Raw genomic sequence first — 109,130 nt, 5'->3', positions numbered from 1 at the left:
TTTTGAGACAGAGTCTCACTCTGTCGCCCAGGCTGGAGTGCAGTGGCCGCATCTCAGCTCACTGCAAGCTCCGCCTCCCGGGTCTACGCCATTGCCATTCTCCTGCCTCAGCCTCCCGAGTAGCTGGGACTACAGGCGCCCGCCACCTCACCCGGCTAGTTTTTTGTATTTTTAGTAGAGACGGGGTTTCACCGTATTAGCCAGGCTGGTCTCGATCTCCTGACCTTGTGATCCGCCCGTCTCGGCCTCCCAAAGTGCTGGGATTAGAGGCTTGAGCCACCGGGTTCCTTCCTTTCTAGGAAAGGCCAGGCTGGAGGAAAATGATCAGTGGAGGGGATGGGGACTCAGGCTTCCATCACGTCATCTGGCTCAGGATTTGGGGACTGCATCCTCATGCTGAAGACCCTGCCACAGAGGGGGCCCCTGTGGGCATGGCAGGGAGGGTGGCAGCCATCTTCGGGATGGCTCACAAAGGGGACAGAGGAAACAACAAAGACACAGCACATGGCTCCTGTAAGTCATTTTACTTTGAATATATAGGAAACGAAATCCACAAACAGGAAGCTATGTTCTATGGTTACGTCTTTTAAACAATGTTCTGTATTTACAAATTGTCTTTTTTTCCCTAAGTAAAAGCACCAGCTGAAAAGTTATAGGCTGCTAAAACCATTACGATATTACAAACCCATTAAAATACATTATGCCAAACGTACTTATTAAAAACCTTAACAGAATAGACAACTGACAACGCAACCAACAAATTGAGCCACCATGCCGGTTGGGTGGCAGTTCCAATTCCCCTGCCTGCTTCTGATAAACGGGGCTGGGAGTGCTTCTCCCGGGGAGAGGACCCTCGCCCACCGGCAGGCAACTATAGGGACAGAGCTGGGGAAAGACAGCTGTCTGAAGGACACACGGCAGCCTCGCTTCCTGCTGTAGGTGGCTTCCTCGTCAGACCTCACAACCCACAGGCCACAGGACAAGGGCAGAGGCATACAGGAGGGTCTGGCCAGCTTTCAGCTGTTCATCTGTCAACAGAATGCCTTTCGGCGACCTCCTTGTCCTCATCCACTGAAGGGTCTGGAGTTTTTATTTCTTCCTAGACACTTAGCTATAGCAGACTGTGTGATGTGTCCTCAGGGACTCGTTTTATTTATTTATTTATTTTGACACAAAGTCTCACCATCACCCAGGCGGGAGTGCAGTGGCGTGAACATGCTCACTGCAGCCTCAATCTCCTGGGCTCAAGTGATCCTCCTGCCTCAGCCTCCCAGTTAGCTGGGACTGCAGGCATGCGCCCCCGTGTCTGGCCTCTATTCTTGCAATTGAATGAGACACTATGAGGCGCTGAGTGACTCACAAGAAGGTCCTTGTCAAAAGCTTTGTGTCATCAGAAGATGCGGCCGTGGAAGGAGGTTCAAAGCTTGCACACACGCACGCACACACACACACACGCACATGATTTGGCTTCCATAAAGCTCGAGTAGAATATTAAATATCGAGTACTGAGTTTTTAATTGTAAACTTAAGATCTCATCCTTAACTTTACATATACATAGATAACGGGGTGGTCATGAAAAGCACTTTAACATCAGGACAGATGTTAAGTTCTGAGGTTCTGTTTTCAACTGCTCTACATACAAAATGCCCTACAAGCAAAGAAAGGCTTAAATAAATAGATGGGGATGAACATGATGCACGCCGTGGTGACATGAGTGTGGTGTGCAGGGGTCAGACAGTGCGGGACCCAGGTGGGCAGGAGCACATTGTGGAGACACAAGTGGTGGCATCTCAGTGATGTAGGGGAGGATCTGAGGGGCTCCTTCAAGGTGGAGCTAGCAGAGGCCATGGCTCAGGAGGAAGACGGGACAGGGACAGCTTGTGGGTCAGTGCCACACGCTCTCCTATTGGCCTCACGGGTCTGGGGGCAGCCCCGGGTAGCACAGGACAGGGCCAGGCTCTCCCCCTGGAGACCCAGAGATGGTGGTGGTCCTCTTAGGACAAACCCTCACCAGCCCTGCCCTCTGACCAGCCTGTCACTGGTGCTGATGTCAGGTACTGGCCAGTGAGGAAGGGGGTTATTGACAGCCCTGCCTGTGGCTAAGGCACACCTAGCCTGGGAGCCCTGAGCAGCTGACCTGAGCAATCCAGCATCCCTTCAGTCACAGACGCCGAAGCTCCCAGAGGCAGCTCCACCAAGCAAGGGTGACAAGACCTGAAACCACCACCTACCCTGCCGAGCAGGACCCCCACCCCCTGCAGCAGGGAGAGGCTCCTGGGCCCCAGAAGCTGGAGGGGATGGTGTCCTGAGTCCTGACACCTGCTGCTGATATCTTGACCCCTGACCCCCCAACTCACAATGCCACACTGTGACCACTGGGGCACCTCCTGATTATCAAGAAAAGTGGATACAACCAAATGCTGCTGTCTGGGCCCAGCAGAGACTCCCTGGGGCCTCGCTAGGGTGGGGGTTTCACACTATGCCCCAGAGACCCAGCAGGGAAAGCAAGGCGGCAGGGTGGGGGACCAAGAGGCTGAGCCTACAGACGTCCTTTGCAGGGAAGGCCACAGATCTGCCAGGAAGAAGGTCCCTGGGCTCCAGATCTGGGGGGTGGGGGGCCCATGCCATGCACTCTAAGCTAGCTGAGGAGGTGATCTTAAATTTGGGAGAGAAACCCACTCCCCCACTTCCTGCCCCTCAGTAGCCACAAGATGGGGGAAGGTGGCTGGTGCAACAGGAGCCTCAGCTCCCAGCTCCAGCTCCACAGATCTTCACCGCACACCCGTGTGCACGCACATGCACACCCGTGTTTACAATCACCTGCACCCCTACAGCGGGATGGCGAGTCCGGTCAAGGTGCAGACGTTTGGAAGCTGAGTTCCTGGGTCCCTGAGGGTTCCTGACCAGAGGCCCCGGCTGCTGCAGGGACCAACGCTGGAGAGAAAGCTGGGAAAAGTGCTGGGATCTGTGCTTCGTCCCACACGTGGGCCATTACTTCTTTCCTCCAAATTCAGGCCAGAAACGGGTGTCTGGGCTCTGGAAATTGCCTTGAGCAGAGGAAACACTCTACTCCTGCTCGGCATCAAGGCCTGGGCGATGGAGAGTCAGGCATGGTGCCCCTGGGGCACCGCCTGCCCTGGCACACAGGATTAGGACCTGCTGGAGGCCTGTACCCTACTCTGGGTCGACGTGACCCAGTTGCAGAGGCACGACTGGCACTGAGGTCCACTCTGAAGGATGGCTCTGGAGAGACAGCGCCTGTGTGCCACCTGTGAGCCTCTGCAGTGGGGGTCCTGGTGCGAGATGGGAACGGCTGCCACCCCTCCTGGGAGGGCAGGGACTGGCCGCGCACATTCCCAGAACTTGGAAGCTCTAGAGACAGTCAGGAAGGAAGCACGCCTCAGGGGCAGGCTTGAGTGCCGTCTGGGTGGAAGCCGGAGACGCGCAGGCCCTGTGGAGCTGGATGGCCCCATCAAGGCCTCACAGGAGGCTGGCCAGGCTGGTGTTGGGTCCATTCTGAGCTTGGAACTGCACAGGGGGTGGACCGTCTGTCCACTGTGAGAAAGAGAGGACATGAGAGTCAGGCACCGTGGGCTGTTCCCAGGGAAGAGGAGGTGGGAATGTTGCCCTCCTTGGGCTGCTCACCCAACCAGGACTCTGTTCTCCACACCCCAGTCCAATGGGCCCCGAGGAGGCACCTGTGTCCCTTGCTAGGGTGGGGGTGCCCGTGGCCATCTCCCCCATCAGAGGGCACTTCCGAGGCTGAGTTAGGGTTTGTTGGACAAAGAGAAATACAGCCAAGGTGCCCCCTTCCTCTTACAGGTGGGGAGCCCGCTGGTCCCCGATCCCATCCTCTCACACCCACACCCGTACCGTGATGAGGTTGTGTTCGGGGAGGCTGCAGGCCTCAATGTGGTCCTGGAGCAGCTGCTGCGAGAAGTTCTGGTGCATCTGGGCAGCTTCATGGGCGTCCATGGCGTTCCCACAGGCTTTATTCAGGTCTGAGAGTGGGACATGAACATGGGGACCCACCTTGCCCTGTCGCTGCCCAGGCCCTCCCACTTGGTGCAGATGGAGCCCCAAGGTCAAGTCCCAGCTGAACCGGTGGATCTCTGGGAGCCTGGCACGTCACTGGCCCTGAGCCCTGTCTTGGGATCACAAAGCCCATGTGCCAGCTGCTCTCACAGGGCAGAATAGGGCTGGTTGGGCAGTGAAAGCCCAATGCCAGGCTTCTCGCCAGCACTCCAGGGAGCCTATGGCTAGCCCTCAGGCAAACAGACGTCTGACGCCCATCCTGAGGCAGCAGCCCCAGGCAGCCCACTGCACACGGAGCACCCCGTCTCCTGTCACCTCCCCAGGGCCCTGGGGGAGTCTCTGGACCTCAGTTTCGTAATCTGGAAATGGGGGAGCTGCAGTAACAGCACTGATACTCGCTGAGTGCCCGCACTGCTCCCAGAGCAAGCTGGCCAGCCCTGCCCAATAGGCATGGCTGCTGTCTGCCTTTCTGGGAAGAAGCGAGGCTCACAGCCCAAGTCTACCAGATACCAAGTCTCACCCTCTGGGTCCTGTAGAGACTGAACCAGACCCCGAGTCAAGTGGATGCCACAAATGCACCCACTGCCCTCAACCAGGGTCTCCTGAGGAGCACCCCCTACCCATGCTAGAACTGGGGCTGTGGCCCACGGAGGCCTAGTCCGAGCTAAGGCTGAGCAGGACGTGCCCAGCAGCCTTAGATCTCTCGGGAGGGCCAGGCTGGGGCTGGGGAAGAGGGGTGGCCATTGCACTCACCTCGCAGCAGTGCTGACGACCACAGCTGTACCGACATGTCCGGGATCTTGCTGGCGAGCTGCATGGCAGGTACCACCATGTTGTTACTCTCCTGTCAACCAAGAGCAGCAAGAGGGAGTGAGGAGCCTGGACCCCACTTGCCAAACCCAGCCCAGGCTGGGGTGGGGATAACCTACTGAACCCAGCCCAGGCTGTGACCTCCTTCTGCATCTGGTGAACTTCTATGCTTACCTCAGAGCCCATCTCAAATGGCCCTCTCTGAAGTATCACTGAAAAACAAACTGCCCTCACTTCTGGCTCTGCAGGTACCTACTCACAGGGGCATGGCCAATGGACAACTCTGGGGGCTTCTACCTTTTCAAGCGGAGAAAAAGCACTGATGGCAGTTAGCCCTGGACCCACAATGGGGGCTGATCAGAAATGAAGATTTGTTTAGGGTTCCGGGTTCCAGGTTCTGAGAGGGGCAGCAGCCCCTCCGGTTTGTCTTCCACAACTGAGTTGCCTCTCGTGGGAGGCCCCGGCAGACACGTAGGGGCTTTGGGGGCACCAGCATGCAGGAATCCTCCAATCCTGAATCCCCGCTTGGTTGACTGCACAGGGCCACCCCAGTTGCAGCCGTAGCGTCCTCAGGATGTGGCAGGAAGAGCTCAGTAAGAGCCATCAGGGCCCATAAATGCCCATCCCTGTCACTATGGCAAGGGCCTGGAGCCACTGGACAGGAGCCTGTGCTACACAGGCTACATGGCGACCAGCAGTGCTGGGCTGACCCTGTCTGGGCCGAGGACTCAAAGCCCTGTCAGCCTGGATGTGGGGTTCAGGTAAGGCCTGGAGAATTCCCTAGATGATAGCTCCTGGCAGCCCAGGGAGCCCTTGGGAAGTCAAGATGGACACATCCCCAAAACCGACTCCTGAGAACTGGCTTTGATGCCACCAAATACTTCTCCAGAGTGCAGAGATGCTCCTCCTGAGACACAAAGCCCAACAACTCTATGCTGCCCGGTAGCCGCACCTTGAAAGTGGGCTCCAGGTGGGTCTTGGAGCTTTTTAAAATTCACCAAGCCGGCCGGGCGCGGTGGCTCAAGCCTGTAATCCCAGCACTTTGGGAGGCCGAGACGGGCGGATCACGAGGTCAGGAGATCGAGACCATCCTGGCTGACACGGTGAAACCCCATCTCTACTAAAAAAATACAAAAAACTAGCCGGGCGAGGTGGCGGGCGCCTGTAGTCCCAGCTACTCGGGAGGCTGAGGCAGGAGAATGGCGTGAACCCGGGAGGCGGAGCTTGCAGTGAGCCGAGATCTGGCCACTGCACTCCAGCCTGGGCGGCAGAGCGAGACTCCGTCTCAAAAAAAAAAAAAAAAATAAATAAATAATAAAAAAAATAAAATAAAATAAAATTCACCAAGCCCTTCTGACACCTCACAGCAAGAAAAACTGCTCTCTTCCGCTAGGCCTGGCTTATTGTGAGCCGGGCTGGCCTCTGTGCAGAAAGCCAAGGGCCTCTGTCTGAAAGCAGCCTGGGGAAGGAGACTCCTTCAGCGCTCCTGGGTAGGTTCTCCCAATGCCAGCTTAGGGTACCCCACAGAATCTGGTTTTGAAGACTTGAGTGATCCTGGGGGGTGTCCCACTCGTGTGGACACTCTAGCCTCATCCTAAGCTCTTCTGGGCCCCTGGGCCCTCACCTGAGCCCATCTGACATACCCCAAGGCCACCTGCACTGTCCAATGGGGACATACAGCCCTTACTGTGCTCAGAGGCTGAGGGCAGGGTGGCAGCACATTCTAGAAGGAGCCAGCTACAGGTTTTGACGGGGTGGTGGCATCCCCAGTACTGAGGCCAAGGCCCACCAGGGCCTGAGCTGTAGGGCCCATTTGTTGGCCTCTGCAAAGGCTTACCACACAGTTGTGTGTGTGTGTTGCGGTGGGCAGGGGCAGGCACCAGGTTTGTTAACAGCATCCACGCTGAGGGAGCCCTCAGACCCCGTGAAACTTTACAAGCCAAGACACACATCCTGCATTATCTATCCTGTGGAAATGGCTACAGTGAGAATGGTTAAACTACAGAGTAGATGGTGCTTCAAAACACTCACTGCCATTAAGGGAAAAAAAAAAAAAAAAAAAGCTTCCAATACAGTGGTGTGGAGAAAGGCAAATATAAAATTACCTAGTGGCTCACGTCTGTAATCCCAGCACTTTGGAAGGCCGAGGTGGGCAGATCACCTGAGGTCAGGAGTTTGAGACAAGCCTGGCCAACGTGGTGAAACCCCATCTCTACTAAAAATACAAAAATTAGCCAGGTGTGATGGCGTGTGACTATAATCCCAGCTACTTGGGAGGCTGAGGCAGGAGAATCCATGGAACCTGGGAGGTAGAGGTTGCAGTGAGCCAAGATTATACCACTACACTCTAGCCTGGGCAACACAGCAAGACTCCATCTCAAAAAAAAAAAAAAAAAATTACCAAACAGGCTGACAAGCAAAACCTCCAGGTGGGAGGGGTGGGCAGCGGGAAGGGATGGATGACAGAGACATGCTATTTTTTTGTTTTACTTCTCAACCTTTTAATTATGAACATGTCATATTTTATAATCTAGAAAAATAACTTTTTTTTTTTTGAGACAGGATCCCACTGTGTTGTCCAGGCTGGAGTACAGTAACATGATCACAGCTCACTGCAGCCTCAACCTCCTGGACTCAAGTGATCCTCCCACCTCAGCCTCCCAATTAGCTGGGACCACAGGCATGAGTTCCCACACTGGCTAATTTTTTTGTATGGTTTTTGTAGAGATGGGATCTCACTATGTTGGTCAGGCTGATATTGAATTCCTGAGTTCAAATGATCCTTCCACCTCTGCCTCCCAAAGTGTTGGGATTACAGGCCGCTCAAGTCACTGTGCCTGGCTGGAAAATATCTTATTATTATTTTTTTAAGAGATACCATCTCTAGGGCCAGGCACAGTGGGTCATGCTGTAATCTGGCATTTTGGGAGGCTTAAGTGGGTGGATCACTTGAGCTCAGGAGTTCAAGACCAGTCTGGGTAACATGGAGACCTGGTCTCTACCAAAATGGCTGAGTGTGGTGGCACACACCTGTGGCCCCAGCTACTTGGGAGGCTGAGGTGGGAGGATCATTTGACCCTGCAAGGGGCGAAGGTTGCCATAAGCTGAGCTGAGACCGTGCCACTGCACTCCAACTTGGGTGACAGAGTGAGACTTGGCCTCAAAAAAAAGAGGGTCTAGCTAGGTTACCCAGGCTGGTGGTCTTGAACTCCTGGGATCAAGGGATTCTCCCCCATCCGCCTCCCAAAGTGATCCAAGCAATGAGCCACTGTGCCTGGCCAAAATTTTTTTTTTTTGAGATGGAGTCTTGCTCTCATCTAGGCTGGATGGAGTACAATGACACGACCTCAGCTCATTGCAACCTCTCCACCTCCTGAGTTCAAGCAATTCTCCTGTCTCAGCCTCTGGAATAGCTGAGAGTACAGATGTGCACCACCGGGCTTGGCTAATTTTTGTATTTTTAGTAGAAATGGGGTTTCACCATGTTGGCCAAGCTGGTATTGAATTCTTGACCTCAGGTGATCTACCTGTCCCGGTCTCCCAAAGTGCTGGGATTACAGGCATGAGCCACCATGCCTGGCACAAAAATACCTTTTTTTTTTTTTCTGAGACAGAGTCTCACTCTGCTGCCCAGGCTGGAGTGCAGTGGCATGATCTTGGTTCAATGCAACCTCTCTCTCCTGGGTTCAAGTGATTCTCATGCCTCAGCCTCCCGAGTAGCTTGGATTACAGGCTCCTACCACCATGCCCCACTAATTTTTGTATTTTTAGTAAGAGACGGGGTTTCACTACGTTGGCTAGGCTGGTCTTGAAACTCCTGACCTCAGGTGATCTGCCCGCCTTGGCCTCCCAAAATGCTGGAATTACAGGTGTGAGCCACTGTGCCTGCCCAAAATATCTTCTTAAAACAAACAAACAAACAAACAAACAAACAGGCTGGGCGTGGTGGCTAACGCCTGTAATCCCAGCACTTTGGGAGGCCAAGGCAGGTGGATCACAAGGTCAGGAGTTCGAGACCATCCTGGCTAACACAGTGAAATCCCGTCTCTCTACTAAAAATATAAAAACATTAGCCGGGCGTGGTGGCAGGTGCCTGTAGTCCCAGCTACTCGGGAGGCTGAGGCAGGAGAATGGCGTGAACCCGGGAGGTGGGGCTTGCCGTTAGCCAGGATTGCACCACTGCACTCCAGCCTGGGCAACAGAGAGAGACTCCGTCTGAGAAAAAAAAAACTTCAAGACCTCGTGAGATCAGGAAGGTGAGAGCAGGCAAGGAATTGACAAGAAGGACTGAGGTGGCCAGTCCCACCAGAGACCAACTGACCTTGGGTGGGGACCAACTCCAAGGGCCACTTGTACCCTGAGAGGACACTATGCATGCTGGGCAAGAATGAAATGTTTGGGAGTCTGACTGAGAGGAGGCACCTCTCTGCCCCTTGGGTGTCAACACATAGGATGGGGTGCCTGCGTCATCCCCACTAGCTCAGGGCAGCTCCTTTGGTTCTGGCTTCAGCTCCCCGAGCCCAGGGGCTCTGCCTGCCTGATGTCTGAGGCCACACCCATCAGGCCTCCTGCCTGCCCCCACACCCTCTGTGGGTGCCCAGCTCCCCTGGCCCTGCCTGCCCAGGCTGTGGGAGTCAGGGTGTCCACCTAGAAGTGCTCTTCGAGGGGCATAGGATGAACAGTGCCATGCCACCCCTAGGCTGCTGGCCAGCTCCTGTCCCTCAGCCAAGCCCCACAGGCACCCAAGCGAGCGGCCCAGGCCAGGGCACTCACCCTGTGGTTTCCCAGCACATAGAAGATGTGGCCCAGGAGCACAAGGGAGCAGGCTGTGAGCCGGTTCAGGTCCTCGGCATTGGACATCTTCAGAGTTTCCCGCAGAAATCGCCTGACAAGGAGAATGAGGACGCTGACGCCTGCAGGACTGGGCCTGGGCTAACCTGAGCACGGCCCACATGCTGCCCCCTGCCCCACACTCACTTGGCCTCGTTGTAGCGTCCCTGGAAGAAGGAGAAGAGCCCACGCACGTAGAAGGCAGCCGCTCGGAGGCAGTGTGAGCTGGAGGGAGAGTGCAGGGTCATGTGGGGTGGGGATTTTGAGAAAGGTGGTTTACAAAACACCGGTGGGCAGCTGGAGGGGATTTCTGAGAGACCCCTGCTGCAGACTATCTGCGAGGAGGGGTGTGGGGTGTCAGGGTGCAAGGGGCAGTTGGGGGCCCCATCCCAAGAGCATGGGGAGCCTAGGCCATGCGTGGAGTGGTGCCCGGAGTGGCTCACCTGACAGGGAAGCTGTGGTCTGGGTTGATCCTCTCCAGTAGACTGTAGAGCTGAGGAGGGGAGGAGGCGGAGAAGAGCCAGTCAGCATCATTCTGCATCTTCACAGGAGAAAGGTCCCCAAGACACACTGCAGTGCATGGGGATTTCTCTACACCCCCATAGGGACTATGGCCCCCAGGTCGAGCCTGGTGACTGACCAGCAAGAGCGGCCTCTGGTGAGGAGGGCCAGGGGCAAGACTCTCATGCCCTCAGCCAGCCCTGCCTGTGCCACCCTGTCCTGTGGTAGATGACAGGGGCCTGGGCGTCCAGAAAGCCTTTGTATGGTCAGAGTGGCGCTGAAGGGCTGGCCTGGCAGTGCGTAGATTGGCAGGCTGGGGCCCGTGAGCCCTGTGGGCTGCTGGGGGTGAGTGGGTGGGATTTCTCTGGAGGTGCAGGGACCCCAGGAGGCTTGGATGGGGGCGTGACCTGATAATTTAGATGCCCTCTGGCTGCAGAGGCACAGGGGAGCCAAACTCCTCCTCAACAATGCGAGCCCACATCTGGCATCAGACGACCCAGCCAGGGCTGGGCTTTTTCTTTTGAGACAGGTTCTTGCTCTGTCGCCCAGGCTGGAGTGCAGTGGCCCGATCATAGCTCACTGCAGCCTCAATCTCCCTAGCTCAAGCAATCCTCCTGCCTCAGCCTCCCGAGTAGTTGGGACCACAGGCCGGCAACCCCACACCAGGTTTTTAAAAAACTTTTTGTAGAAATAGGGGTCTCCCTATGTTGCCCAAGATGGTCTTGAACTCCTGACCTCAAGTGATCCTCCTGCCTTGGCTTCCCAAAGTGTTGGGATTACAGGCGTGAGCCACAGCACCTGGCCTGAGACACTTTGGAGCTAGACCCCCAGCGGTGAAAGAGACACTAGAACTGAGGGATATCCTAGGGCTGAGGGGGATCCCAGGGCTGAGTGGGATCCTGGGGCTGAGTGGGAATCCCAGGGCTGAGGAGGGAATCCCGGGGCTGACAGAGGATCCCAGGGCTGAAGAGGGAATCCCGGGGCTGGTAGAGGATCCCAGGGCTGAGGAGGGAATCCTGGGGCTGATAGAGGATCCCAGGACTGATGGAAGATCTTAGGGCTGAGGAGGGGATCCCGGGACTGAGGAGGGGATCCCAGGGCTGAGGAGGGAATCCTGGGGCTGACAGAGGATCCCAGGGCTGAGGAGGGAATCCTGGGGCTGACAGAGGATCCCAGGACTGATGGAAGATCTTAGGGCTGAGGAGGGGATCCCGGGACTGAGGAGGGGATCCCAGGGCTGAGGAGGGAATCCCGGGGCTGACAGAGGATCCCAGGGCTGAGGAGGGAATCCTGGGGCTGATAGAGGATCCCAGGACTGATGGAAGATCTTAGGGCTGAGGAGGGGATCCCGGGGCTGAGGAGGGGATCCTGGGGCTGAGGAGGGGATCCTGGGGCTGAGGAGGGGATCCCGGGGCTGAGGAGGGGATCCTGGGGCTGAGGGGATCCTGGGGTTGAGGAGGGGATCCCGGGGTTGAGGAGGGGATCCCAGGGCTGAGTGGGGATCCCGGGGTTACAGGTGCCCGCCACCATGCCCGGCTAATTTTTTTGTATTTTTAGTAGAGACGGGTTTCACCGTGTTAGCCAGGATGGTCTCGATCTCCTGACCTTGTGATCCGCCCGCCTCAGCCTCCCAAAGTGCTGGGATTACAGGCGTGAGCCACTGCGCCTGGCCTAGCTATGGGAATGTTTTTGTCTCAGACCTGGCCTCTCCCGGCCATAGCCCGATTCACCTCTGGGATGCCCTGTGTGCCTCTGTGTCGGGTGCTGCCCATCCCTCAAAAGGTGAACACCCTGGGGTCTGCTGAGATGTGCTGGTGCCCAGGACAACCCCCTGGTTCCCCAAAAAGAAGAGAACAGAGAGAAAGGATACCGAACATGAAGCATGTCACCTACTACCTCTTGGTGTCTATTTCCTTCCCGTATATACACACTCGCCAGGTTGGTGACAATGAAGGCCCACAGCTCCTGGTGGTTGGTGAGCTGGAATGGGAAGTGGGGACATTAGGGAGCTGGGTCGGGCGCTGTGATCCATGTGGCAGTGTGAGAGCTACCCACAATCTCCACGGAGACTACTTTGGAAAAGACTTGTTTTTTTCATTTCAAACACACTTCCCTTGCCTCCTAAACTCAAGGGTAACACAGCTATTAATTCTTCTCATTATAAAATCATCGTCTGTGTCACGGGGCAGTTAGAGAACACAGAAGAGGAAAACCAGCCACCCTGATCCCACCCTCAGAACATGTTGGGTTTTGGCCCATTTTCTGCTGTCTGTCAGGACTAAGACCTGGTGGACCCTTCCTCCAGGCCACAGCCAGCAACTTGGGGGACCCAGGTGTCCACTGCTATCAAGGCACATGCTGGTCCTGGGCAGGGGTCACTCTTCATGGGGGGAAGTGGGGAGGAGGGGAGCTGTTGTCCCAGAGGGGGCCAGCACAGGCCCCGCTCCAGAGGTAGGTGACGCTGTCAGAGGCCAGAAATGCTGCTGATGACAGGTGGTAGATGGGTCACGGTCCCTGGCTCTTCTTGGGAAAGGAGATCGTCAAGAGAGGGACCAATCTATGTGGCTCAAGCCCTGCCTAGACCCTGGTTCCTAGTGGGGCTGGGCAAGAGGTGGAGTGAGCCAGGGAAGCACAGACCCCACCTGCACAGATGCCCTCCTGGCACACACCCAGGAGGCCCAGAGGATCTTCTGAATCAAGCACAGATGCTCTGAGACTCAGCAAGGTGGGGGATGTTTGTTGAGGGCCCACAGGAGGCATGTGTGTTTGGGGTTAGTGGGGCTGGGGTTGCATCCTGGCTCCATCACTCCTGGGTGGGCCATGAAAAAGAGGCTCTCTTTTGGCCCCGGGGTGAGGACTCCTTAGGGTATGTGGCCTTGGGAACTCTGACGTGGAACCAAACCAGCAACAGCAACCGCTTGTGGGGAGTGAGACGGAGACGGAGATGGCAGGATGGCAGGGCCACAAGGAGGGTCCTGGCCCTGCTGTAGTCAGAGTGAGCCAGAGTCCGGAGAGTGAGGCAAAGAGGTGGAGGAGTGGGTGCCAAGTCGGCCCTTCCCTCCCAAGCATGCTGTCTGCACGTCGGGGCTCCTGTGTACCTCTGAGGCCAGTGGCGGGGGTGGCAGCACCCACAGGCCTGTGGGGTGCCAAGGAGGGGAACTCTGTCCAACAGTCAGGGTGCACGCAGGACTCCCCGGTGACCTTGCCCGAGTGGCAGACAGAGCAGCCCCTGCTCCCTGACACCTCTCCTCAGGGCCCTTCCTAGAACCATCGGGAAAAAAGCGTCCACAGCCTCCATTTCCTGTGAGGAGATTGAGGCTGAGGTGGGGACATGATGGTCCAGTACTGGGCTGGGGCGCTCCGTGAGGATGTGGCACTAGCCTTCTTCCCCATCTGTGGCCAGAAGCCTGGGGAGCTGCTTCATCCTCCCCAGCCCAGCAGGACCAGGAGTCCTCCTCTGCCCAAAAAGCACCTGTGAGATGGCCCAGCTCCACCACTCCCCATGGGAGCCCTGAACCCAGGGTGGCTCTAAGTCGTCAGCTGACACTTGAGCCAATCCAGCCTTAGGGGTGGCTGCCACAAAAGCTCCCACTCAGGCCTGGAAGTGGTGTCCACGGACACGTCGCACCTCTTGCTCACGTCTGCCCTGGGGTCAGCTCAGGAAGACCCTGGCCCCATAGTTGTCCCTTATCCAGATAAACAGTGCGTCACTGCCAAGGCTGGCATGGGCTGACTACTGTGCATCGCCTCTGGGGCTGCGACTTTGCATAGCTGACCTAGTGCGACTGCTGTCCTCATCACAGACCACACCCGACTCCTTACTCAGAAGTGTGGCCCGCCCCGAGCAGCAAGGAGGGCCGGCACCTTACCCGCAGGGCTGTGGTGAACTGTGCTTCCGCGTTGTCCATGCAGTTGACGGAGACACAATACAGGCCCTGGAAGAAGACGTGTTGTCATCAGGGCCGGCCCCTGGGGAGGGGGCTCAGATCAGAGACACATGCAGTGCAAACGGGGCCTACACGGCTGCCCTGGAGGAGTATGATAATGGCTCACTGCCGAGCCAGCTGCGATGCAGGTAATATGCTCACTGTCCCCACCTTTCAGACCCAAGCCAGTGTGGGGTGGGACAAGATGCTCACTGGAAACATTCTGGATCCTGCCTGAGGAGGTTATATGATTACCTATGGCAACATTCTGGATTCTGATTAGGGTGCTGTCAGGGGGTTCTTCACTGGGAATGTTCTGGATCTGGTTAGGTACTTACTTACTGGGAACATTCTGGATTCTCCTAGGGTGCTGTCAAGGAGTTACTCACCAGCAGTGTGTGCAGCTGTGCTGCGTGGTTGGAGAAGAGCCGGGGGGACTGCTGGCACAGCTGGCAGACCTGGGAGATCTGCCGGGAGAGAGTGTACCGCCATCACAGGACTGCAACCTGGGACCTGGCGTCTGAGCAGCAATGGAGAGACCCCATAGCTGGTGGGTGAGCCCATGTCCCCTCTGCCCAAACTGGGGTACAAAGCCCCAGCAGACATGTCCACCATGGGGGTAAAGGGCAGCCCGGATCCCATTGTGGACAGGGACCCTTGTCTGTTACTCGCCTCTTCCACCCTGTCCAACAGGTGTCTGGGCCGTAAAGGACCTCCAGCCTACTGAAGGCCCCCATGCCCTCTCAGGAGGGTGGGCACTGGGGGTAGAGAGTGTTCCTAACGGCAGGGTGGGGTATAAGAATCACTGTCAAGGGACCCCCAAATCCCCAGAGACCATGTGTGCGATCCCCTCAGTGTGCAAGCTTTTGGGCCATGGTCTGTTGTTTTTTTGTTTTTGTTTTTGTTTTGAGATGGAGTCTCACTCTGTTGCCCAGGTTGGAGTGCAGTGGTGCGATCTCGGCTCACTGCAAACTCCGCCTGCCAGGTTCAAGCGATTTTCCTGCCTCAGCCTCTCAAGTAACTGGGATTACAGGTGCTTGCCACCACAACTGGCTAAGTTTTGTATTTTCAGTAGAGACGGGGTTTTGCCATGTTGGCCAGGCTGGACTCAAACTCCTGGCCTCAAGTGATCCACCCGCCTCAGCCTCCCAAAGCGCTGGGATGACAGGCGTGAGCCACTGTGCCCAGCCTCCACTGGTTTTTGTATGAGATTCTCTTATCAGTGGTGCCCACGTGGGGCTGTAAAACGCTGACTGACAGCAAGACAGCAGGATGGGCTGGCCTGCCAGTACCGCACTTGGCGAATTCAGTCTCTTGTCTGACACTGCTGAGACCCAACAAACTCCTGGGCCTTCCCACCCCTCCTGCGTCCAGCCTTACCTCCTGCAGCGCCGTGGCCTTGTGACCCGTGACGAGGCGGCACATGATGATGTGCTCCAGCAGGATCACTTGGAAGGATGACAGGATGGGGCTGCAGTCCAGCACTATGGGCGAGAGTCAGGGGTGAGCATGCAGGGGAGGCCAGAGGAGGCGCCTCCCCTACCTCATTCCTGTCTCCAGTCACACTGGCCAGGCACCCACCCCGTCATCTCCCCTAGTCCCCACTGCGCCCTCCGAGTGAGGGAGTGTGTCTTGCTGTCCAGGTGAAGAGACGGAGCTGGAGCCAGAGGTTGGTTCCCACAGGGCTCCAAGAGGGGTCGGCTCTGACCCTCACCCTCACCCTACGTGCTCAAGAGCTTGTGGACATGGCAGGTTCTAGAAATGTGGAAATGTGGAAACCACCCTGGATCATGAGACCATGCAGCGGAGCCTCAGGCAGTGGGGTAGGGGGACCTGGGCCAGGCCCCACCTCCTGACAGCCCCAAGCAGCCATCCTCACATGGGAAAAAGAGAAGCACAGGCCTCTCAGGCTTTGAGCTGCCTTGGCTCTGATGCCTTCGCCCCCAGCAGCACTCACGAGGGAGCAAACAGACAGACTAATGGGCACACTGCACCAGCCAGGGACATCTGCTCTGGGTTTGTGCTAGTCAAAGGTCCCTAGATAGATTAGACAGTTGAACATCTGGAAAGAACTCATGACCTCCAAAGGACATGCTGGTGGTCAGTGAGGGCTGAGTTCTGATCCTGGCGTCATCCTGAGTGTCCCCATCAAAACACTGATAATAATTGGGAAAGGCAGCCACCACCTGTTTCAACTGAGCACCATTGGGCACAACGGCCCTGACCAGTCAGGGAGGTACCCCTGACCCCAGTCCTGTCTGCTCTGCTCCGACGTGGGTCACCAGCATTTACCAACTAGGGGTGACGAGACCCCCTAGGTAGGGCGGCTGGGTGCTGCGGTCACCCGGTCACTGTGCCCCAGAACAGCCAGTGACTGGCCAGGCTGTCCGCCAGGGGGCGCTGTGGCCACGTGGCCAGTCGAGCGCCTGACTTACTCTTGAGCTTCTCCAGCTGCATGAGGGCCTTGTCCGTGTACTTCTGCGCCTTCTCCAGGTAGCCGGCCTGCATGGAGTGCATCACAGTCACCTGTCAACAAGACCAGACAGCAGGGGTTACCAGGGCCCTCTCCCTCTCCCCGCCCCCGCCCCCAGCCCTGGCTCGGGCCCTGGTGGGGACGCACCAGGTAGACAAGCACACACATGTGCTCCTTGGGCAGCCAGTGGAAGAGGTCAGCGGGGTTGCTGGGCAGGATCTCATCATCGTGCAGCGTGGAGATGGTCTGGATGCACTGCTGCAGCTGCTTCAGACACGGCTTCACGCTCTTCACCTGTGCAGCACCCACACCCGAGCACCCACCTGAGCCTGGCCTCTCAGGAAGCCGGGCCCAGCCCAGCCACCCCTGCCCCTTCCTTCAGGGAGCACCTGCCTTCCCCTTCTGCCAGGGCCACCTCCTGCAAGATGGACCCGCCCCTGCCGCACTCCCATGAATCAGCCAGGCTTTCAGGGCACGGGGCACGGCCAGGCGGGCAGCTGTGGGACTGAGGCTTGTCCACTGCCCAGTGTTGGGTCCAACACCAAGGCCCAGGAGAGGCCTGTCCAGACCCTGCTGGAGCTGCACTTGGTCTTCCTGCAGCCAGACCTGAGACAGCAAGGGGAGGCTGTGCTCCGCGGGGGTGGGAGGTGGCTTCCTGGCCCAGGAGTCGGGCAAGCGCTGTGGTCCATCTCGCCCTGAGGCCCCGAGGGATGTCTCTGCGGCCCTAGCACCCCGAGGGAAGCGCGGCTGCAGTCTGCTCTGTGTCCCTATGCGCCGAGTGCAGTGCTTCACCCAATGGGCAACGATGGGTATGGACGGAGGAACTGGACAACCCCCTTACCAAGCCCTGTGGAGAGACTCGCCTGTGGCCCACCATGATAGGTGGGTCTGAGGGGCACAGGGCAGCCCCCAGCCCCTGAAGGGCCGAGACGGTCACACAAGCACAGACAAGGAGCTCAAACACAGCCGTTTCCCACCCACGGCGGGGTCATGGAGTCCAGTCTCGGACACAGCTGGGCACATCAGTCCCTACTCAATCCCACAGCAGAGGGGCCAGACACCAGTTGGGCATCTGCTGTGTGCAGGCACCGCCCCAGCACCTCTGTGGTTTATTCTCATGATTCCCTGAACCGTCATTGCAATCTCTGAGCATCCACACACTGAGCGAGTGTATACAATGTCACACATAGTACTCCCAAAGGGAGGCAGGGTGGCCAGGACAGACCCTGCTCCCAGGCACCAGCACACCAGGCAGGCACGATGGTGCCAGCACTCGCAGCAGAGCAGGACAGAAGTGTGTGTGTCTGGGGCTGGAAAGACAGCCCTGCTGTGTGGCAAGGTAAGGCAATGACACAGGTGACCTCACAGCCCAAGACCCATTGGCCTGGGTGCCACCCACACCCACTGGTCACAACCAGCAGCCCGCCCAAGAGGCGCCACACACCTGCCCGGCATCCAAATAGTGAGTGACCTGGAGCACCAGGAAGAAGACACGCAGCGACTCCTTCTGGATGGGGTTCCCCTGCCAGTTCTCCACGATCTGCCCACAGAGGGTCAGCAGCGGGTGCACCTCCTGCAGCTTGCGCTCCATCAGCAGCAGCTGGGGAGGGAGAGGCACAGGTGTAGGGTACAGGGCTTGCAGGGGCCCTCCTGGGACTGGGAGCACAGGCTCACCTGCCCACCTGCCTTGGGACTACTGCCTCCAACCCAGAGGGCAAGGCCAGCCTGAAACCCCGGCCCAGGCAGCTCCTAACCAGGCTCCTGCCTCAGCATGAATCCCATAGGCAGGAGCCTGAGTTTCCCTCCTGAACCCAGCAGGGCCTGGGCCTCACACTCCAGGCTGCTCACTATGCCTAAGGGTCTGGGCGTGTGAGGGGCCATGCCATGGAGAGCGGACGGGGTCTGAGCAGGGAGTCCTGCCTCACCTCCACGACACCGGCTGCATCCAGCCATGCCCAGCCTCAACTTACCATCCCCTTGCTGAGGAGGAACAGCGCCCTGCAAAACAAGAGGCAGGGGTCAGGTCCCAGAAGGCCCAGGAGCCTCCTGAGATGACTGTGACTACCCCAAGGCTCACAGGACCTAATATGCCACCTCGGGGGACAGTTCAGTGGACAACAGTAAATAGTCCCCGTACAAGACTGCTCTGTTTTATCCTATTGTGCCTGTGTTTATTTTTATTTATTTTTATTTTTTTCTTAGAGTCTCGTTCTGTTGCCCAGGCTGGAGTGCAGTGGTGCGATCTCAATTCACTGCAACCTCTGCTTTCCGGGTTCAAGCGATTCTCCTGCCTCAGCCTCCTGAGCAGCTGGGACCACAGGAGCCTGGCACCATGCCTGGTTAATTTTTGTGTTTTTAGTAAAGATGGGGTTTCACCACGTTGGCCAGGCTGGTCTCGAACTCCTGACCTCAAGTGATCCCCCTGCCTCGGCCTCCCAAAGTGCTGGGATTACAGGTGTGAGCCACCGCGCCCAGCCTGTATTTATTTTTCTTTTTTTTTGAGACGGAGTCTCGCTCTGTCACCCAGGCTGGAGTGCAGTGGCCAGATCTCAGCTCACTGCAAGCTCCGCCTCCCGGGTTCCCGCCATTCTCCTGCCTCAGCCTCCCGAGTAGCTGGGACTACAGGCGCCCGCCACCTTGCCCGGCTAGTTTTTTGTATTTTTTAGTAGAGACGGGGTTTCACCGTGTTAGCCAGGATGGTCTCGATCTCCTGACCTCGTGATCTGCCCGTCTCGGCCTCCCAAAGTGCTGGGATTACAGGCGTGAGCCACCACGCCCGGCCTTATTTTTCTTACATGGCTTAGACACACTCATGTGAAAAGCCCAGAAGGGGGCTGGGTGCAATGGCTCACGCCTGTAATCCCAACACTTTGGGAGGCCAAGGTGGGCGGATCACTTGAGGTCAGCAATTCGAGATCAGCCTAGGCAACATGGTGAGACCCTATCTCTACAAAAAATATGCGGCGGTGGACACACAGTGTGAGGGCCAGCGGGCAAGTTTGGGTGCCTGAACTTCAGGCTCAAACCTGCGCCTCATGGTGACCAATTTTTTTTTTTTTTTTTGAGACGGAGTCTCGCTCTGTCACCAGGCTGGAGTACGGTGGCACGATCTTGGCTCACTGCAACCTCTGCCTCCCAGGTTCAAGCGATTCTCCTGCCTCAGCCTCCTGAGTACCTGGGATTACAGGCACTCGCCACCACGCCCAGCTAATTTTTGTATTTTTAGTAGAAATGGGGTTTCACCATGTTGACCAGGATGGTCTCAATCTCTTGACCTCATGATCCTCCCACCTCAGCCTCTCAAAGTGCTGGGATTACAGGCGTGAGCCACCAAGCCTGGCCCCAACTTTTGTATTTTTTGTGGAGATGGAGTTTCATTGTGTTCCTCAGGTTGGTCTTGAACTCCCGGGATCAAGTGATCCTCCCACCTTGGCCTCCCAAAGTGCTGGGAATATACTGTGAGCCACTGTGCTTGGCCTGAAATGCCATTTCTGTTCTTTGTCCTGGACCAAGGTGGCCAAGCCCCTTCTGTGTTAAGAGAGCGGGAGGGAAGGAGGGGAGTGGGTGCCTACCGTGTGTACTCAGATCCCACTACCCGGGCGTACTCGGCCCCCACACCCAGGAGGTCACAGGCCGACACCAGGTCCTTCTCAAGCGTGTGCAGTTGCTAAAACGGAGAGAGAGAGCAGTGACCTTTGCTGCCAAACCCATCAGTTTTACGGTACCTGGCCTTTGTGCTTTGTTAACCAACAACCAAACCTCCCCATGTCAATGAAACTGCCTGTGTCAGTTGTGAGCTAAATTAACCAAATTATCTCATCAACGCTAATTGCTTTGGGTACAGAGCTCCAGTTGGCCTGTGGTATATATGTCATCTAACTGAATGGTGCCTGCAGTAGACACCGTCTAAACTTAATGGAGCATAGAACCAGCAGTCAAGGCTCATGGCGCAGCCCCCAAGGCTGTGAGAGCACCTAGGGCTGTTCTGAGTGCTTCGTGGGTGCCTGTGGGGTCTGTCTTTAGTGGGGTGTCCCCAGTGTGTTTCAGGAACAACAAGGAGGGACTCCCTCAGAGGCAAGTGTCAAAGCCTGAACAGGCTGAAAGGGAGGCACATGCCTGGCTTGACCCTACAAGGCGACACCTGCGGGGCCATGGTGGAGAGCTCGGCCCTTGGGTGTGCGTGCACATAGCGCCTGTCAACTCTGTGGCCTGGGGGTGGTGACTCACAGCTTGGCCTGCTCCTTTGTCTGCTAATGTGCACAAGTGTGCGTGGGGAGATGGAAGGAGACTGTGTGTGCATTCAGCTTCTCATCAGGCCTGGGGGAGGAGGGCCTTGGGAACTCCTGGCTGCTGGGTGAGCTCTTCCCTGTGGGTACTTTTCTCAGCCAGACCCTCCTGGAGTGAGGGACTCAGCTGGAGGAACTCCCAACCCAGGGTCAACACACTGCGTGCCTAGGTGGGTGTCATGGGAGGTGGCTAAGTGGTGGCCCAGAGGGCAGGCTAGGTCATGGAAGAGAGAGGCTGGGGGCCAGGCACCCGCCTGAGGGTCCCCAGTGCAGAAGTGTAGGTGGAGCCCAGGACAGGAGTGGTGCCCCACACGGTGGAGCCTGCTGGTCTCTCCACTGTAGCTGGGAAGGCCGAATTCAGAGTCCCCCAACAACCGAGCACTGTGGAGCTCAGAGACCAGGGCACCACCTGTATCTGGGGTGCCGAAGGGAGCATGAGGAGGAATTGTGTGGATCCCAGGATGAGGGTGTACCCCAGCAGCCCCCAAAAGTGAGGGGTCCATGTGGGAAACAATGCTTGACGTGGACATTTGTGGCCTGATAGGCAGCTCCCTGGAGTCTCAGCCTAGCTCCTAAAAAAACCCCACAGTGGGTCTCTGGCAGGAAACGTTCCTGGGATTTCAATGAGCGCAGGCCAAAGATGAGATGAGAATGGCTGGGAGGGAGAGAAACCCAAAGACACCCAACAAGCAGCAGGCCCCGTCAGTGTCAGCTCCGGGGAAGCCCCGCACTCCCACCACTCACCCCCGGGCGTTGTTGAGAGCCAGGCTCAAGCCGGGGATGCTGTCAAGGATGGAGGCTGGAGGGGGCTTGTGAGCAGGTTAAGTAAATGTTCCTATGTCCCCACCCACTCCGTGTGCCAGCCCGAGGGGGTCTGCGCATCGTGGACCCTGCTGTTCTTTGCACATGGGGCAGGTGTGCCCCAGGGTCATGGTCCCTCCCAGGCACCCTTGTGCCTGGGCCACAGTACTCACAGCGAGCTGGAAGAGCAGGCGGCAGTGCCAATACGGGGTCTGCTGTGAGATCTGTATCGCCTTCCGCAGCAGCGGCTTTGCTGCATCGACGGAATTCTGAAAGGAAATAGTTACGTTTGGGAACGTAAGAAGGCGGCAATCAAGCTGGATTCCTTAGCAGCAGCTGTGGTGCCAGAAGGCAGTTCCTGTTCATGCTTACCAAAGGATTTTTTTGGGTTGCCAATTTACTTTATTAAAAGCAAAAAAAGATATTTTATTGGACTCACTGGCTGGGAAGTTTCTGCATCACTCTTAAAATAACTTCTCATTCAACTGGACTGAAAGTACTTTCAGTTCAAAATTCTAAACTGTCAAATCAGATGCCAGTTCCCATCTTTTATGTTCTCAGACCAGAGAGAGGCATCGGGGTGTGAAGTACACACATTCCCTGCCGCCAAAGCCACCTTACTCGTCAACCTTCTGAGGTGGGAGGAAGGGAAATTTCAGCTATAATTGAAATTAGGAACCAGATGAAGAAGGGAAACTGTACAGACTTGTCAGGTGAGGAATAGGCTGATCTCTCCAACAGTAGTATATAGAAAAGGAAGCTGCCGGCACTCCTTAGCAGGTGGCTACCCACCAAAGCCCTGGGGCTTGGGCATAAGAGGTAGGAAAGTAATCTGATTGTTAAAAGCCACCGGGCTGGGCACGGTGGTTCCTGTGTATAATTTTGGCACTTTGGGAAGTCGAGGCAGGATTGCTTGAGGCCAGGAGCTTGAGCCCAGCCTGGGCAAGACCATCTCTACAACAAATAAAAAAATTAGCCAGGCATGGGTGGTGCACGCCTATAGTCCCAGCTACTTGGGAGGCTGAGGTGGGAGGATCACTTGAGCTCAGGAGTTCAAGGCTGCAATGAGCTGTGATTGTGTCATGCACTCCAGCCTCAAAATAAAAAAGCTGGAGGGATTCCAACTCCCGGAGCCCCAATTTACCAATGTGCTGTCATGTCTTAGCAACAGGGAGAGACACTTTGCTTTCAGAAACCTTAATATGTTCTTACCTCTTGACAGTACAATTCAGACAACAGACTTGCTGCTTCAAATTTAACATCTTCGAACTGTGGGATCTAGTGACGTCCAGTTAAGGAAGTAGGACACTGCAAAAAAGGTCAGTTTGAAAGGGCCACAGCTTGGGGCTCCTACCTTGCCGAGGTCTGCCGGGCGCGCACATCCCTGCCTGCCCTGAAATTCCAAGTTTTCCTGTTCCCCCAGTGAACCTTGAGCTTGCTGTAGGGCAGGGCTTGGAGCTGGATGCGAGGTATGAAGAGAAGCACAAAGAGGAGCACAGCGCCCAGGGGCAGCAAAGGGCCAGATGGGGGATGTTCCAGGTGCTCTGTGGGCAGAGCCTCAACTCGCAGGGCATGTTGGGAGGTGGGATTCAAGCTTTGATACATTCTTTTTATTTAAGTGGAGAATTCCTTAAAAGGAACCATACCAACACGGAAAGGATACTTGCTGTGATATCAACCACTGAAAGAGAAAGAAAAGAAAGATTAATTCTCAGGCAAACACCTGGCACCTGGTTACTGGCTTTGGGGTTTCCACAGGTTGTCCTGAGAACAGAGGCTGCCAGGTATCCAGGTAACAAGAAGGTGGCCTGCTTGGCCTGAGAGGGTGGGCTTACTCCCCTCCAATCCAGCCAGGGGAATGGAAGCTATAGAGCCCCAGAGGGTGCCTGGGGAGGAGGGGACATGCCCTTCTGACATCAGAGGAGGGGCTGGCACTTGGAGTCAGACCCCACAGGCCCTTGGGTGGGAGCTGCTTCAGAAAGGAACAGAGCTCAGAGGTGACCTGGCCCCATCAAGGACCCCTCATGTCACACGGAAGTAGGGCTGGCAGTCAGAGGTCAGGCAGAGAGGAAGGATATTCAGCAAAGCATAACATGAGAAGTCAGTTTCAACTGGAGAATGGGTCTTGGGGGGCAAGGTCAGTCCTTCTGAGCAAGAGGCATTTGAAAGATGCTTGGCTGTGAGCAAAGTCAGCCTCTCAGAGGGGAGGGAGGGGGGCTCCAGGAAGGACCGACACAGGCACAACTATGGGATAGCACTGAAGACACACACCAGGAATGCAGTTCAGACAACAGGCTCCAACTCAGGGACCGCTGTGCCCTAAACTTCCATGTTCCAACAGGTTCCCGGGCTAGTCCAGGCCACTGACCACAGCCCATCAGATCACCCAGGCTCCCAAGCACAAGAGCCTAACGCTGTGCCCAGTGACCCACATGTGCCACACACATTCAGAGCAACCTGCGCCTGACAAGAGCCTTGGTGGTTGCTGGAAGGTGGATCTGGAGCAGAGCAGAAGACCCTAACTCATCACGCTCTGTGGGAGGACCACACGGGGCAGGGCAGCATGTGTGGCAAAGTATGGGAAGTGAGGGGCCAGTTCTCTAGGCAAAGGGGGAGCAGGAGGTGCTCCAGGCACTGAAGAGCACATGAAAAAGGCACAGAGGGCCAGGAAGGTCAGGCTGAAGCCCGAAGGTCTCTGCCACTCATGTGGCAACAGCGGCCACTCCTGGCTGAGGGTCAGAATGCCCTGGTGTCACCCCTGGAGGCTGACTCAGTCAGGGCTGGGAAATGAAAGCACCTGACCAGATGGGCATTTCAGACCATCCTGTATGCAGCAGAAAATTCACGAAGGGAGTGTGGAGGAGCCAGTGAGGCCCGGAGATCCACGGCTGGGGGCAGCCTTGGGGCTGGAGATCTCTAGGGCAAGGATGAATAGCAGCTGGGAATGTCACAGGTGCTGGGAAAGCACAGAGCTGCATCGAGAGCAGCTACTGCCAAGACACAGGGGGGCCAGGAGGACAGCTGTGGGAGAGAGCCCAAGCCCCGGGCTCCTGACACACACGCACCCACACGCAGGAGCTCAGATTACAGGCCCTCTGCCAGCCCAAGCGTCTGCTTCCTGTGGTCCCCTCTTGTGGCAGGGATAGGAGGGGCTCAGGGTCCTCAGAGTGGTGGGGCCAGCACCTGCCATCAAAAGTGCGGCCCCAGAGGCGAGGCGCCTCAGCCAGAGGCTGTGTGGGGGGACAGTGGGAATGTGTGTGATGTGAGAGAGGAGCAGAAGTTGGGGGCTTTTTTTCCACAGAAGCTGCTGAGAAGCCGGGTCCAACACGAGAAGCTCTGGAAGGCCACCAACTGGAAGGGATGGCCAATCACATATGAGAGAGGGGGCCGTGACAAAGGAGCTGTACTAGAGCCGGGCTGAGGTCTCCCCGAACCCTGAGATTTGGTGGTTCTGTGGTTCGGGCACCATGGGGCTAGCAAAGGGAAGCTCTTCAGACACAGTCCAGGGAGGACAGAGAGCACTGCCACGCATAAACAGCAGCCCCAGCCTGGCTGAGTAAGGTGCAAACCTGGCATCTGCAGCTGAGCCTGGCACCTGTGACAAAGCTGGCCTCATTTCTGTGTGTCACTGCATCCCAGCAGAGGTAAGCAAGATGACCAGTCAACAGGTGAATTCCCTCACCTCCCTTCGGGCGGAGAAGCTTTCCTTTCCAGTCTGTGGCCATGGGATGCTCTCCCCAGAGCTGACGACAGCCCACACAGGCACGTCCGTGGCGGGTAGACTTCAAGAGGATATGTCCAGTCACTTCATGCCTCAGAACACTGCACCCTCTTCTACAAAACTTTGGCCTATGTCACCGAGCTCAGGCCTGTGTGGGTCCAACAATGTCTCCTTATAGCAACAGCTTTTCTTTTTTTTTTTTTTGACATAGTCTCACTGTGTTGTCCAGGTTGGAGTGCAGCAGCATGATCATAGTTCACTGCAGCCTTGACCTCCTGGGCTCAAGTGATCCTCCCACCTCAGCCTCCTGAGTAGCTGGGACTACTGGTGCACACCACCATATCTGGCTAATATTTTAAATTTTTTGTAGAGATGGGGTCTGGCTATGCTGCCCAGGCTGGCCTCGATTTCCTAGGCTTGAGTGATTCTCCTATCTTGGCCTTGAAAGGTGCTGGGATTACAGGCGTTGGACACCACGCTTGGCCAGCAACAGCTTTGTGTCCCTTCCCCGTTTGGGGCCATTATATGGCTAACCTCAATCTATTCAGCACACAGTTGGACTGGACCTCATTTCTCCTGACCCCATGGACATCTCTTCTTCTTTTTTTTTTTTTTTGAGATGGAGTTTTGCTCTTGTTGCCCATGCTGGAGTGCAATGGGATGCTCGGCTCACCGCAACCTCTGCTTCCCAGGTTCAAGTGATTCTCCTGCCTCAGCCTCCCGAGTAGCTGGGATTACAGGCATGTGCCACCATGCCCGGCTAATTTTTGTATTTTCAGTAGAGACGGGGTTTCTCTATGTTGGTCAGGCTGGTCTCAAACTCCCGACCTCAGGTGATCCACTTGCCTTGGCCTCCCAAAGTGCTGGGATTACAGGCGTGAGCCACCGTGGCTGGCCGAGACATCTCTTCTTTGCAAGCCAGATATGCCTGCTGCTAACGGGCTCGCCTCTCTGCCAGCTCCGTCCGTCCATGCGAGGGCTAGACAGAGAGGATCCCATTTCCCCGGAGGAAGGTGAGGCTCTCAGTGAACCCTGGTGAACTGGGAAGTAACATGCCCAAAGGCTCCAAACACAAGCCTTCTCTTGTGGAAGGCCTTGTCCACTAGCGTCAGTGGGTGTCAGGAGCGCTGACTGGGAGCCAGAGGACTGGGTTCAAGGTGTGGGTCCACTGTGAGTTAGCAATGCTCTAAGGCACTTGGGAAATTACATCCCAGGGTTTTTAACATCCGTTTCCCAGGTATCTTTATTGCCCACTTTAAATACATACAGAGGACATTAGATAAAGCCCCTCTTTTTGTGACCAGCCTGGGCAACATAGCAAGATCCTGCCTCTTTAAAAAAAAAAAAAAGGCCGGGCGCGGTGGCTCAAGCCTGTAATCCCAGCACTTTGGGAGGCCGAGGCGGGCGGATCACGAGGTCAGGAGATCGAGACCATCCTGGTTGAGACGGTGAAACCCCGTCTCTACTAAAAAATACAAAAAAAACTAGCCGGGCGAGGTGGCGGGCGCCTGTAGTCCCAGCTACTGGGGAGGCTGAGGCAGGAGAATTGCGTGAACCCGGGAGGCGGAGCCTGCAGTGAGCTGAGATCCGGCCACTGCACTCCAGCCTGGGCGGCAGAGCGAGACTCTGTCTCAAAAAAAAAAAAAAAAAAAAAAAAAAAAATCAGCCAGGCTTGGTGATGCATGCTGTAGTGCCAGTTACTTGGGAGGCTGAGGTGGGAGGATCACTTGAGCCCAGGAGTTTGGGGCTACAGTGAGCTATGATCGCACTGCTACACTCCAGCCTGGGCAACAAGGAAAGAACCTGACTCTTAGGAAAAAAAGTCCCATGATGATTGACCTTAAAGTTGTGGCTGCAATGCCTGCAGCAGGCTGACATCCAGTAGGTGCTCGGGAAACATGCTGAACGAACAATGGCTTTATCCACTTGGATAATGACTAGAGTTCATTAGAGGAAAGTGAGGGCTTCTGTATAAGTGCAAATGGCCATAGAACGGTATGCCTTTCAGACACAAAGCCCTAAATGGCATGGGATTTCTCCCTGTCTTTAAATGCCACTACTTCTTCATTGCGACATTGGTGACACCTGGATCTCTCTGCATGAGGATACACATTCCTGAGGGGCAGGACGGGCCTGGTGTCAGGGTGAACCAGTCACTTCCCCAGGGCCATTAATCTGACACCTACTAAATGACTTCACTTTTGTATCTTTGTTAGACTTTTTTTTTTTTTTGCAGAGACAGGGAAGGTCTTGCTATGATGCACAGGCTGGTCTTGAACTTCCGGGTTCAAGTGATCCTCCCATCTCCCATCTCAGCTTTCCAAAGCACTGGGATTACAGTTGTGAGCCACCTCAACCAGCCCTCTGTATGACTTTTAGCATATATTTGGAAATCGGAAAAATATATCCAACTCACAAATTAAGGATGTAGAATGCCTTACCCAAGTTTGCTACCTCATCTACGTGATTTTTTTTCTTTTTTTGAGACAGAGCCTTGCTCTGTTGCCCACGCTGGAGTGCAGCGAGACAATTTCGGCTCACTGCAAGCTTCATCTCCCAGGTTCACGCCATTCTCCTGCCTCAGCCTCCCGAGTAGCTGGGACTACAGGCGCCCGCCACCTCGCCCGGCTAATGTTTTGTATTTTTTAGTAGAAATGGGGTTTCACCGTGTTAGCCAGGATGGTCTCGATCTCCTGACCTCGTGATCCACTGGCCTTGGCCTTGGCCTTCCAAAGTGCTGGAATTACAGGCGTGAGCCACCGCGACTGGCCTCTAATTTTTTTTTTTTTTTTTTTTTGAGACAGACTTTCGCTCTTATTGCCCAGGCTGAAGTGCAATGGCGCAATCTTGGCTCACGGCAACCTCCGGCTCCCGGTTTCAGCGATTCTCCTGCCTCAGCCTCCCGAGTAGCTGAGATTACAGGGCACGCGCCACCATGCCCGGCTAATTTTGTATTTTTGGTAGAGACGGGGTTTCTCTATGTTGGTCAGGCTGGTCTCGAACTCCTGACCTCTGGTGATGCACCCGCCTTGGTTTCCCAAAGTGCTGGGATCACAGGCATGAGCCACGGCGCCTGGCAGGCCCAACTAATTTTTTAACTTTTTTGTAGAGATGGGGGTCTTGCTATCTCTACAAAATCTAAATGAGATTTAGAAATCTAAATGAGTTTGAGACCAGCATGGTCTCAGGAGATACTACCGCCTCAGCCTCCCAAAGTGCTGGGATTACAGGCATGAGCTACTACGCCTGGCCTGTTGTTTTGTTTTTATAAGAGACAGGGCTGGCTGGGAGCAGTGGCTCACGCCTTAATCCCAGCACTTCGGGAGGCCAAGACAGGTGGACTGCTTGAGCTCAGGAGTTTGAGACCAACCTAGGCAACATGGCAAAACCCCATATCTACAAAATATGCAAAAATTAGCTGGGCATGGTGGTGTGTGCCTGTCACATCAGCTACTCCGGAGGCTGAGGCAAAAGAACCACATAAGCCCAGGAAGCAGAGGTTGCAGGGAGCTGACATCATGCCACTGCACTCCAGCCTGGGTGACAGAGTGAGACTTTATCTCAAAAAATAAAAAAAAATAAAAATTAAAAAATTAAAAAGACAGGGTTTTTGTCACCCAGGCTGGAATGCAGTGGTGCAATCATGGGTCACTGTAACCTTGAACTCCTAGGCTCAAGCGCTCCTCCTGCTTCAGCCTCCCAAGTAGCTGGGACTATAGGCATGTGTGGCTAATTTTTTTTTTTTTTTTTGGTAGAGACAGGGTCTTGCTATGCTGCCCAGGCTGGTCTCAAACTCCTGGGATCAAGTGATCCTCCCGCCTTCGCCTCCCGAAGTGCTGGGATAAGAGGCATGAGCCACCACGCCTGGCCCAAATTCAGTTGTTTTTTTTTTTAACTACCCTGTTGCTTGCAACTCCTCTGGGATGGAAGCACAGCATTTAGCAGCTTCCCTGGCCTCTTGCTGCTGTGTGACTGTGCCTAAGCACATTTTCCTGCAGTGGCTGGGTGTCACCACAGGTGAGTCTGAGGTGGGCCTTACCCTGTTAATTTGTTGAGGATCCAGGGAGACCTTGCTCTGTGAAGCACCAATGCAGGGCCTGGCATGTAGAAGGTGCCAATGATACTACAGTATCTGGCAATCACTAAGTAGAAGAACTGGGGTGGGAGAGGAAGGGACCAGCTGGTAGAGCCATGAGGTGACGGTTCCTAAACAGATTTCACATCCTGAAGTCAGAGGTGACTCAGAATGAGAGGGAAGGAAATAGAAACAAAAACAGGAGGAAACACAGATCACTTCATGAAACTGCTTAACGGCCAGCTCTGTACAAGTCTCTGCTCCCTGCAGATGGGATATGGAATTTAGCAGGACATAGTTGTGATCCTGAAGAATGAAAGAACTGCTCACGCTGGGCCTGATGAGGACAGGCTCAGACTGAGCCCTACTGGGTCTTAAAACAAAAGGAAGCATTTAATCACTTGCTGAGAAGGTGAACCATAGATGCTCAGGCTAAACCTGGATGCAGAATTAAGTATCTGACCAGCACAGTCTGGAGCTGCTTTCTAAGTCAGATGAGCAAAATCACCATTAAAAAGCAGCCCTGGTCCAACCACAGATAAAGCATGCATGGCATTGACACAGAGAAAGCATGCATGGCACACGCAGTCCGAAAACACCACTGTTCAAAGAATGACTGCCTGGATTACAGAAAATAGTAAGTTCTTCCAGAGAGGCGGCATTTAGTCCTGGGTGGCTTTCAAATCAGGAAAACCTAAGAATGATGATGCACTTCCCAGGCCAACGGATAAAGGGGACTGAGATCAAAAGTAAGAAAGTTAAGGGGGAAATGGATATGCAGGTACATTCTCTTGATTCAACAGCAGAAGTCCAAATGATCAAGAGGGATCTGTCTGCTTAAAAGACAGGCAGGAAAATAAGACAAAAGCCGTAGGACCTGGAAGAGAGGAGAAGACTGAAAACTCACAGGGATGGGTGTACAGTAAGAGAGAGATTAAGAGGAAAGCAAAATACAGAAGAACACAACCCGGCAGAATCTATGCAAATGGCATTGCAAAAATCTTTTTTTTTTTTTTTGAGACAGGGTCTCTGTCTGTCACCCAGACTGGATTGCAGTGGCAGGAACACGGCTCACTGATGCCTCAACCTTCTGGGCTCAAGTCATCCTCACGCCTCAGCTTCCCAAGTAGCTAGGACTACAGGTGTGAGCCACCACGGGCCCACTAATTTTCAAATTTTTTGTAGAGGCAGGGTAGTGCCCAGGATGGTCACTGTGAATTCTCTAGCCAAGAAATTTCTAAATAAAGGGACAACGCTTAGAGTCATCAACCATTTACTTAGGGGAGTCCCAGAGTAGCCAAAACACACCACATCTCTGCCAAAACCATACTCAGAGAAGGAAGGCTTTCAGGCAAAGTGTCCTGCCATGCACTGTAACAGCTCCAGGATGTGCTGAGCAGACCCAGGGAACAAGGTGGCCGGCAGGTGTTCTGAGGCCCCACAGAGGCAAGAGTCACTGAGACACCAACTACTGTGACCCCCAAAACGCTGCTGAGGAGTTCCAGACTAGCGTGGCCAACATAGTGAAAACCCATCTCTAATAAAAGCAGAAAAAATTAGCCTGGCATGGTGGTGGGCACCTGTAATCCCAGTTGTTTTGGAGGCTGAGGCAGGAGAATAGCCTGAACCTGAGAGGCAGAGGTTTTAATGAGCTGAGACTGCACCACTGCACTCCAGCCTGGGCAACAGAGTGAGAGTCCACCTGGAAAAAAAAAAAAAAAAATGGCTGGGCACAGTGGCTCACGCCTGTAATTCCAACACTTTGGGAGGCTGAGGCGGGCAGATCACGAGGTCAGGAGATGGAGACCATCCTGACTAACACGGTGAAACCCCATCTCTACTAAAAACACAAAAAATTAGCTGGGCGCGGTAGCGGGTGCCTGTAGTCCCAGTTACTAGAGAGGCTGAGGCAGAACGGTGTGAACCCGGGAGGCGGAGCTTGCAATGAGCTGAGATAGCACCACTGCAGTACAGCCTGGGCCAAAGAGCAAGACTCCGTCTCAAAAAAAAAAGTTGCTGGGGAGGCTGTGTGTGGTGGCTCACACCTGTAATTCCAGCACTTCAGGAGGCCGAGGCAGGTGATTGCTTGAGGCCCAGAGTTTAAGACTAGCCTGGGCAACATATTGAGACCCTAGCTCTATAGAAAATATAAAAATAAATACAATTAAATTTTTAAAAAGCTGCTGAGGAAAGGAAGACACACCCTCTTTGACTCTGATGGGGATTTTTTCTTAAAGTTTTGAGACAGGGTCTCGGTCTGCTGTCCAGGGTGGAATGCAGTGGCACGATCACAGCTCACTGTAGCCTCAACTTCCTGGGATCAAGTAATCGTCTTGCCTTAGCGTCCTCAGTAGCTGGGACCACAGTCATGTGCCACCAGGCCTGGATAATTTGTGCGCGTGTGTGTGTGTATGTGTATATATATGTGTATATATATATATATATTTGGTAGAGATAGGGTTTTGCTATGTTGCCCAGGCTGATCTTGAACTCCTGGGCTTAAGCAATCTGCCCACTTTGGCCTCACAAAGTCCTGGGATTGCAGGTGTGAGCCACCACACTCGGCCTGATGGGGACAATTAATGGATGATTCTTTCAAAGTTAGTTGACTTGATGAAACAGACGAGTAAGTATATTATATATCTTTCTAGATGACTTAAAATGCAGTTGAGGGCCAGGCGTGGTGACACACACCTATAGTCCCAGCTACTCAGGAGGCTGAGGTGGGAGGATCATTTGAACTCACAGGGCGGAGGTTACAAAGATTTGAGATCGTGCCATTGCACTCCAGCCTGGGCAACAGAGTGAGACTCTGTCTCAAAAAAAAAAAAAAAAAAAAAAAAAAAAAATGCAGTTGAGGAGACCATTAGAAATTGACAGAAGCAGATACAAGAAAAATAACCTTAAATAAAAATGCGATGACCAAGGAGGCTGGGGTCTCTGAGAGAAAGCAAAAGACGGTGAAAACAATAGGAAAGCTGGATGTAGCACTGAGTTCGGTGGCCAATGATAGGTTTTTTTTTTTTTTTGGGGGGGACAGAGTCTTGCTCTGTTGCCAGGCTGGAGTGCAGTGGCGCGATCTCAGCTCACTGCAACCCCCACCTCCCGGGTTCAAGGAATTCCCCTGCCTCAGCCTCCCAAGTGGCTGGGATTACAGGCGTGCACCATCACACCTGGCTAATTTTTTGTATTTTAGTAGAGACGGGGTTTCTCCATGTTGGCCAGGATGGTTTTGATCTCCTGACCTTGTGATCTGCCCGCCTCAGCCTCCCAAAGTGCTGGGATTACAGGTGTGAGCCACCGCACCCGACCCAGTAATAGGTTTTACCTAAGCACTTATGTTAGAGAAAATTACTTCAGTAAAGAAGAGCAGAGAGACGCCGGGTGTGGTGGCACGCCTGTAATCCCAGCACTTTGGGAGGCCAAGGCGGGTGGATCCCTTCAGGTCACTTTGAGACCAGCCTGGCCAACGTGGTGAAACCCTGTCTCTACCAAAAATACAAAAATTAGCTGGGCATGGTGGCACATGCCTGTAATCCCAGCTACTCAGGAGGCTGAGGCACAAGAATCACCTGAACCTGGGAGGTGGAGGTTACAGTGAGCTGAGGCTGCACCAACTGCACTCTAGCCTGGGTGACAGAGCGAGAGTCTGTCTCAAAAAAATAAAAATAAGGCTGGGCGCAGTGGCTCAAGCCTGTAATCCCAGCACTTTGGGAGGCTGAGGCGGGCAGATCACCTGAGGTCAGGATTTCGAGACCAGCCTGAGCAACATGATGAAACCTCATCTCTACTAAAAATACAAAATTAGCCGGGCGTGGTGGCACATGCCTGTAATCCTAGCTACTCAGGAGGCTGTGGTAGGAGAATCGTTTGAACCCAGGAGGTAGAGTTTGCAGTGAGCTGAAATCACGCCACTGTACTCCAGCCTGGGTAATAGGAGCGAAACACATTCTCAAAAAAATAAAAAATAAAACAGGCTGGGCGTGGTGGCTCACGCCTGTAATCCCAGCACTTTGGGAGGCCAAGGCAGGTGGATCACCTGACATTAGGAGTTCGAGGCCAGCCTGACCAACATGGTGAAACCCCATCTTCACTAAAAGTACAAAAATTAGCTGGGCGTGGTGGTGGGCGCCTGTAATCCCCGTTGCTCGGAAGGCTGAGGCAGGAGACTCGTTTGAACCCAGGAGGCGGAGGTTGCAGTGAGCCAAGACTGCGCCATTGCACTCCAGATCCTGGGTGACAGAGCAAGACTCCATCTCAAAAAATAAATAAATAAAATAAAATAAAAGTAACAATAAAAATAAAAAGAACAGCAGAAAGAATGAGCAAGGAGAAAAGTCACAAAATACTGCAAAATACTGTTACACTGGGTTGTCTCTCAGAGAAGATACTGGAATCTCTTCAGCCATTTGCTTTTCAGAACTAGAAACCAGCAAACCACTTCTTTTTTTTTTGATGTGGAGTCTCGCTCTGTTGCCCAGGCTGGAGTGCAGTGGCACAATCTCGGCTCACTGCAAGCTCTGCCTCCCGGGTTCACGCCATTCTCCTGCCTCAGCCTCCCTAGCAGCTGGGACTACAGGTGCCCACCACCACACCCGGCTAATTTTTTGCATTTTTAGTAGAGATGGGGTTTCACCATGTTAGCCAGGATGGTCTCGATCTCCTGACCTCATGATATGCCTGCCTCAGCCTCCCAAAGTGCTGGGATTACAGGCGTGAGCCACCGCGCCCGGCCCAGCAAACCACTTCGAAGCAGATAACATATCATGATTCTTTATTAAGTAGCTCAGGGGAAGGAAAGAATAAAAGTTGATAGCTCCCTGATTGGGAAAAAATGAGCAATTAATAAAGAATGAAGATGAAAGAAAGCACAATTAAGTTGTAACACAAAAAGAATTCGCAAATGTTGGTGGAAGGAAAACCGTATAGAAAACATCACTTTAACTAAAAGCTGGAAAAATTCTCAGTTTGGATGCAACTGACAAAAAGAACGGGATTCCCAGGCATAAAGTTGGTGTGAGCTACAGAGGGCACCATGTGGCTCAGCGGAAGACCCTTCAAGATTCAAAGTTCCATTAAACAGAGCAAAGGCACTTCACAAGAAGGGTTTAAATTATGGGTCCAAAACCCAAGTGGTAAAGCGAGCAATTTGCAGCATGACTGCTTCTCCTAGACAGGGCTGAGTGGGCGAAATACAACGGTACACACAGTGACTATTAGCCACTGCCAGAAACAGGCTGAACAGCCCTGGGAGACAAGGTAAGGCAGGCGGTGGGAGTTGTTCATGGAGAGAAAGGAGAGTTTCGGAACCAAACATCCACTGGAGATGCTGGGCCACCAGACCCCTCCCAGTCAATAAAGCCTGGTGTCTCATTTGATCTCAGCCTCATCATGACCCTGGAGAGACCCTGATACCATCTGCCAGTCCCTGACAGCTTGGGCACTCCTTGAAATCAACCTGATCCCCTGAGTGGTTCTCCAGGCTCCCTGCCCCACCCATTCAGGCCTCTGCTCAAATGTCACTCCCACAAATAGAGACTCTCTCACCACCTCTGCCAAAAATAGCTCCACGTCAACTCCATCCCTTCTCCCTGGTCCACTTCTCATGGTTCTTCCATCACTGCCTAACCTCTTACCATATGCTTATCATTTGTCTTCCTCACGAAAACCCAGGCTTACATGGGCAGAAACTATTACAGCCATTGCTGATCCCCCAGCACCAAAAATAGGGCTTGGCAGCCTGCATGAGCTGAACAAAATCTGTTGAATGAATCAAAGAAAAAAAAACTTCACCAAAACAATAATGATCTTGGCATGTAACCTGGTTATCACTGAGCTGGAGTTTGGGCTCAGTTTTATCAATAACTTGTTGTGCAGCCTTGGGCAAATCACTTTATCTCTCTGGGCGTATAATGCCTCCTTTCTGAAACAAGGCAGTTGATCAAGTGAGGACTAAAGTCACCTTCCAGGCTGGGCACAATGGCTCAAGCCTGCGGTTCCAGCACTTTGGGAGGCTGAAGCAGGTGGATGGCTTGAGCTCAGGAGTTCAAGACCTTGTCTTTACAAAAAACACAAAAATTAGCTGGCTGTGGTGGTGGGTACCTGTGGTCCCAGCTACTCAGGAGGCTGAGATGGGAGGACTGCTTGAGCCCAGGAGGTCAAGGCTGCAGTGAGCCGAGATCATGCCAGTGCACCCCAGCCTGGGTGATGGAGCGAGACCCTGTCTCAAAATAAACAAACAAACAAACCTGGCCAGATGTGGCGGCTTACACCTATAATCCTAGCACTTTGGGAGGACAAGATGGGCGGATCACTTGAGGTCAGGAGTTCGAAACCAGCCTGACTAAATGGTGAAACCCCATCTCTACTAAAAATACAAAAATTAGTGAGATGAGGTGGCATATGCCTGTAATCCCAGCTACTTGGGAGGCTGAGGCAGCAGAATCGCTTGAACCCATGAGACAGAAGTTGTAGTGAGCCAAGACTGCGCCACTACACTCCAGCCTGGTGACAGAGCGGGACACCGTCTCAAAAAAAAAAAAAAAAAAAAGAAAAAAATCATCTAGGGCTGGGCGCGATCGCTCATGTCTGCAATCTTAGCACTTTGGGAGGCCAAGGCAAGTGGATCACAAGGTCAGGAGTTCAAGACCAGCCTGGCCAATATTGTGAAACCCTATCTCTACCAAAAATACAAAAATTAGCCAGGCGTGGTGGCGCACACCTGTAGTCCCAGCTACTTGGGAGGCTGAGGCAGAAGAGTCACTCGAACCCAGGAGGCAGAGGTTGCAGTGGGCCGAGGTCGCGCCACTGCACTTCAGCCTGGGTGACAGAGCAAGACTCCGTCTCAAAAAAAAAAAAAAAAAAAAAAAAAAAAATTAGTTGGGTGTGGTGGCAGGAGCCTGTAATCTCAGCTACTCTGGAACCTGAAGCAGGAGAATCACCTGAACCCGGGAGACGGAGGTTGCAGTGAGCTGAGATCCTGCCATTGAGCTACAGCCTGGGCAACAAGAGCGAAATTCCCTCTCAAAATAAACAAATAAATAAAATAAAGTCTCCTTCCAACTTTTCAGTCTGCGAAACAAAGATTTGATCTGTTCCTCAAGGCAACTTGTTACTAGCTGAGGGTGAGTCCCAGTTACTCTGGAGGCTGAGGCGGGAGAATGGCGTGACTTCGGGAGGCGGAGGTTGCAGTGAGCCGAGATCGTGCCACTGCACTCCAGCCTGAGCGACAGAGCGAGACTCCGTCTCAAAAAAAAAAAAAAAAAAAAAAAAGGGCCACTCTCCCGCATTCTTTGAGGCACCAAGATGACACAAGTCAGGTTGGGTCAGGGGAGGGACTCACTCGGAAGAGGATGGACTAGTAGATGGTAGACCCAGTGGATACAGAAAAAGTAGGAGCTGCGAAATCCCCTAATACTGAAACTGAAAAGCGGGTCCTGGAATCCAGAACCCCTGTTTCTCCTCCTCATAGACCTCAAATGACCAACTCCAGACTCTGGGTCTCAGCTTCCCTCGTATGACACCAGGCATTATTGATGGGTGCACGAGACCCTCCAGAAACCACGAGTCCCAAACTTCCACGTCCAAGGAGGAGGATGCCCTTCCAGGTTCCTGAGAGACCAGACTTCCGATTCCCGGGGGAATGCCAGGGGTCTCGCCTCCGCCAACCCCTACCCCAAGTCACTTTAGGTGGAAGCGTTTGGGGCTTGATGCTCCCGAAGCTGAACCAGGAGGAGCTAGTAGCTTCAGGACCCTGTGATGTCCCCATCGCCACCAACAGGTAGGATCCTCCTGAAAACCAGACGATTTGCGGATCCTGTTGCTCCCAAGAACAAGCAACTTTTAGACTAAAGTGACGGGGCTCCTGGAGCCCTGTCATCAGAGACGGGAAGTAAGGCGTGGGGGGCGAGGCCTTCGTGTCCCCTGAGAGGCTGGTGGCTTTAGGGTCCGGCAGAGGCGGGCGGGGGTCCTGTGGCTTTGACGGAGGTCGCGCCCCCAGGTCGCCGAGGAGCGGCCCCCGCCCGTCGCGGTCGCGACCCGTCAGCCCAGGTCTTGCAAGGAGCCCGCGACTCCTCCCTCGCGGCCCGGCCCGCGCTCACCGCCTTCTCCAGGTGGCTGCGCGCCTGCTCGCTGTTCTTGGTGTGGTGATAGAGAACGGAGCCCAGTTGCAGGTGTGTACGGGCCTCGATGCGCTGGGGCGGCTTGAAGGGGAACACGGCCTGCAAGCAGTGCACGCACAGGCGGATTTTGGGCGGACTGGAAGTGCGGAAGTGCTCAGCGAAGCCCAGAAGCGCCAGGTACCAAGAGTCGGCCGCCTCGGCCTGCGCAGCCTGCGCCGCCGCCGCCTGCGCCGCCGCCGCCGCCTGAGCCGCCATTTTGGCCTCCACAACAACAAGCCGCCGCCACAGGGAGGCGGAAGCAGGCGCGCGAGGCGGGGTCGGGCTCTCTCGCGGCTTCCGCGAGATCTGCCGCCCAAAGCATCCTGGAACATGTAGTTTGTATTTGGGATGACCGCCGCTCCGGGAAGGTGTAAAAAGGGCGACGCCGTCTGGTTATCATGACTGGGACTTAGGCATCGCCGATAGGATGAGGCTTTCGTTTCTGGAGGTAAAAAACCCAGTCGTCCACGCAGGAATAGGGAGAGTCTGACCGAGGCGGACTACATCTCCCATCAGGCGATGCACACTATAACAAGGCCCCTTAAGTGGTGCCGGAGCATTGTGGGATTGGATGAGTCTCAAGATGGACAACCGGGATGTTGCAGGTAACAGCCCCCGCCTCCCCTCAGGCGCCTGCCTGGGTCCCTGGGGCTAGGTGTCTCCCCTTACTCCTCGGGTCCGTCTTATTGCGACCCGTGGATCCCTCGCTTCAGCCCGGGGCAGCCCAAAGCTTCGGCTTCTGCACCTCTTGGTTTCTCGAGACCCCAGACCCAGGTTGCTGGCCGCCCCCGCCTGGTTTGCTGAGGACGCACGGATCTCCGTAGAGGCCGCCACCCGGCTCAGCCCTGCCTCCCGTTTCCAAAACAACCGCCTTCAGGGCTGCTCCAACCTCCGTTCCCCAATACAGCGCAACCTTGGGCTGTCCCTGCACCCCACTTCTCGTGGCAGCTGCCCTCTGGTTTGTGTCCCGCTTTCTGAAAAAGCTGCTTTTCCGAAGTGCTTTGAGGCTCCCTTGACACACTTTCCCGCGTCTTTTGACCCTCACTTTGCTGCAAACCTTGGCTTTTCTACTTTCCCAGAATAGAATGCATTTATCCATCAGCAAATACTTAGGGCGTGCTCACTGTGTGCCAGGCACTGTGCTAGGCGCTACGCCTGCAGCGGTGACCGAAGCAGGGCCCTACTTTTCTGGAGGTTGCTTTCTACTGGGGAGTCAGTGCATTAATAAGAAAATATTTACAAAGACTTACGTATGATGTGAGGTGGAGAGTGGAGGCTCCTGATACAGGGTAGTCAGGAAAGACCTTTTGTTTCTTTCTTTTTTTTTTTTTTGAGACAGGGTCTCACTTTGTTGCCCAGGCTGTAGCGCAGTAGCACAATCACGGCTCACTGTGGCTCCCTGGGTTCAGGTGATCCTCCCACCTCAGCCTCCCAAGTAGCTGGGACCACAGGTGCGTGCCACCACACACAGCGAATTTGTGTATTTTTTTTGTGTTGCCACGTTTCCCATGCAGGTCTGGAACTCCTAGGCTCAAGCGATCCTCCCACCTCAGCCTCTTAAAGTGCTGGGATTACGTCAAGGTGTGAGCCACCACACCTGGCCCAAGGAAGGGCGCTTTTAAGTAGAAGACATTTCAGTTGAGACAGTGAATGCCAGCTCTGGGAATCCCTGGAGGGTGGAGCTTTCCACACAGAGGGGGGCCAGTAAATGCAGAGGCCCTGGTAGGATGGGCTTGTCCTTTTGAAGAATGTCAAGGATGAAGCAGAAGGGAGGGGAACCATCTGGCAGGGCCTTGAAAATGGCCTTTTAGAATTCTTTTTTTCTGAAGCGGAGTTTCGCTCTGTCTCGCAGGCTGAAGTGCAGTGGCACGATGTCGGCTCTCTGCAACTTCTACCTGCCGGGTACAAGCCATTCTCCTGCCTCAGCCTCCTGAGTAGCTGGGATTACAGGTGCCCGCCACCGCACCTGGCCAATTTTTTTTTCTTTTTTTTTGTATTTTTAGTAGAGACGGGGTTTCACCCTGTTGGCTAGGCTGGTCTCGAACTCCTGACTTCAAGTGATTTGCCTGCTTCAGCCTCCCAAAGTGCTGGAATTACAGATGTGAATCACCATGCCCAGCTCAGACTTCTAAAATTTGGATTTTATTCTGAGTCCCATGGGGAACCTCTGAGGTGTCTTCCCTGTCTCAATGCTATCACCCTCGTCTGAAGACGTCATTGTCTGTTGCTTGGAGCCAGTGAGCCTCCCTGGTCTTGTTGCCTATGGATTCTCTGGCCGAAATGATTACCTAGTAGCCAGGATGAAAATAAAAAGACCCTGTGGATATTGGCTAGGTGTGGTGATCCACACCTAAAATCTCAGCGCTTTGGGAGGCTTAAATGGGAGGCTCCCTTGAGGACAGGAGTTCAAGACTAGCCTGGGCAACATAGCAAAAACCTGTCTCTACAAAAACTAAAATAAATAGCTAGGCCTGGTGGAGTGTGCCTGTAGTCCTAGGTACTCAGGTGCTGAGGTGGGAGAATCTCTAGAGCCCAGGAGTTTGAGGATACAGTGAGCTGTGATCATGCAACTGCCCTCTGGCCTGGGCAACTCAGTGAGACCCCGTCTCAAAAAACAAACAAACAAAAAAGGCGGCCGGGTGCTGTGGCTCATGCCTGTAATCCCAGCACTTTGGGAGGCCGAGGTGGGTGGATCACTTGAGGTCAGAAGTTTGAGACCAGCCTGGCCAACACGGTGAAATCCCATCTTTACTAAAAATACAAAAAAATTAGACAAGCGTGGTGGCAGATGCCTGTAATCCCAGCTACTCGGGAGGCTGAGGCAGGAGATTCGCTGGAACTTGAGAGGTGGAGGTTGCAGTGAGCCGAGATCGTGCCATGGCACTCTAGCCTGGGGGAAAAGAGCAAGAGTTCATCTCAAAAAAAAAAGAAGGCTGGGTTCGGTGGCTCACGCCTGTAATCCCAGATCTTTGAGAGACTTAAATGGGAGGCTCCCTTGAGGACAGGAGTTCGAGACAAGCCTGGACAACATGGAGAAACCCTAACTCTACTGAAAATATAAAGATTTGCCAGGCGTGGTGGTGAGTACCTGTAATCCCAGCTACTCAGGAGGCTGAGGCAGGAGAATCACTTGAACCTGGGAGGTGGAGGTTGCAGTGAGCCGCGATGGGGCCACTGCACTCCATATTGGCTGACAGAGTAAGACTCTACCTCAAAAAAAAAAAAAGCCACTGGGGCACAGTGGCTCATGCCTGTAAATCCCATCACTTTGGGAGGCCAAGGTGGAAAGAATGTTTGAGACCAGCCTGGGCACTATAGGAAGACCTCATCTCTATGAAAAAATTTAAAAATTAGCCAAGTGAGGTGGTGCATGCCTGTAATCCCAGCTATTCAGGAGACTGAGGTGGGAGGATTGCTTGAGCCAGGGAGGCGGAGGCTGCAGTGAGCCGAGATCACACCACTGCACTCCAGCCTGGGAAACAGAGCCGGACTCTGTTTCAAAAAAAAGACCCAATGAATCTTGTCATTCTTCATCTTAGTGCTTCTCCATCACTCCCCAAAGCCCTTATAATAAAGCACAGGGCCAGGCGCATGCCTGTAATCCCAACACTTTGGGAGGCCGAGGTGGGCAGATCACGAGTTCAGGAGATCGAGACCATCCTGGCTAACACGATGAAACCCCATCTCTACTAAAAAACAAACAAACAAACAAACAAACAAAAAATTAGCCAGACATGGTGGCGGGCGCCTGTAGTCCCAGCTACTCGGGAGGCTGAGTCAGGAGAATGGCGTGAACCCGGGAGGCAGAGCTTGCAGTGAGCAGAGATCGCGCAACTGCACTCCAGCCTGGGCGACAGAGCGAGACTCCATCTCAAAAAAATAAAAAATAAAAAAATAAAGTCACCGATGCTCTGACATGCCCTGCCTCTCTCTGTCCTTGGAGCAGGCTCCTCTAAACATGCTGCTCCTTGGATGTACCAGCCTTCTTCCTGCCCTGAGCTTTCGCATATGCTCCTTGTGCCCAGATATCTCCCTTTTGGCTTTTCATGATGCTGGCTTCTTATTTGTTTTTTCTGGTTTAAATACCTCTTCCTCTAGTGTTTATTTTCTGGGTGCCCTACCTGCATATGTACTCTCCTGTTACTATTTTTCACCATTTTTTGGTTTCCAGCAGAGCTCTTACAATATTGTGCAGTTACTTTTTTTTTTTTTTTTTTTGAGACGGAGTCTTGCTCTGTTGCCAGGCTAGAGTGCAGTGGCACCATCTCAGCTCACTGCAACCTTTGCCTCCCTGGTTCAAGCAATTCTCCTGCCTCGGCCTACCTAGTAGCTGGGGTTATGGGCACAGGTCACCATGCCCAGCTAATTTTTGTATTTTTAGTGGAGACAGGGTTTCACCATGTTGGCCAGGCTGTTCTCGATCTCCTGACCTCAGGTGATCCACCTGCCCTTGCCTCCCAAAGTGCTGGGATTACAGGCATGAGCCTCCACGCTGGCCCGAAAGTTACTCTTTTGTTTTGGGTCTATTGTCTTCCCAGCCCGAAGCAAGTCCCACGTGGGCAGAGACCTGCGCTCTCTCTCTGTTACGTGTTTGCTGAATCAATGAACCAATAAATGTATAAATTAATCTGAACATCAGTTGCTCTCTGGCCTGTCACAGCTTCTTGGGGTGTTTATGGAGTGAAGGTGATTTCTGACGTACTCCTTTTCCCTTCCCAGGAAAGGCTAACCGGTGGTTTGGGGTTGCTCCCCCTAAATCTGGAAAAATGAACATGAACATCCTTCACCAGGAAGAACTCATCGCTCAGAAGAAACGGGAAATTGAAGCCAAAATGGAACAGAAAGCCAAGCAGAATCAGGTGGCCACCCCTCAGCCCCCACATCCTGGCGAGTAAGTGCCTCCTGGGGCCTGGATGGGGCCTGAATGGGAGTCTTTGAGGGTCACCATCACAGGGTTTGGCTTGTGAGGGCAGTCAGCATGTGCTTGCACCCAGCCATAGCCTGATGATCCAAGGAATGACCCAGATGCCCTTGGGAGGCTCACTGTGGCAAGAGAGAAATGAGGAATACGTGGGAGCCCAGAGGACAGCCTGCCAGCTCATCCACTCAGCAGTTACTTACTGTCAGCCAGCTGTGGTGTGGTGCAGAGGGCAGGGGTATAACAGTGTAAAGATCTCTGCGTTGAGTCCAGATGTGCTGCCTCACACCTGTAATCCTAGCCTTGGGGAGGCTGAGGCAGAGGATCACTAGAGGCCAGGAGTTTGAGACCATATTTGCCAACATAGTGAAACCCCGCCTCTACTAAAAAATACAAAAAATTAGCTGGGCATTGTGGTACTTGCCTGTGGTCCCAGCTGCTCAGGAGGCTGAGGCACGAGAATCTCTGAGATCTGGGAGGCAGAAGTTACAGTGAGTTGAGATCGTGCCACTGCACACTACCCTGGGCCACAGAGTGAGACTGTCTCAAAAAAAAACAAAACAAAAAAAAACAAAACTCTGCCCTTATGGAGTCACAAACTACTAGCAAAGGGATGTGGGTGCCACCCCAGAGCTCCTGGAAGATAACACAAGGCAGTGTGTTCCCAGGCCCCGTGGCCACAGTAAGGCCACAGAGAAGCTTTGCATCCTGAAAGCCCAGGTGGAGCCGGCCACTGAGGAAGCAGAGAAAGGCCTGCCCAGCAGAGAGCAGAAAGGGGAGACAGCCCATATGTGGAGGGCCAGCCTGAGCTGCTGTACCAAAGGGGCTGTCCCTTAGTGGATGGGAGGTGGATGGTAGCTCAGCAAGGGTTTCCTCTTGCCTGTCCTGAGAAACACTGATGGCACCAAGGGTTTTGATCAAGGGTTGGTGTTATGATGAGGATGACCAGATCCAAGATTTTTTGGCTGGAGGTTGATAATCTGAGATGCAGGCCCCTTCCTCTGTGGTCTGGAATATAGTGTGTGTCAACCTTCCCCAAGGCCTTGTCCCAGTTCTAACCTTTCCTTTTCTTTTTTTTTTTTTTCTTCGAGACGGGGTTTTGTTCTGTCACCCAGACCGGAGTGCAGTGGTGGGATCATGGCTCACTGAAGCCTTGAACTTTTGGGCTTTAGCAGTTCTCCTGCCTCAGCCTCCCAAGTAGCTGGGACCACAGGCACATGCCACCATGCCTGGCTAATTTTTTCTATTTTTTGTAGAGATGAGGTATTGTTATGTTGCCCAGGTTGGTCCCGATCTCTTAGACTCAAGTGATCCTCCCACCTTGGCCTCCCAAAGGGATTACAGGTGTGAGCCACTGCACCCAGCAGCTCTTGCCTTTTCTTTTTTCTTTTCTTTTTGTTGCCCAGGCTGGAGTGCAGTGGCGCAATCTCAGCTCACCACAACCTCTGCCTCCCAGGTTCAAGCGATTCTCCTGCCTCAGCCTCCCAGGTAACTGGGATTACAGGCATGCGCCGCCATGCCTGGCTAATTTAGTATTTTTAGTAGAGACTGGGTTTCTCTATGTTGGTCAGGCTGGTCTCAAACTCCCGACCTCAGGTGATCCACCCATCTTGGCCTCCCAAAGTGCTGGGATTACAGGTGTGAGCCACTGCGCCTGGCCAAGAACCAGCATTTTTATCTCCCAGTATTTGTTACCAGTGGTTTTCAGGTAGGAGCCTTTCACTGTACTCTACAGCCTGAATGTGATTTCTTGTCTTTCCTTGTCCCCACCTCTTCCTGGTCCCTCCTGAGTGAAGTTCTCTGAGGGGTGCCCAGAATGTCCTGGTTGTTTAGTGTCAACATTGAACCTCCTCTTTCATATAAAATTACTTCTACTCCTTTTTTTAAACTTTAAAGGTAATTCACGTACATGGTAGGAAATCCAGGAAGTAGAGGAGAGGTAAACAAAAAACCAAAGTCACTCGTAACTCTGCAACCCAGAGATAAGCGCTGGTTGAGTGTTGAGGTGTTTTTCTATTTAATTTAATTTATTTATTTTTGAGATGAGTCTTGCTCTGTCACAAAGACTGGAGTGTCGTGGCACCATCTCAGCTCACTACAACCTCCACCTGTTGGGTTCAAGTGATTCTCCTGCTCAACCTCTGGAGTAGCTGGGATTACCAGTGTGTGCCACCATGCCCGGCTATTTTTTTGTTTGTTTGTTTGTTTTGAGACAGAGTCTCACTTAGCTGCCCAGGCTTGAGTGCAGTGCTGTGATCTCGGCTCACTGTGACCTCCGCCTCTTGGGCTCAAGCGATTCTTCTGCTTAGCCTCCCAAGCAGCTGGGATTACAGGAACCCACCATCATGCCCGGCTATTTTTTGTATTTAAGTAGAGATGGGGTTTCACCATGTTGGCCCAGGCTGGTCTTGAACTCCTGGCCTCAGGTTGATCCTCCCACCTCGGACTCACAGAGTGCTAGGATTACAGGCATAAGCCACTGAACCTGGCCATTTTTTTGTATTTTAATAGAGGCAGGGTTTCACCATGTTGACCAGGCTGGTCTTAAACTGCTGGCCTCAGGTGATCTACGCGCCTCTGCCTCCCAAAGTGCTGGGATTACAACCATGAGCCACCGCGCTGGGCCTGTTTTATTTCAGAGGCAGGATCTCACTCTGTCACCGAGGCTGCAGTGCGGTAGCACCATCATAGCTCACTGCAGCCTTGAATTCCCGGACTCAAGCTATCCTCCCACCTCAGCCCCTTGAGTAACTGGGACTACAGATGTCCACTGCCATGCCCAGCTAATTTTTAAATTTTGTGGAGAGATGGGGTCTCACTATGTTGCCCAGGCTGGTTTCAAACTTCTGGGTTCAAGTGATCCTCCTACCTTGGCCTCCCAAAGCATTAGGATTACAGGTGTGAGCCGCTGCTCCTGGCCCGATATGTTTGTCTAACAATTTTTTTTTTTGAGACAGAGTCTCGCTGGCCGGGCGCGGTGGCTCAAGCCTGTAATCCCAGCACTTTGGGAGGCCGAGACGGGCGGATCACGAGGTCAGGAGATCGAAACCATCCTGGCTAACACAATGAAACCCCGTCTCTATTAAGAAATACAAAAAACTAGCCGGGCGAGGTGGCGGGCGCCTGTAGTCCCAGCTACTCGGGAGGCTGAGGCCGGAGAATGGCGTGAACCCGGGAGGCGGAGCTTGCAGTGAGCTGAGATCCGGCCACTGCACTCCAGCCTGGGCGACAGAGTGAGACTCCGTCTCAAAAAAAAAAAAAGAGACAGAGTCTTGCTCTGTCGCCCAGGCTGGAGTGCAGTGGCCGCATCTCAGCTCACTGCAAGCTCCGCCTCCCGGGTTCCCGCCATTCTCCCGCCTCAGCCTCCCGAGTAGCTGGGACCACAGGCGCCGCCACCTCGCCCGGCTCATTTTTTGTGTTTTTTTTTTTTTTTAGTAGAGACGGGGTTTCGCCGTATTAGCCAGGATGGTCTCGATCTCCTGACCTTGTGATCCACCCGTCTCGGCCTCCCAAAGTGCTGGGATTACAGGCTTCAGCCACCGCTCCTGGCCACAATTTTTTTTTTATTATTTGAGATGAAGTCTAACTCTGTCGTCCAGGCTGGAGTGCAGTGGCACGATCTTGGCCCACTGCAACATTCGCTTCCTGGGTTCAAGCGATTCTCCTGTCTCAGCTTCCCAAGTGACTGACTGGGATTACAGGTGCCCGCTACCATGCCCGGCTAATTTTTTGTATTTTTAGTAGAGACGGGTTTTCGTCATGTTGACCAGGCTGGTCTTGAACTCCTGACCTCAGGTGATCTGCTTGCCTTGGCCTCCCGAAGTGCTGGGATTACAGGTGTGAGGTACCGCACCCGGCCTTTCTAACAATTTTTAATTCAAATGTATTTCGATGTAAGTAGAACCACACTGTAGATATAGTTTTATATCCTGCCCTTTTGTTTTTCCTTTAACATTGTATATGATTGCTTGTCTAAAATTTCAACTTTTCAGGGCTGCCCCATCTTCCTTGTGGATGGCCTGTCATTTATTTAACCAGTGCCCCTTGTTGATTTATTTAGGTTATTTTAGTTCTAATGAACTAAACATTATTCCTTTTTTGTTTTTAAAGGAAAAAGGCTAGCCCTGTGGACTCCATGAGCTTTTAGCACCATTGGTACATCCAAAGTCATGTGGATTTAAAAAGCAGCGTATGTGAGGAATTTGAGATTGGAGCAGGATGGTGTGCTATAGTAGGAAATGGAAGAAGTAGAGTGTGTGCTGTGATCACAGCCTTATTTCCTCTGACTTCTAATTTAGAGAGCAAAATGAAGATATATACCAGTGTTAATGGTGGCAGTTGCAAAGTAGGTAGACTTTGTTGGATTTTCCCATTCCTTTCTATGTTTCAGTTTTTCCTTTCTTTTTAGTTTTTTTGAAATGGTCTTACTCTGTCACCCAGGCTGGAGTGCAGTGGCATGATTGCAGCCCACTTCAGCCTTGACCTCCTGGGCTCTGGTGATCCTCTGGAGTGCTGGGACTATAGGCATACACCACCACACCCAGCTAATTTTTTGTATTGTTTGTAGAGATGGGGTTTTCTCCATATTGCCCAGACTTATTTCAGTTTTCCTTTTTTTTTTTTTTTGAGACGGAGTCTCGCTCTGTCACCCAGGCTGGAGTGCAGTGGCCGGATCTCAGCTCACTGCAAGCTCCGCCTCCCGGGTTGACACCATTCTCCTGCCTCAGCCTCCCGAGTAGCTGGGACTATAGGCGCCCGCCACCTCACCCGGCTAGTTTTTTGTATTTTTTAGTAGAGACGGGGTTTCACCGTGTTAGCCAGGATGGTCTCGATCTCCTGACCTCGTGATCCGCCCGTCTTGGCCTCCCAAAGTGCTGGGATTACAGGCGTGAGCTACCGCGCCCGGCCTTATTTCAGTTTTTCTACATTTCCATTTTTTCCATAATGAGCCTCTCTTTTTTTTTTTTTTTTTTTTTTTAAGAAACACGATCTCACTCTGTTGCCCAGGCTGAAGTGCAGTGGCATGATCATATGTCATGGCAGCCTCAAAGTCCTGGGCTCAAATGATTCTCCTGCCTCAGTCTCCTGAGTAGCTGGGATTACAGGGATGAGCCACTGTGCTTAGCCAAAGCCTGTGTTTCTTTACCCATGTGGGCCTGCAGCTCAGAGCTGGGGTCTGCAAGCATTTCTTCGGGCATCACACATTTCTAAGAAAACAGCCAAAACAATCTTGCTAGAAGAATCACAGGGCATTTTATATTTTATCTTCACCCTCTCCCTCTCCCTCTTTTTTTTTTTTTTTTTTGCAAGGTATACGTTTTACTTTTTTGTTTTTTTGAGACAGAGTCTGGCTTTGTCGCCCCAGCTGGAGTGCAGTGGCCAGATCTCAGCTCACTGCAAGCTCTGCCTCCCGGGTTCACGCCATTCTCCTGCCTCAGCCTCCCGAGTAGCTGGGACTACAGGCGCCGCCACCTCGCCCGGCTAGTTTTTTGTATTTTTAGTAGAGACAAGGTTTCACCGTGTTAGCCAGGATGGTCTCGATCTCCTGACCTCGTGATCCGCCCGTCTCGGCCTCCCAAAGTGCTGGGATTACAGGCTTGAGCCACGGCGCCCGGCCACGTTTTACTTTTTAAAGAATCTGTTTTTAACAAGTTTAACACAAAGGCAAACCCAGGGGCCTAAATATATTTAAATCAAATGTATTTAATTTGATTAAATATTAATCAAAGCTGGGGACAGCTGATACACTGTTGTCAGAGCTGCCCTTCATGCCTGTCAAAAAATGGCATTGGCCAGGAACAGTGTCACATGCCTTTAGTCCTAGCGACTTGGGAGGCTGAGGTGGGACCATTGCTGGAGGCCAGGAGTTCAAGACCAGCCTGGGCAACATAGCGAGATCTTACCTCTACCAAAAAAAAAATTTAAAAAATTAGCCAGCATGGTGGCACAAGCTTGTAGTCCCTGTTATCACACCATTACACTCTGCACTTTAGCCAGGGCAACGGAGGAAGGCCTTGTCTCTTAAAAATAAATAGGTCGGGCGCAGTGGCTCACACTTGGAATCCCAACACTTTGGGAGGATGAGGTGGGAGGATCGCTTGAGGTTAGAAGTTTGAGACCAGCCTGGCCAACATAACGAAACCCCATCTCTACTAAAAATACAAAAATTAGCCAGGTGGGGTGGCACATGCTTGTAATCCCAGCTGCTTGGGAGGCTGAGGCATGACAATCTCTTGAGCCTGGGTGGAGGAGGTTGCAGTGAGCCAAGATTGCGCCACTGCATTCCAGCCTGAGAGAGAGAGAGAGAGAGAGAGAGAGAGAGAGAGAGAGAGAGAGAGACACAGAGACAGAGACACAGAGACAGAGACAGACAGACACGTGTAGGCCCTGCCTTAGAGAACTCTAAGGTCTAGCAGGAGGGCAGATGTGAGTCAGTAACAACCCAGATAATTAACTAGCAAGGGAGGACAGGTGCTGTGCGGAGAGAGCAGGAACCATCTTGTTGGAGGGCCATTTGAACCTGGAGGGTTAATATTCAGGCAGAGATAATACATGGAGTATTGCTCTTATCAGAACAAGATTGTTCCCAGCTTACCATACCGAAGCCTGCTGTGCACACTTCGCAGTAGTCTCCTGAAATCTCTGGGGGCCAGTTTGGGGTCCCTGTAGGTGAGAGTGCTGGGGTGTGTTAGGGACCGTGATGGGCGAGGTGATGGCCTCATCCTCATCCTCATCCTCGTCCTCTGGTGCCCTCACTGCTTCTCTAGCCAGCTCACCCTCTCTGTCCTTTGTCTTGGTTTTAGAATCACAAATGCACACAACTCTTCCTGCGTTTCCAACAAGTTTGCCAACGATGGTAGCTTCTTGCAGCAGTTTCTGAAGTTGCAGAAGGCACAGACCAGCACAGGTGAGTGTAGGCCTCCCCTTTCCTGGTGCTGTCCTTGCATCTCCCCCTGGGGTTGCCGGGCATGTGGGAAGTGACGGGTCCCACCTCAGACTCCTTCTGCTCACCCATAATCATAGATTGCCCTCGTTCCACGCATACGTGCACCAAAGGCATAAATAAATAAATAATACATAAATTTTTTTTTTTTTTTTTTTGAGACGGAGTCTTGCTCTGTCGCCCAGGCTGGAGTGCAGTGGCACCATCTCAGCTCATTGCAAGCTCCGCCTCCCGGTTTCACGCCATTCTCCTGCCTCAGCCTCCTGAGTAGCTGGAACTACAGGCGCCCGCCACCATGCCCAGCTAATTAAATATTTTTAGTAGAGACAGGCTTTCACCGTGTTAGCCAGGATAGTCTCCATCTCCTGACCTCGTTATCCACCCACCTCAGCCTCCCAGAGTGCTGGGATTACAGGCGTGAGCCACCCCGCCCGGCCAATAATTTTTGTTTTTTTGAGACAGGGCCTCACTCTTGCTCAGGTTAGAATGCAGTAGTGCAATCATAGTGCACTGCAGCCTCAACCTCTGGGGCTCAAGCAAACCTTCTGCCTCAGCCTCCCTGCGGCTGGGGCTACAGGGGCATGCCACCACACCTGGCTAATTTTTGTATTTTTTGTAGAGTTGGGATTTCGCCATGTTGGTCACTCTGGTCTTGGACTCCTAAGCTCAAGCAGTCCACCTGCCTCAGCCTCCCAAAGTGTTGAGATTACAGGCTGGAGCTGTTGTACCCGGACCAAGTAATAAATACATAAATTAATACCAAAAGGGGCAGGCTGGGTGCAGTGGCTCACGCCTGTAATCCCAGCACTTTGGGAGGTGAGACGGGTGGATCACCTGAGGACAGGAGTTCGAGACCAGCCTGGCCAACCTGGTGAAACCTTGTCTCCACAAAAATTAGCCGGGCGTGGTGGCAGGCGCCTGTAATCCCAGCTACTCAGGAGGCTGAGGCAGGAGAATCGCTTGAACCCAGGAGTTGGAGGTTGCGGTGAGCCGAGATGGCGCCATTGTGCTCCAGCCTGGGGGACAAGAGCGATACTTTGTCTCAAAAAAAAAAAAAAAAAATTACCAAGGTGGCAAATATAGACCCTGCCCTCAGTGTGCTTACCCTGTAGGAGGAGAGACAGATAAGTCAGATTTCAGTCGGGGGCAGGTGGAGCCATGATGAAGCCCTCCCCACACTTGCGGGACCACTTTGGGAGTTGGAGGCATCCCTAAGCTGGGTCAGCTTGAACCCACCAGCAGGAGTGAGCAGGTCTTCTGCAGACGGGGTTTGCAGGGACACTGGGCTGACCTGAGACACCTGAGCTACATCAGAGAACAGCAGATTCTGGGGACTGCTACTGCTGAGGTGCCGGGTGGGCAGGCAGCTGGGGGCACCCAACAGTGACCACCGGGGCACTGGTGTTCATTGGGTAACACCCTGTGTGCCAGGGAATGTGGACTTAGTGCCTGCCATGTCCCTTGCTCCGTACAAGCAGACGACGCCTGTGCTCTCAATCCTCTGAAGGGACACCTCTTTCTACCTCTGTTTCCCTTCGGTAGACATCTGATAACACATGTCGTGTTTTCTTCTCTCAGAATTCATAGATGTCGGCTGGGTGCGGTGGCTCATGCCTGTAATCCTAGCACTTTGGGAGGCTGCAGGGGACAGGATTGCTTGAGCTTGGGAATTCAAGACCAGCCTGGGCAACATGGCTAAATCTGTCTACAAAAAAAATACAATTAGCCAGGCATGGCGGTGCATGCTTTTAGCCCCAAGTACTTGGGAGGCTGAGATGGGTGGATCGCTTTTGGGCCTGTGAGGTGGAGGTAGCAGTGAGTGGAGATCGCATCTCTGTACTCTAGCCTGAGCAACAGAGCAAGACTCTGTCTCAAAAAAAGAAAAAAAAAAAAGAATTCATAGATGTAACATTTTGCTTTTGATACTCCTGATCTTTTTTAATAATGAAAAATACTCACTGGGCACAGTGGCTCACACCTGTAATTCTAGCACTTTGGAAGGCCGAGGCAAGTGCATCTCCTGAAGTCAGGAGTTCGAGACCAGCCTGGCCAATGTGGTAAAACCCTGTGTCTACTAAAAATACAAAAATTAGCCGGGCATGGTGGCACACCCCTGTAATCCCAGCTGCTTGGGAGGCTGAGACGGGAGAATCGCATGAACCTGGGAGGCGGAGATTGCCATGAGCCGAGTTCGCGCCACTGCACTTCAGCCTGGGCAACAGAGCAAGGCTCAGTTTCAAAAAGGGAAAAAGAAGAATACCAGAGGTTGAAGTCCTCCCATCCCCCTTTCTTACAGGAAATAACTGTCGAGAAATTGTGTGTCTGACAACTGCTGTTGTCCTCTCACTCAAGCAGTATGTGCCATAGTTTCAGATGTTTGACCGTTTACCCAGATGACGACATAGTGTGCATTTTGTTCTAAGCTTTTTTCTCTTACTTGACATGATTTTTTTTTAGGTCTAGATGGTACATCTAAATCTTACTGGGTTCTGTAAGCAGCTGGTTGCCTCCATTTCCACACTTTCCATTTAGGAAGCTAAGGCTTAAAAAGATGAAGCCGGCTGGGCGTGGTGGCTCAAGCCTATAATCCCAGCACTTTGGGAGGCCGAGACGAGTGGATCACGAGGTCAGGAGATCAAGACCATCCTGGCTAACACGGTGAAACCCCGTCTCTACTAAAAAATACAAAAAAATAGCTGGGCGAGGTGGTGGGCACCTGTAGTCCCAGCTACTAAGGAGGCTGAGGCAGGAGAATGGTGTGAACCCAGGAGGCGGAGCTTGCAGTGAGCTGAGATCCAGCCACTGCACTCCAGCCTGGGTGACAGAGCGAGACTCCGTCTCAAACAAAACAAAACAAAACAAAAAAAAACCAGATGAAGCCCCTGCCAGGCTTGGTGGCTCATGTCTGTAATCCCTTTGGGAGGCTGGGGTGGGAGGATAGCTTGAATCCAAGAGTGTGAGACCAGCCTGGACAACCTAGCAAGAACCCATCTCTGCAAAAAAATAAAAATAAAATTAGCCAGTCATGATGGTGAGCACCTGTAGCCCCAGCTACTCTGGAGGCTGAGCTGGGAGGATTGCTTGAGCCCAGGAGTTCAGGAGGTTGAGGCTGCAGTGAACCATGATTGCACCACTGCACTTCAGCCTGGATGACAGAGCGAGACCCTGTCACTAAAAAAAAGATGAGGCCCACAAGTGCAGAGCCAGCCTCTATCTAATGGTCTGGGAGCCCTAGTCCTGTTCTCAGGGTGGTGAGCTGGCCAGTTTCATGATGCTGCTCCCCCCCAGACTCAGGGCTCTTCCTGAAGCTGTCACACACCAGCCCTGCCCCATCCCCTGCTTTGCTGTGGGTGCTTCTGCACTGTAGGTCCTCTGGGCAGCAAGGTATGGGCTAGAATGGCTGGTCTTCAGGTCTGCACCTGGACCCCTTGTCAGTGCCCCAGGGGATTCCCAGCCTTCCCCAGCGGTAGCAATGCCTGTGCAAAGAATGGGACCCCTGTCTCTAGGTTGGTTGCCTACAGGTGTGCAGTGTAACAGGCCAGGTGGGTAAATCGTCACCCACGGAGCTTCTGCCCATGTCTCTTGATTTTGGGATTTACTGACCAGAGCCCATTGTTACTGGTGAAACAGCTGGTCCTCGACCTTTGTCAGGTTTCCTAGGGAACAGCTAAGAAATGTTAACCCGAGGCCAAATTCATCCTAGAATTAGGAAGGCTGGTTTGAGTCCCTTCCCCATCAGGTCTCAGGGTGAGAACACCCAGTAGTCTGGCCCCGGTCAGTTAGCCTGGCCACAGACCTCCAAGGGAATGGTTGTAAACTAGGATTTGGGGACTCGGGAGAGGTACCCAGCACCCTGAGTGCGCATATCCTTCCTTCTATACCAGATGCCCCGCCCAGTGCTCCCAGCGCCCCTCCCAGCACACCCACCCCCAGTGCCGGGAAGAGGTCCCTGCTCATCAGCAGGCGGACAGGCCTGGGGCTGACTAGCCTGCCAGGCCCCATGAAGAGCTACTCCCACGCCAAGCAGCTGCCCGTGGCACACCGCCCAAGTGTCTTCCAGTCCCCCGATGAGGACGAGGAGGAGGACTATGAGCAGTGGCTGGAGATCAAAGGTAAGTTGTGGGAGCTGCTGCTCCCCCACCACCAGTGCCCGTGCTCTAGCAGGTGGGATCTGTGGTGGGCAGGGCAAGTGCTGCCAGGGGCGTGGGTGCTTTGGGCTGAGTTGCAGCCACCAGGTCTCTGAGCTGAGCCTTGGGCCCTCTGGGGTGAGGAGAGCAAAGGAGGGTGAGGGGCAGGGCTGGGGTGTTGCTGGGCATCAGCGCGTGGGCTTCATCTTGGGAGCAGCGGGATCCATCTTCCACTCACACAGCGGCTCACCCAGCCAGGGCAGGGGCGCACGCCCTTCTCGCATTTGCTCCAAAAGGGCATCCTCATATCCCTTCTTGGAGGAGCTTCTAAGGCTCTTCAGCTGAGCCCTGGAGGCCCCGAAGCACTGCCCCAACCATGGGTTACTGTCCCCTGCGTTTAGGCCAGAGGTATGAGCCGCAGGTTGGAGGGTGTTCTCTCCTATTCCTAGGAAAGGACGGTCACTGGTCATGGGTGAGCTTGTCCAGATCCCCCACCGTAGAAGGGCAAAGGGGGTGGCTGTGGTGACAGCATTGCTAGCAAGTCTAGCCCTGTCCACATTCAGAATGAGGCCCCGTGACACCTGAACTGCGTGGAGGGCTGGCTGGTGAGGTCACGTCACCCTAACAGCACAGACTGAAGCGACCGTGGAGTTGTGCCATGACAGCTTTGAGACCCCTTGCTTCTGGCTGTGTGTCCGAGCGGATCAGAGGCCAGCCTGGCCCCTGGGCCATTAGTCAGAATGGAGCTGGTGTGTGTCCTTTCCTTAGAGAGGTTCCCCTGCAGCTCCAAGGGTACCCTGTTGGGAACTGCTGCATTACAAGGGGTATCGAGTGTCTCGAGGCCCTTGAATTGAAGCTCATTATGGCCCACTGTCTGCGTGGCCTCAGAAACCCACCTGTTCCTGTAAACAGCGACCAGGTCAGGATTGTTGCTGGGCCTGTGGCAGGAGGGCGACCTAGGGTGAAAGATGGTCATGGAATGCCCTTGGGACCTCACAGCGCCGCTTGCTGGGCCACACACTCCCCACCTCTCCCCGATTCCCAGTAGCCCAAGCAACAAGGGGAATAAGATTAGCCACAGATCTGGCATGTTACCCAGTTGCCAGGTACTTGCTGGCAGTGAGAAATTCCTCCTGTGCGTCTCCTACAAGGGCTGCGATCTGTGTAGTAGCTGACAAACTCAGCCTCAGAAACAGGCCAGGGAAAAAATGCAAAAGCACGTTCCACATGGCTCAGTGGGGAGGCTAATCCATATATAAAAATATATCTTTATAGCTCTGTTCACTGAAAAGGCCCCGAGATAATGATTAAGCCCGTGGCATTGAGCATCCCTAGCGCCCAGATGCTGGTCTGGAGACGCAGTTTCTCATGGAAACCGACTTCTTGGAGAAATGGCTGGCTCTGGGTCTGGGCAGGAAGTGTATGAGATGATCTTGGAGCGCCCTGTCCCGGCAGATGGCAAGGAGGCCATCAGAGACTCCTGGGGCCATGTCCAGAGCCCTCAGGAGCCAGCTTGAAGAGGCTCCACCGGCTGCAGAGCTTCTATGACACTAATTGCCATGGATCGAAACCCACCCAGTGTGTTTAAATCAGAGCTCATAATGGTATTTTTAAAAAAAGAATGTGTCATCTTTGAAGGATGAAAGGGAACCGATGTGTTATGCTGAAAACTGGTAAAGAAAGAAAAGAATTAAGCGTTTCCCCCCCCACAACCAGGGGAAGCTGGATATATTTTCTGCTAGCTTCCAGCCTGGAGCTCACCACAGCCTCACACACTTCTCTCCCACCCAGTGTGTCTCACCAAGACAGTGAGACCAACTCCCCCCTCATCATGGTGTTTTGTGCCTGGACTCGGGACGCCCGACAGCCTCCTGCATCTCACACTCTTCTCCCCCCACCCCTCTGTCGTTGTGGTCCGTAGAGAGAGTGTGCCTATTGACTGTGGGGTGTGTGAGTTGAACCCCAGTACTGACAGCCTCCTTAAAGTTTCACCCCCAGAGGGAGCCGAGACTCGGAAAGTGATAGAGAAATTGGCCCGCTTTGTGGCAGAAGGAGGCCCCGAGTTAGAAAAAGTAGCTATGGAGGACTACAAGGATAACCCAGCATTTGCGTGAGTATCTCCGGGGAAGGGAAGGCCGTGCTATTGAATGAATTTGCTGCACAGTCGCACGTGCGGGGCTGGTTGCTTGCTAGCGTGGGCCGGATGCTGTTCCAAGCGTTTTCTGATTCTCACTAGAAGTGACGAGTGGCTCCCATGTGGCACGGAGACTTGCTTTTGGGTCCCTGCTCGCCAGCCTGCCTTTTTTTGTGCGATAGAAGCTACAGGGATATGCCTGTCACAGATACTCATTTTTCCCTCTCTTCTGCAAACTTCCTCCTCTCCAGATTTTTGCACGATAAGAATAGCAGGGAATTCCTCTACTACAGGAAGAAGGTGGCTGAGATAAGAAAGGAAGCACAGAAGTCGCAGGCAGCCTCTCAGAAAGGTAGGTGGACAGAGTGGGCGGGAGGTTCTGGGGAGGCCTGTGGACATACCGTGCCCCAGTGTGGAATCGGGGTTCCTGGAGGCGCTGGAGTGGCACTGTGTGGCACTGGTGGTTGAGGTCAGTATTCTCCCAGGCATCTGGGGTCACTCTGGGAATGGGTCTGACACCACCTTCCCTCTCAGTGCTCCAAGGACCTGGTGAAGCCTGAGTGTCAAGCCACATGTGTGGGGTACACGGGTGCTCTTGGCGATCGAGGTCACTCCTGGGAGATCAGTTCAGGGCAGTACCCTGGGTAGAGGGGGCTTTTGCTTGTTGGTTCTTTGTTACGTTAACAAGTGTTAATGAGCCCCAGCTTCCTCCTGGGCACTGAGGACAGGGCAAGGCAAGTGTAGTGTACGGCTGAGGACCTGGGGGACAGACACTGTCAGCTGGTGCAATTCGGATGGGATGAATTTCAGGGGAAGGGGAAATACGAGCTGGTGAGCTGGTCTTCGACTGCGATGACATAAAATCCCAGCCAAGTGTTGGTGGGTGGGCGGGATTGATGTTCAGGCCAAGCGCGGGCTGCAGAGGTTTGTTCCTTGTGTTCCCTGTGGCCCTGTGCCCTGAGCCTCTCCCAAGGAAAGGAGGCCCAACAGCACCCCCCAGCCATGTGACCTGGGATGCTCCCATCTCCCCTCCTACCCCACCCAGACCTGCTGTCACGTTTGGATCGTTTGTCCCGGCTTGTGTCCCAGGCCCTCTTGACCTCCCTTGTTGGACAGGGTAGGGGGGTAGGGGGCGGGGGCTGGAGGTTTGTTATGAACTCTGGCGTCTGGTCCCAGTGCAGTAATCTGATTCCCATTTGCCTGTTTCTCTTTGCATCATTCCTAAAACAAACCCCACTTGTTGCCCTTGGGGTTCTTAGCAGAAATTAGGCTGTTGGGTGTGGTGAGTTGAGCCCAGTACTGACAGCCTGCTTAAAGTTTCACCCCCAGAGGACGAAGAGGTCAAGAATCTTGCAGAAAAGTTGGCCAGGTTCATAGCGGACGGGGGTCCCGAGGTGGAAACCATTGCCCTCCAGAACAACCGTGAGAACCAGGCATTCAGGTAAGGGGGGCCCTGCCAGGGAGGTGACCGTCACCTTGGCCACAGCCCCCCTGCAGGGGAGGACACTGGATCGGCAGAGTCCAGCCACTTGCTGGGGTCCCACTGTGAGATGCTGGCAGGTCTAAGAGTCTCTGACCCCAGAGCCCGGCTCTGCCTCCCTGCAGGCATGTCCCACACGCACACCAGCACCCTGGGTGGTCTCTGAGGCAGGTGCACGGGGCCTTTGGGGCCTTTGTGTCTTTTAGGTGCCTCATGGAGAAAGTCTCTAGCACTTGCCCAGTTGTCTTTGGGACACATGGCAGCCCTTGACCGGGGGCAGGTCAGGCTCTCAAGTGGAAATTCACAGTAGTGTTTAGTTTATGTTGTGTACGTTCTCAGGGTCTCCCCTTTATGACGAGGGAAGTGGCAGAGAATGGAGAACTTTAGGATCTATGGAGGGGGAACACCCAGCCTGTATGTGAGTTCCACAGAAGGGTGGGTGCATGACAAGCAGCCTAGCCTCCCTGCCATCCCCCACCATGCGGTCGCACCCTAGCCCCAGTGACTAGGTCTGTGTTCACTGGCTCATCAATTCATTGGGTGGGTTTGGGACTTGCTCTGTGCCCGGGGAGGCAAGTGGGTGCCTGGGGGATGTGGGGGTAACGTGCCCATGAGGTTACACAAGCCCCGACTCAGTCATTGAGGAGGTGTGACAGCACATGACAAAGTCCTGGAGCAGCAGCTCTCTGGGCTGGTTGATCCAGCAGACTTCATCGCAGATGGGGCAACTGTGCTTTTTGTGGTCACTGACCAAGGTCATGGAGGGTGGGCAGACATGGCCAGGCCAGGTCCAGGCAGACGAGGGCAGTGGGCCACCCTTGGGAGGTGGGACTGAGGGAACGTGGGGGCTGGGAACAGGGAGGGTCAAGGCTCAGCTGACCTAGTGGATGGGGACAGGGAGAGGGGCTGGTACCTCTGTGTACCCAGTCTGGTACCTCTGTGTCCGGGAGCCTGTGTTGGGGTCGTGGATTGTTTGGGCCTGGAATTCAGGAGAGGGATCTGCCTGGGACTGGAGCGCCCCCCAGGTGTCCTGAATCTGGGACTTGCCCTGGGAACCATTGAGTTGTTGGCCACACCTCAGGGTTAGGTCACTAGTCTCCTCCAAGTCATTGTGTCTTTCCTTCATTTGCCTGATTAAGGCTATATAAATAGGAAACCTAGTTTGCTGTCATTGTAGGTAGACACTGACTGTGAAACCTTTTCAAAGGGAGAAGCAGGCAAGGATTTGGAATTCTGTCCAAGGCCCAGAGCCTGGTGGCTCTGCCCGGTCAGAGGGGTCCAGGGACCAGTCGCTGCAGCCTAGCCTCTCCCTAGATGTCAGAACTGAGAGATACTATTGGTGCAGTTGGCCCCGGCCATCCTGTGTGTCCTTTCTGTTCTGGGGTATTGCTGACAGGTGCCCAGCTTGTCAGGTGTGGCTGTGGGGGAGGCCAGGCTGGTTGAGGTCGCCTGGGGTGGGTACCCTGGGCAGCCAAAGGAGTTGAGGCTGAAGGGAACTCATCCCCACACTCACTGCAGATAAAAGCCAGACCAGGAAAGAACTGGATGGGTCAGGGGGGACGACCAGGTATTCAGGCCCCTGCAGGGCATGCAGATTTGCGCCTGTGTTTAATCTCCATGCAGGGTCAGATATGAGGCAGCCCCAAAGCACAGAAATGCTGGTTGGACCCACGTGGTTGGCAGACCTCCCCTCACCCCCAAATCTAACAGCCACCTCATGTGGCCACTCCTGGCCCTTCCCTGTCACGCCTGTGGGCCAGGCACACCCCAGCCACTTTGGGAAACAATTCTTAACCAACTGCATGGCTATAAAGAAGCTGGAGGCCTGGTGTGGTGGCTCACGCCTATAATCCCAGCACTTTGGGAGGCCGAGGCAGGTGGATCACCTGATGTCAGGAGTTTGAGAACAGCCTGGCCAACATGGCGAAACCCCGTCTCTACTAAAAATATAAAAATGTATTGGGCATGGTGGCATGCACCTATAATCCCAGCTACTTGGGAGGCTGAGGCAGGAAAATCGCTTGAACCCAGGAGGCAGAGGCAGCCGAGATCGTGCCATAGCACTCCAGCCTGGGTGACAGAGCAAGACCCATCTCAAAAAATAAAAAATGAGGCCGGGCGTGGTGGTTCACACATGTAATCCCAGCACGTTGGGAGGCTGAGGCAGGTGGATCACCTGAGGTCGAGAGTTCAAGACCAGCCTCACCAACGTGGAAAAACCCCATCTCTACTAAAAATACAAGATTAGCCAGGTGTGGTGGCACATGCCTGTAATCCCAGCTACTCAGGAGGCTGAGGCAGGAGAATGGCTTGAACCCGGGAGGTGGAGGTTGCGGTGAGCCAAGATCGCGCCACAACACTCCAGCCTGGGCAACAAGAGCAAGACTCCGTCTTGAAAAACAGACAAACAAATAAAAATGAAAAGCTGGAAACTCCCATCCCTTGGAGTAGTCATTCTCCCATTTCTGAGATACATCCTGGAAATCATGTCAATAGAGCATCAGCTATAATAAAGTCAGTAGGCTGGGCGTGGTGGCTCACTCCTGTAATCCCAGCACTTTGGGGGGCTGAGGCAGGCAGATCATGAGGTCAGGAGATCAAGACCATCCTGGCTAACATATGGTGAAACCCCGTCTCTACTAAAAAATACAAAAAAAAAAAAAAAAAAAAGCCGGGCGTGGGTGGTGGGCACCTGTAGTCCCAGCTAGTCGGGAGGTTGAGGCAGGAGAATGGTCTGAATCCGGGAGGCAGAGCTTGCAGTGAGCCGAGATCACGCCACTGCACACCAGCCTGGGCAACAGCGAGACTCCATCTCAAAAAAAAAAAAAAAGGAAAAGTCAGTGACACAGTGTCCAGCCTCTGTGGGCTAAATCATCAGCGCATCTCCCCAGTGGAGTATGCCGCCTTCAGAAGGCACCCATGTGAGCCGGCAGCCCAGCGTGAGGAAACTGAGGCAAGGCTAGTCAGTGAACATGCTTCCACCGTTCTAACAGGAAAGGCTTATGTCATCAGCTTCAGGCAGAAATTTTTTTTAAAACTGGGATATGTAAAATAGAATCACGGCTCTATTAAGGTAAATCTTTGTTGAAACTGACAGGAAACACCTTAACAGTGGTTATCACTGGGCTCAGGGTGGGATTAGTTCCACCAGAGGGGAGCCTTGGTGGTGCACTCAGCCCTGTTCTAGATGGGGTTGTGGGGGCTCCACTTTCTCCCCCTCATGGGGGTCCACCATTGGGTGCCATTGTAACCTCCTCCCCAAAATGGGCAGACCCTCCAGGGGACTGTAATGCATCCTTGGGCCATCCTGGAGGACATTCAGGGTGAAGCACCAGCTGAGGCCAGGAAGATGCCCCCACATCCCCATGCCCGCTTAGCCTTGGCAAGTGAGCCTCCCCAGCTTGGCCTCAAATCTGTGTCTGAACTCACCCGGCTGTCAAGTGTCTTTTCCAAATCTGACCAACTGTTCCCTTCCCTCCTGAACAGTTGTGGCTTTTACCTCTTAATTTGTACAAATGTCCCTCACTGAGTCACACTTGTACCATGACCCAGGATCACAGAGAAGATGCTGCCGTCTCCTGTCCTTCTGTCCCACCCTCCTGAGGTACCGGATGTTAGCAGGGCCGTAGACACACAGGCTCATGTAGAAATTGTCTAAGGGGTCTCTTGCTGCTCGTTCACTATTTATTTATCTTAATTTTTTTTTTTTTTTTTTTTTTTGAGACGGAGTCTCGCTCTGTCGCCCAGGCTAGAGTGCAGTGGCCGGATCTCAGCTCACTGCAAGCTCCGCCTCCCGGGTTCACGCCATTCTCCTGCCTCAGCCTCCCGAGTAGCTGGGACTACAGGCGCCTGCCACCTCGCCCGGCTAGTTTTTTTTTTGTATTTTTTAGTAGAGACGGGGTTTCACCGTGTTAGCCAGGATGGTCTCGATCTCCTGACCTCGTGATCCGCCCGTCTCGGCCTCCCAAAGTGCTGGGATTACAGGCTTGAGCCACCGCGCCCGGCCTATTTATCTTATTTTTTTGAGATGGAGTCTCACTCTGTTGTCCAGGCTGGAGTGCAGTGACCCAATCTTGGCTCACTGCAACCTCCGCCTCCCAGGTTCGAGCAATTCTCCTGCCTCAGCCTCCCGAGCAGTTGGGACTACAGGCGCGTGCCACCAGGCCCAGCTGATTTTTGTATTTGTAGTACAGATGGGGTTTCACCATGTTGGCCAGGCTGGTCACGAACTCCTGACCTCAGATGATCTGCCCACCTCGGCTTCCCAAAGAGTTGGGATTACAGACGTGAGCCGCTGCACCTGGTCTCTTTCTTACACAAAAGGACTTCACAGCATGCTTGACCCTTTAGTTCACGTTAGTAGCATGCCTTGGTGCAATGACCATCCCTCCAGATTCACAAGTGCAGGTCCAGCCCCATGTTGTTCAGCACTGTAACATGCGTTCAAGGCTGTACACGTGTTCGGTTCTCTCCCAGTGTTCTGCCATGTGGAGCTTGGCCACGACTCTTCCTTTTAGCATAGACCTCAAAGACAGTCCTGTGGCTGGGCGCGGTGGCTCAAGCCTGTAATCCCAGCACTTTGGGAGGCCAAGGCGGACAGATCATGAGGTCAGGAGATCGAGACCATCCTGGCTAACGCGGTGAAATCCCGTCTCTACTAAAAATACAAAAAATTAGCTGGACATGGTGGCAGGCGCCTGTAGTCCCAGCTACTTGGGAGGCTGAGGCAGGAGAATGGCGTGAACCCAGGTGGCAGAGCTTGCAGTGAGCCGAGATCACGCCACTGCACTCCAGCCTGGGCGACGGAGCGACACTCTGTCTCAAAAAAGAAAAAAAAAAAGACAGTCCTGTGGACTGGGGACGTGTACAGTCTGAGAGGCGCCAGTAGGTGTGGAACCCAGCTGTGAACCAGTGCCACCTGCTCTGTTCCTCAGGCTGGGTAGGGACTGAGACCTGTGCTCCTGGCCTTGCTGGAAGCCACATTGCCCTGAGGCTGCCTGCCCCCATAGGAAGTGGAAATCAGCTACTTGTTCTGTTCTGATGTTCAATGTCTTAGAGATGCATTTGAGAAGCCATTGGGATCAAGACAAGTTCCTCTGCCCTGTCTCATGTCTGGTGTCTCCCCACAATCTGAGATTTCTTGGTGTGAATGTCTCGCCTTTCCCAGGCCCTGGGGAAGGGTGTGAGGGTCCCTGCCCTTTCCCTTTGTAGCAGGGTAAAAAATGACAGTGTGATGGGTGCCTGATAAATACAGGGTGAGGATTGGAGTGACCCACAGTCAAAGGAAGGGCATCAGGCCACCAGAACCAGCAGCCACTGCCAGGAGGCCTGGCAGGGCAGGAGGTTGTGGTGGAGACCGTGATCATGACATGACCCTGGCCAACGTGGGCACACAAGGCCAGAACTGCTCCTGCCCAGAATCAGGGACAGGGCCTCGGGCCTAGCTGACAATGCACCCCCCAACTCTCCTTTGCAGCTTTCTGTACGAGCCCAACAGCCAAGGGTACAAGTACTACCGACAGAAGCTGGAGGAGTTCCGGAAAGCCAAGGCCAGCTCCACAGGCAGCCTCACAGCACCCGACCCCGGCCTGAAGCGCAAGTCCCCGCCTGAAGCCCTGTCAGGGTCCTTACCCCCAGCCACCACCTGCCCCGCCTCATCCACGCCTGTGCCCACCGTCATCCCTGCTCCAGCTGCCCCTGGGAAGCCAGCCTCCGCAGCTACCGTGAAGAGGAAGCGGAAGAGCCGGTGGGGGCCTGAAGAGGATAAAGTAGAGCTCCCACCTGCTGAGCTGGTGCAGAGGGACGTGGACGCCTCTCCCTCACCTCTGTCAGGTGGGCAGACCCCCTCCCCCTCCCTCTGTTGGAAGCCTCTGGTTTCTTCACTGAGCATAATGTCTTCAAGGTTCATCCACGTTGTAGATTGTGTCAGAATTTCATTCCTTCTTTGGCCACATCTTCCACTGTGTGTACATACCACATTTGGCTTATCCACTCCTCTGTGAATGAACTCTTAGGTTGTTCACACCACTTGGCTATTGTGAATAATACTGCTGTGAATCCATTTTCAGTTCTCTTATCGGTATACCTAGGTGTGGAATTGCTGGGCCTATTGCACTTCTGCCTTTTTTTTTTCTTTTTTCTTTTTTTTTTTTTTTTTTTTGAGATGGAGTCTTGCTCTGTTGCCCAGGCTGGAGTGCAGTGGCACAATCTCGGCTCACTGCAAGCTCCATCTCTGGGGTTCACGCCATTCTCCTGCCTCAGCCTCCCGAGTAGCTGGGACTACAGGTGCCTGCCACCACGCCCACCTAATTTTTGTATTTTTTAGTAGAGACGGGGTTTCACCATGTTAGCCAGGATGGTCTCGATCTCCTGACCTTGTGATCCGCCTGCCTCGGCCTCCCAAAGTGCTGGGATTACAGGTGTGAGCCACTGCTCCCGGCCCACCTTCCGGATTCAAGCGATTCTCCTACTTCAGCCCCTAGAGTAGCTGGGACTACAGGCGCACACCGTTATGCTCAGCTAATTTTTGTATCTTTTCTTTAGTAGAGGCAGGATTTCACCATGTCGACCAGGCTGGTCTTGAACGCCTGACCTGAAGTGAGCCACCAGGCCCGGCTTTGCCAAGTTATTATAGAAACAAGATCTCAGTATGTTACCCAGGCTGGTCTTGAACTCCTGGACTCAAGCCATCTTCCTGCCTCAGCCTCTCAGAGTCCTGAGTTTCCAGGCGTGAGCCACTGCACCCAGCCTCCTTTGCCCATGTTAAAGTTGGGTTGTTTGTGTTGTTGAGTTGTACGAGTTTTTTTATAGATTCTGGATATTAACCCCTCATTGGCTATGTGATTTACAAATACTTTCTCTCATTTTATGGGTTGTCTTTTCACTTTAGTAATTAGTGTCTTTTGATGCATACAATTTAAAACTTTTCTTTCTTTTTTTTAATGTGGCCAGAAAGATCATTGGTTTTTTTGTTTGTTTGTTTGTTTTTTGAACTGAAGGCAGACCTTCCGGGGGCAGCAGTGCCAGGGAGGGGGCAAGTGGTTGTGTAGTTTCCCAGTGCCTGCTGTAATCCAGCCCTCTCTAGAAATGGAATTTTAATGAAGTCAAATTTATCTATTTTTTCTTCTGTAGTTTATGTTCTTGGTATCATTTTTAAGGAACCATTGCCAAATCCGTGCATGAAAATTTGCCCCTGTGTTTCCTACCGAGAGTTTCGTACCTTTAGCTCTTAAATTTAGGTCTTTAGCCTATTGGGTTTTTTTTTGTTTTTTGTTTTGTTTTGTTTTGTTTTGTTTGAGACAGGGTCTCACTCTGTCACCCAGGCTGGAGTTTAATGGCTACTCACTGCAGCCTCGACCTCCCCAAGCTCAAGTGATCTTCCCATCTCAGCCTCCCAAGTAGGTGGGACTATAAATGCATATCAGCACACCTGGCTAATTTTTGTAGTTTTTGTAGAGATGGAATTTCACCATGTTGCCCAGGCTGGTCTTGAACTCGTGAGTTCAAGCAGTCCTCCTGCCTTGGCCTCCCAAAGTGTTGGAATTATAGGCATGAGCCACTGCACCCAGGGTCTTTGGTCCATTTTGAGTTAATTTTTCCAATTTCATTCTTTTCTTTTGAGACAGGGTCTCTGTCACACAGGCTGGAGTGCAGTGGCATGATCACAGCTTACTGCAGCCTTGACCTCCCGGGCTCAATTGATTCTCCTGCCACAGTCTCCCAAGTAGCTGGGACTACAGACATGCTCTTCCATGCCTGGCTAATTTTTGCGTTTTTTGTGTTGATACAGGGTTCCACTAAGTTGCCCAGGCTGGTCTCAAACTCCTTGCCTCAAACAATCTTGCCACGTTGGCCTCCCAAAGTGCTGGGATTACAGGCGTGAGCTACTGCACGTGGTCTGTTTGGATTCTTTAGGGTTTTCTATATTTAAGTTTGTGTTATCTGCAAACAGAAATAGTCTTACAGGTTCTTTTCCAACTTGGATACTTCTTATTTCTTTTTCTGTCTAATTTCTCTGGCTAGGACTTCTAGTACTGTATTGAATGGAAATGGTCGAAGTGTGCATCCTTGTCTTGTTCCTGATCTTAGGGGGAAAGCTTTCAGCCTTTTACAAGTCTGTGAAATGTATGATGTGTGGGTGTATGATGTTAGCTGTGTGTTTTTTATATATGGACTTTATTGTGTTGAGGAACTTCACTTCTTTTTGGTCTTTTTTTTTTTTTTGAAACAGAGTCTTTCTGTGATGCCCAGGCTGGAGTGATGTGATCTCAGCTCACTGCAACCTCTGCCTCCTGTGTTCAAGCAATTCTCCTGCCTCAGCCTCCCTAGTACCTGGGACTACAGGCGCCCGCCACCACGACTAGCCAATTTTTGTGTTTTTGGTACAGACAGGGTTTCACTATATTGGCCAGGCTGATCTCGAACTCCTGACCTCAGGTGATCTGCCTGCCTTGGCCTCCCAAAGTGCTGGGATTATGGTGTGAGCCACCAGACCTGGCTGGAAGTTCAGTTCTGTTCCTAGTTTATTGAGTGTTTTTATCATGAAAATGTTTTAGTTTTTGTCAGATGCTTTTTCTACATCAATTAAAATAGGCCGGTCACAGTGGCTCACGCCTGTGATCCCAGCACTTTGGGAGACTGAGGTGGGCAGATCACTTGAGACCAGGAGTTCAAGACCAGCCTGGCCAACACGGTGAAACCCCATCTCTCCCAAAAGAAAAAAAAAAAAAAATTGGCCGAGTGTGGTGGCACACGCCTGTAATCCCAGTTACTTGGGAGGCTGAGGCAGGAGAATCTCTTGAACCTGGGAGGCAGAGGTTGCAGTGAGCCAAGATTGCACAACTGCACTCCAGCCTGGGTGACAGAGTGAGACTGAATCTCCAAAAAAAAGTAAATAAATACATAAAATCATCATATGGTTACTTTCCTTCATTCTGTTAATTTGGCGTATTACATGGATTGATTTTCAAATGTTGAGCCATCCTTGCATTATGGGGATAAATCCCACTTGGTCATGGTGTATAATCCTTTCATATGCTGCTGAATTTGGTTTCCTAGTATTTTATTGAGGATTTCTGCATCTATTTTCATGGGAATATTCAATTGTATTTTTTCTTTCTTTTTTGAGATGGAATTTTGCTCTTTGTTGCCCAGGCTGGAGTGCAGTAGCGAGATCTCAGCTCACTGCAGCCTCCACCTCCTGGGTTCAAGCGATTCTCCTGTCTCAGCCTCCTGAGTAGCTGGAATTACAGGCGCCCACCACCACACCCGGCTAATTTTTGTAATTTTTGTAGAGACAGGGTTTCACCATGCTGACCAGGCTGGTCTCAAACTCCACGCTGGCCTGCCAAAGTGCTGGGATTACAGGCGTGAGCCACCACGCCCGGTCTATTTTTCTTTCTTTGTAGTATCTTTGTCTGCCTCGGGTATCAGGCTAATCCTAGCCCCATAGAGTAAGTTTGGAAATGTTCTCTCTTTTGTTTTTTTGGAAGAGTTTGAGGAGAACTGGTATTATTTCTTCTTTTTTTTTTTGAAACAGGAGTCTTACTCTGTCACCCTGGCTGGAGTGCAGTGGTGCAATGTCAGCTCCCTGCAGCCTCCATCTCCTAGGTTCAATCAGTTCTCCTGCCTCAGCCTCCCGAGTAGCTGGGATTACAGGCACCTGCCAATATGCCAGGCTAATTTTTGTATTATTAGTAGAGATGGGGTTTTGCCATGTTGGTCAGGCTGGTCTTGAACGCTTGACCTCAAGTGATCCGCCCACCTCAGCCTCCCAAAGTGCTGGGATTACAGGCATGAACCACTGCACCAGGCTTATTTCTTCTTTTAAATGTTTGCTTTACTAGTGAAGCTATCTGATTCTTGGCCTTTTTTTGTTGGAAGGTTTTTTCAAATCCTGATTTGATCTCCTTACTTGTCTATTCAGATTTTCTGTTTCTTCTTGTGTTTGATGGTTTGTGTTTCTAGAAATTTGTTCACTTCATCTAAGTTATCTAATTTGTTGGGGCACAATTTATTGTATTTTCTTATGGTCCTTTTAACTTATGTCTTATTTTTAGTCATTAGTTACAGCCCCTCCTTCATTTCTGGTTTTAGTAATTGAGTCTTCTCTCATTTTTTTCGTAGTTTAACTAAAAGGTTTGTCACTTGTTGATCTTCTTCTTTTTTTTTTTTTGAGACGGAGTCCTGCTTTGTCGCCTAGGCTGGAGTGCAGTGGTGGTGCGATCTCGGCTTACTGCAAGCTCCACCTCCCGGGTTCACGCCATTCTTCTGCCTCAGCCTCCTGAGTAGCTGGGACTACAGGCGCCCGCCACTGCACCCGGCTATTTTTTTTGTATTTTTAGTAGAGACAGGGTTATCACTGTGTTAGTCAGGATGGTCTCGATCTGACCTCGTGATCCGCCAGTCTCAGCCTCCCAAAGTGCTGGGATTACAGGCGTGAGCCACCACGCCCGGCCCTTGTTGATCTTTTCAAAGAACCAACTTTTGGTTTCATAGATTTTTTTCCATTGTATTTTTAGTCCTCATTTTCTTATCTCCACTCTAAACTTTACTATTTTCTTCTTTCTGTTAGCTTTGGATTTAGTTTGATCTTTTTCTAGCTCACTAAGCTGTACACTTAGGTTATTGGTTTTAGATCTTCTTGGCTCACTGCAACCTCCACTTCGTGGGTTCAAGCGATTCTCCTGCCCCAGCCTCCTGAGTAGCTGGGATTACAGGTGGGCGCCCCCACGCCCGGCTAATTTTTGTATTTTTAGTAGAGACAGGGTTTCACCATGTTGGTCAGGGTAGTCTTGAGCTCCTGACCTTGTGATCTGCCCGCCTCAGCCTCCTAAAGTGCTGGGATTACAGGCATGAGCCACCAGGCCCGGCCTTTTTCTTTCTTTAAAAAAAAAAATAAATGATTGTGATATATATTAACTGATAGATTAACTTTGTCAGTAACCTATAATAAACTTCTCTTCAAATACTACTTTCATAAATACAGTTTCCTTAAAAATAAAAATAACAAAACTATGTATAGCAAAGAGTTTTTTTGTTTTTTGTTTTTTGCCTTTGAGACAGAGTCTTGCTATTTTGTCCAGGCTGGAGTGCAGTGGCACAATCTGGGCTTACTACAACCTCTGCCTTCAAGCGATTTTCCTGCCTCAGCCTCCAGGTAGCTAGGATTATAGGTGTCCACCACCATGCCTGGCTAATTTTTATATTTTTAGTGGAGATGGGGTTTCACCATGTGCCAGGCTGGTCTTGCACTCCTGACCTCAAATGATCCTCTTGCTTCTGCCTCCCAAAGTGCTGGGATTACAGGTATGAGCCACCATGCTCAACTTAGCAAGAATGTACATTGATTATCTAAACATTAAAAATAATAACGCAAGCACATCCAGTTCTCCTTGTATAGATTTATGTACCATAACCAGTTTCTGCTCCTTCCCTCTCTCCTTGCCCACAAGAACTTTTAGCCCTTCTCCATCACTTAGGAGTCACAGGAAACTGAAGGGTAATTTCCTAGGGGTCTCCAACAAATCTCAGTGTGCTACCATCTCTTCCATTCTTCTCATGTGATGGCAGGTCACATCTGCCAGTCTACCACCTTCTTAAAATTCTAGAAGAGAAGCAGAGCAGAAGTTCATGCTACTCTTAGATCTCCAGATATAAAGTTCCTATCACCCACACCCACCAAGAGCAGAGGTTGGGGGTCGAGTACATGGCCCTTATATTTTTCCTAACTCCTCTCAGTTCCTTGTATTCTTCTTGACTTGAAGGATTTTTTCATATGAAGAGTTGAATAGGGTGAGGTATGGGGGAAGGGGCACGGAGCTTCCATGCCCTCCCTGGGCATGCCCGCTCCAGGAACCTCCATGAGTTCCACTGTCTAGAACCTCCTTTTTTTTTTTTTTTTTTTTGAGGCAGAGTCTCCCTCTGTTTCCCAGGCTGGAGTACTGTGGCACTATTTCGGCTCATTGCAACCTCTACCTCCCGGGTTCAAGTGATTCTCCTGCCTCAGTCTCCCGAGTAACTGGGACTACAGGCGCCCACCACCACGCCCAGCTAATTTTTGTAGTTTTAGTGGAAAACGAGGTTTCACCAAGTTGGTCAGGCTGTTCTTGAACTCCTGACCTCAGATGATCCGCCTGCCTCAGCCTCCCAAAGTGCTAGGATTATAGGCATGAGCCACCATGCCCAGCCCACGCCCAGATAATTTTTGTATTTTTAGTGGAGACAGGATTTCACAATGCTAGCTAGGCTGGTCTCAAAGTCCTGACCTCAAGTAATCTTCCCGCCTCGGCCTCCCAAAGTGCTGGGATTACAGGTGTGAGCCACCACACCCGGCCCTGTATGACAACATTTTGGTCAGTGCTGGACTGCGTTTATGACAGTGGTCATTTTAAAAATTGTTATAATTGGCCGGGCGCGGTGGCTCAAGCCTGTAATCCCAGCACTTTGGGAGGCCGAGACGGGCGGATCACAAGGTCAGGAGATCGAGACCATCCTGGCTAACACGGTGAAACCCCGTCTCTACTAAAAAATACAAAAAAAAAACCTAGCCGGGCGAGGTGGCGGGCGTCTGTAGTCCCAGCTACTCGGGAGGCTGAGGCAGGAGAATGGCGTGAACCCGGGAGGCGGAGCTTGCAGTGAGCTGAGATCCGGCCACTGCACTCCAGTCTGGGCGACAAAGCGAGACTCTGTCTCAACAAAAAAAAAAAAAAAAAAAAAATTGTTATAATCATAAGATTATAGTACAGTATTTTTACTGTACCTTTTTTATATTTAGATACATAAATACTTACTGTGTTACTTTACAGGTTTGTAGCTTGGGAGCAACGGGCTATACAGTTGTCCCTTGAACAACATGGGGGTTGGGACCCCAAGCCCTGTGCGGTTGAAAATCTGAATATAGGCCGGGTACGGTGGCTCATGCCTGTAATCCCAGCACTTTGGGAGGCCGAGGCAGGTGGATCAAAAGGTTAGGAGTCCAGTACCAGCCTTACCAACATGGCGAAACCCTGTCTTTACTAAAAATACAAAAATTAGGCTGGGCGCGGTGGCTCACGCCTGTAATCCCAGCACTTTGGGAGGCTGAGGCGGGCAGATCATGAGGTCAGGAGGTGGAGACCATCCTGGCTAACACGGTGAAACTCCGTCACTACTAAAAATACAAAAAGAAATTAGCCGGGCTTGGTGGTGGGCGCCTGTCGTCCCAGCTACTCAGGAGGCTGAGGCAGGAGAATGGTATGAACCCGGGAGGCGGAGCTTGCAGTGAGCCGAGATCGCACCACTGCACTCCAGCCTGGGTGACAGAGCGAGACTCTGTCTCAAAAAAAAAAAAAAAAACAACCAAAACAAAACAAAATAGCCGGGCTTGGTGGCACACGCCTGTAATCCCAGCTACTCAGGAGGCTGAGGCAGGAGAATCACTTGAACCCGGGAGGTGGAGGTTGCAGTGAGCCGAGATTGCGCCTTTGCACTCCAGCCTAGGTAACAGAGCGAGACTCCATCTCAAAAAAAAAAAAAAGAAAAAAGAAAATCTGAATATAAACTTGTTAATTTTGAGGCAGAGTCTCACTCTGTTTCCCAGGCTGGAGTGCAGTGGTATAATCACAGCTCACTGCAGCCTCAACCTCTTGAGCTCAAGCTTATTCTTTCACTTTAGCCTCCCAAGTAGCTGAGACTATAGGCCCGTACCAGCATGCCTGGCTAATTCTTTAATTTTTTATAGAGACAGGGTTTCACCACATTGCCCAGGTTTGTTTCAAAACTCCTGGGCTCAAGTGATCTGCCCACCTCAGCCTCTGCATGTAACTTTTTTTTTTTTTTTTTTTTTTGAGACAGAGTCTCGGTCTGTCGCCCAGGCTGGAGTGCAGTGGCGCAATCTCGGCTCACTGCAAGCTCCGCCTCCCGGGTTCACGCCATTCTCCTGCCTCAGCCTCCTGAGTAGCTGGGACTACAGGCGCCCGCCACCGCGCCCGGCTAATTTTTTCTATTTTTAGTAGAGACGGGGTTTCACCATGGTCTCTATCTCCTGACCTTGTGATCCACCCGCCTCGGCCTCCCAAAGTGCTGGGATTACAGGCGTGAGCCACCGCGCCCGGCAGCATGTAACTTTTGACTCCTCAAAAACTTAACTACTAATAGCCTACTGTTGACCAGAAGCCTTGTTGGTAACATAAACAGTTAACATGCTTTTTATATGTTATATGTATTATGTACTGTATTCTTATAATAAAGTAAGCTAGAAGAAAGAAAATATTACTAAGAAAATCATAGGAAAAAATTAGCCAGGCTGGGTGGTGTGCACCTATAGCTCTAGATACTCAGGAGGCTGAGGCAGGAGGAACACTTGAGTCCAGGAATTTAAATCTGCATTGAGTTACGATAGTGCCATTGCACTCCAGCCTGGATGACAGAGGGTCCAAACAGAGCATCCAGACAGACCCTGCCTCTTTATTTATTTGTTTATTTATTTTTGAGACAGAGTTTCACTCTATTGCCCAGGCTGTAGTGCAATGGCATGATCTCGGCTCACTGTAACCTCCACTTCCCGAGACCCTGACTCTTTTAAAAAAAGAAAAGAAGGAAGGAAGAGAAAATATATTGACTTTATGAAGTGGACATGGATAACCACAAAAGTCATCTTCGTCAACGTCACGTTGAACAGCTAAGGAGGAGGAAGAGTAGGGGTTGGTCTTGCTGCCTCAGAGGTGGAAGAGGTAGAAGGAGAGACAGGCAGTCTGTGTGACTTTATGGGAATATCTCATGATTTCTGCCTGACTTTCTTTTTCATTTCCCTAAAAATGTTTATATACAGTATTGTTCCTTCTTCTACCATTTACACTTAGTTTCAGTGCCCATGTCTTGGGTCTGTGTCATCAAAGAACTCAAAAACAGTCTCAAATAATGAGAATCCTCCTACCAGATTGTCATTCTGGTACTGCTGCTGCTTCTCTGGCTTCTTCCTCATCATCTGGCACTCGTTCAGAAGCACTCCTTTCCATCAGCTGTCTTCTGTTAATTTCTTCAGTGTGGTATATGTTAGCTTTTCTATTTTTAATTAATTATTTTTTGATTTGCTCTGTTGCCCAGGCTGGAGTGCAGTGGCGCGATCTCAGCTCACTGCAGCCTCTGCCCCTCTGTTTCAAACGATTCTCATGCCTCAGCCTCCTGAGTAGCTGGGATTACAGGCGTGCACCATCATGCCTGGTTAAGTTGTGTTTTTTGTAAAGATGGGGTTTCACCATGTTGCCCAGGCTGATCTCGAACTCCTGACTTCAAGTGATCCTCCCACCTCAGCTTCCCAACGTGCTAGGATTACAGGTGTGAGCCACCTCGCCTCGCCTATGTTTTGAGACCAGTATCACTCTGTCACCCTGGCTGGAGTGAAGTGGGACGATCTCGGCTCACTGCAGCCTCTGCGCTCCCATCTCAGTCTCCCAAGCAGCTTGGATTACAAGTGTGTGCCATCATACAGGGTTTCACCGTGTTTCCCAGGCTGGTCTCTTACTCCTGACCTCAAATGATCCACCTGCCTCAGCCTTCCAAAGTGCTGAGATTACAGGTGTGAGCCACTTCGCCCGGCCTATTTTTGTTTTTTTTGTTTTTGGCTTTTTTTTTTTTTTTGGAGATGGAGTCTCGCACTGTCGCCCAGACATGTGCCACCACAGCCAGCTAGTTTTGTATTTTTAGTGGACATGCGGTTTCGCCATGTTAGCCAGGCTGCTCTCGAACTCCTGACCTCAGGTGATCCACCTGCCTTGGGCTTCCGAAGTGCTGGGATTATAGGCGTGACCCACCGTGTCCGGCCAGACCTACTTTTTAAAATTTTTATTTTTAATTTTTTATAGAGACAGTCTTGCTATGTTGCCCAGGCTGGACTCAAACTCCTGGGTTCAAGTGATCTCCCCGCCTCAGCCTCCCAAGCGTTTGGGACCACAGACATGAGCCACCCACTTCCAGATTGTTAGTTCTTAAATTTCTCCAAGATCTATCTCTTGAAATCTCTCACCATCTACCCTTTTTTGCTGTCTCTACAATCTCTTTCGTGATTTCCTTCATGGGCTCTATTATAAATCCCATGAAGTCATGCACATCTGAAGACCGTTTTCTCCAGCAGGAATTTATTGTTTCAGGCTTGATGGCCTTTTCAGTGGTGTAACCCTTCCAGACTTTCATAATGTTCGCTCTGCTGAAGTTCTCTTCTGCAGCTTTGATAATCCTTTTCCATAGAGTACGTGTGTAATGAGCCTTGAGGGTTTTTACGACCCCCCAATCTAGAGGCTGAAGTAGAGACCTTGTTTGGAGGCAGTAGACCACTTTGATGCCTTCAGTGTTAAACTCATGAAGTTCTGGGTGGCCAGGGGTATTGTCCAATATCAAAATAACTTTAACAAGCAGTCACTAGTGGCCGGGCGCAGTGGCTCAAGCCTGTAATCCCAGCACTTTGGGAGGCCGAGACCGGCGGATCATGAGGTCAGGAGATCGAGACCATCCTGGCGAACACGGTGAAACCCCCTCTCTACTAAAAAATACAAAAAACGAGCCGGGCGAGGTGGCGGGCGCCTGTAGTCCCAGCTACTCGGGAGGCTGAGGCAGGAGAATGGCGTAAACCCGGGAGGCGGAGTTTGCAGTGAGCTGAGATCCGGCCACTGCACTCCAGCCTGGGCGACAGAGCGAGACTCCGTCTCAAAAACAAAAAACAAAAAAAAAACAAGCAGTCACTAGCAAGGTACTTCCTGATTTCAGGGGCAAACCAATCTAGAAAAATAATTTTTGTTGTCCAGGCCTTTTTACCTCCTGCCTTGGCCTCTCAAAGTGTTGGATTATAGGTGTGAGCCACCATGGCTGTCCTGCCCTGGCTTTCTTGTGTAACCAGAAGACTGGCAGCTGGTGTTTATCTTTTCCCTTCAAGGCTCAGGGGTTAGCAGCTTCATAGGTAAGGGCAGCCCTGATCATAAACCCAACTGCAATTGCACAAAACAGTAGCATTATCCTGCCTTAAGTTCTGGTGCTTGGCCAGGCATGGTGGTTCATGCCTGTAATCCCAGCACTTTGGGAGGCCGAGGCGGGCAGATCGCTTGAGGCCGGAATTGAGATCAGCCTGGGCAACATGAGAAAACCCCATCTCTACAGAAAAACACAAAAATTAGCTAGGTGTGTGGCAGTGTGCACTTGTAGTCGCAACTATTCGGAAGGCTGAGGTGAGAGGTTTGCTTGAGCCTGGAAGATTGAAGCTGCAGTGAGCCATGTTCACGCCATTGCACTCCAACCTGGACAACAAATTCCGATGTTTGCTCCTCTTCCTTACTAATAAATGTCTTTTTTGGCTCCCCTACTCCCCCACCCCAAATAGGGCACTTATGTCTGCATTAAAGAACGTGTTTGAGGCTGGGCACAGTGGCTCATGCCTGTGATCCTAGCACTTTGGGAGGCCAATGTAGGTAGATAACTTGAGGTCAGGAGTTTGAAACCAGCCTGGCCAACATGGTGAAACTTCATCTCTACTAAAAATACAAAAAATTAGCTGTGCTTAGTGGCAGGCTCCTGTAATCCCAGATACTCGGGAGGCTGAGGCAGGAGAATCACTTGAACCCAGAAGGCAGAGGTTGCAGTGAGCCAGGATCACTCCACTGCACTCCAGCCTGGGTGAGACTACCTCTCAAAGAAAAACCTGTTTGAGCATATACATATCTTTCCTTCTCAATGATTTTCTTAATGGCATCTGGGAACTCATCTGCCACCTCTAGGTGGGCAGAAGCTGTTGCTCATGTTATCTTGACATCTTTTTAAAGCCAAACCTCTTTCTAAACTTATCAAACCATCCTTTGCTGCCATTACATTCTCCAGCTTTCAATCCTTCGCCTTCCTTTTGTTCTGAATTGTCACATAGTGACTTTACTTTCTTCTTTTCTTTTTTTTTTTTTTTTTGAGACAGAGTCTTGCTCTGTCACCCAGGCTGGAGTGCAGTGGCGCGATCTCCGCTCACTGCAAGCTCTGACCCCCCGGGTTCACGCCATTCTCCTGCTTCAGCCTCCCGAGTAGCTGGGACTACAGGCGCCCGCCACCTTGCCCGGCTAGTTTTTTTGTATTTTTCAGTAGAGACGGGGTTTCACCATGTTAGCCAGGATGGTCTCGATCTCCTGGCCTCGTGATCCGCCCGCCTCGGCCTCCCAAAGTGCTGGGATTACAGGCTTGAGCCACCGTGCCCGGCCTACTTTTTTCTTTTTTTTTTTTTTTTTTTTTTTTTTTTTTGAGGCGGAGTCTCGCTCTGTCGCCCAGGCTGGAGTGCAGTGGTGCGATCTCGGCTCACTGCAAGCTCCGCCTCCCGGGTTCCAGCCATTCTCCTGCCTCAGCCTCCTGAGTAGCTGGGACTACAGGCGCTGCCACCACGCCCGGCTAATTTTTTTGTATTTTTAGTGGAGACGGGGTTTCATTGTGTTAGCCAGGATGGTCTCGATCTCCTGACCTCGTGATCCGCCCGTCTTGGCCTCCCAAAGTGCTGGGATTACAGGCTTGAGCCACCGTGCCCGGCCTACTTTTTTCTTAAATCGTATGACACACCCTGTAGGTGTGTCATTCTGTAGGTGTGTCATTCTGATATCAGTCCTATACACATAAAAACTGCATTTTCAAAATGAGATAAAAAGTTACTTCACAGAAAGTACAAAGCTGACATAGCTACAACAACAGCTTCACCAATTTCCTTTTCTGTTTTTTTGTTTTTTGTTTTGTTTTGTTTTGTTTTTTACAGTGGTCCTTATGCTGGATTCATTTATCTTGAAATGGTGGGCAACTGCAGTTGTAGACCTCAATCTATGGCACATATCAAATAATTCAACTGTTTCTGGTAATGTTTTGAGTTTTCTCTGCTTCTTGGGAGCACTTCCGCCATCACTAGTGGCACTTTTTTGGAGATGGAGTCTTGCTCTGTCACCCAGGCTGGAGTGCAATGGCATACTCTAGGCTCACTGCAACCTCCTCCCGGGTTCAAGCAATTCTCCCTCAGCCTCCCAAGAAGCTGGGACTACAGGTGCTTGACTAGTGGCACTTTTTATGGGACCCATGATGTTATTCAAGGTTTACTATATTGCACTAAACCCAAAAAATACTTGAGAACCCTGAGAGATGTCTGTACTGCAATATGCAATTTACTAAAAGGACAAACAGCTCACGCAGAGATGATTAGCATCACATGGTGTTTTAAGCAGATATTCTCAACACTTGAGCTCATTACAATAGCAACAGGAGATTACAAAATGATTACAGTAGTACAGTGTGCACTACAGCTAATGTTATGCAGTTAAGATTTAATCTGCTGGGTGCGGTGGCTTACGCCTGTAATCCCAGCACTTTGGGAGGCCGAGGTGGGCAGATCATAAGGTTGGAGTTCGAGACCAGCCTGGCCAATATGGTGAAACCCCACCTCTACTAAAAATACAAAAGTGCCGGGCGCGGTGGCTCAAGCCTGTAATCCCAGCACTTTGGGAGGCCGAGACAGGCGGATCACGAGGTCAGGAGATCGAGACCATCCTGGGTAACACAGTGAAACCCCGTCTCTACTAAAAATACAAAAACTGGCCGGGCGCGGTGGCTCAAGCCTGTAATCCCAGCACTTTGGGAGGCCGAGACGGGCGGATCACGAGGTCAGGAGATCGAGACCATCCTGGCTAACACGGTGAAACCCTGTCTCTACTAAAAAATACAAAAAACTAGCCGGGCGCGGTGGCGGGCGCCTGTAGTCCCAGCTACTCCGGAGGCTGAGGCAGGAGAATGGCGTGAACCCGGGAGGCGGAGCTTGCAGTGAGCTGAGATCCGGCCACTGCACTCCAGCCTGGGCGGCAGAGCGAGACTCCGTCTCAAAAAAAAAAAAAAAAAAATACAAAAACTTAGCCGGGCGAGGTGGCAGGCGCCTGTAGTCCCAGCTACTCGGGAGGCTGAGGCAGGAGAATGGCGTGAACCCGGGAGGCGGAGCTTGCAGTGAGCTGAGATCCGGCCACTGCACTCCAGCCTGGGTGACAGAGCGAGACTCCGTCTCAAAAAAAAAAAAAAAAAAATACAAAAGTTGGCTGGGCATGGTGGCTCACGCCTGTAATCCCAGTACTTTGGGAGGCTGAGGCAGGCAGATCACGAGGTCAGGAGTTCGAGACCAGCCTGGCCAGTATCGTGAAAACCTGTCTCTACTAAAAATACAAAAATCAGCTGGGTGTGGTGGCGTGCGCCTATAGTCCCAGCTACTTGACAGGCTGAGGCAGGAGAATCTCTTGAACCCAGGAGGTGGAGGTTGCAGTGAGCCGAGATCGTACCACTGCACTCCAGCCTGGATGACAGAGTGAGACTCCGTCTCAAAAAAAAAAAAAACTAGCTGGGCATGGTGGCAGGCACCTGTAGTCCCAGCTACTTGGTAGGCTGAGGCAGGAGAATTGCTTGAACCTGGGAGGTGGAGGTTGCAGTGAGCTGAGATTGTGCCACTACACTCCAGCCTGGGCGACAAAGCAAGACTCCGTCTCAGAAAAAAAAAAAAAAAAAAAAAGATTTAAACTGCTACTTTACGTTTGTTTACATTTCTCTGGACTGCAAAACACACTACGTACAGTCTGTGTGCATAAGTTTTGATAAAGTTTAACTTTCTGCAATGTGTATATGTTTTATGGTACTAAGTGATAAAACAGACTAGCATCTACATATATCTTATACATTCATGAAACACCTAACTTTTTCTTGATTTTTTTTCAGTATTTCTAGGCTATGTGGTTCATCTGACTTTTTTCAAATTGTTGCAAATCTCCAAAAATTTCTTCAATATATTCATTGAAAAAAATCAGCATATTAAGTGGACCTGTGTAGTTCAAACCCATATAATTCAAGGTCAACTGTAATATCTAGTGTAGGTGTGCAGTAGGCGGTAGCATCTAGGTTTGTGGATGTACAATCTATGATGCTCACACATTGGCAACAGCACCTAATTGCATTTCCAGAATGGTCCCCTTCATGAAGTGATTCCTGACTGAATTTGTGTTTTTGGGTCTGAAGTGAGCTTTTTTTTTTTTTTTTTTTTTTTTTTGAGACGGAGTCTCGCTGTGTCTCCCAGGCTGGAGTGCAGTGGCCTGATCTTCGGCTCACTGCAAGCTCCGCCTCCCGGGTTCACGCCATTCTCCCGCCTCAGCCTCCCAAGTAGCTGAGACTACAGGCGCCCGCCACCACGCCCGGCTAGTTTTTTGTATTTTTAGTAGAGACGGGGTTTCACCATGTTAGCCAGGATAGTCTCGATCTCCTGACCTCGTGATCCACCCGCCTCGGCCTCCCAAAGTGCTGGGATTACAGGCTTGAGCCACCGCGCCCGGCCTTTTTTTTTTTTTTTAATACATAGAGATGGTCTTGCTATATTGCCTAGGCTGGTCTCAAACTCCTGGGTTCAAGCCATCCTCCCACCTCAGTCTCCAAAAGTGCTGGGATTACAGGCATGAGTCACCATTCCCAGCTAGTACTTGGATTCTTTCTTGTCATAGAAAGTTCAGGAGGCCAGATATGGTGGCTCACGCCTGTAATCCCAGGACTTTGGGAGGCCGAAGCAGGCGGATCACCTGAGGTCAGGAGTTCGAGACTAGCCTGACTAATGTTGTGAAACTCCGTCTCTACTAAAAATACAAAAATTAGCTGGGTATGGTGCCACATGCCTGTAGTCCCAGCTACTCGGGAGGCTGAGGCAGGAGAAATGCTTGATCCTGGGAGGCGGAGGTTGCAGTGAACCAAGATCACGCCACTGCACTCTAGCCTGGGCAACAGAGCAAGACTCCATCTCGGGGGGAAAAAGAAAAGTTCAAGAGATGGATAATGGTAAGCACAATAATTTCCACAGTTTTGCACAATCACCTTTTCACCTCTCCCTTCTTAGCAGCAATTTCGTAATTTCAGGGAGGGCCAGCGTATGGCCTGGTCTCTCATTTTCTTACCAAACCTACAAGGATTGGGGGGTGGTCTCTTGTCATTGCATTTTGCAGATTACAGTGACTGACAGCCACTATCTCATGTCGTATGGTGCCCCACTGTGCAGCTGTGCAGCCTGCACTGTGAGCAGAAACACCCCCTCACTCCAGCTTCACCAGCGCTCGACACACAGGTGCATGGAGGAGTCTGACGTGCCCTGTTGTGTGGCACCATCACCTGTGTTTGCAAGATGAGGACAGGACCCCAAGAGGGAAGGCAGCCTTCCCAGGTCAGGTGGCCAGCCTCTTGGACCTGCTTGTCCAACTCAGGGATGGTTGCTTGCTCAGTGCCTCCCTGGCCCCAAGGGCCTCAGAGATTCTAGGTCAAGGAGAAAAGCTACTGAATGAAGATTCTTATGCTTACCAGGGCTATAGCCAGCAACTCCAGCCAGGGTGGAGGGTACCTAGGATTGGTTTGTCACTCAAGTGCCAAACCCTAGTGCTTAGATCCAGGTGCTTCAATGCGCACACACCCCAGCTCTGAGACACCCAGCGGGTGAAGAAGCTGCCCTGTGGCCTAGCTAGACAGAACAGGCTCCAAAGTCTGAGGCCCAGGTTCAAGTCCCACTGATCCATGTCCTCAGGGAGTGTGGTAGACCTCACCCACCCACTCAAGTGGTGGAGTGGACCTGGGGGAAAGGGACTTCGGGCCTGCTCTAAGGCACTCAACCAGATGCTCAGACTTCAGCTCCTGCATTTCCCCCACAGGGCTCCCCCACGTCCCTCAGTGCCTCGTAAACCGAGGAAGGACTAAGAGTGCAAATGTGGGCTATTCTTAGTGACAAAGCCCGAGTGTTGATGAGCTGGAAGGACCCAAGTCTTTTCCCTTCCCAGAGGACCTGCTACACCCCTCTGTTCACCTTCTCCCCCCGGAAGCACCGTACCGCCCGAGGGATGGTGGTTTCTGTCGCCCGGATGGGGCCGTTGCAGCATCTTTCTATCAGTGTTACTGGCGCCTGCCAGGTTCCACAGCTAATGCCAAATTAAATGTCAGCTGCTCTGAGGATGGTTGGCTGCCTCCCCTGAAGGAGCTAAGGGAGTCGCACAGCTGAGTCTTACGCCAGACTCTGAATCTGTGCGCGCTTACACCTGGTGTCTGTTAGCAACGGGGCTGCCTTCTGAGAGCTGGCTTGTGAGTGCGTCCATGCATGCTGCCCACACTCCGTCTCAGCTCTCTTGTCTCCAGCTCTGCAGATTCCTGCCCTGTCACTCATTAGCTGTGTGAGTCCCCGAACCTCTGATTCCTGGTGTCCACATCTGTAATGCGGTGATGCGTAGAGCCTGGCTGGAGAGGTCACAAGGACATAAGATGCGGGGGTGCACATAGCAGCGCACAGCACGGCCCCAAGGCTCTCACGTACCGTGTGGCACTGATAGTCGTGATGTGAGGGCCCTGTGTGCCTGGAGTGTCCTGAAGGCGTGAGACTCACAGCACACTCCAGTGTGAGAGCGAGATCGGGGTACACCTGTCAGACACTGACTGCCCTGTGTCTTTGGTTTCCAGTTCAGGACCTCAAGGGGCTTGGCTATGAGAAGGGGAAGCCTGTGGGTCTAGTGGGTGTCACAGAGCTGTCGGATGCCCAGAAGAAGCAGCTGAAGGAGCAGCAGGAGGTAAGACTGACTGTGGGGACAAGGGGACAGGCATGGTCGGTCCCCAAAGAGTGTCATCCTCTACCCTCAGGTGCAGTGGTCACAGGGGTTCATGTGCTTGCCAAGCTCCTGCGTTTAGGTGGAACCCATAGCCAGTGGGGAGGCTGCCAGGCAGGCACGTCCCCCTGCCCCAGTAGGTGGCATGCCACCCCCACTGCATTTGAATGGCCTCTCAGGCTGCCTGGGAGACTGTTGACCCTTGGGGCAGCCCCAGTGGTCTGTGATCCCTGGCCTCAGCTTTGTGACTGCTTCTTGCTGCGCTCCAGGACTGGTCCCTATGGGATAGTCTCCCTTGATGTTCTCTGTCCACAGTCCTCTTGTGTCTAGCGCAAGACTGTCCTGGTCAGCACAGGGCACCCTGAGGGACTTGAGGCCGCCCGGTTGGCATTGGCAGTGTCGACGTTGGCTCTCCTGAGGAGCTGCAGGCACCTGCCTGTCAGTGCCTGGGGTCAGCTCACTCTGACCCCTTCTCCAGGCCCACAGCCCCGTCACATCACCCTTGACTCTTCCAGGGGTCAGGGCCCTGGGTCACCCTCATTCAGTGGCCAAGAGGTCCTCCGTGCTCCACACCGGGATTTAGAGAACCCAGGGCGGTACTCAGTACTTGCCTGAATCCTCGCTCCAGCCCTGCCCAGGGGGTCCAGATGAGCCAGGTTCCGGTGGGGGCACGCCCTGCACTGGAGGTGGGGAGCAGGGGCGGGGCTCCGGCAGGCCACTGCACAGTGCCCTGGCTCACTGGTGAGTGTGCCCTGCAGATGCAGCAGATGTACGACATGATCATGCAGCACAAGCGGGCCATGCAGGACATGCAGCTGCTGTGGGAAAAGGCAGTGCAGCAGCACCAGCACGGCTACGACAGCGATGAGGAGGTGGACAGCGAGCTGGGCACCTGGGAGCACCAGCTGCGGCGCATGGAGATGGACAAGACCAGGGGTGCGTGGCGCAGCGGGGTGGGCTGGGCTGGATGTGGCCCCCCTCACCTGCCCTGGAAGGTTACCTGGAGGTGTCCCACGTGGTCTTGAGCTGCCGTCCTGGTTCAGCCCCCAGCCTGCCCCCTGTGGCTATGAGGCCTGGAGTGAGAGGCTCAGTCTTTCTGGGTCCTAGTTTTCTCGGTGGTGAAAGGAGCGATCCTGTCATCATTAGGGTGGAGAGCCGCACAGGATTCACTGAATGCTGGGCTGCCTGGCCGAGGCTCGGGCTGGGGTCATGGCCCAGCCGCCTCCTTCCCCGGCTCCCACTGAGTCTCATACCTTTGCCTGGAAGCCACCAGGCCCACTCCCCTCCTTCCTGCTTCTCCCTCTTCTCACCTTTCTGCTTCTCTGAGCAGAATGGGCCGAGCAACTGACAAAGATGGGCCGGGGCAAGCACTTCATCGGAGACTTCCTGCCTCCAGACGAGCTGGAGAAGTTTATGGAGACCTTCAAGGCCCTGAAGGTGAGCCAGGAGGGGCCCCCGGCTCCAGCCTCTGCTACGTGCGAGTCCCTCCTATAGCCGCTTCACCCTGCAGGCGCCCAAAGTAGCCTAGCTACCCTCGATCACAGCGGGAGCCAGGCTCTCTCGCTGCGGGAGGCATCTGTTAATGACAGGCGCCGTCTGTGTAGGGAATTAGCAAACAGCAGCTCAGCTGCCGCCTCAGAAACATTTCCTGTGGCTGTGGGGTAAATTCTGCTTCCAGTGGAGCCAATTAAGTGCAGTTTACAGGCAAAGTGTTTCTCCGGCAAAAGTCCCCACGGACTGGCCTCTTCAGAACCAGAGCTTAACATTCTGCCTCTGCTGCTGTTGGGCTCCTGATGGGAGAGGGCTGACACGGCACGTCCCCCATTATCTTTTTGAGGTTTTTTATAAAACTGTTCAGGGCCTGATAGCCTCATCAGCGAGGTGGTAACCTCGCTGTCCATCTTTTATTAGGACCTTGTACAACAAATTGCTCTCAGGACATGAACACAGGGCTTCTCTTTGCCAATGAACCATTGCTTTATCTTAGGTGGATAAGGCCTGTGTAAATCTTTCTCTTGCCCTTTTGACTTGGCCACCAGGGAGCTTGGTGCACAGTGTGGCACTAAGGCCCAGGGGACCCTGAGAAGCAGGAGGAGCTTGGTCTGTTATCAACAAGTCTGATCTGGTGAGAGGGAGGCAGATGGGCCACTGGTCCCAGCACTGATTGAAACCAAAGGCAGAAGGTTGGATTTGGGGGCCACCACAGCCCCAGCCCTGTTAGGTGACAGCTGCCTCTTCACCTTGTAGGAGGGCCGCGAGCCTGACTACTCGGAGTACAAGGAGTTCAAGCTGACTGTGGAGAACATTGGCTACCAGATGCTGATGAAGATGGGCTGGAAAGAGGGCGAGGGGCTGGGTTCGGAAGGCCAGGGCATCAAGAACCCGGTGAACAAGTGAGTGTGGCCCTGTTGGAGGGCGTGGCCATGAACTCGGGGTCCATGGCTCCCCCACCACCTCCCCATTCCCACCCCTTTATGTCATCACTTTTCCCTTGTGGCAAAATGATCACAGCACCCCACTGCACACCCCTTGTCAGACACAAACCTGCAGTGCAGTAGGCTGTATGGGCCGGGTCCTCCCCAGTCCCAGGGCCTCCTTCTGTTCCCTCTTGGGTATCTCCAGGCCAGGTGGGGTGGGTGTGAGTACAGATGGGTCAGGCCCTGTCTGCCTTGTGAAGGGCCTCGTTTGAATTCCCCATGAGTGCGAAACCAGTCCCAGAGATGGGCAGGAGCTCTCCCAGGTGTGACCCTGGCCCCGAGTGCCCCCTTCGAGGCTGTTCTTGAGTAACCATCCTAATATCCCAAGAGCTACGACAGCCTCCACTGTGGGCTCCTCCTTCCTGTGTTGGACACTGGGGCCTGGGCCCCCTGCCGGGTCTCCCCCTCCTTCACCATTCAGGTTCAGGCTTCTCTCTGTGCAGATACGTCCCAGCCCAGCCCTGTGCCCCGGGAGGCTGCCGAGAGCCCAGCTGTGCTCGGCCCCCCTGCCCAGAGTTCCGGCCCCAGGCCCCTTCTAACTGACACTGGCCCAGCCCCCTGCTCACATCATCTCCTCCCTGTAGGGGCACCACCACAGTGGACGGTGCCGGCTTCGGCATTGACCGCCCGGCCGAGCTTTCCAAGGAGGACGATGAGTACGAGGCCTTCCGCAAGAGGATGATGCTGGCCTACCGCTTCCGGCCCAACCCCCTGGTGCGCATGCCTGGCCGGGCTGCCTTTGCTCAGTTGACAGGAGAGGGTGGTGGTAGGAACAGAAGGTTCCCTTCCTTCCCCAGTCCAGCCAGGCCGGGTCTCACCAGCAAGCCCCCTACCAACCCCTGCATTCAAGCCCCCACCTATCCCCCAAGCCTGCCCTGCCACCTCAAGGGTGCGAGCTCAGCTGCCCCCGGAAGGTTCCGGACAGGAGGAATTGCTTTTTTTTTTTTTTTTTTTTGAGACGGAGTCTGGCTCTGTCGCCCAGGCTGGAGTGCAGTGGCCAGATCTCAGCTCAATGCAAGCTCCGCCTCCCGGGTTTACGCCATTCTCCTGCCTCAGCCTCCCGAGTAACTGGGACTACAGGCGCCCGCCACCTCGCCTGGCTAATTTTTTGTATTTTTTAGTAGAGAGGGGGTTTCACCGTGTTAGCCAGGATGGTCTCGATCTCCTGACCTCGTGATCCGCCCGTCTCGGCCTCCCAAAGTGCTGGGATTACAGGCTTGAGCCACCGCGCCCGGCTGGAATTGCTGTCTTTAGCGCTAATCCCCTCCTCCTGTTTTGCCTTCTGCAGAACAACCCTAGACGGCCTTACTACTGAGTGTTCTGGAAATACGTACTTTCTGAATGACCAACCGTCCCTGGACTGTGGAATGTTCCGGCCTGCATTTCTGCCCACCCCTCCCGTTGTCACGAGTGCCGTGCCGTGTAATAAAGTCCCAGTGCTCATCCACTGCAGATGCCTGGTCCTGTTGCAGGAAGCACCTCCTGTTAGCAGCGGGACAAGGCTGGGCACAGAGTACAAGATGCTGTCTCGGGGCTTTCCTTCTTGGCCTGTGGAGTCTCCATCCCTGCTCAGCTTGGGTTGCACTGGAAGGGAGGAAGGAAGAAAGCTGTTCTCAGCATAATAAAGTTGGAAGGCCAGGTGCGGTGTCACACGCCTGTAATCCCAGCACTTTGGGAGGCCAAGGCGGGCGGATCACCGGAGGTCAGGAGTTCGAGACCCGCCTGGTCAACATGGTGAAACCCTGTCTCTACTAAAAATACAAAATTAGCTGGGCATGGTGGTGCACACCTGTAGTCTCAGCTACTCGGGAAGCTGAGGCAGGAGAATTGCTTGAACCTGGGAGGCAGTTGCAGTGAGCCGAGATTGCACCACTGCACTCCAGCCTGGGCGAGAGAGCAAGACTGTAATAATAATAATAATAATAAAGCTGGAGACCTGGCCACTCCTGGGCTAAAGGAATGTCAGGAACTTCCCAGCCTAGCACTGTGCTGCAAGGGGAGGTTGGGGAGGGGTCTCCAGGCAGGGCCCCCCCTTCCCTCAGACCTGCAGGGGCAGGTGGCTTCTGGGCACATCTGTGTGCTCTCCTGGCAGATGGTGCTGGCAGGGCCCAGCACACAGGTGATGGCTGTGGCCCTTCAGGTCCCACCAGTGTTGTAGGCACACGAGTCCGTGGGGCTTGTGTCATTAGAGGACAGCCATGTGGATGGATGTGCCATGCCAACATGTCAGACAGCTCCTGAAAGGAAGGGCCTCAGAGCCAGAGTTTTGGAGGCAGGAGGGTAGTCCCCTGGGCCACCGTGTGTGCCAAGACCCCCACATCTGCCCCAGGGCCAGAGCCCCACATTTGTGCCTGAGTCACCCTGGGATCTTGTTAAGCTGCAGGTGCTGAGTCAGCTGGTTGGGCAGGGCCCTGAGAATCTGCATTTCCATCTGCCTCCCCCCCATCTCCCCACACACACCCAGTGGGTGCTGCCCAGCCCCTGCAGGCACCAGGGGCTCCCTATTCACATGCTTGGTGTGGAGTCGGGCTCCTGGGCCAGCCTGTGTTCACACAGCCATTCAGCAAACACTGGGTTTTTGCTGTGTTTGTGTGGGGACCAGGTGGACAAGATCTGCCCCAGTCAGCCAGGCTGCTGGGGACGAGGTCTGAGGCTGCTACTGAGAGGAACCAGGGAGCTGTGGTGGGGCGGCCTGCAGAGTGTCTCAGTGGGGTCTGAGACCAGGGAGGTGCCAGGGGCAGTGGCAGAACCAAGGCTGGGGTGACATGCCACCCTTTGTCCCCTCCTGACGCTGTGGCTGAGGCAGAGCAAGGAGTAACATTGGTGGGCTTGGCCTGGGTGCCCATACATGGGGCCTGCCCAGAAGGCAGTGGGCCAGGACCCTGAGCACAGCAGGGTAGCTCTCTGCAGCCAGTGGTTCAGGAGACGGGGAATCCTGGGGCTTGGTCCCAGGCATTCAGCTGTCCAAGTCACTTCTCAGTTCTCAGCGACATGGAGGCTCACCAGGCTCAGAACATGGACTTTACCCCCTGGCAGGGGATGAGGCCTCCAAATGCTATGTGCGTGTGCAGGTGCATCCTGTACACGGGACAAGGCCAGGCCCCTAGGCTGAGCCAGGCACAGACACCCTGGCCCTGTGTGGAGAAGATGGGGTGGGGGTGGCAGGCAGGGCTGCCTGGAGGAGGGGATGCTGGGACACGCTTACAAGAAGGCTCATTTTGCAGACAAAGCAGGCCTGGGGGGTGTTGACTGTGCTAAAGTTGGGGAAAGTCCAGGGGAACCTGAACTTCACCCATGGGCAGTGGGCACCTGGGGAAGGAGGCTGAGTCAGACTTGTGGCCAGAAGACTCTCTTGTTGCCCAGTTGAGAAAGACCTGTGACCCAGTTGGCATCACGCTAAGGGGCTGCATGCAGAAGGAGCCTGAGGTAGGGGTAGGGGTTAGAATTTGTGCCAGCTGCAGACTGGGCTCCCGTGGGGCAGGTGTCAGGTGGGCATGGTTCACCTTGCTGTCTGCAGCATCCACAAGTACTCCACATGGGCCAGAGGGTGGTTGGAGGGGTGACGAAGACAGATGGTCTCCTCCTTATTCTCCCTGACAACACTGCGGCCCCCTCCCAGCTGTTCAAAACCTCCCACAGCCTCTCACAGCTGTCTCGCTTCTCATCACACCCCAGCAGAACCGACCTCCTTTCCGCTGCTCATTTCCAAGCCTAAGCCATTTTCCTCCCTGCCAGGAACACCCTTCCCAAACTCTTCACCAAACTGGCTCCATCTCGATATTCTAACTTCAGCCCCCACCCCCTAGAACCCCTTCCTTCTACCCTCTCCCCCACATGAAGAACCCTCAACCCGGGACTAGCCTGCAAAAGGACAGCCCTGGAGTCAAAGCCTCACACTAAAAGACCCCTCGCGGTGGCTCACGCCTATAATTGCAGCTCTTTGGGAGGCTGAGGTGGGAGGATCTCTTGAGCACAGGAGTTTGAAACCAGCCTAGGCAACAAAGCGAGACCCCTGTCTTTACAAAAAATAATTAGCTGCACGTGGTGGTGCATACCTGTAGTCCCAGCTACTTGGGAAGCTGAGGTGGGAGGACCACTTGAGGCTGGGAGTTCAAGGCAGGCCACTGCACTCCAGTCTGGGCGACAGAGTGAGACCTCCTCTCAAAAAAAAAAAAAAACTTCACACCTGCCTGGAAACACGTTTACATTTGTGGTGGCCACTGTGTGAAAACTCAAATCTAAGCCCACTGAAAGGCATTTTGCGCCCAAGAGCTGGATGTTGCTCTATCAGCGCGCACAGGCAATGCCCACTTGATGTTTGGGTGGGGAATGCAGGGGTTTAGAAGGGCAGAGTCCAGGAGAACGAATTTCCTTAGAACGAAGTTGTGGGGCAGGGGAAAGAGCGGGCATGCCAGGACCTCCAGGGCGTACCCCTTGGCCTAAGAGCAGAAACATCCCGAGGTGTTGTGTCCCAGCCTTTGACAGAGAGGGAAACTGAGGCTGAGCAGCGGGACGGGTGTCGATGGTGAGGGGCGAAGGGGCGGGGCAGCTGCCAGGGGGAGGACCGGGGAGGGGCCTTGGAGGCTCCCTGGGAACACGCAGGGCGGGTCACGGCCGCCTGCCCAGGGCGCAGCGGGGGGCGACCTTTGTGCGGGGCGGGTCCCTGGCAGCCCCGGCCGGGACGCGCCGCCAACGAGGAGCCGAGCGCCCTGGAGAACGCCCGGGGCTGAGCCGGGGTCCAGCCGCCGCCGCTATGGACATCCCGCCGCTGGCCGGCAAGATCGCGGCGCTGTCGCTGAGCGCCCTCCCGGTGTCCTACGCGCTCAACCACGTCTCGGCGCTCTCGCAGTGCGTGCGGGGAGGGGCTGGGGCGGCCTTAGGGGACAGTGGGGGCGGGCAGGGGCTGGGAGGACCGGAGGTGGGCTGGAGGGAGGATGCGCGGTCCGCGGACCTGGCTCCTGCGAGCCCTGCGCCCCAGCTCAGCTCCGACCCGGCAGGATTGGGCCTGGGCCAGAAGAACGCCCCCGTCTAACCGGAAGTCCCCTTTCCGCCGTGCTGGAGGCTGGGGTGTGGCCGCTCCTGGGATGTTTGGGGCCTGGGGAGAAGGAATGATGAGGAGAGTTCCCACAAGCCAGAGCTTTCGAGGGTTTCTGGGGTTTTCCCAGGGATGGGCCCTGCGCAGGCTCCAAAGTCGCCAAGGGTAAAAGTATTGTCCCAGATAAGGCCCCGGGTACCTGGCTCCTGTTGACACACACACACACACACACACACCCTGCTCCATTGCCTGTCTCAGGCCTGTGACTTTCCCCTTGTTCAGGACTGGCTAACCCTGTGCCTAGACTCAGTTTCCCCTACTGGTTCCTGTTCCTGGTCCCTGTCTCCTAACCCTAGATCCTAGCCCTGTGGGTCCAGCCACCGGATAGCGGGCATCTGCAAGCCCCTCGCACTTCTAAACCCAGCTCAACCCAAGCCATGGGGTGGAGAGAGTCTTAACCATGGGCCTGCTCCCTGGGTGGGAATACCCATCTCCATCTCCTGGGATCCTGGGTAAGCCTCAGTTCCCTGATTAGTGTCATGGGCACAATCCTAGATCTCATCTCATAGTTACGGTTCAGGATTACAAACTGTGTACAAAGATTTGTCCTGGTCTCATCTGAGTACTATAATGTCATCGTTAGATGGGGTCAGGATGGAGATCTTGGGTTCTGAGGGGATCGTGAGAAAACAGGGGCCTGGAGAGTGATGGACAGAGTCTTGCTGTGTGACCCTGGACAACTGGACAGTAATCCCATCCTCTCTAGGCCTGGATTTGCCCACCTGGGTTGAGCACTGCCCAGAGACCTGGCTTCTGTTATCTATGCAACTGGTCGACCTGTCTTATCAGGTTGAGGGGGCAGATCAGGGCAGGGGTAAGGTGGAGTTAATAGAGGCATTTGGACTTTAGCTGGGAGGAGCTGGGAGTGTCAGACAGTGAAGTCTACAGAACTGAGCACTCGAGACCCTGTGGCTTGGGAGCTGGGCCTGGCCACAGAGGGACTTGACGTTGCCGAATGACTGAACAGACTGAGTTAAACACATAACAAATGATGGGATAAATGGTAAAGTCAGAAGCGGCAGACCAGGCGTGGTGGCTCACGCCTGTAATCCTAGCATTTTGGGAGGCCGAGATGGGCAAATCACCTGACGTCAGGAGTTCGAGACCAGCCTGGCCAACATGGTAAAACCCTGTCTCTACTAAAAATATAAAAATTAGCAGGGCGTGGTAGTGGACACCAGTAATCCCAGCTACTTGGGAGGCTGAGGCAGGAGAATCGCTTGAACCCAGGAGGCAGAGGTTGCAGTGAGCTGAGATCACACCACTTCACTCCAGCCTGCGTGTCAGAGCTCCATCTCAAAAAAAAAAAAAAAGAAAGAAAGAAAAGAAGGGGCTGATGAATGTCCCCTCTGTAGCTGGCTCAAGTTAAACAGTGATCCTTTCTGGGGAGTCAGGGAGGGCTTCATGGAGGAAGAACAATGTGGATGCGCCGTGAAGGATGAGTAGGAGTTTGCCAAGTGGAAAAGGCTTCTGGAAGCAGTTTCCAGAAGGAAGAAACAGCCTGGGCAAGGGCCTGGCACAGGATGAGAGCAGTTTCAGGGAACAGCATTGATGGATGAACAGACACTTTAGCCTCTTCCCCTGGGGCTTCCAGGAGTCTGCCTCTTCCCCTACCAGGGAGAGTGGGGCAATGCCTCAGCACTGGGCCTGGCGTCCCTGACTTGGTCTCCCTCTCCACAGCCCCCTGTGGGTGGCATTGATGAGCGCCCTAATCCTGGGTCTGCTCTTCGTGGCAGTCTACAGCTTGTCCCATGGCGAAATCTCCTATGACCCACTCTATGCTGGTGAGTCAGTGGGAAGCTGTGGGGAAGAAGACTGTCCAGGCAAGGGCCTCCACCCTCAGACTTAGGGGCCATCGAAGGTCCTCATCCATCAGACTGGGGGCCCTTTAAGAGCTCCCATCAGACTGGAGACCTCAAAGAGATCTGAACACTCCCATTAAACTGGGGAACTTCAAAGAGCCTCCCCCTTGAGACCTGGGGCTCCTGAGAATAGGGACTGCGTCTCCCCCATCAGATTGGAAGCTCCTGAAAAAGAGTGTACTGCCTCATCACTTTGAGATCTCCTGAGGGCGGGGACTCCCAAAGGCAGGCACTGGGCCTCCCAATCAAACCAGGGACTTCTGAGGGCCAGGCTGGGTCTCCTCCATCAGACATGCAGAATGAGGCGGGACAGTGGTCATGCAACCTTTGGGGTTGGGACAGGGACTGGGCCTGGAGTCCTTGCCTGAAATAATCTCATCCCTGACCTTAACTTCAAGCCCTGCCCACACTGAGCCCTAGCCCCACCCGTGTGTGTCCCCTCCCACACCTGACCCAGCCGCCTACTCACTGCAGTCTTTGCCGTCTTCGCCTTCACCTCGGTTGTGGACCTCATCATCGCTCTTCAGGAAGACGGCTATGTGGTGGGCTTCATGGATTTCTACACCAAGGAGGTACTTGGGGGACAGCCAGGGATCCCCCTGCCCCACTGCCCGTCTGAGCCTCCCTCCTGCCCCCACAGGGAGAGCCATACCTGCGCACAGCACACGGAGTCTTCATTTGCTACTGGGATGGCACCGTTCACTACCTCCTCTACCTGGCCATGGCCGGCGCCATCTGCAGAAGGTGCAGGAGCCAGGGAGAGGGTGACCCCTGACCCTGGGAGAGAAGTTTCATCCTCAGATGGGGCCCCAGGGCAGGGTGGAGCCAGAAGTGTCTGTAGGAGAAATCAGGATGCTCCTCTAGGACTCCAGCCAGGGGTGGCCGGGAGAAGGTTCCAGGAAACGTTTCAGGTGTAGATGGTGGCGTGGCATTGCTTATATCCACCCTGTGTCTGGGCGGTCACTTCTTTTCTTGGACAGAGGGTCTCACTGTTCATTCCCCTGTTCAACTCCCTGTTGTCCCTTCCATCCTGGGCAAAACTGAAAGGCACCCAGAGCTGGGAAGCCCATGGTGGTCTCTGGGCCCTGGCTGGGGCTCTGAGATTATGGAGTGACTACCTGCTGGTCATCCCTCCATCCCCTGCCCAGGAAGAGATACCGGAACTTTGGACTGTACTGGCTGGGTTCCTTCGCCATGAGCATCCTGGTGTTCCTTACAGGAAACATTCTTGGTAAGGACAAGGCTTCGGGAAATCTGGTCTCTCTTGGGCTAGGTCCCTGCCCTGCATCTAGAAGCAACCCCATTGGATCCTCCACCCCTTCCCTGATGTCTGCAGAGGCCCCACCTCCCTCTTTGCGTGTCCGCAGCCTCAGTCAGCAGCCCACCCCTTTCTGGTCCCCATTTCCTCTTGAAAGGTGGGGGAACCCAAACTCTGCTTCCTCCCCAGGCAATGGTTCCCAGCACCGGGGGTTTGACCCAGAATGCTCTTGACACAGGAAGGGAATTTTAGGATGAATCCTGGGGACAGGGTGAAAGCTTCAGGAGTAGGGCTTGGGAGGTAGAGCAGTGAAGGCAATCCGGGAGGCTGGCATGGCAAAACCTCAGCAGAGGGAACACCCAAGGTGTATTCATAGAAAGCAGAGAACCCACTGGAAGGTAGGATCCATATTCAGAAGGTAAATTGAGGCAGGCTAGGCTGAGGAGCATGGACATCATCCTGTGGGCACTAGGGAGCCATGGAGGGTGGTGGAGCTTGAATGAGGATGGTATTTCTTTTTTTTTTTTTTTTTTTTTGAGACGGAGTCTTGCTCAGTCACCCAGGCTGGAGTGCAGTGGCGCGATCTCGGCTCACTGCAAGCTCCGCCTCCTGGGTTCACGCCATTCTCCTCGCCCGGCTAATTTTTGTTTTGCATTTTTAGTAGAGACGGGGTTTCACTGTGTTAGCCAGGATAGTCTCGATCTCCTGACCTCGTGATCCGCCCGCCTCAGCCTCCCAAAGTGCTGGGATTACAGGCGTGAGCCACCGCGCCCAGCCGAGGTGGTATTTCTGAATCGAGATGTCCAGCCAGAGAGACCGGGTGCGCTGGCTCACACCTGTAATCCTTATGTTGCTCAGGCTGGTCTCAAACTCCTTGGCTCAAGCGATCCGCCTGACTCATTAATCACTTAAGCCAAGGAGATCAAGACCAGCCTGGGCAGCATGGTGAAACCCTGCCTATACTAAAAATACAAAAATTAGCCAGGCATAATGGTGTGTGCCTGTAATCCCAGCTACTTAGGAGGCTGAGACAGGACAATTGCTTGAACCTGGGAGGCGGAGGTTGCAATGAGCCAAGATTGCCCCACTGCACTCCAGCCTGGGTGACAGAGCAAGACTCTGTCTCAGAACAAACAAACAGACAGACATCCAGCAGGGTTCTGGCATGGCTGACGCCCTCTTTCCTGCACCATGGCAGGCAAATACAGCTCCGAGATCAGGCCTGCCTTCTTCCTCACCATCCCCTACCTGCTGGTGCCATGCTGGGCTGGCGTGAGGGTCTTCAGCCAGCCCCGGGCGCCAACCTGCTGCACCGCCAACACGGTGAGTGCCTTGCCCCTCTTAGGCTTTGTCCCAGCATGCCTGAACTTTCCCCGTGTGAGTTGCTTTTGGTCAAAGACTTAGTTTCCGTGGAAGGATCTCCTTTGTCATAAGGAAGAAGCAAGGGCTGGGTGTGATGGCTCATGCCTGTAATCCCAACATTTTGGGAGGCCAAGGCTTGAGGATCACTTGAGCCCAAGAGTTGGAGACCAGCCTGGGCAACACAGCCGGACCCTGACTCTACAAAAAGTTAAAAAATTAGCCAGATGTGGTGGTGCATGCCTGTGGTCCTAGCTACTTGGGAGGCTGAGGTAGGAGGATCACTTGAGCCCGGGAGATTGAGGCTGCAGTGAGCTGAGATTGTGCCACTTCACTCAAGCCTGGGCAACAGAAAGAAACCCTGTCGTCTCAGGAAAAAAAAAAGAAGGAAGGAAGGAAAGAAAGAAAGAAAAGAAAGAAAGGAAGAAAAGAAAGAGAGGAGCCTTAGGAGCCTTTATATACCTTTTGAATACCTACTGAATACCTCTCATTGACTACCTCTCATGCTCTGTTTCTCTCCCCTGGGGCAGGTGCAGGAGGAACAAAGAAAGGGACTCCTGCAGCGTCCGGCTGACCTGGCCCTTGTCACATACCTCATCCTTGCTGGCTTCTTCACTCTGTTCCGGGGCCTGGTGAGTCCACACTAGTTAGTCTCTCCATCCCCTCTGCCTCCAGTCTCCCTTCCCTGACCCACCTCTCCCACGCTGCCCTTCTTCCTGTTTGATCATCCAAGGAAGTTCTTCATCAAGTCTAACCTGAGTGTTCCATGACAAAGCCCCATTTCTCCCAGCCCAATTTGAGCTGGGCTGGGAGAGGCCAGAGCAAGGGGTGTGGACCTGGAAGGGTGGGGGAAGTTTCCTGTGGGAGGGATGTCTGAGGGTTCTTGGTATGTCTGTCTGCTCCAGGTGGTGCTTGACTGCCCCACAGATTCCTGCTTTGTCTATATCTACCAGTATGAGCCATACCTGCGGGACCCTGTGGCCTATCCTAAGGTGCAGGTGAGAGGGGAGTGGGGAGAAGACCATACCCCTGCCTTGGGTAGGGGTCCTCTGGGCCTCTTTGAAGCAGGTGCCAGAAGCACAACTCAAGCAGGCAGAAGGTCATATGGAATTTACTGTCCTACCAAAAAAAGGCCAGATGTGGTCTTCAGGTATGACTGGATCCAGGTGCTCGAGGTGCAGATTCTGGGCTCTTCTTTTCTTTTCTTTTCTTTTTTTTTTTGTTTTGTTTTGTTTTTTGTTTGTGTTGTTTTGTTTTGTTTTGTTTTTGAGACAGAGTTTTGCTCTTGTCACCTAGGCTGGATTGCAATGGCGTGATCTCAGATCACTGCAACCTCCACCTCCTGGGCTCAAGTGATTCTCCTGCCTCAGCCTCCTAAGTAGCTGGGATTACAGGCGTGCGCCACCACACTCGGCTAATTTTGTATTTTTAGTAGATACGGGGTTTCACCATGTTGGTCAGGCTGGTCTCGAACTCCTGACCTCAAGTGATCCACCCACCTCGGCCTCCCAAAGTGCTGAGATTACAGGCGTGAGCCACCGTGCCCGGCCTCTGGGCTCTGCTTTCTTTGCATGGCTCTGCTCTCAGGCAGTCCTTTCATGGGGTAGCAGAGAAAGCCTGTGGCAGCTCCAGGCTTCCATGCACCCCACTCAGCCACCCCAGAGCATTGTGAGCCCTTATTACCCCTGAGCTTAAGCACAAGTCTTAGGCAGGCTCAGATTGACCCAGCCTGAATCACTTGCCCATCCCTTACTGAGCATCATGGACAGGGGGCTGGAATGCTCCGACTGGCCAGGCCAGAGTCGCATGCTGCTTCCAGAGAAAGGTTGGTAGGTTTGGTGTATGTGTTTGGCGGGTGGTGGCAAGGATCTGAAAGGGAAATAGGGGAGCACTTTGCAGAGAGCCTGGATGGGGTCTGAGGCCATCCAGATCCTTCCTCAGAGCCTCCACCTCGGGGGTCTCAGGAGACCCACCTGGGGTAGCTGCTCATCTCACAGGCTGGTGCCCCTCTCCTCCCTCCCCTGCAGATGCTGATGTACATGTTTTATGTCCTGCCTTTCTGCGGCCTGGCTGCCTATGCTCTCACCTTCCCTGGTTGTTCCTGGCTGCCAGACTGGGCCTTGGTGTTTGCTGGAGCCATCGGCCAGGTGAGGTGGCAGGTGGGTGGTTGAGCAGACTTGTGGAAGGGAATTTCTGTCTACTCATCAACGACTTTGGTGTCTTCCCTGGGCACTGTAATGATGGGCCCCCAAGAGACCCCAGCCCCAGGCCCGGTATCCCAGGATTCCCTAGTCTAGGGGAGACAAAGCCAGATACAGACACTCCAAGCCCCATGAAAAGAGGGACAGGGGCTGTGAAGGATTCCAGAAGGGAAAGGTTATCTAGAAGCAGGGGTCATAGGAGCTGGGCTTTGATGTACGGGGATGAGTTCTCCAGGCAGGGAAGGGCATACCAGGAATGGGAACAGCATAAGGAGAAGCACAGAGGGAGACAGTGATTTAGCAGGGCCGTAACATGGGTAAAGGCAGAGATAAGAGAAATTGGCAGCTAGATGCTGAAGGCTTTGAACTCTGGGACTGGGGGCTTGTACTGAGGGTGATGGGGAATTTGAGGAGGTGTTTGAGCAGTGGGGACCCAGTCAGAGCTAGGAGCCTTTTTCTGGGTTCCTGATGAAAAGTGCTAAAGCCTGGGCCCCGGCCAGGGAAGTAGGGACCAGGAAAACGTCTAGAATCCACAGGATTTGTGCCAAGACCTCTGGGATGGGGAAGACTGGGAGGAGGATCTGGAACCAGGTCAGAGAGAGATGGGGTGCAGGGCCCAGGAGATTGGGTTAGGCAAGTGGGGAGGGACTCACAGACAAGTGGACGAGCATGGGGGAGGGGGGGACAGAGAGGACACATAAGGGTAGGAATCTTTACAGACAGGAGGCCGGGCGAGGTGGCTCACACGTGTAATCCCAGCACTTTGGGAGGCCGAGGTGGGAGGGCTACTTGAGCCCAGGAGTCTGAGACCAGCCTAGGCAACATGGCAAAACCTGTCTTTACAAAAAGTACAAAAATTAGCTGGGCATGGTAGCACGTGCCTGCTGTCTTAGCTACTCGGGATGCTGGGATGGGAGGATTGCTTGAGCCCAGGAGGTTGAGGCTGCAGTGAGTCATGGTCGTGCCACTGCACTCCAGCCTGGCCAACAGAGCAAGACCCTATCTCTAGATAGATAGACAGATAGATAGATAGATAGATAGATAGATAATTAGATAGAAATTTTAAAAATAAGCCAGGCATGGTGGCTCACGCCTGTAATCCTAGCTGGCACTTTGGGAGGCCAAGGTGGATGGATCGCCTGACCTCAGGAGTTTGAGACCAGCTTGGGCAACATGGCGAAACCCTATCTCTATTAAAAAATACAAAAAATTGCCGGGCGCGGTGGCTCACGCCTGTAATCCCAGCACTTTGGGAGGCCGAGGCGGGCGGATCACAAGGTCAGGAGATCGAGACCACGGTGAAACCCCGTCTCTACTAAAAATACAAAAAATTAGCCGGGCGCGGTTGTGGGCGCCTGTAGTCCCAGCTACTCGGGAGGCTGAGGCAGGAGAATGGCGTGAACCCGGGAGGCGGAGCTTGCAGTGAGCCGAGATCGCGCCACTGCACTCCAGCCTGGGCGACAGAGTGAGACTCCGTCTCAAAAAAAAAAAAAAAAAAAAAAATACAAAAAATTAACTGGGCGTAGAGGTGCACGCCTGTAGTACCAGCTACTCAGAGGAGGTTGAAGCATGAGAATCGCTTGAACCCAGGAGGCAGCAGAGGTTGCAGTGAATGGAGATTGCACCAGTGCACTCCAGCATGGGCAAGAGAGTGAGACTGTGTCTCCAAAAAAAAAAAAAAAAAAAAAAATAGAGAAAGACAGATAGATGGACTGGAGATGGGAAACAGGTAGATGAGCAGAGCCCAAGAGTTGAGGATGGGCATCCCCTGGGTTCTGCCTGACCTACCTGGTGGGCCGTCGGTGATGCTGGGATTTCGGTTCCTTCCTGGCCCCTGACATCCATCTTTCCTGTTTGGCTACCAGGCACAGTTCTCGCACATGGGGGCTTCCATGCACTTGCGCACACCCTTCACCTACCGTGTGCCTGAGGACACCTGGGGCTGCTTCTTCGTGTGCAATCTGCTGTATGCACTGGGCCCCCACCTGCTGGCCTACCGTTGCCTTCAGTGGCCTGCATTCTTCCACCAGCCGCCACCCTCCAGCCCCATAGCCCTCCACAAGAAGCAGCAATGAGAGGGCTATGGACTTAGGACCCAGGACTCTGTTTACGCGCCCAGCCAGCCCTACCTGGGGAAGCGGGGGTCGGGTGTTTTAGAGACAGGAGGGACATCTCCAGGTGTTGTTAGTTCTGGCTATGGTGGTTTCAGTCCAGTGGGTGGGATGGAGACCAACAACCAAGTGTTCCTGCAAGGAGCGCCTCTCACAGCTGTCACCATGCTTCAACCCCCACACGACGCTTCCACCCCTTCCAGAATTTACCCATCATCCCCCCGTGGATCCTTTTAGTAAAAACCCTTTCAATTTCCAAAATATCACTGCCTAAGTGTTTCAGGGTGCAGGGACGAGGGACCCTCTTCTTGGCCCCCGTGAGGGCCCATCCATCACTGCCATCGTGGTTGCCAGGAGCAAGAGGTGCTGGGATGGCAGAAGGCGGCCTCTGGTTGGTATGCATGGCTCCATCTTCCAGATGGGAAAACCGAGGCTCAGTATGGACAAGAGACCTGCCCAAGGTCACAGCCAGAGAGAAAAGTTCCTGCTCTACCAATAAATCATAACCAATAGCATATGTTTATTAAGCACCTACTGTATACCTTGACTGCTACATGCTGGATCTCACTCCTTATTCCAGATGGGGAAACCAAGGCTGCAGGTGAAGGTCCTGGTCTGAGACCATTACCCTCCTCAGTCCCCAAGGCATGGTTGAGCTGAGACGGAGCCCCAGCGTGTTGGACCACAGAAACCTCAACCCTGCCTCTGCTATCTGGTCGAGTTGGGCTCATTTTAGGGGAAACTGAGTCCTGGAAGGAAGCCAAGGTGTTGGGAGAAAGACTCAATGTTTCCTAGTGTTTGATTTTTGAAGTTGGATGAAAGGCCATGTTTAGGGGTGACTTGGGCCTGGAGTAAATCAGGGACTTGACTAGATGTCCCATTTTCTTTTCTTTCTTTTTTTTTTTTTTGAGTTGGAGTTTTCGCTCTTGTTACCCAGGCTGATATGCAATGGCACGATCTCGGCTCACTGCAACCTCCACCTCCCGGGTTCAAGCAATTCTCCTGCCTCAGCCCCCTGAGTAGCTGGGATTACAGGCATGTGTCACCACGCCTGGCTAATTTTATATTTTTAGTAGAGACATAGTTTCTCCATGTTGGTCAGGTTGGCCTTGAACTCCTGACCTCAGGTGATCCTCCTGCCTTGACCTCCCAGAGTGCTGGGATTACAGGCATGAGCCACCATGCCCGGCCTAGATGTCCCTTTTCTTGCCCCTCCCAACCCCTACCGGAGATCTACGGTATGTCTGGCTATTGGATCTTCACCAAAGAGTCGGCAACAGGCTCAGAGAGGCCAACTGTCTCCATCAAGGTCCCACAGCCAGTGAGGGGCAGACTTGGATTGGGGCCTGTGGCTCCATGTCACAGCAGAGTGTGATTATCGTGAGGCCCCCCCCTGCACAGTGAGCACCTTTGGGGTACTGGAGACCAGGACTCCACTATGACTACCCAATGGACAGATGGGTAAACTGAGGGCTGCAGGTCAAATGATCTCTTTCACCAGATCCCCCAGGTCCCCTGCCAAAGCACAGTAACCATGATAGAAGACTCAGCCCCCTCCTCCATTTCAAAGACGGTTAAACTGAGGCTCAGAGAGATTCTTCGCTGGCCTAAGTTCAGCTAGCAGGGCGAGGGAACTAGCTCTGCACTCCAAGCCCAGAGCGCTTCTTTCTCCGCCCGCGCTCCAGCCACCTCTCCAGGGGAGCGTGGGCTGCCGCGGCCCCTTTAACACACCCCGCCTTGCTCGCCTTCCTCCTCCCCTTGCAGGCAGACGCCGGGATTGCGCCGCCTGCAGGGACCTGCCCAGTCCTAACCGGGTGTGCCGTGAGCGCAGTCCGGGTGCGTAGGGGCCGCTCGGCGAGGGCCGCGCGGGCAAGATGGTAAGTGCGGCTGTGGGCGCGGATGGTGCGTGCCCCGTCTCCCCAGTCTGGGATTCTGTATGTCTCTGTCTCTGAATCTATATCTCTCCGAGTTTCTTCTGTCTCCTCCTTTTCTCCGTCTCTCACCCTCTTTGATCTCTCTTTTTGGCACTCTCGGTTCTCTCCGTCTCCATCTCTCCCTGCTTCTCTCCATCTCTGTCACCCTCTCTGCCTTTTTCCTCTTCTCTCCGTTTCTCTCTTTACCTGCCCCTATCTCTTCCTCCTCTTCTCTAATTCTCTCGGCCTCTGGCACTCTCCGGTCTCTCCCTCTCCCTCTGCCTCTCTGTCTCTCCCTCTGCCTCTCTGTCTCTCCCTCTGCCTCTCTGTCTCTCCCTCTGCCTCTCTGTCTCTCCCTCTGCCTCTCTGTCTCTCCCTCTCCCTGTCTCTCCCTCTGCCTCTCTGTCTCTCCCTCTGCCTCTCTGTCTCTCCCTCTGCCTCTCTGTCTCTCCCTCTGCCTCTCTGTCTCTCCCTCTGCCTCTCTGTCTCTCCCTCTCCATCTCTGTCTCTCCCTCTCCATCTCTGTCTCTCCCTCTCCATCTGTCTCTCCCTCTCCATCTCTGCCTCTCCGTCTTCCCTTACCCTTTTTCTGTGTCGCGCACTCTCTTCTCTGCCTCTCCCTGCCTTTCTCTCTGTCCCTGTTCTCTCCCCGCGTCTCTCCCTGTGTCTCTCCAGCTCTCCCCCCTCCCTGCCCGCCCCGGCCCGGTTTGCTGCAGTCTCCTGGCGCACGGATAACCTTGCTGCCGCCGCTCCTCCAGCTCTTCCCCACCCCCCCATCCCCGGCCCGGGCCAGGGCCAGAAGGGGGCGGGGGCAGCGAGCCTCGGGTTTTGGGGCGGGGGTGATGAGGCGGGATCTGGGGATCTGGGGCCAAGGGAGGGGGGAGTCTAGGGGCGTGGGTTCTTGCAGGAGCGAGGATGTGAGGTCCCAGGAGGAGGAGGGGGAGTTATGCGGGACCCCGGAAAGGGTGGGGGCATGGGCGTGTGCGAGGTCCTCGCTGTGGGGAAGGCAGGCCCGGGAGGGAGCCAGGCCTCCGAAAGGCCAAGGCTGGGGGCTGGACTGAGCCCTGTGCCCGTCCCCCAGGTGTGCGCTCGGGCGGCCCTCGGTCCCGGAGCGCTCTGGGCAGCGGCCTGGGGCGTCCTGCTGCTCACAGCCCCCGCGGGGGCGCAGCGTGGCCGGAAGAAGGTCGTGCACGTGCTGGGTGAGTCCGGGCCGCTAAAAAGTGGTCTTCTCCGCGAAAAGCAGAAGAGGCCAAGTGCGGAGAGGTGTAGGGGGTAGGGCGTTCCTGACGTCCACGGTTCCCCCAACCACTCCCCATCTAAGCCCCTCGCCCTCTCCCTGAGCCCCTGGACCCTTCTGATTCCCCGACCCCCGCCCGAGTCTTCCCACCTTCCCCTCCCCAGAGACCCCTTCCCCAGGGCCCCCCTTCTGCCCCTAGGCCCCTTCTCTGAACCCTGCTTGGTTGTCCGCAGAGGGTGAGTCGGGCTCGGTAGTGGTACAGACAGCGCCCGGGCAGGTGGTAAGCCACCGGGGTGGCACCATCGTCTTGCCCTGCCGGTACCACTATGAGGCAGCCGCCCACGGTCACGACGGCGTCCGGCTCAAGTGGACAAAGGTGGTGGACCCGCTGGCCTTCACCGACGTCTTCGTGGCACTAGGCCCCCAGCACCGGGCATTCGGCAGCTACCGTGGGCGGGCTGAGCTGCAGGGCGACGGGCCTGGGGATGCTTCCCTGGTCCTCCGCAATGTCACGCTGCAAGACTACGGGCGCTATGAGTGCGAAGTCACCAATGAGTTGGAAGACGACGCTGGCATGGTCAAGCTGGACCTGGAAGGTGATCAGCCGGTGGGGAGGATAAACCTTGCTTCTGAGGAAGGAGGGGGACAGGGATGGCAAGGGACATAAATCAAATCAAGTTGGCCTGCAGGCATTTAGAGGGTTGGTGGGGTAGAGCCCCCATATCTAATTCTGGGTGATTTTCCTCCCCATGGACATTGGCGATGTCTGGAGATAGGTTAGGTTGCCACATCTGGAGAAGTCAGTTGCTACTGGCCTCTAGTGGGTAGAGGCCAGGGATGCAGTTAAACATCCTACCAGGCACAGGATAGTCCCCCACAAAGAGTGATCCAGGCTGGGCATGGTGACTCACGACTGTAATCCCAGCACTTTGGGAGGTTGAGGCAGGCGGATCACCTGAGGTCAGGAGTTCAAGACCAGCCTGACCAACATGCTGAAACCCCATCTCTAGTAAAAATACAAAAATTAGCCAGGCATGATGGTGCATGCCTGTAATTCCAGCTACTTGGGAGGCTGAGGCAGGAAAATCTCTTGAACCCTGGAGGCGGAGGTTGCAGTGAGCTGAGATCGTGCCACTGCACTCTAGCCTGGGCGACAGAGCCAGACTCCATCTCAAAAAAAAAAAAAAAAAAAAGTGATCCAGTCCAAAATGTCCACAATGAGGACACTGAGAAGTCCTGGGATAGGATTCAGGCACAGTGAGATCCAGGCACTCACACCATGTCAGGAACCATCCTTCTGCTCTGCTTCCCAGGTAGGCTTTCTTCTGACAGGTTTCTCTTTCTGTAACCAGACCAGAGTGCCTAGGCTTAGCGACTGATTTCCTAGGAGCAGCAGCTAGAGTCCCAGAATTGTCCCTCACTGGCTCAGCTTGAGTCATGTGCCCAACTGTGAGCCAATCACTGTAGCTGGAAGGTGGGATGCTCTGATTGGCTGACCCTGGAGCTGGGAGGTGGGGTTTCTATTTGAAGAATTCCCTCCCATTTGGTTGGCCTTTTTCAGTTCACTTTAGAAGATTCTAGGTGAGATTTCAGGGCCCTTGCTTGCTGACCTCCCTAACAATAGCAAATAACAATAAGAGCAGCAGCTCTCCTTTACTGGACATTTTCTATGTGACAGGTGCTTAGCTGAAGAGTTCTCAGGAGTCTCTAATTTAATTTCCTAAAAACCCCAAGGGAGACGGCTATTGCCAGCAGACCGACAACAGGCTCAGAGAGGTTACAGCCTTGCCCAGGACAGTGCTAGTTGGTGGCAGAGCCAGGATTCAATCCCCAGTCTGTCAGCTCCAGGTCTTCTCCCTGGCCCCTGTCTGCCTCTTTCCTGGGTGCCCCACTCACCCCCAACTCCCATCCCTCAAACACAGACGCATAAAATACTTGAGCTGAACGGACTGTGAGTCCAATGAGGGACAAGTTCCAAAGTCATCAGAACTGAAGGTAGAAGGGAACCCAGTGGGTCCTGCCTTGGACAATGCTGGGGGAATCAAAGGGGTCTTCACCTAGGGCCAATCTTCCAGGGGATCCTAGTCTAGGAAAGTCAGCACTGAACGCAGGCTCCGTGGGCTCAGGGCTGGACCACAGGGAGGGACCCAGTACTGGGGGAATGTCAGAGGCACACAGGACTGAATGGAAGAGGGTTTGGGAGTTGGGTTTTGAAGGATAAATAGGAGTCCAACAGGTAGAATAAGGTGGAAAGAGCATGAGCAAAGGCCTCCAGCGGTAGAAGGGGATGGACACAATAGTATGTTAAGGGGGAGGGTCAAGTGAATCCCAAGCTTAAAGCGAAGAGAGCCAGTTATGTGGGGTGTGAGCTGGGGAGGGTCATGGTCAGGTCTGAGGCCAGAGTGAGGAGTAGACTGGAAGGTCCCGGTTGAAGAGTCATATAGCACCCCAGACGTCAGGTGCATGAGGGTGGGCTGAGGTGAACCGGCTGATCCCGTGCGCCCCCTGCCAGGCGTGGTCTTTCCCTACCACCCCCGTGGAGGCCGATACAAGCTGACCTTCGCGGAGGCGCAGCGCGCATGCGCCGAGCAGGACGGTATCCTGGCATCTGCAGAACAGCTGCACGCGGCCTGGCGCGACGGCCTGGACTGGTGCAATGCAGGCTGGTTGCGCGACGGCTCTGTGCAATACCCCGTGAACCGACCCCGGGAGCCCTGCGGCGGCCTAGGAGGGACCGGGAGCACAGGGGACGGCGGTGATGCCAACGGGGGCGTGCGCAACTACGGGTATCGCCATAACGCCGAGGAACGCTACGACGCCTTCTGCTTCACGTCCAACCTGCCAGGTGCGTAGGCTTCATCCCCAGACGGGCCTCTGCCACAACACTACCCCAACCCTGGGGCCTTCTTCCCCACCCAGCTCTTAGCGATCAGAAACAGGAGACCCCTCTCCCAAGAGTGCTTAGGTGAAACACACACCGCCTGGCACCAACACTGGTTGGGCCGAGGCTGGGGTCCCAGGCCGCAAAGGAGGAACTGTTCCTGGATCCCGGAGCCGAGGGCCAGAGTCCTGGGCTGCATGCGAGGGGCAGTCCTGAATCCCGAGGCTGGGTCCCAGGAGCCGCACTAATAACCCACCCCCCCACCCCATCCCCGCAGGGCGGGTGTTCTTCCTGAAGCCGCTGCGGCCTGTACCCTTCTCTGGAGCTGCGCGCGCGTGTGCTGCGCGTGGCGCGGCCGTGGCCAAGGTGGGGCAGCTGTTCGCCGCGTGGAAGCTGCAGCTGCTGGACCGCTGCACCGCGGGTTGGCTGGCGGATGGCAGCGCGCGCTACCCCATCGTGAATCCGCGCATGCGCTGCGGAGGCCGCAGGCCTGGTGTGCGCAGCCTCGGCTTCCCGGACGCCACCCGACGGCTCTTCGGTGTCTACTGCTACCGCGCTCCGGGAGCACCGGACCCGGCACCCGGCGGCTGGGGCTGGGGCTGGGCGGGCGGCGGCGGCTGGGCAGGGGGCGCGCGCGATCCTGCTGCCTGGACCCCGCTGCGCGTCTAGGCTGGCAGCAGGCGGACAGCCAGGGCGCTTGACCACTGGTCTAGAACCCTGCGGTCCCCTGGAGGCTGGCCACGCCTCTGAAGCCCTGGACACTGGCCACATTCCCTGTGGTCCCTTACAAACTAACTGTGCCCCTGGGGTCCTTGAAGATTTGGCTAGTCCTGGCAGAACAGTACTTTGGAGTTCCCTGGAGCCTGGCCAGCCCTCACCTCTTCTGGACAGAGGATTCCCCCAACTCCCCAACTTTCTCCATGAGGGCCACGCCCCCTGAGGACCTCAGGAGGCCAGCAGACCCAGCAGGCTCCTGAAGACTGGCTACGCCTCCTGAGACCACTTGGAAACAGACCAACCGCCACCGTGGTCGCCTGGTGGCTGGACCCCCGGGATTGACTAGAGACTGGCCGTACATCTTCTGCATCTCACTGGAGACTGAACACTCGTCCCTTGCGGTCCCGTGGACACTGGGCCTCCTCCTCCTCCTCCTCCTCCTCACCTGGAGAGACTACAGGAACTTCAGGGTCACTCCCCATGGTCACATGGAGGTTGTGGGCCGAGGAGCTTGTTTTCCCTTATGGTGACCTGAGCACTGGAGACTCCCATTCTCCCCCTCTCCCTGAGAGTCCCCTGAAGTTTCTGGGTAACAGGGCCCACCCCTCTAGTTTCACAGGCAAGCACCTCTATCTGCCACCTCAGACTGACACACAGCCTGCTGGCTCACTTACTGGGGGCCACGTCCCACCCCTCAGATATTTCTTTGAAGGCAGAGCAAACCCACCCTGTCCTCTGACATCCTTTTCCCAACTGTCACCAAAGAGACCATCTTCCCAGCCCTGGGGACCCGTAAGATCCATGTCACTCATTATGGAGAGCAGCTGCCCTGGGTCCCACTGTCACCAAGGCAACCAGTCCTGCTGCTACCTGTCACCTAGAGTCACATACCCCTTCCCTCATCAGGTGTACCCATGAAGAGGGTGCCGCCCTCCTCCAGCTGTAACCACGGATACCACACATTTCTCATCTCACTGGCCCCCGCCCCAGAGACCTCCAACTCAACTTCTGACTGTCGCTACCCTGACCCACCGCCATGGAGATCACCCTCCCCGAAGCTGTCCCCAGGGTGACACAACATCCAGTTCTCTGGCTCTCACCATGGAAACAAACTGTCCCTGTCCCCAGGCCCACTCCAGTTCCAGGCCACCCTCCAAGCTCCACCCCCAGGCGGCTTGGACCCCACCACTGTTGCCATGGTGATCAAACTCTGGTGTCCAAGGTAACAGAACACCTGTCCCCCTAGGCTTTTCCTTGTGGACAACGGGGCCCTGTTCACCAAGCCGTCACCCTAGAGACTGTCAATGTCCTCATGACAACCAAACTTCCAGCTCTCAGGAACTTCTCATTGCAGGTCAGAAGTCCTGAGTGCCTCCTACTGGGGCTACCCTACTGCACTCCTTCAGGGGCCTGATGGCTGCCCCTTCCCCAGACAGGGCTGGACTTCTGGAGCTGCTAAGCCACCCTCTGTTTGCACGTTAACTCTATGCCGGATAGCAGCTGTGCACGAGACAATCTTGCAACACCCGGGCATGTTTGTCGTCGTCCTACAAATGAGGAAACCGAGGCTATGGCATGCCCTGGCCTTTTTAGATATGCGAGCACTGAGCTCCTCTTTTGTCCTCTGAGACCCCATCTCCATTCTCACTGAGTTGCCCTCTCCTTCCCTGACCTCCACCCACATTTCCCTCCTTAGAGATCCAGGAGGGATGGAACGTTTTTAAACTTCAACACCCACCAGGCTCTAAGTGGTCCAGCCAAAGTCCTCGGCGTTGACAGGCAGCTGGGGGGACACGATCCATGGACAAGGCCATCCCGGCCATGGGAGACCCCAGTCCTGAGGTCTTGCCTGCAGGAGTACTGGGGTCCCCCCTGGAGCCCTCTTTACTGTCACGTCATCTCTAGGAAACCTATCTCTGAGTTTTGGGACCAGGTCGGTTTGGGTTTGAATCCTGCCTTTTCTTGCTCACTGTGTGACCAAGTGACAAAATCCTTCTGAACCTGTGTTCTCCCACTGTACCAGGGCTGTTTGGTCCCCGTGAGTGCCAAGCATACAGGAGGGGCTCAATAAATCCTTGTTTCTTTTGATGAATGAGAAAATGAGGCAGCCAGTGGGTAATTCCTTTATAAATGCACTTTGGTAGATAAGATGTTACAAGCTTGGGGGGCTTGGGTTTTTTTTTCCGTTTTGTTTTTTTGAGATGGGGTCCCGCTCTGTCGCCCAGGCTGGAGTGCAGTGGTGCAATCTTGACTCACTGCAACCTCCACCTCCCGGGTTCAAGTGATTCTCCTGCCTCAGCCTCCCGAGTAGCTGGGATTACAGGTGCCTGCCACCACACCCAGCTAATTTTTGTATTTTTAGTAGAGAGAGTGTTTCACCATGTTGGCCAGGCTGGTCTTGAACTCCTGACCTCAGGTGATCCACCCACCTCAGCCTCCCAAAGTGTTGGGATTACAGGCGCCTGGCCAGGCTTGGTTTTTATTCCCTTGAAAAGTGGTGTCCTTCATTCATCCCCCACCTCCCCAATCTCTCACTCCTCTTTCTTCCTCCATCCTGTGTCCACTCTCTCCCTTGAGCCACCTACCATGGGTCTGCTCCTTGTCAACTCTGTCCTGACTGGGCCATTGACAGGGCATGAAATTCGGGAAACTGGATGGGGAGTTCCTGTATCAGGAAGGGAGAGATGTTGCATACTTTCCCTGACATAAATATGTGGGCTCAGGGTGGGGACTGAGGAAGCACTGGAAGTTTCTAGGATACAAACAAAGCATGAAGAGAAAAAATAGCATAAGGTCCTGACCGTGCACAGGGGCTCATGCCTATAATCCCAGCACTTTAAGAGACTGAGGTGGGAGGATTGCTTGAGCCCAGGAGGTCGAAGCTGCAGTGAGCCATGATTGCACCACTGCACTCCAGCTTGGGCAACAGAGTGAGACCCTGTCTCAAGAAATAAAAAGCAAATCTCCCCTTCCCCACTCTTTTGATAGTCTGAAGAGGATCGATGGTTTGGATTGAGTGCACCATAATTTTGTAGTCAGGTTCCTAATGGTGGACATTTATATTGTTTTCAACATTTTTCTGTTTGAAGTTAAGTATCCACATCATCACTCACAAGTTCAAGTATAACTGGAGGGTGATATCAGAAGTTGTTTGTTCAAAGGTTCAAAACTCCCCATTTACTTTTTTTTTTTTTTTTTTTTTTTGAGACGGAGTCTCGCTGTGTCTCCCAGGCTGGAGTGCAGTGGCGTGATCTCGGCTCACTGCAAGCCCCGCCTCCCGGGTTCACGCCATTCTCCCGCCTCAGCCTCCCAAGTAGCTGAGACTACAGGCGCCCGCCACCACGCCCGGCTAGTTTTTTGTATTTTTAGTAGAGACGGGGTTTCACCATGTTAGCCAGGATAGTCTCGATCTCCTGACCTCGTGATCCACCCGCCTCGGCCTCCCAAAGTGCTGGGATTACAGGCTTGAGCCACCGCGCCCGGCCTCTTTTTTTTTTTAAATAGAGTTTCGCTCTTGTTGCCCAGGCTGGAGTGCAATGGCACAATCTTGGCTCACCTCAACCTCTGCTTCCCAGGTTCAAGCGATTCTCCTTCCTCAGCCTCCGAAGTAGCTGGGATTACAGGCACCTGCCACTACGCCCAACTAATCTTTGTATTTTTAGTAGAGATGGGGTTTTACCATGTTGGTCAGGTTGGTCTCGAACTCCTGACCTCAGGTGATCCACCTGCCTCAGCCTCCTACAGTGCTGGTAACAGGCATGAGCCACTGCACCCAGCCTAAAACTTGCCATTTTCATAGTGATTTCCACGTTTTCTTAGAGATGGGGCAATTTATACTTCACAAGTAATAGATATACTCACCTGGCTGGGCATGGTGGCTCACGGCTGTAATCCCAACACTTTGGGAGGCCGAGACGGGTGGATCACCTGAGGTCAGGAGTTCAAGATTAGCCTGGCCAACATGGTAAAACCCCATCTCTACCAAAAATACAAAAATTAGCCCAGCATGGTGGCAGGCACCTGTAATCCCGACTACTCAGGAGATTGAGGCAGGAGAATCACTTGAACCAAGGAGGCGGAGGTTACAGTGAGCTGAGATCACGCCACTGTACTCCAGACTGGGCGATAGAGTGAGACTCCTCAAAAAAAAAAAGTACTCACCTGTTCCACACATCCTCATCAGCCTCATGTCTTGTCACTTTTTATTTTTGTCAATCTGATAGGTGAAAAATGGTATCTCACTGTGATTGTTGCTTGCGATTCTATTTGTGAGGTTGAACATCTCCAACCATCACCACCAACTTTGACCTTAGGTGCAGGTGGTCGAGCAAATTGTAAATCATTCATAGTTCAAGCACATTATCATCTTTGATGTATGCAAGGATCTCTCTCTCTCTCTTTTTTTTTTTCTTTTGAGATGGAGATCACTCCATCACCCAGGTTGGAGTGCAATGTCGTGACCTTGGCTCACTGCAACCTCCACCTCCTGGGTTCAAGTGATTCTCCTGCATCAGCCTCCTGAGTAGCTGGGATTACACGTGTGCATCACCACGCATGGCTAATTTTTGTATGTTTAGTAGAGACAGGGTTTCACCATGTTGGCCAGGCTGGTCTTGAACTCCTGGCCCCATGTGATCTGCTCAACTTAGCCTCCCAAATTGCTGGGATTACAGGCGTGAGCCACCAGGCCCAGCCATCTTTTGTTACATTTGTTTATTCTCTTATATTTTTATGCCCTTTCTTGTGAATCTAGATGTTCTTGCAAAATGTGTATTATTTTATTGAGTCTATGTTGTAGTTTTAGAGCTGCTATTTCCTTTTTTGTAAACATTTTCTTTATATCTTTTGCCTGCTTGGCTACTGGATTTGTCTTTTTCCTATTGATTTGTGTGAGCCCTTCCTTTTTTTCTTTTTCTTTTTTCTTTTTTTTTTTTGAGACAAAGTCTTTCTCTGTTGCCAGGCTAAAGTACAGTGGCACGATCTCAGCTCACTGCAACTTCTGCCTCCTTGGTTCAAGTGATTCTCCTACCTCAGCCTCCTGAGTAGCTGGGGCTACAGGCGCATGCCACCATGGCCAGCTAATTTTTGTGTTTTTTTTTGTTTTTTTGTTTTTTTTTTTTTGAGACGGAGTTTTGCTCTGTCACCTAGGCTGGAGTGCAGCGGCGCGATCTCGGC

At 53.4% G+C, this 109,130-nt stretch overlaps 4 protein-coding genes across 30 annotated transcripts; 3 read left to right on the top strand and 1 right to left on the bottom strand.

Moving 5' to 3' along the window:
- Positions 1–512: 512 nt before the first annotated feature.
- On the bottom strand, positions 513–37,852 carry MAU2 (MAU2 sister chromatid cohesion factor). Of its 5 annotated transcripts, none has more exons than XR_006694432.3 (19): positions 37,559–37,852; positions 23,327–23,344; positions 22,876–22,941; positions 21,837–21,932; positions 20,149–20,243; positions 18,547–18,574; positions 18,021–18,176; positions 16,724–16,870; positions 16,539–16,629; positions 15,484–15,587; positions 14,493–14,570; positions 14,047–14,112; positions 12,048–12,157; positions 10,120–10,169; positions 9,824–9,901; positions 9,620–9,731; positions 4,790–4,880; positions 3,875–4,002; positions 513–3,556 (listed from the first exon to the last, which is right to left on the bottom strand). XR_006694432.3 is itself a non-coding variant. In XM_005588538.5 (19 exons), exons 1-19 carry the CDS (start codon positions 37,832–37,834, stop codon positions 3,482–3,484), a joined length of 1,842 nt encoding a protein of 613 aa, XP_005588595.1. In that variant the 5' UTR covers positions 37,835–37,852; the 3' UTR covers positions 513–3,481. The 5 variants fall into 5 exon arrangements, 3 of the variants coding, with proteins under 3 accessions (XP_005588595.1, XP_005588596.1, XP_065391374.1); XR_286528.5 differs by having other exon boundaries at positions 12,067–12,157; XM_005588538.5 differs by having other exon boundaries at positions 12,071–12,157.
- On the top strand, positions 37,606–84,769 carry SUGP1 (SURP and G-patch domain containing 1). Of its 5 annotated transcripts, none has more exons than XR_012428597.1 (14): positions 37,606–38,223; positions 42,338–42,509; positions 49,340–49,443; positions 53,364–53,591; positions 55,398–55,716; positions 55,992–56,092; positions 57,003–57,181; positions 62,697–63,052; positions 80,702–80,808; positions 81,603–81,780; positions 82,175–82,281; positions 83,092–83,237; positions 83,906–84,035; positions 84,610–84,769. XR_012428597.1 is itself a non-coding variant. In XM_005588537.5 (14 exons), exons 1-14 carry the CDS (start codon positions 38,190–38,192, stop codon positions 84,634–84,636), a joined length of 1,938 nt encoding a protein of 645 aa, XP_005588594.3. In that variant the 5' UTR covers positions 37,606–38,189; the 3' UTR covers positions 84,637–84,769. The 5 variants fall into 5 exon arrangements, 2 of the variants coding, with proteins under 2 accessions (XP_005588594.3, XP_015296005.3); XR_012428596.1 differs by having other exon boundaries at positions 57,000–57,181; XM_005588537.5 differs by having other exon boundaries at positions 55,593–55,716; positions 57,058–57,181.
- Positions 84,770–88,023: 3,254 nt separating this feature from the next.
- Positions 88,024–97,722, top strand: TM6SF2 (transmembrane 6 superfamily member 2). 19 transcript variants are annotated; one of them, XM_005588535.5, is made up of 11 exons: positions 88,024–88,169; positions 88,713–88,868; positions 90,097–90,200; positions 90,753–90,850; positions 90,919–91,022; positions 91,427–91,509; positions 92,735–92,859; positions 93,426–93,527; positions 93,801–93,893; positions 94,923–95,042; positions 96,962–97,722. In XM_005588535.5, the coding sequence occupies exons 3-11, from the start codon at positions 90,116–90,118 to the stop codon at positions 97,169–97,171; spliced, it is 1,020 nt and encodes a 339-aa protein (XP_005588592.3). In that variant the 5' UTR covers positions 88,024–88,169; positions 88,713–88,868; positions 90,097–90,115; the 3' UTR covers positions 97,172–97,722. The 19 variants fall into 19 exon arrangements, 17 of the variants coding, with proteins under 17 accessions (XP_005588592.3, XP_005588591.3, XP_073882614.1 ...); XM_005588534.5 differs by lacking the exon at positions 88,713–88,868; XM_074026513.1 differs by lacking the exon at positions 91,427–91,509.
- A 1,287-nt stretch (positions 97,723–99,009) lies between these two features.
- On the top strand, positions 99,010–106,055 carry HAPLN4 (hyaluronan and proteoglycan link protein 4). Its single transcript, XM_005588533.4, has 5 exons — positions 99,010–99,084; positions 100,202–100,319; positions 100,591–100,953; positions 102,870–103,202; positions 103,516–106,055. The coding sequence occupies exons 1-5, from the start codon at positions 99,082–99,084 to the stop codon at positions 103,905–103,907; spliced, it is 1,209 nt and encodes a 402-aa protein (XP_005588590.1). The 5' UTR covers positions 99,010–99,081; the 3' UTR covers positions 103,908–106,055.
- Positions 106,056–109,130: the final 3,075 nt, after the last annotated feature.

This window comes from Macaca fascicularis, chromosome 19, assembly GCF_037993035.2.
Source record: "Macaca fascicularis isolate 582-1 chromosome 19, T2T-MFA8v1.1".
NCBI classification, from domain to species: Eukaryota; Metazoa; Chordata; class Mammalia; order Primates; family Cercopithecidae; genus Macaca; species Macaca fascicularis.
Note: the sequence above shows the minus strand (reverse complement) of the source record. Positions and strands in the feature narration are given on the sequence as shown.

Excerpts from the sequence above, each read along its gene's own strand:
- SUGP1 (XM_015440519.4), top strand. The coding sequence starts at position 38,190 with ATGAGTCTCAAGATGGACAACCGGGATGTTGCAG. Across the intron at positions 56,093-57,057 it reads GCAGGCAGCCTCTCAGAAAG|TTTCACCCCCAGAGGACGAA; the intron begins GTAGGTGGACAG and ends GCCTGCTTAAAG. Across the intron at positions 81,781-82,174 it reads GGAGATGGACAAGACCAGGG|AATGGGCCGAGCAACTGACA; the intron begins GTGCGTGGCGCA and ends TTCTCTGAGCAG.
- HAPLN4 (XM_005588533.4), top strand. Across the intron at positions 100,954-102,869 it reads GGTCAAGCTGGACCTGGAAG|GCGTGGTCTTTCCCTACCAC; the intron begins GTGATCAGCCGG and ends GCCCCCTGCCAG. Across the intron at positions 103,203-103,515 it reads CTTCACGTCCAACCTGCCAG|GGCGGGTGTTCTTCCTGAAG; the intron begins GTGCGTAGGCTT and ends CCATCCCCGCAG.
- TM6SF2 (XM_005588534.5), top strand. The coding sequence starts at position 88,075 with ATGGACATCCCGCCGCTGGCCGGCAAGATCGCGGCGCTGTCGCTGAGC. Across the intron at positions 90,851-90,918 it reads TGGATTTCTACACCAAGGAG|GGAGAGCCATACCTGCGCAC; the intron begins GTACTTGGGGGA and ends CTGCCCCCACAG. Across the intron at positions 93,894-94,922 it reads TGGCCTATCCTAAGGTGCAG|ATGCTGATGTACATGTTTTA; the intron begins GTGAGAGGGGAG and ends CCTCCCCTGCAG.
- MAU2 (XM_005588538.5), bottom strand. The coding sequence starts at position 37,834 with ATGGCGGCTCAGGCGGCGGCGGCGGCGCAGGCGGCGGCGGCGCAGGCT. Across the intron at positions 18,575-20,148 it reads GTGGGATCTGAGTACACACG|GGCGCTGTTCCTCCTCAGCA; the intron begins GTAGGCACCCAC and ends CTTGTTTTGCAG. Across the intron at positions 4,881-9,619 it reads ATGTGCTGGGAAACCACAGG|GAGAGTAACAACATGGTGGT; the intron begins GTGAGTGCCCTG and ends CTTGGTTGACAG.